At 50.7% G+C, this 139,400-nt stretch overlaps 5 protein-coding genes and 3 long non-coding RNA genes across 18 annotated transcripts in view; 3 read left to right on the forward strand and 5 right to left on the reverse strand.

Annotated features, from left to right (window-relative positions):
- The first annotated feature begins 5,976 nt into the window (after positions 1-5,976).
- Positions 5,977-10,070, forward strand: BRF2 (BRF2 RNA polymerase III transcription initiation factor subunit). Its single transcript, XM_046648536.1, has 4 exons — positions 5,977-6,652; positions 7,341-7,400; positions 7,860-8,181; positions 8,980-10,070. Exons 1-4 carry the CDS (start codon positions 6,499-6,501, stop codon positions 9,707-9,709), a joined length of 1,266 nt encoding a protein of 421 aa, XP_046504492.1. The 5' UTR covers positions 5,977-6,498; the 3' UTR covers positions 9,710-10,070.
- A 144-nt stretch (positions 10,071-10,214) lies between these two features.
- Positions 10,215-44,418, reverse strand: ADGRA2 (adhesion G protein-coupled receptor A2). The gene is made up of 19 exons (XM_046648534.1): positions 44,148-44,418; positions 32,249-32,320; positions 22,421-22,492; positions 22,054-22,125; positions 21,817-21,888; positions 21,366-21,529; positions 20,717-20,930; positions 19,991-20,155; positions 19,176-19,374; positions 18,503-18,652; positions 18,216-18,377; positions 17,185-17,409; positions 16,784-17,000; positions 15,876-16,084; positions 15,052-15,179; positions 14,615-14,738; positions 13,986-14,131; positions 13,397-13,486; positions 10,215-13,159 (listed from the first exon to the last, which is right to left on the reverse strand). Exons 1-19 carry the CDS (start codon positions 44,408-44,410, stop codon positions 11,887-11,889), a joined length of 4,017 nt encoding a protein of 1,338 aa, XP_046504490.1. The 5' UTR covers positions 44,411-44,418; the 3' UTR covers positions 10,215-11,886.
- Positions 44,419-58,741: 14,323 nt separating this feature from the next.
- On the reverse strand, positions 58,742-74,753 carry PLPBP (pyridoxal phosphate binding protein). The gene is made up of 8 exons (XM_046648749.1): positions 74,598-74,753; positions 72,534-72,641; positions 72,420-72,455; positions 71,850-71,925; positions 63,405-63,539; positions 61,594-61,736; positions 61,063-61,161; positions 58,742-60,103 (listed from the first exon to the last, which is right to left on the reverse strand). The coding sequence occupies exons 1-8, from the start codon at positions 74,694-74,696 to the stop codon at positions 59,972-59,974; spliced, it is 828 nt and encodes a 275-aa protein (XP_046504705.1). The 5' UTR covers positions 74,697-74,753; the 3' UTR covers positions 58,742-59,971.
- Positions 74,754-78,106: 3,353 nt separating this feature from the next.
- ERLIN2 (ER lipid raft associated 2) lies at positions 78,107-96,610 on the reverse strand. 8 transcript variants are annotated; one of them, XR_006886655.1, is made up of 14 exons: positions 95,884-96,501; positions 95,467-95,551; positions 95,140-95,261; positions 93,758-93,839; positions 92,438-92,484; positions 90,441-90,502; positions 90,163-90,288; positions 86,720-86,793; positions 86,504-86,562; positions 85,873-85,964; positions 84,917-85,006; positions 82,853-82,932; positions 82,047-82,445; positions 78,107-79,050 (listed from the first exon to the last, which is right to left on the reverse strand). XR_006886655.1 is itself a non-coding variant. In XM_046648563.1 (13 exons), the coding sequence occupies exons 1-13, from the start codon at positions 95,916-95,918 to the stop codon at positions 82,245-82,247; spliced, it is 1,155 nt and encodes a 384-aa protein (XP_046504519.1). In that variant the 5' UTR covers positions 95,919-96,501; the 3' UTR covers positions 81,992-82,244. The 8 variants fall into 8 exon arrangements, 6 of the variants coding, with proteins under 6 accessions (XP_046504519.1, XP_046504523.1, XP_046504522.1 ...); XR_006886654.1 differs by having other exon boundaries at positions 78,107-79,559; XM_046648563.1 differs by lacking the exon at positions 78,107-79,050 and having other exon boundaries at positions 81,992-82,445.
- Positions 96,611-98,282: 1,672 nt separating this feature from the next.
- LOC124231750 (uncharacterized) lies at positions 98,283-100,149 on the forward strand. Its single transcript, XR_006886666.1, has 2 exons — positions 98,283-98,440; positions 98,835-100,149. It is a non-coding gene; the product is annotated as an uncharacterized LOC124231750 (long non-coding RNA).
- A 24,693-nt stretch (positions 100,150-124,842) lies between these two features.
- On the reverse strand, positions 124,843-129,461 carry ZNF703 (zinc finger protein 703). Its single transcript, XM_046648718.1, has 2 exons — positions 128,703-129,461; positions 124,843-127,732 (listed from the first exon to the last, which is right to left on the reverse strand). Exons 1-2 carry the CDS (start codon positions 128,943-128,945, stop codon positions 126,200-126,202), a joined length of 1,776 nt encoding a protein of 591 aa, XP_046504674.1. The 5' UTR covers positions 128,946-129,461; the 3' UTR covers positions 124,843-126,199.
- A 144-nt stretch (positions 129,462-129,605) lies between these two features.
- Positions 129,606-130,678, forward strand: LOC124231775 (uncharacterized). The gene is made up of 3 exons (XR_006886679.1): positions 129,606-129,820; positions 129,933-130,063; positions 130,191-130,678. It is a non-coding gene; the product is annotated as an uncharacterized LOC124231775 (long non-coding RNA).
- An 8,693-nt stretch (positions 130,679-139,371) lies between these two features.
- Positions 139,372-139,400, reverse strand: part of LOC124231770 (uncharacterized) — a 5,154-nt gene continuing 5,125 nt past the window's right edge. For all 4 annotated transcript variants that reach the window (XR_006886673.1, XR_006886671.1, XR_006886674.1 and 1 more), the window contains one exon: positions 139,372-139,400. This exon is cut by the window's right edge. This is a non-coding gene — a long non-coding RNA (uncharacterized LOC124231770).

A 139,400-nucleotide genomic window follows, 5' to 3' on the forward strand; every position in this document is an offset into this window, starting at 1 on the left:
GACAGAGGCAGGTAGTGCCTGTGAAGCTCTTGGGTGGGGCGGGGGGAGCTTTGTCAAGGCCTGCCTGGTGTCAGGGAGGGCCTGGTTACACCAACTGGACGTTGATGGTGGGGCCACCATGTAAAGTGATAGGAAAACAGCTTCTCTTAAAACTTAAGAGCTCTCTGGGCTGGCCCTGTGGCTGAGTGGTTGAGTTCACACATTCTGCTTCGGCGGCCCAGGGTTTCTTGGTTAGGATCCTGGGCGCGGACATGGCACCACTCATCAGGCCATGCTGAGGTGGCATCCCACGTGCCACAACTAGAAGGACCCACAACTAAAAAATACACAACTATGTACTTGGGGGCTTTGGGGAGAAGAAGGGAAACTAAAATCTTCAAAAAAACAAAAAACAACTTAGAGCTCTCTAGGTTTGATTAAAAAAGAAAAGAAAAAAGGGCCTTCTGGGAGGAGGGTCTCTAAGGAGGGAAAGTTGAACTACGCCAATGACCCCAGCTTTCCCTCTGGGGTTCATCTCCCTGGCTGGTGGAATCCTCTCAGGTCAGTTCCTGCTGCTGCCACCAAACCCAGCCCTCAGGGGCAGGTTACTGTCTTTCAAACTCCAGCCCAAGGAGAGACACAGCCCCACCCCCCTTGTTTTTGAGTCCCCTTAGCCCAGCTGCTAGGAACAGACAGCTTTTTAAAAATACCAGGAACATAAAGGGAATGATTATATAAGAAGAGCATAAAAAGTGAACTTCCCCAAATCCAGTACTCTGAGCCCAGGGAAGTCAGGCCCCAGAGGTCTGGGGCGCGGGAGGCACCTGCCTGTCTCTGCCTAGCGGCCTCAGGTTCTTGTCTTGGCTTCTTAGCTGGTGCAAAGGCCTCTCATGTTCCGTCTCCGGAGGAGCGGTGTCTATTCCTCCCCCTCACTCCTCTGTCCACTCACTTGGTCTGTAGCTTGTTCTAAGACATGGCATACATGCTTATTCCTGGAAAAAAGACAAATCTTAAGTTTCCCATGACCAAGAGGTAACCACGGTTATTCTGATGCTTGTTCCAGCACTTTCCCCCTCATACAAATAGATACACTTTAAAATAAGATGAGAACAGGCAGTACAGACTGTTTTGAACTTTTCTCCAGACCTTTAGATTGTCTTCTGCAAGACGGACTGATAGTGATTCCGAGGGAGACCCTGCCCCAGCTAACAGCTCCCTCCACAGAAGAGCTGCGCCAATGGCAAAGAGGATCCAGCTCTCTGCAGGCTCGGGCTATCATCACAGCCGCCTCTGCACCAGAATGAAGACCTGCTGGGGAGCACCCTGCCTCTACCTCCCCGTGGAAAACGCTTAGAGGGTGTAGTGACCACTTTTTCACCATGGCCAAAGCGTCGGCAGCGTGGGTTCCCTTAGCCCTTGACCCAGTCTCTAAGAAATGGGTCCCATTCCCTAGGCTCCTCTTCAGGCGTCATCTTTTGGGTTCGGCATCTTCCTCTCCCAGGGAGGCAGGAGCTCTTGCTTCACATTCAGACGGGCTAACTTGAGCTGTGCGGGGCCAGCGCATCCCAGTCACAGAATCTCCTTGGGGAGAATGTCCTTACTCAGCCTTTCGATGTTCCACTATTTCACACAGAAACCTGTGTCCCGAGCCCTGGAAACAGTCAGTCTGGCGACAGTGATAGGCCTTTTCAGAGGGGAGAGAAAGCTGCTCTGTCCCTCCTGTCAACTGCTCGTTTCAGAATGAACCCTGATTGAAACAAGGAAGGCCCACTTATTGATTCCTGCTCTTTGCTAAGCACTAATGTGTAGTAGTTCTAATTCTCATCAAGGTAGGTAATATCTCCGAGATACAGATGTGGAAACTAGACTCAGAGAGGCGTCGGAACTTCAGTTGGCCTGGGGTCCTGCAGTGGGCAGTTAAGAAAGGATTTGAACCCCTCACCTGCCTGACCTTGCGTTCTAGAACAGGGGTCTGCAAACTATGGCCTTCAAGCCAAGAATGATTTTTACTTTTTTTTTTTAAATGTAGGATGAATAAGCCTAGAGATCTAATTTATAGAATGATGACCACAGTCAACAACACCACACTGAATACTGAAGATTTTTACATTTTTTAACAAATCGAAATAATATTTCGCAGCACATGAAAATTACATGCAATACAAATTTCAGTGTCCACAAAGTTTTACTGGAATACGGCCACACTCGTTTGTTTACTTAATTGTCTATGGCTGTTTCCACGTTTCAACAGCGGACTTCGGTAGTTGCAACAGAGATGTTGTCATCTGCCAAACCCAAATATTTGCGATCTGGCCCTTTACAGAAAAAGTTTGCCAACTCCTAGTCTAGGATCATTTTGGGGGCCAAGGAGATGATGTTCTGAGTCACTAGGAATCCTAGAGGATTGGAGCAGGCAGGGAAAATGATATAACTCAACGCCCCCTCAAGACAGGCCAGATAAGCCACAGCCTTGCTGAGGAAGGCGGTTCCAGGTGAGGCGAGTGGTATTCACTGGTATGCAGAGAATGGGGCCTGGGACCACCTTCTTAGAGTTATCATATGCCTTTGTCCTTAGGAGTTCAAGAAATCAAACACGATAATCCTGAGCCCAGGGAAGGGAAAGTGTGCTGGGGGAACAGAAGAAACAGCGCAAAAGGGGAAAGTGAGCGTGAGTGAGGGAAGTTACTTGGCACCAGGATTCAGGAAGTCCTAGAGGAGCTCTGCACCGTGGCTTGTTCACTGCGGGCGGTGGAGAATGAGTGGCCACTGAAGAGCCGACGTGGGGAAAGGAAATCCAGTCAGAAAGGCTCCAAGGCCGGAGTCAACTGCCGGGCTTAGTGTGACAAGGAGAGAGTGTCCTCAGGGCTCAGAGGGAAACTGGTTTAGAGTGACAACTTTTCAGTCATCTGAGCTGGGAGCAGCTCAGGGTGAGGCTGGATTGAGGACCTGAGTGCAGCCCAGCTCGCCCTGGTTACTTGCTCCAGATTAAAATGATCCCGCCCCTGAGAAACTCGATCTATTTGCTGCTTCTGACAAGCCCACCTAGGACAGGTATTCATGGGAGGTGAACAGCTCTTTGCTGAGGGCCAGCCCTCACTGCGGGAGGTGCTCCCGGGACATGGGGATGAGAAAGCCAGATCATTCCTGCAGAGACTTACACTCGAAGTCAAAAGGCAAACAACTAACCAGAATACACACATCTAACCAAGGGAGGACTGGCCGAGGGCTTCCTTCAGGTCCCATGCCATCAGTGCCTTCCTCTTTGGTCTCCTCTCTAGAAAGAACTCGGCCTTGAGGTCAGTATTTCACATCTGGACCATGGCTGAAGGAGCCTTTCCAACAGCCTCTTCTCTCCAGCAGCTGTCTGCTTGAATCCAGCCCATTCTGGGCACTCAGCATTCCAAAAGCCTCTGTGCCAGGTACCATATGGGCACTGGCAATACAGAGCCAGGAAACATGGTTCCAGTATCACAGGCTGGGGAGGGGGGGAGTAGGGGAGAGGGGTTTGAGGAGCGTCTGTTAAACAGATAATCACTATCATTGAATGTCGGTAACTCTTAGAAGAGTTCGTACCAGTAGGAAGGGCACCAAGGATGATGTATCTGTCCTGAGGTCCCGGAGGAAGGCAAATAAATTTCCTAAATAAATAGATTTCTTCTTGAGAAAGTGGAAAACCTCAGACTTACATGTCTTGGTAGAGTGCGCCATCTCCTGGTCTGGGTCCTGCTCACGCCCCAGGCTGCATGTCAAGACAAGGCTCTCTTACCCCTGTACCCCATTACGGCTGCTGGTTGGAGGATCAGAAAACTGCTCTTCAGCTTTACTATGAGACAATCGGGGAAAGCAGAATTTCAAGATTTCTGTCATGGGTAGATAACTCTGTAATAACATCTACTTAAAAAATGCATTTAAGTTCAAGATCTGCACAAAATTGGGGATGAGAAGTCTGATGCTGTTCTGCATGATAATGTAAAGAATTACTTCCAATGCCAATTATGCTGCTTTTAGGGACGTTTCCCTTCCCCAGTAAGGATGTCGACTGTACTGTCTAGAACTAATGGATGTCCCTGAGAGGTGTCTGTGTGCACACAACCATGCAAGTGTGTCTCAATATTTATTCGCTGGACAACCAGAAATATATCTTCACTGCATACCTCACGCTAGTTGGAAAGTCTAGTAGAGAGGGGGCTTGGAATGCCAAAGCCCCCCTAAGGCTATGGTGCTGAAGCCCCCTTGTGGTGTGGGGCTAGAGTGAGTAATTCCAAATAAGGGAAATGCACCACTGGGGATTATTTTGTCCCTTGGTTGGGGAGAGGAAGTGGATCCTCCAGTGTGATCGAGTCCTGTGGAGGTGGATGGGATTTCTCTAAAGAGGAGTAGCAGTTCTCAGCCTCTGAGAAAGCAGTCCCTAGGGGAGGGGGTGATATCCTTAGATCTGGATATCAAGGAGAGAGGCTGAGTGTGGAAGAGAAGAGACTGACATCTTTTGAAGGTATTTTTATTTGGTTTGGTTGGCTTTTAATGATTCCCTCTTGAACTGTGAGGAGAGTCTTATGAAAATTCCCATTTTACAATTTTTTTTTCATTTATATTACAATCACCTTAAGTTCCTCAACCCTTAGTAAAGTCCATTAACAGTCTGATGTGATGCTGATGTGGAAGATGAAAAAATGGAAATCTGGCTGCTTGGTGCTCATGGGTCAACTAACGCCTCTTCAGTGCAGGAGCATCCTGCCAGCCCACTGAGGTCCAAGATGCGGGAAATTCTGTTGTGCAGTAGTAAGGGAGGGGAGGAGCTTGTGAGCCAGAGGGGCTGAACGGACAATTTTTGTAAGGTGCAGCACCACTTCCCCAATTTATACAAAAGGTAAGTGCCATCTGAAGCAGAGAAGGCTGATGCTTGGGTTATAGATAAAGTGCAATCTTTGTGTCAGAGATGCCCTTGTTCCCCACTGTGGCCCAGGGAACTCACAGTCTCATTAGGCATAGAGGGAGTCCTCTGTACCTGACCACTGATTATAGCTCTTTCAAAAGAACCTAAGGTCTGTCTGATAAGATCTCCTTCTTTTCAAGGCTCAAATCCTGTTTGAGGACTCCCTGGGTACATGGTCATTGCATTGCCTTGTCTCTTCAGACTAATAAGCACCATTTTTCTCTTGAAATTTTTTCAGTTCTAGAATGCATAATTTATTGATTTTCTAAAGAAGACAGCTGTGCAGAGCTTATTCCTCAAGAGAGTATCTATTTACTAAGAGAATGACAAGACATCCTTATCCCTGCATTCTTTCTGTGAAGGAGCTGTCCACTTATTTCCTGTTCTCAGGGGGAAGTGCTGATCCCACCCTCCACCCCCAATTTCCAATGCAATGTTGAAATTGAGCCCACAACAGCTTCTAAAATCTGCTAATGCTCGAGGCCCACCTGAAATTCTCCACTGTCAGCTTGAGAAACGGAAATACTCCACACACACTGTCAGCACTTGCTATGCTTTCTTGGAGTCATAAAACACAGGCCTCTGGTCGTCCTTGACATTTAACTTAACTTTCTTATTTTTCAGATACAACTGATTCTAAAACTTTCAACTACTAAAACTTTTATTCTTAACGAGTGCAATTAGGATTCACTTATAAGAAAACACACTCTCTTTTTTGGGTGACTTTCAATTTATATTCAAACATGACATACAAAATTTCTAATTTGTAAGCTCGGTTTCTGTAACAGCATCATTGGAGGCACAATTTTGCTCAAGATCCTGTGATCTACACTATACCAACCTAGGAACTCTAGAGTCAGAATCTTGGAGCATCTTAAAGCTCAAGGTTTTAGAAACGTCTGAATCTGCTTGGACCTTCCAGTCTGCCAAAGGCCTCACCACTCCACAATCTTTCACTTTAACCTTCGACTTTCCTTGCCTAGCCTCTGAAAGCATGTGAGTTTGCCACTCTGGGTTTTATTTCAATTCCCTGGTTCTACAGTTGAGAAAAGCAGATGGCAAAGAGAGGAAACGACTTTCCTGGGGAAGCCGTTCTGGAAAACAGATCACAATTTCCTGCTCTCTCACTACACTACTCTCCCTTTTAGACACATACTTTGTACTATGGCCAAAATCAACATTCACCACCAAAGAGAAATGGAGAATCTGTGATTCTCCCAGTGCTTTAGAAAGAAGAGTTGTTTGGGAATGGCAACAATTTCTTCTCTGTTATGCGTGTCCATGTAGGTAGAAAGTTCGCCTAAATTCAATACCAAGTGTGGCCCACCTCCAACTAACTACAGATAGGAGAAAGCTGAAGACGCTGTCCAGATCAGAAACCTCGTCTCCTAGCTCAAGTTTCTACCCGAGCCCGCAGAGAACGGACCGGAAGTGGCGTGCAGCCTCACGGAGGAGGGAACTACGAATACCACCGAGAAAGGTGCAGCCTTTAAAAAGTTCCCCTCCTAGTTGTGCGTCCGCCCGGTTCCGTGGCCGACGAAGGGGTGGGTAGCCGACGTCTTGAGCGGCGCTGGACAGCTGGTGAGATGCCGGGCGGGGGCCGCTGCCCGGACTGCGGCTCTACCGAGCTGGTGGAGGACTCGCACTATTCGCAGAGCCAGCTGGTGTGCTCCGACTGCGGCTGCGTGGTCACCGAGGGCGTCCTTACCACCACCTACAGCGACGAGGGCAACCTCCGAGGTACCCTTGCCGGCCCTTCCGGAGCCCTGGGGGCAGCCTGGGGCGGGGAGACGTGGGCCTCGGAGTCCTCTGCTCTCCGGCCCTCCTCATGTCACGCGCACACTTAAATAGGGGAGAAGACGACCCGAAGTGAGAGAGCGAGCTGCAGGAGCTCAGGGACTGCCGTTCCCCTGTGTTTTCCTAGCGCCCAGCATGGTATCTGGCATATAGAATCGGCATAATAAATATTGAATAAATGAAACAGAGAGAGAGAAAGTTGCACTCAGTTTACCTAGTCTGGCCATGGTGGGTCAATTCTTTATGAATACAGCGTATACTGCTATCCCTAAATAGTTTCTAGCACTGATTGGCAAAAGCATCCTTTTTGCTTTGCTTTGCTTTCCAAGCCCTTCAGCAGGGCAGCCCTCAAAATCTGCCTGGATCGGATGTACAGGAGGGACGACTGAAAATCTGGAACACTTGGAGCTGCCCCGATGCAGCCCTCATCTTCCTCCATCTCTGTGTGTGTGATACTGCTCGTGGACGTGGAAAACCAGATGGATCCCGAACATGCATGGATGGGCACCTCTGTGAGACAGGGAGCAGATGCATAGTGCTTTGAATCCTGCTCCCTGCCTTTGTGTGGTGTGAGGGCAGGGGTCTGGTAAATAAAGGCTAAACAAGCTATCTCTTGTCCATTATCTTACAGAAGTCACATATTCCCGAAGCACAGGGGAAAATGAACAAGTGAGTCGCAGCCAGCAACGAGGTGAGAATCAACTTTTTATAACACAGTGGCTTTAAAGAAAATTCTCCTCATGGTCCATCCCATCTGCTTGCTTTTCCTGTTTGCAGCATTACTGTGTAGGGTAGAGCAGAAGAGAATGGTACTTAGAAATAAAGGGTGGAGATGCTTCTAAGAGAGGTGGCAATTCAGTATAAGGTTTGGCTTTGCTCACGGGTGTGTAGGAGGTACTGAAGGAGCCCACATCCAACTTTGGCTTGGCCGTGAATCAAACCAGCCTCTGAAAAAATGATGGGCTGAAATGTGACTCCTGTCCACAAATTTCTTTGTGCCTTTAGAAGGACATCACCAAGTGTCACTCCTGTCGTGGTAGAAAGGTACATTGTTCGTGCATCTGGTATCAGAGGCAAGTTTAGCAGAAATCGCTAGGAGCTGCACAGTAGCTCCTTTGACCTCTCTAACTCTTGCCGTGGGTTTTTCTAGGTCTCCGCCGAGTGAGAGACCTTTGTCGAGTTCTGAAGTTGCCACCGACATTTGAGGACACTGCAGTTGCCTACTACCAACAGGCATACCGGCACTCTGGCATCCGTGCTGCCAGGCTGCAAAAGAAGGAGGTCTTGGTCGGGTGCTGTGTCTTAATCACCTGCCGGCAGCATAACTGGCCTGTCACCATGGGAACCCTCTGCACCCTGCTGTACGCAGATTTGGATGCATTTTCTGGAACCTACATGCAGATAGTGAAGCTTCTGGGGCTGGACGTGCCGTCCCTGTGCTTGGCAGACCTGGTGAAGACCTACTGTAGCAGGTACCCGTCTAGTGGGAGACACGGGGAGGGGATGGGTCCTTAAACCTGAATCCTTTTACCTTTGGCTGTCTCTTTTTTGACAAAATCTCATCTAAAAGGATGTGGCAGAAAAATCTATTCTCTCTCCCCTGTGCCTAGTCCTAATAAGGTATATCTTGTTTTATATTTCTAGAATGCTATAATTTTCAAGTCCCTTTGCTCACATAGCAACCTAATGATGTAGGAGAGTGGGCATTAGCCTTGGCACAGGGCTGCTGAGTTGCCCCACTCACAGTGTGCGTTGACTGTGTGGCTAGATGCAACAGCCCTACCTCAGCAGGATCATCTGCAAATGGAGCTGAAGATGACAGAGCTGGAGTTAAAAGCTAACTCTTTTTTTCTTTTTTGAAGTAGCTATGTTCTTTTTTTCCCCTGACAAATACAGTAGAGAGCAAAGGGTATCGGTGTCAAGTAGTTTTGGCTTTGGAACTTGGTTACTTCCTAGCTGGATGACTGTGGGCAAGTTTTTCAACTACAAATGCATATAACAGGGTGTAGAGTAGGTTAAAAGAGAACTTTTATAAAGCACTCAAATAATGGCCAACAAATGTTAGCTCCTTTCTGCATTCTCCTGCCTTCACCTCGCAAGAACTCTCATCCTGTTTTCTCTCAGTACCTGTATAAACTTGCTGCCCAGCAAGCTTGCGTGTTGCCAAGAGGATACAATAGCTTGCCTCTTGAGTGGACTGCTCTTTCTCACTTTGGAAGAGCAGCCCCCACATAGGCATTGAGACCAGACCCTCATTTTGGTTATTTCAGCTTCAAACTGTTCCAGCCCTCCCCATCTGTGCCAGCCAAATATGTGGAAGACAAAGAGAAGATGCTGTCGCGAACACAGCAGTTGGTGGAGCTGGCAGATGAGACGTGGCTAGTGACCGGGCGGCATCCCTTGCCTGTCATCACTGCTGCTACCTTCCTGGCTTGGCAGTCGCTGCGACCTTCAGATCGACTGACATGTTCCCTTGCCCGATTTTGTAAATTGGCAAATGTGGACCTGCCCTACCCCGCTTCCTCTCGCCTGCAGGAGCTGCTCGCTGTGCTGCTGCGGATGGCTGAGCAGCTGGCCTGGTTGCAGGTTCTGAAACTTAACAAACGGTCTGTGGTGAAGCACATCGGCGACCTTCTGCAGCACCGCCGCACGTTGGTCCGCAAGGCCTTTCGAGATGGAACAGCAGAGACGGAGCCCCAGGAGAAGGAGCTGCAAGAGCAAGGACAGGGGCAAGGACAGGGAAAAGAGGAGGTGGGGGGTAGTTCCTTAGATTTGCCTGAGGGGAAGCGACCAGCTAGTCCTGCCCTTCTCCTCCCCCCCTGCATGTTGAAGCCCCCGAAGCGGACCTGTCCCATGCCCCCTGTCCCCATGGTCACCGGAGATGAGAATATTTCTGATAGTGAAATAGAGCAGTATTTGCGTACCCCTCAGGAAGTTAGGGACTTTCAAAAAGCCCAAGCTGCTAGCCGGGCCGCCACGAGTATTCCTCACCCTCCCTGATGCACATCTGGGGGGCACTTCATCCCATCTGACAGCAGCTCGACAATAGGCCTGTCATATCCAGAGAAATAAGTGCATACAAGTTCTTAGGTATTGTCTTTCTCGTTCAAAGGCACCGAGAGGGGCTCTGCAGTTCATTGGGTCCAGGTCCTGGAGCAGAAGTCAGGAGGAATGCAGCGAGGCCTGGGTTGGAGGGAGTCCCATCCCTTGGTGCCAGAGAGCGGGTTGCATATATTCATATCCCGTGGGATGGCCTTTCTCTTAGACTGTTGGGAGAGTGGCGGCTCTCTCCTGCTCCTGGTTTGAATTGGATACACTACTGCTGCAGGCCTGGCGGGGCCTCCCTGCTGGTGTGGAGCCGTTGGCATTTCCAATGGCATCAGCCCTCAGAGGACAGGACCTGGGCAGCTCGGCCCTGTGTCGTTCACAGGCCATGGTGGGTTCCTGTGTACGGTGTCATGAGATCCTCTACTTCATAACAAAAGGACTGTGGGTGGACTAAGGCTATAGCTCAAAGGGCTTTGCAAAATTTTAATATATTAAAACAAGAGGCATCTGCTAGAAAACATTCTATTGTATAAACCCGAGCTTTTGAAAACATGTTTTCTTTGGCGCTTTTCATCCCCTCCCTCCCCTCTCCCCAGCGTATTGCAAAAAGCTCTCCAGTGCTAAGGCATTGGCAGGGTATGTAAACAGCAGCCAGCATACGTGGAAGAATAATACAAAGCTTTTTTTTTTTTTCTGTCTAATATTGTCTGTGCAGCAAGCATAAATAACAGGATCCATCCCAAGGCGTGTGGGTTTTCTCCCCTCCCCTGTGTCTTTCGCCTTGGTGATCAGGCTGGGGTGACATGGAGACTGGGAGGGGACCTGAACCAGGCGTAGTCTTCCTGTTGCTCTTCACAAGGCCCAAGCTTCCCTCCACTTCCAGTGGGTCCTGTAGGAAAAGGCTGGTGTTTGCTCTTTAGGTTGGGGAAAATATGAGTGCTGGTGTTTTAAAAGTAGTGAAGGTGCAGGCCCTAGGTGAGCTGCGGGGACCCTACCCACTGCCTCAGGGGGTTGGCTTGGGCTTCCATGAGGCAGGAAGCTGGTTTGATATTTTGGAGTTTCTCCCTAATATGGAGCTAGAGACCGAATTTCGGAAGAGTTCTTCCAGGTGGCCTTATGGAGGCAGGGAAGTACTCCTCCTCAGTCCCTTGGTGTTGAAAGGCACGTGGGGGTGTGGATCTGGTAATTGAACAGTAAGTGCTTCTCCGACACCACCTGCAGCCTCGTGGTGAGCCCCTTTGCAGAGCGTTGTTTCAGGACTGTGTTTAAGGCGTGACTACCTCCAGCCCCATATCTAAGCACTGCTCTCTGCTTCCATCAATCATCCCCGGCATCTGGTAGAGTCAGCTTCTTGGGGGTAGGGCCTCGGCTTTGTCCTGAAGTGCCCCCTGTGCACCCTGCTGCATGCTTTGTGCACCACTCCTGTGGGAATGGTGTCTAGCCCTAATTGTGCACACTTTTCTCCTGCCCCATTCCATAGGACTAGTCGATATCCAAAGCCGCCTTTCACACCGCCCCGCCTTCTCCTGTTGCATAGTTAACCTGAAAAGCAGCACCTTGTTACCTCCCATGGGTGTTGGTCACCTGGCTCATCTCCTAGGCTGGCTTCCTAGTTAGCCAAAAACTGGGTGGGAGAGAGGCCCAAGCATCTAGGCACAGGTGGCTGACTTCAGAGGAGGGTGGTGAGGAGAGAGCGGCGTTCTCGAGTTCTCATTCCCTGTGTTTTCCTGATCAGGCTGCCGATGAGGCAGTGGGGACAGACGCAGGGAGTACCTCAGGAGGAGGCCGCCTGGGCTGGGCCGTGCACCTCCACTCTGTCACTCCACAGACAGGACCTCCCCTCCTACCCTGAACAGCACCGATTTGACTGCCAAAACGAGCCTGGCATGGGAGGGGAGTGTATCAAGCCTGTGGGCCTGGGATTGTCTGTCGCTACTCCGGAGGGATGGCCCTCCTGGCAGTGGCAGGCCTCTGCCTATCCTTTGCCCCGCCTCCAGGACTAAAGCTGGTGAGCCCAGGTGCAGCCCTGGCACCTGCGCCTCCGACCGGTGACGTACGCATAGACGTCTTCGAGGGCCCGGAGGGGCCGCCTGTGGCCAGCCTGCCCTAGAGCGTCGCCCGCCCCCGCCCTAGACGGTGGTCTCGCTCTTCCAGAGGCCCGTCTTCATGCAGCCGGCTCCGGGTGCCTCGGCTCCCGCCAGGGTGATGTCGTCGTACTTGCCGCCCTTGGGGGCGCCGTTCAGACTGGCCGTGTGGAGCGGGTACGAGCGGCGCTTGCTCTCCTTCTCGGGCGCGCCGGCCCCGCCGCCCCGGAGGTTGTCGCGGCTGGCGCTGCGGCGCTGGCCCGGCCGGCCGGCCTCGGCGGGCGGCGCGGCGCTCGTGTCGCTGCCCTCCGACGGCGTGAGCACGGGCTCGCTGTCCAGCGCGGGGCCGCCGCCGGGGCTGTCGCGGCTGCTGCCCGGGTAGCTGTCGCACGGGCTGTTGCGCAGGCTGCCGCTCTCGCTGGACGGCGGCTCGGGCGCCCCCGCCGCGGCGCCCCCGCGCAGCGCCCGTAGCCGGGGCTTGCCGCCCGCCTCCCCCGCGCGGTGGCCCTTGGCCCGGCTTTTGTGCGCCCGGCGCCCGTGGTGCACATTGTTGGGGTGGCGGGGCGCGAGGCCCCCCCGGGCGCCCGGGGCCTCGGGATCCCCTTCCCCTCGGCCCGCGCCGCCCGCCTCGCAGCCCTGGCTCTGGGCCAGCTGCAGGTTGGTGAGCTTGCAGGGGCCTAGCGGTGGCGCGTGGCCGCTGCTGCCGCTCGGCGAGGACTTGAGCGAGGGCGGCCCCTCTCCGAACATGGGCGAACCGTCCTCCGGGGCGGTGGGCACGGCCCGGGGTGAGGCGTGGGGCGCCGCGGCAGGCGGGCAGCAGGCGCGCCAGGAGGCCCTCACGTCCCTGCGCCTGGCACAGTGGTGGGTGAAGACGAAGAGGCCTAGGGCAGAGGCTGCCCCTCCGTACAGACAGCTGCACACCACCCGGGGCAGCCAGCGCTGGGACACGGCCAGAGCGCCGCAGGCCCACATGGCCAGGTACAGGAAATGCGTGGTCACCAGCGCCCCCAGCTGGACTCCCGGGGAATAGAGGCCGTCACCATCCTCCGGGGGTCCTGGCGTCACCACCCCAGCGCTCCCAGTAGCCAGAAGGGAACCCGAGTCACTCAGGAGGGGGCCGCTGTTCCTGAGCCTGGTGGGACCCCTCAGCTCCTCCCCTGGCTCCAGGGAAACCCTGCTGGTGGCCCCCTTTGGGCTCTGTGCCAGGGGACCCCGTAAGCGCAGCCCTGCACACAGGAAATAGATCCAGGTGATCAGCAGAATCAAAGCCACCGGGATGTAGAAGGCTCCTAGGCTTGGACGCCACACCAGCCAGCAGCTGAGGGGAGACACAGGCAGTGGATGAGGAGGGGGAGCATGTTTGAGGTGGGGCCCATAGGTTGGGTGGCTGGGGAGATAGAGGAAATGGTGAGTGGGGAGGCAGAGACTGGCTTAATCAACATGCATGGGCTGGGGTTGGGTCACTGGCTGGGTGGGCCTGACAGCTGCCCTTGCCAGTGGAGTGGAAGGCATCAGTGCTGGGGTGGGTAGGTGGCAGGCAGGCAGCGACGCTCACTAGGGGCTGTGGTCCCGGTAGTTGTGAATGTTGACAGCAGCTGTGATGCCACAGATAATGAGTGGGATCCCTCCAGCGATCAAATAGAACCTGGAGAGGAATGGGGTTTGGGGGTCAGAGAGATGGGCAACAAGCGGGGAGGAACCTTGTGCTCAGAACCCGTGACTCAGGGTCTCTGGCCCATCCTCTTTCCCTCTTAAATTCCGTCAGATTTTTTTCCGGGGATTGCAAAGCTCCAACAGGGCAGGTTCAGCAGGCAGGTCGCTAGGGGCCTTGGCCATGACTGTTCTAAGGGACAGAGGCTAGAACTGCCCTCTCTCGCTGTAAATAGTGCAGAAGTCAGGGGTTCCCAGGATGCCTGCCCAATGCCCTTTGGAGTCACTCCCTTCCCTGGCTTTGTCATGCCTCAAAAGTCCTAAGGATGTACCCACTCCATGGTGTTGGGCAACCTGGCGCCACCCAGGGCCTTGCTGTTTCTGTCTTTGGAGAGTGATCTCCTGCGACCTTGGACCCTGAGAGAACAGTTTGGTGTCCTATAGCCCCCTCTGAGCCCTTCCCCACTGCCACGCTGACAGCTGGAAGCATGTACCGGAGCATGGGACGGGGGGCAGGTGGGGCTGAGTCCCCTTCTTGTGGAGGGGGCGCCCTCCAGGTGAGCTCCTTGTGGAGGACGCGGGCCTTCACACCCATCCAGAGCAGTGTGGACAGTGAAGAGTAGTGCAGAGTGATGCCCACCTGTGGGGTCAAGGCACTGAGGCTGGGGGACCAGGCTGCTACTACTGCAGCTTTCCCAGAGCCTCAGCCCAGCAGGGTTCTCCCACTCCTCCCATATCCCCAGCCCCCAGCCCCACCCAGGTCCCCCCCAAGGTTCTGTCCGTGCTGTTACCCTCTTTACTTCTACCCCAGTGTTCTCTCCCACTCTGGGGACTCTCCATGACCCTGTCCTTTCTATTTGGCTCATTCTGACTTCCCCTCCATTGCAGGTCTCCACTGTCTACTTTGAAGTCCTGTCTCCTAGTTTCTCTGCTTCTTACCACCCCTAACTCTCATGCCCTGCTTCCCCCTCCACCCAAACAAAGCGGGACACAGAACAATGAATGGAGCTGCGGTCCATTACCATGAACTCTCTTTTCTTCCCCTGCACCTCCCTACTCTATGCCTGGGCTGCCAACACTAATCTCGGAGCCCTCCCACCCTCACCCCAGCCCCTCTGCTTACCGCCTGGCAGACCATCTGGTAGTTGGTAAGTGTGATGCCTCCCGCAAAGACGGCGGAGGTCATGGCCATGTGGAAGCACAGGTTCAGCAGCATGTGCCAGCCCTTCCGGGACACATGGATGGAGCTGCCCCAGAAAGAGTCTTTAATTAATGGGCCACCCAACCCAAGGTGAGGCCCATGGGGTCTCAAGGCCATTGGGGGAGCCAAAGCAGGGAAAGCAGATATCTGTGTGCATGCATGTGTGTGAATGTGATAGAGGCCCCAGGGCAGGAAGGCCTTAACCCCCGAAATATGTTTCCCAACCCCAGAACCTTTCAATAAAATGCTAGGCAAGAGCCTGGGAAAGTTCTGTGGACCCACCTGGGAAGGGAACACTTGCCTGTACTTAGAGACCCATGGCTGTCCCACCAACCCTCCCTGCCGGCAGGAGCTCCCACCTGTGGTTGAGGATGTAGGTGATGATGGTGGAGAAGAGGCAGAGCAGCAGCAGGGCCGTGCAGGGGTACACAACAGGATGCAGCCCTGCCCCTGAGCCCCCCACCTCCCTGGGGAAGGCACTCAGCTCCTAGAAAGAGTAGGAAAGAGGAAGTGAGTATTAGGAAGCCAGGAGCAGAGGCCACCCCGTGGAGTTCTGGCCAGTCCCCGGGGCCAGTTTTCCTTTTCCCAAGCCCCATCAGCTTTGATCCTCAGCTTTGGCCCTTAGTCCATCAGGGTAGACAAAGATGTAAGCACCACAACTTCTACTCCTGGAAAGTCAGTCTAGCTGGTGTTAATAATCTGCCTTTCTGGGGACTTTTCAGATCCCCAGCCTGAAAATCAGAGATGAGGAAAGAGGGGGAAGGGTCTGTCTATAATCCAGCTGCGTGCCTGATCAGGATCTGGGAAAGTGGGGTGTGAAATGTGGCAAAGGAGGGGGAACTGGACAGGGGTGAATGAGGAGGGTGACCAGAAAGGAGAAATGTTCCCAGATTTTTTTAATCTACTGTAACAGTCTGGGTCTCAGAGAGTGCAGGATGTGAAGACTAGGCTGGGTAGTTCCACACCCATCTCTCTCGATGTGGGAGTTGAGTCAGGACCTCCCTGTCTCCTGAAAGATGAAAAGGTGTAGGGGAGACCAGAGGGACATGTCCCCATGAGTCCTAACAGTGGTGAGTCCTGATAAGGCTGCTGTTCTTTCTGAATTTCTCTGTGGCCCCCACCTTGACCTCACACACATTCCTCGCTCTCTTGTCCTCCCACCCCCAGCCCCCACTACACTCACCATGAGCACGGCCACATTGCCCAAGTGCTGGCAGTGCAGGGAGCTGACGTTGGGCTGGCTGGAGCGGAGCTGGCAGCCTTCGGAGCTCCAGCCCCCAGGGCCCCCTGGCCCCTCCTGGCTCCACCAAGCTGCCACAGGTTCAGCGCCCTCAGCCCAGTGCCGCAGTGAAACGGCCACTGGCTCCGTCAGGTTGCCCACGCCACAGCCACCTACAGGGGAGAGGGAAGTCCACACAGGTCTGCATGAGGCTGTGGGGAGGCTGGCTCAGGGTAACCAAACAGCAGCAGCAGCAGCAGCAGCAGCAGCCGAGCATACACTGAACGCCTGCCGGGCAGGGCTTGCGCTGGGATTGGGAGATATGGTTAGATGCCAGATGCAGGCCTGCCCTCCAGGTCCCCAGTCTAACTGGAGACACAGGCATGAATCCAAATAAAAGCACTGTGAGGTGGCTCACTCTAAGTGCCAAATGAGTGGTGGTGATGAGTCCCAAAGAGAGGACTCCGGGGTTGGGGTCAGGGACAAGAAGGTAGAAGGTAATGCAGAGGGCATGAAGGCCCGGGGGAGAGGAACCAGGAGGGCACCCCTGAGAGGGGAAGTTGGCACCAGGTTGGGAAGGTGGGATGAAAGGAGACCAAGGTGGGTCAAGGGTTTGTATTTAGAGCCCTTCTGAAATGTGACACATCTTGGATATAAAATCCAGTGTCCTCCGGAGCCTTTTCTTCACCAATCCCTCCCTTTCAGGGACGTCTCAGCCCCCATTCTCCTTGGAAATGGTGAGAGGCCACAATCCTCTGCTGCCTCCACCAGGACGCTAGGGGGCGCTGTGGGAAAGGGAAGGGCGGGATGAAGGGGCGCAGGGCAGACACTCGGGAGGTATCCTGCGAGGTGCCAGGAGTTTGCTCCCTTACTGGTTCCTGCAAAGATGACGGGGGTGGCCACGCCGCGCCTCTTGCCAGGCCCAGCAGCTCCAGGGCGGGAGGTGTTGCCGTGGCTGCGGAAGAGGCGTCCGTTTCGGAAGACGAGCAGTTGCAGGGTGCAGTCTGGGGGGACTGGCGGAGCCAGGGCAGCAGGAAGCGACGAGAACAGACTGGGTGGCAGCTGGATGGAGGCCAGGGCCACGCTGTTCTGGGGGGACATAGGAGTTCCTCAGAGACCCCGGGATCCCTTAGGACTCTGATGTCTTCCAGCTCCTCTCCTGGCTCCCCTCTCCCCTTCTCAGGATCCTGCCTCCTCTTCCACCACCCGCCTCCACCAGGCACTTGCATCTCAGCACCTCGCCTTTTAGCAACCTCCCTCCCCCAGGGCCCACCTTGATGTGGAAGGATGACAGAGAAATGTTGGGTCTCCCGGTGGTACAGCGGAAGCGGAGCTGCTGATCAGCCAGGGGCTCCGGATCTGGCGAGGGATCCTGGCCCGGGCCCGCAGACCGTGCTCCTGGGGCTCCTGCCTCCCTCCTCTGGAAGGCTGTGCAGGTCAGGCCCACGTAGCTGTGCGGCTTGATGAGGTAGGCCTCCAGTGCCACATTCCTCGAGTTCTAGGGACAGGAAACTTGTCACCCCACCACTAGAGATATGGCGGGCCTCTCTTGCCTTCTGCAGATCTGCACAGGCTGTGTCCCACTACTGTTCCTCACTCTCTTCTCGAGGCCTCGCAGTCTCATGTCTGCCATGGAGTCTCCCCAAACCCTGGTCACGGAGCTCTCCTTCCTCCTACGGCCCTTCCTCTCCCTCACTCACGCCCTGCCTTGCATCCTGCTCACCTCTTAACTAGTTCTGCTGCCCCAACTAAGCTGCAGAGCAGGTCCACGTCCACCCTCGTTGTCCCTCCTAATGTGCCTAGCACAAGATCTTGCACGTAGAAGGTGCTCTGCTGTGCTTGTTACCTTGTTCACCACCCACCATTAGAAATGCCACCCTCTCCTCAGGGAACAGAAGTCTCCAGTACTCCTCACTGCATCACAGCGCTGCCACCCTGCTGTGCTGTCCTCCTGTCCCTTCTGCTCCTCCTACCCTTCCTCCTGTTTACGTCCATTGGGCTAGCCCTACTACTCAGTTCCCCACCATAAAGTTTCCGTAACTTCTCCAGTGTCACTGGCCTCCTCTCCTTTGCTCTGCCCCCGACCACTTGGAATTTGATTCCACATGATTGGGAACTTGGTCATGTTTGGTGTTCTTGCTCGCTGGGTGCATGGCAGGTGCACACTTGGAGGACTTTGGAGGACTTGCTGCCTGAGAGAGAAGCGTTTCCCTCCTGCATGACAAGGGCTGGCCCCAGTTGACTCTAAGTTCCCTCCCACTGCTTGGTCCCCAGAGGAGCTGCCTCCCAGCTGACCCACATTACCACAGAGATGTGCTGGGCGTGGGGGCTCAGGGCGGCCCCCCCAATGCGCTCCAGGGCACCCACGATGCCACTGCAGGCCTTGTCCTCGCGCTGGGCCAGCCACAGCAGGTGCTCGTCCACCAGCATCAGATTGCTGGCCATGTCCACCATCACCTCCACCAGCTAGGAGGGGCAAGGAGTCACTGAGGGCAGGAGTAGGGTTTGGAACCCAGGGGCTGGGGCGTGAGAAGCCTGAGTAAATGGGAGATAGGTGTTCCAGGGCCCCCAGAGGCCCAGTTGAATCTCACCTCTTTGATCTGGTCCACATAACCCAAAAACTTCTGGATCATCTGAGCAACATAGACCACATCCATCATGTCAGAAAAGCTAGCGGCCTCAGCTGTGTATACTCGCAACTGGTGGGCCAGGGTCAGTGCATTGGAGGCGTTGATGGGCATCTAGGGGTGTTGGAGAAAGAAAGGGGATCGTCCAGTCTTGCTCCTTCTCCCCCAGAACTACCTCTAGAGGCCCTCTCTTCTGTGCTGATGCTCAGGGTGACAATGCCCGCGGAGAGGGGTCTAGCCCATCAGCTGGGTCTAACAAGACAGGAGGCACATATGTAGCAATGGACTCGTCACGACCAAGACTGCCCACTCCTAGGAATACTGGCCTAAGGACAAGGGGATGATCTCATGCTGTCTGTGTTTCCCCTTTGAGGGCTGCCCTTGATGTATTAAGGGTAAAGATGCTTGGGGTAGCCCACACTTCCCTAGTATGGCCTTGGGGGTTCTGAATTCCCCAGAAGAAGGAAAGCTAGAGGAGAAGAGCCCCATGGCCCCTCACTGTGCCCGCCAAGGAGCAGAGGAGCAGCCGTGAGGGTGGGCTCCCCAGGCCCCATGGGGCCTGCTGGCTTCTTCCCGTCCCATTCCCCAGACCCAGAGCTGATGGGCGGGCCCCGCCCCTCGCCTCTCCCAGCCTCACCAGCACGAAGGTGTAGAGCACCCGGGTGATGTCATTGGTGTACAGACAGTGGGAGTAGTCCCCTGGCTCCCAGCGGCCAGCTCGGTCACACCTGCGGGAAGCCCGGGTGCCTGGGGCCCCCCCGCTCAGGGGCACTGAGGTGAAGGGGTACTGTAGGCAGGACTGGTAGGCTGTGATGCCAGCCAGAGTTCGAGGCCACCTGGGGGCAGAGGCGGGAAGTTGCGGATGACCCTGGCTCCTCAGGGTAACGGTCCCTCCTCTGCCCTTAGAACTGTGATGCCAGACCCCTTGTGACCTGGGAGAAGCATGCAGAAGACGGGGTTTGGACTGGGCTTCAAGGGGTTCCCAAGCTCCACCTTCTAACTCTGTGCTTGTTTGGATAGTGCTGTCACAGGTGCTATGGGGGCTGGACTTGGAGTCCTGAGTTCAAGTTACTTATCCTTTCTGGGCCTCAGTATTCCCAGCTGTACAGTGGGCAGAATAATACCTGTCCTGCCTAAATGAGCCAGCCATTGGGATATTAAAATGTGATACTCGCTGTGAGAGAGCTTTGTAAACTGTTGCTATAAGGAAGCAAATAAAAACCTGTTGTTCTGTGCAGCACATCTCAGATGGTGATTTTATACAAAAAGATAAAGGTCTCTAAATACAGCAGCGGGACTTGGAGCTGAATGATGAAAAGAAGTTTTTCTCCCTCTTAGAGCAGATGGGGAGACCCTGGTTACCTGTGGTCTCAGATGCAGGTGTGGGGACTTGGGGGGGGGGGTGGGTTGGCGGATGGTGGTTGGGTCTCTGCGGCAGTGAGCTGACCGAACCTGAAGTCCCCACGGTTGTTGGCGACGCGCTCGGCGGGGCAGTAGGAGGCGGAGGTCTCCAGCACCACAATCTCCACCTTCTTGCTGGCGTTGCCCTGGACCGTGGACACGGAGCACTCCCACTCGCCTGAGGCCCACACGCCGATGTGAGACAGGGTCAGCTCACTGCAGGCGGGCGGGCGGAGGGCTGGCTCGGCGAGGCACTCTCGGCGGCCGAGCCACCTCCCTAGGAGCCCCTGGCCTGTCCGCCCCCAGGTGCCCTGTCCTAGGGCGTGCAGGGTACGAGCTCCAGCTTCTTTTATCTTTATTGAGTGAGGGACACATGTGTGTGCTCCTTTAATTCTGATTGGCCTTATGATATTGTTTTTCTGAGCTTCAATTTCCCCATCTTTATCATGGAGATAATAATACCTCTCTTTCAAGTCTACCAGAGAGATTAAGTTCGATAATCCAGGTGAGAGCCACTATATACGTAGTAAAAGCACTAAAGAAATGCCAGGTATAAGCATTTTTTTCCTATCAGGCATTTAATTTCTATTCCTTATCCAGACCATTTATGACTTAGTCCTGGATTTCTGTAAACACACATATACACACCGGCACACTCTCACACGTGTGAACACACACCCAGGAACATGTCTGGCACAGCTCCTCTGGGGGGGAGGGGTGTGACGGGTCCTGTGGGGTCCCCCACCCCCTGGGCGAGAGGGGCAGCTGGGCCTGTACCTGGTGATGAAGGTGCAGTCGTGGATGAGGCTCTCGGCCAGCAGGATGCCCGCCTGCTCGTCGCCCTCCATGGGGGCCTGGTTGTGGTACCAGCGGATGCGGGTGTCGTTGCCCAGGTAGCTGGCGGAGCACTGGAAGGGCAGCCGGTCGCCCTGGAACACCACTTGGCGCAGGGATGGGATGAGGTGGTGCGTGTGCAGCTCCAGGGCCCCCTCTGCGGGAGGAGACACCAGCAGTGAGGCCGAGCACACAGGCGTGTGTGCCACACGAGTGTGAGAATCCAGCAGGGGCAGGGCCAGGCCCCCTCTGTCTGGAGCCCGCTCCGGTGGGGAAGGAAGAGTCTCCAGAGATAAGAGCACAGGAGAAGAGCAGGCAGGTTTTGGACAAACAAATAAAAGCGCTCCTTTCCACAACACACTTGTCACCCCAAGAGGTGGGACCAGATGAAAACATAAACAAAGCAGCAGCCCCAAAGGAAGTTCAGAAGAGCTGATGGAGGACTGGCCCCCGTGGGATCTGAGGGAAAGCATGCCCTGGCGAACACGCCCACCACCCAATAACACTTCAGCAGAGGGAGGCTTGGGTCAGTGGGGGCCCTTTGGGAGGGAACGGGGGGCCCGAGGGGCAAGCAGGGTGAAGACTGGCTCACCGCAGCGCAACTGGGCCTCCTGGAGGCCAACCAGGGCCTGGGCGTGCAGGGCGCTGGGGTAGGCACAGAGCGTGCGCTCGGACAGCTGCAGGGAACGGTTCCGGGCCCAGGACAGCAGCCAGCGCAGGCGGCAGTCGCACGTCAGGAACTCGGTGCCGAAGTCCCTGCAGAGTGGGCACAGGGGCCATGGAGTGGAGCCGAGGAAGTGTGGGCTCAGGGGGTGGGGGTGGAGCACCAGGGAAGGACAGGCTGGAGAGGGCACACTTGTGTACGTGTCGCCACCACCACCACCTCAGGAATCATGGGAAGGCAAATATGGCGGAGTTTTAGCCATCATCTGTCCTGCCTACTCATAAGGCTGGCCACGGTGGTCACCATGCTTATGCGTCTCCCTCCTGGGCAGAGGAAGGAAGCAAGGGTCTGAGACGTTGGGCTGAGAAAAGATACTCACACAATCTTCAGGGCTGGCAGCTCATCAAAGACCCCAGGCTGCAGACTGGAGAAGATGTTTCCAGATATGTTTCTGCAGGGGGCAGGGGACAGTGAGTCGGGATCTTAGGGTCTCCCTGGGCCAGAGGAGGGAGGAGGGAGTGAAGAGAAGGCAGGGCCCTCTGAGGGTTTGGTGCTGTCTTCTTCCTCCCAGCCCTCGTCCCCTCTCCACCTGCCCCACTCCCTGCCCCTCACTCACAGTCGGAGAAGCCTGGGGAGGCCTAGGAAGGTCTCAGAGGTGAGACAGCCAATCCGGTTGTTGGAGAGATCTCTAGAGAGACACACACAACCTCAGCAAGTTGGCCACATGATAGCACATGGATCCGCTTGTGAGGGACACACAAGAGTGGCTGGGGATTGTGTGGGGAGGGGGTGAAAGAGGAGATGGGGTTGGTGCTGGAACTGTCAGGCCAGTATGCCCTGTGGGGGAGGAGGGGCAGCTGTGGGCAGGTGAGAAGAAGGGGCAGAGGGAGAGTAGGAGGGGTGGCTGCTCATGGGATCCATGGGGCCTTCTCCAGGGGTAGGGGGGGGGTGGGGGCTCGGGGTGCAGGACATATGACACTCACAAGCGCTTCAGCTCCCCCAGGCCCAGGAAGGCGCCGGGCTGCACCGTGCTGATGACGTTGTTCCTCAGGTCCCTGTGGGAGGCAAGTGGGGAGGCCCTCACACCTGTTCTGCTCCCCTGGGGCAGGGCAGCCTCACTGTCCCCAGAGGTATTGGGAACTCAATTTCCTTCTAAATCCCTGCTCTCCTCAGCACTGGGTGGGAGGCTGGATGAAGGACCCCATCTCTCGGGCAGGTCTCCTCAGCCTCCCTGGCTACCGTGGGGGGAACTGGTCAGAGAGACCTCAGGGAGGATGTAGAAGCCAAGAGCCTGGATGGAAGGGCCTCGGATGAGGAAGCGGAACACGGCGGCAACAAGGAGTCAAGCAAGCACTGAACTAGGAGTCAGGAGGCCTCGGGTCCCACGTCCCCCACCTCCGAGCTGCTCTGACAATCTCCCAGGGCAGCTGTGAGGATCATTTGAAAAGGAGCCTTACAGTCTTTCGCAAATTGCTGTACGAAGGTAAGATCTTGCACCTCGCCCTGGAGAAGTATTTTTACAGCTATTCTATCCCTGTGGATCTCACAGGTCACGCAGCTGGTTGATAACTGCATGGATGCTGGCCAGCCTCAGACTCCAGGGCAGGGCTGTAAATCCCCTGGCCCAGCCCTCCTTCTTCAGATGAGGAAGCTGAGGCTGAGGAGGGTCATCCGCCCACCTCCCCCCAGGGTCACCTAGGAGCCCACGGTGTTGAGAAGGCAGCAGGAGAAGCTCCACTTCTAGGGAGCTCCAGCAGGTCACAGACAGGACAGAAGATGGCGGTGCCCCCCAGGCCTCCACGGGCCAAGGGTCACCCACCTGGAGTGAATTGCAGCTGCGTTATCGGAGTAGCTTCTGTCCCAGAGTCTGGTGGCTCCACTCAATCACACGGCCAGAGTGCAACTCACCATCCCCTTCATCACCTCCTCCAAGCACAGCGGAGACCAGGCTGGAGGATGCCTACCTGGCCCAGCCCAACATGACACCAACAGCCCTCTGGGACCACTGAGGACCAAGCTGAGTGCTGGCCCACTGGCCTTCCTCGGCACCGCCATCCTCTGTGTGGGCACAGCCATGGGGAGAGGTGCCTGGATGACGGACCAGCCACTCACCTGCCTACTCAAGGGCCACCTGGGTCTTTCCTGAGTCAAACCAGAAGAGGCGTGGGCAACTTACCAGGAGGCCTCACTGCTCAGTGAGCCTCCCCTCCTGGGACCCTGGGATGGGGGCTGCAGCCTCCCTGCTTGCTCCTGCATTCCAACATCCTCCCCGCCCGCACCCAAGCACCCAGGAGGTCATGAGGCGGGAGCCAGGGTGGGGTATTCCTGGAATAACCAACATGTCAAAAGGGCCTGCGGCAGAAAGCAGAAGATTGACAGAAGTATCTGGAGTCAACCTGCTTTCCAAGGCCCTGCCACCCCCAAGCCCGGACGGAGGCAAAGGGCTCTTGGCTCTGCCCACCAAAGCCTCAGGGACATCTCTGGATTATGGGCAGGAGGGGGTTAACAGAGCCAGCTCCCTGCTGGGAGGAGAGGAAATGGGTGTCCAGGATGGGGAGGCGCCATCCCACCAGGGGGCCTGTTTTCGCACAGCCAGTCCCAGCTGGGGACATAAACACCCACAGAGAGAGAGAGAGAGAGAAACACCCTGCTCAGCCTGCCCATGGCCAGGGTCCTCATACCTCAGCTCCCTCTCACACCAAGGCCTCCATAACCCTGAGTCCCCTTGAGAAAGAAGGGAAAGCCACCAGAGGGGGCCCGCTTCCTGGAGGAGGGATGGCTTTCGTCCCCAGGCCTGCTGGGAGGCGCCCCAGTGCTTGGCGCCCACAGGGAACGTGCAAGCACAGACCCCAGCAGGCTCCTGCAGAGTGCAGATGGGAGACGGATGGGATAAGCGCCGCGCCTGCCCAGGGCTGCCCCACACCCCTTTTGCTGCCCAGACCCCTGCCCTCATGGCCCCCTCCTCCGATGCTGTTCCAGCATGTGCCCCCTGGCCCCTGTTGGGGTCTGGCCATTCTCAGGGCTCTGCCTCCCACCCCTATGCGGGGGACGGGCAGAGGGAAACACATTCCTCATTGTGTCACTTCCCTTCATGGGCTGCCAAGGGGCTGAGGCCGCAGCCCCCCGCCCCTTCCCTCTCTGCTCACTTGTGTTTATTCTCATTTCCTCCCCGGCCCCCCTCGAGAACCCCAACCCCGCCTGCCCCACTGATGCTCTGCAGATGGGAGCAAGGCGCTCGCTCGGGCCCCAGTCCCTTCCTGCCCTGGATTTCCTGCAGCCCGGAGCCATGCTGGCCTTCCGAGAGGAGAGCTTCCACCAAGTGCTGGCGTTCTTTCCCCCTTGCCTCATGCCTGGGCAGTGGCTTCAGGGGGACCACGGCAGCCCCTCCAGTGTCCTCTGAGTTGGCCCGCTGGCCCAGGCTGGCCAGTCCTGGGTCCTCTACTGGGGGCACAGGCCAGGGGCTGCTCACTGGATGGAGCTCTGACAGCCCCATGGGGTCTGGACCCCGGGCAGCTGATGCCTCCTGGCCCCTAAGGGAGGGGGAGCAGCTTTAGGGCTGCACGCTCCCTAGTGGCAGGCGAAAATGCCACCACATAACTTGGGGATTTTTTCTGGACCTGCGAGGCCCCTATAGGTAGGTGCTTCTGCACCTTCTTGCTTCGCACATCCTTTTGAAACTCAGATGACAGCTAAGTACTCCTGCCTTAGAAAAAAGCACTACAGCCAACTGTGTGCATATGATTTCAACCCAGGGCTCCTGGAACCTGGCTTACGGACCCCTGCCCTGGATTGTCTCATCTGATTCTTTCATTTCTTAGGTGAGGACACACAGACATTTCTACGATGTGGAATCTCCAGCCCCCTCTTTGCTGCCACAGAACCCTGGTCTTGGAACCTGGGGAAGGGGCAGCGTATGGCTGGAGCCTCCTCTCCCCATTACCCCTCACCCAACCCAGACCAGCTTGCTTAACTCTAGGCACAGCCCTCTGCCTGTATCTATGTCAATAGGGAGGAGACAGACCCCCTATGGCAGAAGTCAGTGGGGGACGGGGAGATTCCTGGGAGCAAATCACACCCACTGCCCTGCTTGGGAAAACAGAAACTCAGGAAGCTGAGTGTGAGCATGAGTGTGTGAGCACAAGCAATGAAACAGCACATTGATAAGTTGGACTAAATAAAAATTTAAAATTTTGGCTTTTTAAACTACACCATCAAGTAAAGGAAAGTCAACCCATGGAACGAGAGAAAATATTCACAAATCATCTATCTGATAAGGAACTTCTATCCAGACTATATAAAGAACTTGTACAACTCAATAATAAGAACACAAGTAAGGATTTGGGCAAGGATTGGAATAGACATTTCTTCAAAGAGGATATACAAATGACCAATTAATGCACAAAAAGATGCTCAACACCACTAGTCATGAGGAAAATGCAAATCAAAACGACGATGAGATACCACTTCACATCCACTAAGATGACTGTGATAAAAAAGGCAGACGACAGCAATTGCTGGCGAGACTGTGCAGAGACTGGAACCCTTAGAGGTGGGAGTGTAATATGGGGCAGCCCCTTTGAGAACAGTTTGGCAGTTGGAGTTACCATATAACCCAGCTATTCTACTCCTAGGTATATATCCAAGAGAAGTGTCCACACATCCACACAAAAGCCTGTCCAGGAATGTTCATAGCAGCCTTATTCATAAAAGCCAAAATGTGGAAATACACCAAATGTCCATCAACCGAGAACTTAATAAAGAAAATGTCCTGTATTCTCACAATGGAATACCATTAGGTCATAAAAAGGAATGAAGCGCTGATACATGCTATAATACGGATGAATCTTGGAAACATTATGCTAAGCGAAAGAATCCAGTTTCAAAAGATTACATATTGTATGATTCCATTTATATGAAATGTCCAGAATAGGCAACTCTATAGAGACAGAAAGCAGATTAGTGGTTGCTTAGGGCTGGGGATGGGGTGGAGGGATGGGGAGTGACTGCTAATGATTCAAGGTTTCTATTGGGGATGATGAAAATGTTCTAAAATTAGATGATGATGATGATTGCACAACTGTGTAAATATACTAAAAACCACTGGATCGTACGCTTTAAATGGGTGAGCTTTATGGCATGTAAATTATATCTCACTAAAACTGTTAGAAGAGCGTGTGAGTTCATATGACAGAGTGTGCGTGTGTGTGCGCGCGCCCGTGAGCACCACGTTTGGACAGGGTGGGGCGGCACAAAGTTGGCTCCCTCTGGCCCCCACAGACCTCCCTGCTTGTGGGTTTGAAAACCAAATTATAGGTTCGGAGGCCACAGAGCAGCTCTCCCTGGGCCCTCCAGGACTTCCAGGGTTCATCAGAAAGCGGGGGCTGGCTGAGAAGTGGGCCAGAACACCCCCGCAGGTATAGAGGTCATGGCGGGGTGGGGGTGGGGGGAGAGGTTCTGGTGGCCCCGAGGAAGCCCAAGATGGTCCTAGCCTCCCTTCTACTCCCCGTGCCGGGGTCCTCTTGTCTCTGATATCATCCAACCGCTGTTCATTGAGCACATGCACTGTGCCAGGCATCGGGGCTACAACGGCAAGCAAGAGGGCTGTCCCCAAACCCATGAGCCTCCCTTCCCGGGTCCTCAGCTGCACAGGGCCTAGGGCCGCCTCTCTGCCGCATTCCTCCCCAGTGTGAGCGAGGCTGGGAAGGGGAGGAGGGACCCAGCCCGGCGGCCTTACCCTTGGCCCCGCCCACAGATTAATGGAAACCACCTGGCGGGTGAGCGGCACTCCACCCCCAGGCCCCCACTCGCCATCATTCCCATGAGCATCTGCTTCTAATGAGTGCCCCAGCACCGCTGCATACCAGCCCCCGGGGCTCATTAATCTAATTAGGCAATGACAAATCATCCTGGGGCTGACCAGGCTCCCCTCCCCAGGCCCTCTCCTCCAGGCGTGCTCGAGCCTCTGGGGGCGTGTGTCCACATAGATCCGCTCGCTCGCATGCACGCCCAGCCTCCCTCCCTTGGCCTCTTCTGCGGGCTATTTGCCCTGTGGCGAGCTTGGTCCCCGGCCGGGGGGGGCTTCTCCCTGTGACTGGGGCACCCTCAGAGCCCTGGAAAGTCTTCTGGGGGCCGGCTCCCTGTTGTGAATGCAGGTGGTGGGGGATCTGGGCAGAGATGCGAGGGACCTGAGGAAGGAGCCGACAGCGAGCCCTTTCGGCGTGTACCTTTCAACTATACAGGACAGCCTGCCCAAGGCTGGGGAACTCTGGACAAATCCTAGCACTAAGGGGTGCCCGATGGGACATCTTGCAACTTGGAACTCTGCTGAGAAGGGGACGGCCATTTACTGAAAGACTGCTGTCCCGGGCTCTCTTCCTAGTTGAACCTGTCTACGCCCATGACAACCTGTCAGGGAGTCATGCATTGCCCCGTTTTCCAGACGCGAAGCCCTATGCTTAGACAGACACCCAGAAGGTAAATGACAGGCAGGATTCAATCCCAGGCCACTTTTTGCTCCGGAGTAGACTTCTGTGCCCTTTGATGACCCGCCCTCTCGCCCTAGGAGTCTATCCTCTAGGCAACAAATAGGCCTGTCCATGCTGAGGGTGGAGGCCTCCAGAGAGGGTGCTCAGAGACCCGGCCTCACACACGCCCGGGTGCTTCTGCACACTCCTGGGCTGGCCACGAACTCTGCTGGACCGTTTCAGGTTCTCTTGTCCACCCTGCCTGGCTGCTAGAGCCCCACAAGCTGTGTCCCCGATCCCCACCAGCACCCCCAGCCTCTCTGGAGCAAGCGTCCTCTCACGAGATGGTCTCAGGCCCATTCCCGCGCGGCCCATCTCTGCATCCCTCCGCAGCCTCAAGGCCCTGCACAGCAAGCGGGGACCACGCAGGCCGCCTCCCCACACAAGCTCACACTCGTCCTGTTCCCAGAGGCCAGAGGGTCGCCCAGCACGGGGAGGCAATGACAGTACTTTCTGGAGCAGGTCCGACCTACCATTTCAGTGGCTAGACTAGGCCCCCACCCTCCCACCGGACTTGCAGCACATGGGCTGTGGGATGTTAAGCTGCCATGGACTCAGCTGTCCAAGCCCGGACGTCTGAGGCAGACAGGACAGAGAGATCAGTGTTTCCTGGCACCAACTGCATGCCAGGCCACCGCATCTCATTTGTGATGAATAGGCCCACAGTCTAGGGGTCATCTGGTCCACTGGTTCCCAACCCTGGACAGGCATGAGAATCGCCTGCATACCTTGTAAAAATTTCCCAGGCCCCTTCCGACCTGATAAATTCGCATCTCCAGGAGTGGGGCACGGGACTCTCCCGCCCCTGACATAGTGAGATAGTGGTTGTGACGATGAGTTTTATGTATCCACTTTGCCAGGCTCTAGCACCTAGTAACTTAATCAAACACTAATCTTGATATTGCTGTGAAGGTATTTCGTAGCTGTGGTTAACATCTACGATCAGTTGACTTTAAACAAAGGAGATTATCTTTGGTAATATGGGTGGGCCTCATCCAATCAATTGAAGGACTTAAGAGCAAAAACAGGTTTCCCAGAAGTTCTTCCTCAAGACTGCAGTATTAACTCCTGCCTGACTTTCCAGCCTGCTGGCCTGCCCTGCAGATTTCAGACTTGCCAGCCTCCATAATCATGTGAACCATTTCCTTAAAATAAATTCCTTTATAAAGAAAGAAAATCACTTCTTTATATATTTTTTCTTTTTTTTCTTGAGGAAGATTAGCCCTGAGCTAACATCTGCTGCCAATCCTCCTCTTTTTTGCTGAGGAAGACTGGCCCTGAGCTAACATCTGTGCCCATCTTCCTTTACTTTATATGTGGGACACCTGCCACAGCATGGCTTGACAAGCGGTGTGTAGGTCTGCATCCAGGATCCAGGCCGGTGAACCCGAGGCCGCCGAAGTGGAACATGTGAACTTAACCACTGCACCACCAGGCCAGCCCCAATTTCTTTATATTTTTATGTAAAGATACAGGTGCACACACATACGTATCTCCTACTGGGTCTATTTCTCTGGAGAACCCTGACTGATACAGTGGTGATTGGCCAGGCTGGAGACCCTGGGCTCCTTTAGCCCCGGCACTGCCTTTCTATCCCTGGGAAGCCGTGGGCATGTGCTGACCACAGCACAGGCCTCTGCACAGAGACCTGCCCTCCTCTGCAAAGCCCAGCCACATCTTTGGGCTCTCTGATCTTTTCCTTCTCGTGTAGCACTTGTGGGTATCACACACACACATCAAAGGATCATAGAATTTTAAATTCATAATGCACCTTACAAATCATCCTGTCTCCCCTTTTTACAGATGAGGAAACTGAGGCCCCAAACCTGGCGCCCTTGTTTGCGTTGCTCTGACCTCATCTCCTACCACTTCCCAGTCACGCTGCCCTTCTTCTGTTCCTCAGACTCACCAGGCCCAAGGGCCTTCCCGCTGCTGCTCTCTCTGCCCCTCCAGGCTCCTCCCTCCCTTCAGGTCTCAGGCTCAGTCACCAGGCCTTCCCTGACCTCCCTACCCCCCCTCCCCCATTGCTTTCTATCCCCCTCTCCCTGGTTTGTTTTTCGTTGTGGCACTTCTCGTCTCCTGACCCATGATACATTTATTTGCTATTTGCTGGGTCCCATTAGTAGACGGTAAGTCCCATGAGGGAAGGTACTTGGTCTGTCGTGTTCCCTCCCAGTGTCTAGGACAGAGCTTGGCACACGGTGGGGGCTCCATAAGAATCTGTAGAATGAATGACCAGAATGATTCCTAACAGAGCGGGGGCTCAAACCCAGGGTTCTGAATTCTCACTCTAGCACTCTCTCCCGTGCCAGCGCTCCTTCCATATCACGTGCTTTAGCAGTTAGTTGTTATTCTTTGACTGTTCTATTTTTCTGATTGCTCTCCATGGTTTGAAGGCACCTGCTGTGTGGTGCTGGGGAGAGGAGTTGATTCAGCGTGTTGGCCGGGGTGGAAAGGAAAGGACCATCTTTTCCTCCTGATCTGCAAATTTACCCCCATGAGACTGAAGGATGAGGAGAAGGGGGTAGACCCAGTGGTCTGACTGATAAAGCGAGAGGGTAAAGATGGAAGATGTCAGCGAGGCCACAAAAGGCTCAGAGTGGTGCTCCCACGCTCGTGCTGAGAAGGGAGACCAGCTCGGGGTGGGGCAGGGCAGGGGCTGCAGACAGCTGCTGTTTGTCTTCCTCCAAAAGACCTCTAGAAGGAGCATTTGGTTCCCTGCCGCTCAGCCTCTGAGGCCAAGCCTGGGCTGCGTGTAGGAAGCACAGCTCCCAAGTGCTTAACTGCCCTGGGAGAGAAAATCTTGCCCTATTTGTTGGTTCCAAGGAGACTTTTAAATAGCTACTTGGTGGCAGCCCTTTCTCCTTGTCTGGACCACCCATCCGTGAGCAGCAGAGCAGACGGTCAGAGGGAACTGGTCACGGAGCTGCACACAGCACGGTCAGCATCCTGAGACCCCCTCCCACCCCAGCACGCGCCAGATCAGACAGAACACGCTCTGCCTTTCTGCCCCAAACTTGAGTTTGCCCTTTCCCACCCCCGCTAACCCAGCCGGCCATCAAGCTTTCCTCACAGGCTTTCCCTTCCCTTGTGAAGACTCAAACTTGAGATTGGTGTGGTGGTTAAAGATCTAAACACCAAGTCAGGTGGATATTGCAGCTCTACTACCCTTGAACTCTCCAGCCTTTGCTAACCCCTCCTTTGGACTCTACAGAAACACCAGCTTACTTAATTCGAATATATATGGCTTTGTCTGTGGTCTCCACTAGGCTGTAATTTCTTTGGCTCTTTGAGAGCAGGCTTCACACCTTGTTCTTTTGTATCCTCCCTCACACTGATCCAACCCTTTTAGGCAAAATGGTCCTAGAGGGGCAGGGGCCCTGTGGGAGGGCTTGGGAATGCCCAGTGGGGTGCGAGCAGAGACAGGAGGGAGGGGATTGCAGGTGGGGGAGATAGCAAGGATCAGGCTCCAGGAGGCACGGGAGGCCCGGGCCTTCTGTGGAGGAGACAGGCCCCAAGGCTGTTGCAGAGGCTGTGGTTCCGGAGATGCCAACTGAACAGAGACTCGAGAGAGGGTTTGATTCAGTCCCCTGATCTGGCAGGTTCAGTGACCTGCCTGTGACCTGGCCAGCTCTCCAGCTCTGGGAAGGAGGTTCTTTCAGGCTAGCAGGGCCCTTGTGGACCTACGTCCAGCGCCAGCCCCCTGCCCCCGCCCCCGGGCCTGCAGGGCAGCCTGCGGGTGCTGCTGTGATGCAGCTCAAAGCAGGGTGGTAGGGGTGGAGGGCGGGGGAGAGATTTGGACATGATCCGCTTTCCCCACCCTCAGCCCAGGGCTCTGGCCCCTTGAGGCTTTGTTTGTGGATGGTTTTTAGGGAACGAGGGAAGAGGCCTCAGCACCCCACGGGCTGTCTCAGCACTCGATGCTGGGCCCCTGGCTAGGAGGAGGAGGCGGCTTCTGAGCTAAGCGGCTCAGCCCTCACGGCTAATTGCTCATTAAACAGCGTTAATGAGCTTCCCTTGGCCCCATCTCTGCCCAGACCAGGGAGGTTTCCCTACTTTCCTCTGCTGTAGCTGGTGGAGGAGCTTGTCCCTCTGTCCCAGACCAGTCCCTCTCTGCCCTCCGCCTGGTGGTCCAGTCCTGGGCAGGGTCCCAGTGGTTCTGACACTGGGCCCTGCTTAGCCAGCAGGTTCTGGGTTGTGGGGTCCCTCAGCAACTGGTGTTCCTCATCCTCTCTGAACTGACCTCTTGCCCACGACCACCATCCCCCACGTCGCCCCGGCGCTTACAACTTCTCCAGCAGAGACAGTCCCAGGAAGGATCCATTCCGGAGCGCAGTGATCTTGTTGTTGCCCAAGAGCCTGGAGGAACAGGAGAACAGAGACAGGAGAACGGGCCGTTACAAGCTGGGAGGTGTGGATGCAGTGAGGATCCAGTTTCACCATTACAGCCATGTTGCATTCTGTATAAATGGTGCCCCTTGAAGTTAGGCAAGGCAGCAGCCCCACCCTCTGCTCCAGGAGATTATAGGGGGAGCCAGTGAATGGTTCAGGCAGAATGGTCAGCCCACTGAGCGCCAAGGCAGACATTTCACCTGGTCTGGGTTCCCCCATGGCCTGGACCCTTGGGCTCTGTATGCAGGTGGGCTGAGCTGGTGCAAAGTTGCAATGCCCCCTTTACCCCTTGGAACCACAGGGCCAAGCCCACAGCACCCCCTTCCTGCCTCCACAGCTCTGTCTTGCTCCAGCCCTCTCAGCCCAATATCCTGAGGACGGTGGTGAGTTAAAGGCCTGAACTGGGTTAGGGCTCCGGCTGGTGGAACAAGAAGCCCAGTAGGTACAGGTGGGAGGAGCTGCCTTTTGTTAGGGTCTCCAACACTCTCTCTGAGAGCTGAGGACCTCACCAGAAGGGGGCCACTCCCAGCCCTCAAAGGCCCCCAGCTGAGGGGCCCTGAATGCCCTTGCCTCCCCAAGCCTGTCTGCCGCCTGGACAGAGAACTGATAGAGCCGCAGGCCTGGGGGAAGCCCAGGCCTCAGCCTCCACCTCTGCCCCCTCAGATTTCTGTTTGTTTGTTTGTGTTTAGGGGAGGAAAGAAGAGGCCCCAAGCTTCTGACTGAACCCACTCTGCCCACCCACTCAGCCTTTCTCTGCCAGGCTCCCTGCAGGGAGGAGGGAGTTCCACACCAGCCTAAGGCCGCATCCCTTGAGTTAATTGCTTATTAAAAAGCTTTAATGAGCCTCTCAGCCCAAACTCTTGCCTGCCCTGGGCTGAGGAAAAGGATTTCCCTTCTGCTCTTAGCAGTGGGCCTGGGGCCTTCTCTCCAGTGGGCTGGACAGTACGGGAGAGGGTAGGGGCTAGGGACCAGGCACGAGAGGAGCTGGCAAAGGGACCCACCCCAAAGCTTCCTGGAAGGGGGTGGGTGGCTCTGCCAAGCCAGGCTGAAGAGAGGACCCCAGACATCTGACGTTCCAGCCACTCCATCTTTAAGAGGCTCGTGGAGGACAGACAGCGGCCAGAATGGAGGCAAGAGTGGAAGGGGGGCTTTCTGGGTCAATGAGAAGGGCTAGAGACATCATCTTCTTCCTCCTTTCCCCCCTCCCAGATAGACCCCTCCTACCCCTCTGGTCTTGGCCTAACGGTCCCTCCAGTGGTGGCATTTCCCAGCAGGGTCTGAAGGGTGACCGTGTGCATGGGTTCGGGGAGCAATGCTGGGTTTCCGAAGTGCTTCACACACACATGTAACATTATCTTGATATTTCAAAAAATATATCACCTTGGTCATTATGACCAATTAGAACTTTCGGGAACCCCTTTATTCTCATACTTTTATTTCACATGACACATGGTGGTGGTAAGTCACAATCTTGTCAGTTCTCGGGGCCTCTAATTGTCTCATTCAGGCCCTGGTGGGGCTGGGGTGGCCTCCTCAGAGGTGACGGGCTCTTGACGGTGTGGCTTAAATCAAAGCCTGCCTCACCTCATCTCCAGTTCATTCTCTTCATATGCCCCCAGAATCTGAGGTTCAGAGGTTGCATTAAATGTCGTAAAAGGCAAGAGGACCCCTCAGTATCCTTAGGGATGTCAGGGAGGGGTCCTGCAATGTCAGGAAGAAGGGCGGAGAAAGGGCATCGTTTCAGCCTCCCTCCCAACCCCAAGGGTCTCTCCTAGACATTGCCCCCTCCCTGAGTTCATGGGATGAAAAAGGACGGGGATGCTGATGAGTGTGAGGGGCACAGGGGAGAGGTGGGGAGTATGGAAGGACAGAGGAACAGGGCTGCCGATCATCACAGTGCTGCCCACGGAGGGGGAGGCCTGAGATAACATTTCTCTACCTTGAGTAGAGTGCAGACCTGTTGAAGGGAGGGAAAAAATACTTCATTTTCTGTGAATATGTCTGAGGATTCCAGTTTGAGAAACACTGACTTTAGAAATGAAAATCTTACACTATGAAAAAGGCTTCTAATAAAAAATTATCCCAAAATTATCTACAAAAGATTTTGTTTAAAGATCATTGAATTGCAAACAGAAAATTAAAAAATTCTCCAACTCCCAAATCCTCAAGATTAAAACCAGGGATTCTAACGTGAGAACCCTGTCCAGACAGGTCTAGAGGTGGCATTGCGGGGGTGCCCCACATTCTCCAGACTCTTTGGCCTTTAACCTTTGAACACCTTTCACATACCCCAAATTCTTTAACCCAGAGCTGGCCAATAGAAGTACAAAGTGGGCTGCATATGTAATTTGAAATGTTCTAGAAGACACATTTAAAAATTTTTTTAATTGTTATTTTTAACAATGTATTTTATTTAACCCAGTATATCCAAAATACTATCACTTGAACACATAATCAATATACGAAATATTAATGAGATATTTTCCCTGTTTTTGTACTAAGCCTTCAGAATCCGGTATGTATTCTCCTCTCCAGCACAACTCAGTTCAGGCCGGCCAGGTTACAGGTGCTCAGTCACCACGTGTGGCTAGTGGCTTTAATCCTGATCTAGTCTCCTTGTAGCCAGCACATCCCCAGAAGGAAGTCTGGGCTGCTTGAGAGACACCGAGGCAACCGGAGTGGTGTGTGCATGTCTGTGTGTGGGGTGGGAACAGAGCACAGATGCGGGACCAGCCCTGAGGCGGGTGGGGATAAGCCTCTGGCCCAGGACAACTCATCTCATGGTGTCCCACCCAGCTCCGCCCTGAGCCCAGACCCCCTGCAGGCCGGGCCCCTCTCTCTCTGAGGCAGCCTCTGTTTTGCTGGGGAGGAGAGGGCAGAAGGGGGGTCAGCTGCAACCCACGCTTCCGGCTTGGCTGGCCCCACGCAAACTCCAGCCCTGCAAGTCCTGAAATGAGATTTGTCTTGTGGCAGAGAACACGTCCCCGATCGCCCGCCCTCTAAGCCACGCACACAAGCAGGAACACCAGGCAAACAGCGTGTCCTCCTCCTCGCGTTCTCGCCACATTTCCAGCTCTTGGACAGACCTCAGGCAGCTATCTGTATGACTCAAGTCCCCAAAAACCCAGAATTGGATCTTTTGACCTTAATAACCTCAACAAGGCTGAGGAAACTTTACTTTAGACCCAGATTATCCAGAGAATGGCCTTGATTGTGCTTGTTGGCTCAGTTCTCCAGAGGGGCCTCTGGTGGCTCTGGTCAGGAAGGGGGCAGTGATTTGGGACAGAAAGTGCTTGGGACTGGCGTTGCTACGGACAGGTAGGAAGCTGGCCGTTACAGGGCTGCGAATGGGGTAGATGAAAATACACACACGCAGCCTCATCCAATGAGAAGAAAAATGTTCCCACCACTCTAGGCTGTCTCATGGGAGGAAAACGGTCAGGGAGGCCCCAGCGATTGGGCGGGGAAGGAGGGAGCCTCCGCCCCATGGTTCTGTCTAGCGTCGCAGACACAGTGTCAGTCTTGACCCCATCTTAATGGCCACCCCCACCCCCACAGACTCTCTCAACCTACAGGAGCTCTTCCCTCTGCAACAGCACAGGGAGCTAGCCAGGTGGGTTTCCTTCCCAGCCCCGCCAGCCCCGCCAGCCCTGCCTCACAGGCCTCTGGCTCGCCCAGCCCAGCATCTTCAGCTTCTTTTTCCCTCCTTGTCTACAGCTCCAACATCAAATTTTCACAGGAAGGGGGGCCAGTCCCTGGAGTCCTCTGTTCTCCATCCCAGAGTCTGAAGTCTGGCCAAACACAGGGGGCACACCAAGTCCATTCCAGAACTCTCTCCTAGCTAGGGTCCTATTTTAGGGAAGAGAAGCAAGAGGAGTTACCACTAATGAGGCTGGAGGCCAAGGGAGCGAGTGGCTGGCGTCTACGGGGAGGCTCTGCGGCCTCTGGGCAGCCACAAGAACTCACCAGATCCCAGCCTGACATCAAAGATGACCCTGTAGGGGTCGTGTGGGCACTCTCCGTGGCGTGTGGGGCCAGCACAAATCTGATGCAAATGGTTCTCACACGTACAGGAAGAGCCATAGATGTCAGCCCCCTGCCCCACCCCAACAAGCACAGAGGTGAGGGCCCCATGTCTGGACACTGGGGAATCGATGCTCTCCAGGGAGTCAGGGCCTGGAGTTTAGGTCATCGCCAAGCTGTCTGGGCTGGGAAGGCCTGGTCTCCAACACCTGCTGCTGGCACCTTGGCGGTGTCTTCGGGAGACCATCAGTGAGGGGGAGGAGGGTGGCCTCCTTGCAGGTACCAAAAAGGCCTCAGGCCCATAACCGCCCTGAACCATCGAGGTGACACTGGCCTCCCAGCCCCTCCTGCAGGCACAGTGCCCAGGGCCTTCGAGCATTTCCAGGGCTCGCAAAGATGTCTGAAACCTAAAAATCATTGCCTCTGAAATATAAAGGCTACACAACGGAAATTAATAAATGCTTAACTAAATAACTACCAAATGCCATACTCTGTCAATTAGCAATAACTACGTTTCACGAAGGACCTGGGTGCATTTTAGAATGGATGATATGACAGTAAGGCCTCCATTCGTGAGACAGCCCCTGGGCCACAGGCCCTGCTCTGACCCATACACTGAGGCCAAGGGCTGCCCTCCTGTTGCTTCCCTTTCCTTCCATCCCTGTGCTTGCCTGCAATCCCTTCCCTGGGCTGGCAGCCTGTCCAGTCAGCCCTGAACACCTGCTGGTTGGAAAGGGACCCATAGGGCCTTCCTTCCCCAGGCTTTAGGGTTGTCCTGAGAGAACCTCTGATCTCAGCCTTGAAGCTCCACTGTCCAGGCAGGGCTGAGGTCAAGGTCTTGCCATGGCTCCTACACATGGGGCCTTCTTGTGCCTTTTCTCTGACCTGCCCTCTACAGGGGCATCCCATCCTGGTGGTGAGCAGGCAGAAGCACGAAATTGGGGTGGGAAGGGGAGGACTAACCCTGAGGGAGTCTGCAGCCTGAAAATGGTGCTCCAGGTGTTTGGGGCGGGTGGAAGGTGTGCCTTGATGGGGACGTGGGGCCCCCAGCACCCTAGTTTGAACATAAGGAATTGAGTCTGCTGTGATCCTTCACATGTACGCATCCATTCGTTGGTTCTCCAAACCTACACTAACAGCTATTGGAAGGCGGAGGGAGGTGTGTCAGGACGGAATGTGTGTGTCCACCTGATGTGAGGAAGCTGGGGAGTTACTCCCAACCCACCTTAAACACTTCCTCCACACATGGCCTATAATCTCACCACTGGGTAGCCAAGCTTTTGGGTGAAGAAAGTGGGTTTCTTTTTCAGTACAAATACAACTGAAAGGATCAATTTGTTATCAGTCTTTTATACCTAAGTATAAATTAGTCCTGTACTCTTTCCACTCCGGATGCTTTCCTTGGGAGCCCTGAGGCCCTGATCCTGCCCTGCTTTGTGAGCCTGTATCTAGTCTCCAGATGAGACTGTCAGGCCCTTTAGGGCATAGCCCAGGTTACTCACCTCCTGGCGCTGGGCCGGACACAGCTGGCTGAAAGAAGGGATGGGTATGTGGAGGGGCAGAGCTCCAGGGAAGGTGGGGTGGTCAGTGGACAGAGATGCTGAACCCCAGTTTTCCCACATCAGGGGACAGCTTCCTCCTACCCCCACTTCCCCCTCACCGTGCCCCGACCTGGCCAGTCCTGGCAGAGCTCACTCGTGACACCTTGGAGAATGTCCCATCCCTCTGGGAGCTGACCTGGCTCCAGGGTACAGTCCTCTGGGACACCTTCCCCATAGGGGTCGCATAGTTCCGAAGCTGTGCTGTGTGTGGTGCAGGAGACGGAGAGGAAACATTGGAAAGAAGGCTTTAGGGACCATAGGTCTCACTTTTCCTGAGTCAGTCTGATTTCAAATACTGCACAGTGAACTCATACAGTGGTCCCCTAGGTACACTTGCACTTGTTGGGCTATCATTGGGGGTGGCCCCCTTTTCCCTGGCTCGTGTATCCATGGAGGAAGTGGGTTAGTGTATCTCCCCTGCTCTGTCCCAGGGATGATGTCTCTGAGTGGTCCGTGTGGGGAGAGGCTGATGGGAGCAGGAGGCCTGGGGTCTGGCCAGGAGCTGTGTGGCCTTGCGCAGGGCAGCCCCTCTCTGGGGGGTTTCTTCTCAGAAAAAGAAAGGTCTGGACTGACTTATATTTGATGGCTTTTCCCAACCTGGATACCCAGTCTCCCGGAGTCTGAGGGCTAGAGTTTCTGCACGGTTCCAGCAGGCAAGGAGCTCTGGGGTGAGGGTGGGGGTGGGGGTAAGGGGTGGGCGCTCTCAGACCTTCCCTTCCCTTTCCAGCTGGGAGACGTCTGGGCCCTCAAGTTCAGGCTGGAACTCCCTCCTGAGGCCGCTCTCTCTCTCTCCCCGGCTGTTCCCTGCTCCTCTGTGACAGACTGGTTCCCCTGCCCCTCACCTGGCCCCATCCATCTTGTACACCCCTTTGCTCCCCCATCCCACCTCTCCCCACTCCCAGCGCTGGGAAAGCTGGGTCCTGGGAGGCTGCCCGGGTTAGCTACACTCCACAGTTTCTCTGCTCCCCCACCCCCATCACCAAGTCCTAAAAGCAAAGGAATGTTCTGGAGTTTGGGAAGGATGGGGGCCCCCGGAGGAGGGAGGAAGGGGAGGAGGCAGCTTTGTCCTGTCAATGTCTGAGCTCTAAATAGCACAGAGCAGCTGGGCTGGGGGAATGAAAATAAACAGCCCCTCGGAGCAGCCCCTTCCTAGCAGTCACCGGATTTTCCTTCTGGTTCCTCAGCCCAGGGCCATTTCCCTCCTCTCTCCACCCCTGCTCTCTGTCTGGTCCCAGGGAGGCATGGGGCAGTCTCCACCTCAGGGTGACAGGGAGTGAGGGGTCCTGATTCAGGCTGTGTGGCATTGGGGAACTCGCCTCCCCTCTCTGGGCTTTGGTGAGGAAAGCCCACTGAATGGAAGGACAAGGATCAACCCAGAAGTAGCTGGAACTTTTTCTCTCTCAGGAAAGAGTTCTTATCCCAATGACTCCCATGTGGCATAAACTTAGAAACACTCTCTCCCTTTAAAAACATGACCCCAAATTTAAGGGTCAATTTATGGTTAGGTTCAGATTACACTGGTTTGTCTGTGCCTTTGGGGGAAATTCTCAGACTCACCCCCAGGACTAGGGGATTGCCCCCCCATTCCCAACATAGAGGGGTGATCCATGCTAGCCAGCAGGAAGGGACTTCCTTGGGGATCAGGAGTAGCTGGGTTCATGCACGCTTCTGAATAATTCAGGCCAAATGACCAGTTGTGGGTCCTGGTCCCATTGTGGGGCTCAATTATAGGTATGTGTTGTCTTTGGAGCACAGCACGATGGCGTCTCCAGTCTCTTCGGTGCAATGAGGACTCAACCAGTGACCCCAGAGGGCTCTGTTCTCTGCCCAGTGCTGGCCCTGAGCCGGGACCATGGACCCTGACATCCTGCACCAGAGGGAGCCCAAGGGGCAGGAGTTTCCAGGACAGCGAGGAAGGGGCCGGCTGCCTCCAGCTCCCCCAGCAGGTAGGTGGGAAGAGTCAGGGAGAGACCTGGATTTCTTCTGGGCCCCTCACTTCAGATAGGTGGGAGTCCAGGAGCCCACATGGGGGAGGGGGGCTGCAGGGAGACCCTGCCTCATCGGGAGGGACGGGGAGGGTCAGGGAGTGTGTTGCAGCCTCCAGGCTTCCTCCCACCTTCTGTCTCCTGCCTCTTCCTTCTTTCTCGTCGCTCTCTCCCCCTCCCCCTCTCCCTCACAAAAGCTCTCTGTACACAGCCACTTCCTCTGGCTGCTGTCTCTGAGCCCAGACCTTATGAGAACCATATGGGGGAAAGAGGGTGGAAGAGAAGGGGGTGGAGAAGCCGGCGTGGGCCCGCCCCTCCAGCCAGCATCTTTCCACTCCCCTCAGGCTGTGTGCATGGCAGTTGGCACACTTTGCCCCAAACTCCCCTGGCTGAATCCTGGGGGCTGGGGTGAGGGGCACCGAGGGAAGGGCCCAGTCCAGAGCTGGAGGTCCAGAGGGAGATCTGTGCTCAAGAACCTCCTCCCTGAGGCTGGAGCAAGCAGAGGGGCTGTAAAGGGGCTGCCCCTCCCCCCCTCCGATGGTGCTCCTGAAGACCACCAAACACAGCGAGAGGACTCAGCCACTGCTAGGAAGTGTGGCTTTGTGTGGCAAAGGCCCCTTCTCCCCTATGTGGGCAGCCTACGTGGTGGGCAATGTCCCCTGAAATGGGAAGCTGAGTGGATGAGGGTTTGTCCACTCTGGAAGAATCCTGAGTGACCCATCCCATGCCCTCCCCCCTCCCCACCCAGCCTTGGAATGTTCCCAGGTCACAAGGGCCTGGGACCTGCTGGGAAGGAACTGGTTTTTTTAAAGCACCTTTTGTGCCCACTGGGTCCAAAGTCTGGCCAGGTGAACAGGGAGTCCCTCACCTGAGAGGAATGCTAAGAAAACCTAACTGGCTAATCCTGATGCTGGCCTCAGCTGGTGTGTGACTGTCAGCAAGACACCAGCCTTCTCCCCTCCCAGCCTCAGTCGGCTCAGCTGTCAGATGGAGGGGCTGGACTTGCTAGTCTCTAAGGCCCTTTCCAGCACAGACATTCTAGGAATTTATGACTCTGCCTGGTCGCCTCTGAGGGGCTGCTCAGATGTCCTGAGAGGTCCTCATAGGAGATTTCCTTCTGGAGTGGTCTAATATCAGTCCTTGCCTTGAAGTCTCTATCGTCCCCCTCCCACGCACTCTAACTCCCAGAGCTGAGAACTGGAGGGCAGGCCAGTCAACTGCGCCCAGGAGTGGGTGGGGGCCCAGAGGGTCCAAGCCACCCCCTACAAGGCCTTTCCTCTCAGAGGAGGCCCACACAGTCTCCCGCTCTGGATAGGAGCATTCGTGCCACAGCTGCCCTCTGCACTGCACCGTGAAATTAGGGTGTGGGGTGGGACCGATGGATCAGGAAGGAAGCCAAGAGTTCTGCTTTCCTGGAAAACTGCAAATGAAAATCCAATAGAGGAAAAAAAGCAAAGGGCGGGGTGAGGGGCAGTCGCCTACAAAGCAGAAGGCAGAAGTGGAGATAAGGGCGGAGGTGGAGGTGCGGCAGCCAGGTGAACAGGCCTGCTCACAGGACTGAACTGCTTGGAGGCCTCCAAGGGCCAAGGGCCGACAGGAGGTTCCCTGCAGACAGGCCCCTCCTCCAGCACTTTCTTTGCCTGAACAGTCTTAGCACTGGCATCTGCTGGGCTTACCAAGGTGGGGTCCCGAGGTGAGTCCACAGGTGAACAGGTGGTGTGAAGGGGCCTGGGACCTGGTGCAGGAGGGAGGGTAAAGCCACAATGCAAAAACTAGTGGCTCAAGTCCTGTCGTTTGCACCAGGTGAGAGGCTGAAAGGTGAGAGGGGAAATTTGTGTGGGAAAAAAAATAGAGCAAGGAGGAGGAGTTGGGGAAGACTGCTGTGCTCTCAGCCTCTTCCTTAGCTGCCACCCTTCTGTTCCTTCTTTCCTCAAGACACTTGCTGGGTTAGGGACACATGTGCTGGAGACGGAGCCCCGAGAAGAGAATGCTTGCCCAGCTTCTGCTGAGGAACTTGGGCTCTTTTTCCTTCAGAAGCCAGCTGGGGTGGGGTGGGGAGCAGCAAGCAGGATTATGTGGAACCTGGGGGCAGAGCCTAAGAAATACATCCGTGGCTGGGATTCAGTCACCCCCCCAGGCTGACAAGCCAGCAGGCTCTCAGGGGCTTCTCTGGCCTGCCCTGTCTGTTGTCCCTGTGAGGATGTCCAGCCAGGTGCAGAGGGCTGTTCCTTTGGAAAGTACCTGAAGCCAGCTAGGTCAGTGGCCTGGGATGAAAGGGGGGGCCCTTCCTCTGGGGACAGTTTGGGATGGGAAGGTGAGGCTGCAGTCATGGTTGCTGCCACCCTGTCACAATATATTCTCACCAAGAGCTGGCCCCCTCTCTCCCAGGAGTGGCGTCGATGGGAATTAGCCATGGCTGGAAAGCATTAGTTGCCAAATCATTCTAAGATGTACTGCAAAACCACCTTTTACTGTCCCCCCCCCCCCCCCCCCGCTTTCTGCCTTCAGTTTGTTAGGATTCTCTAATCCCAACAAACAGACATGCAGAGAGACAGCATCCCTCATACGTGTGTGAGCACAGCCACAAGATTGAGCATACACACAGACCTCTCTCGGAACTGAATTATCATTGCCCAGCGGAGACTTGCACACACACTCGGCCAACTATCCACACATTTTTCTCTTCCAGAACTGAGTGGGCTGGGGAATGCCCAGGCCTGTCTGGACCCTTCAACACCAGTGGACACTCAGAGGGAGCTGGAATGAGCAGCCACAGTTGCCTTCCCAGGCCATGGCCATATCCCTGAGCTGCTGGAACGTGGGAGAGAGCAGACACACCACCTCCACCCACCTAATGCACACACACACACACACACACACGCACACACACACATACACGCACACCCCCCAGCTGGAGAAAATGCAGGCCAGGCGGCCAACGTCAGAGGCTGACCAGTCGTGTCCTGTCAGGAAGCAGGCAGTCTCTGAACTCACCCAACCAGAGGCGTTACTGTATTGTTCTGGACACAATCGGATAGACTGTGAGCCAGCCCCAACCCCGGGCAAGGGGCGGTGGGGAAACGGTCGCCACTGGGGTCAGGAGGACAGGGAAGGGGAAGCGGCTTGTAGGCTGGATCCAGGGCAGGAAAAGAAGGGGCCACCCCTAGGGCCGGACCCTCCACTCCACGGCGTGCGTGGAGCTCCGAGCACATGGTCAGCACAGGAAATCGCTGCGGTGGGGAGGGGTCGCTAATTCTGCTGCGGTTGCGGGGACTTCAGACCCTCATCCAGGAGGCTTGGGGTCGGGCTGCGGCGCAAAGAGCCGCGCTCGTTGCCAGCAAAGTGAGGACTTAATAAGGCGCTGGCTGAGAAGGGAAACGGGATGACGGAAGGAGGCTGGGAGGCAGCCGCCTTCCCCTCAGCCAGGTTTCTTTCTTCGCAATCTTTGCGCGCGGAAGTCAATCGAGAAACAGCCAAAGCTCGTGTTGTATTCAGAGGAGAGAAGGAAGAGGGAGGGTTGCAGGACCTAGCGCAGGGCTCACATCACAGATGCTCGCGGCGGCAGAGGGGCCCAAGAGAAATCGGGACGCCCGGCTCTCATTCAGACCGAAGAGCCCGCATCCCAGGGACAGACTTTTCCGAGCCCGCCCTCCCGCCTGCCCCATGGAGACGGGCTGGAAGCGGGACTGGCAGGCTCAGGGGACGGATGGGGCGCCCCCCACTGGAGGAGCCAGGCCCGCCGGGTGAACCGGGAGACTCCTCCAGTCCGGCCCCGGACGCGTCCGCCGTGGTAACGGTCACCTACTGGACCGCGGGCGTCGGTCTTTTCCTGAGCCTTCTCCCATCCCACTCACCGTAGGTCCCCAAGTCCGCAACACCAGCCAGGCTGGAAACTCGAGGGGCGTGGGGGTCCTGCCAGCACGCATTCCACTTCACCTGCGCAGGTGAGTGGGCGCCTGCAGTGCCTCTCTCTGGGGGCGCACCCGCTCCCCGAAGCCCCTTCCTCCCTCCACACTCCTGGAGCCCTAAACTTTCCTCTGCCTCTCCAAGCGCCAGGACTCAGGCCTGTCCTAGAGTGTCTGAAGTGGCGGCATCGTCCCGTCCCCCTCTTCCCACTCCTCCCGTCTTGTCTCCCTTCGGCACCCCGTCGGGGCTCGGGCCGGACCGGCCGAGTAGGGTACTCACAGGGTAACCGTGCCGTTAGGCAGAAGGCCGGGCTCAGGAGGCTCCGGGAGGTCCCCGCCGCCGCACACCACCCTCCTGCGCGCCGGGTTGGGGGCGCCGCCGCTTAGTCCCTTGGGCCGCTCCCCCGAGCACTTGCAGCTGCGGATGGGGACGGGGCAGCCGGGCGCGCCCCGGGTCTCGGGCGTCAGGAGCAGCAGCCACGGCAGCAGCGGCAGCAGCAGGCGCGCGGGCGCCTCCCGCATCCTGCGTCCCCCGGCGCCCATCAGCCCATCGCCCCGCGGGGACCGACAGCGCTGGGGGCCGTCTGCGCGCCGGCCGGAGGGACCCGGGCGTGCGGGAGGCGTGCTCAGCGGGGGCCCGGGGCGCCCGAGGGCGGGGCGGGGGGCCCTGGGCGGAGGCAAGCCCTGGGGTCCCCGCCGCCGCGCCCCGGGGGCATGTCCGGCGCGCGCCCCGGCGGGGAGGACGCGGGCGCGGCTGTCAGCGCAGCGCAGGCGGCCCCCGGCGGCGCGGCCCGAGTCTCGGCGCCGGGCTCCCGGGCCGGTCGAGGCCGGGCCCCTCCGCGCCGCCTGCTCGCCGAGCGCTGGGCTGGGACCTAGCGGATCGCGCCGGGCTCCTGCTGCCGCCGCCGCCGCCGCCGCTCCGTGCCATGGATGGAGGCAGCTCGGCGCGGCGCCGCTCCCGCCGCCGCCACCCCCGCCCGCCTCCCCGGAGGGCGCCCTCCCCTCGCCAGCCCGTCCATCCGCGAGGCCCTAGCGCCTCCCGATCCGCAGCCAGGCCGCTGCCCTCCTCGGAGGAGAGCGGGCCCGCCGGCTTGAGGCCCCGCGTGGCCCGTGCACCGCCCTGAACCTCGACTCCTTCTCCCTCCCGCCGCTCTCCCCGAGCCGGGACTCTTCCTCTCCACCAGCCGTCTCAGACCTCAAAGCCAACCGTCACCACTTTCCACAAACCCTCCCTCGCCCCTGCTCATCTCGCCTGCACCCGAGGCTTCCGGGCTTTCAGTGACCTGCGGGTTTGGCCAGAGACGTCTGGTGCTCCACATTTGGGGCTGAACTTTGTTCTCTGCTCTGGGGTTACTGAGCTTGGGCTTCCCTCGGCCCCTGACCTGATGGGCCGGTCTGGACGCCGGCTCTCCCTCTCACAGTCCTGCTCCAACCACTGCAGGATACAAGCCGGAGACCAAGGAGGCTCAGGCCGTCCTCGGCTGCGGCTGCGTTGACCTCGCCCAGCGGGGCGCGCATGTCATTCGGTCAAGGAGGGGTCAAAGGCCAAGGCAGACCGGCTAGCTCTGGCCTCCTATCTTTTCCACCTCCCTGTGCCTGTGTGTATTTGGGGGGCAGTGGGAATGAGGGAAGCGGAGAAGAGGAAAAGCAGGGATCTATGCCAGCCAGGGCGTGGAAAGAGCACTGTGCTGGGAGTCAGGAGACCCTCATTCTAGACAGCTCTGTCTGACTTTGGACACAACCCCTAACATCCTGGGGTATCTAATCTCTGGGGTCTGAATGGGGCCCTGCCTGCCCTCTAATTTATGGGCGTGAGTTGTGGCATGAGAATGAGTGAGTGAGGGGCCACTCTGTTTCCATGAGCAGAGGGCTGGTGGCTGTGGGCAGGGTCTGAACTTGCCACCTGAGGATGGGGATAAAAATGGCCTGTGGGTTTTAGAAGGACTATAATGCAAGCTGGGAATGGGGCTGGGGACAGAGGGAAAAGAGAAGTGTGGCCCAGTGTGTCTGCTTCCTCAGTTTCCCCTCAAAGGCTGACTCTTCTGCCACTTAATAGAGCCTTTGCTGCTGAGGGGCAGGCTGTCTGGGTTGGGGGATCCCTGGGCAAGACTCCTGTTCCCCATCCTTCACTGTACCACCCAAGTGGTTGCTACGGTGACTGCCACCTTCTTTCTGTGCTCTTGGCCCTGCTGGTGTGGGTGGCACCTCTTCTGGTCCGGTGGCCCTTCAGCTGAGTCTCCCACCCCCAGTGCAGGGAAGCGACTTCTCTTTCTTTGCCTGTTGGCTGCAGACACTGGGCCCCGACGCCGGCTTCTTCACTTTCTCTCTCTGGCTCCACCAGTCTCTCCCGGTTGCAGGCTCTGGTTCCTTCAACTTCCAAAGATAAATAAATAGTGATTGCAAATGGAGGAAGGGAGAGGGGAGTGGACTCCCCGGCAGGAGCCCGTGGCAGGCAGGCCAGGCGCTGAGACTGCATTCCTCAGGAAGGCTGAGAGGGGAGCCGCCGCCCACAGGCAGGGTCTGCCATCCAAGCCTCCTGTTCACAGGAAAACTGCTCAGAGAGAAGTGGCGAGGAAGCCTCCGGCCTGGGTCACACAGCCTTTCTGTCGTTTCTTTTTGCTAAATGAAGATACTCAAAGTCTGGAAAGGAATTCCATGGTAACACCTACTCTCTGAGCCTGAATAGAGGCCAAATGACACTGAATGAGGTGATGCCTCCCCACGGGTGAGAAGGAAGTGCATCGTGGAGACGTTTACACAGCGCTGTCCTGTCCTGTTGGTCGTCACCTTTGGCTTCTATAGCCACCCGGGGAGGGGATGGGCTGGGGCTACTCTCCCATTTTACAGTCTGGCTGAGGAAACCAAATCTTGTAGCGGTGACCAGCCAGGAGTGGGAATGTACCCTTGGACTCCTTTTGTGAGGAAGATTGTCACTGGGCTATCATCCGTGCCCATCTTCCTCTATTTTTGTGTGGGACACTGCCACAGTGTGGCTTGATGAGCGGCGTGTATTTCCAAGCCCAGATCGGAACCTGCGAACCCTGGGCCGCCAAACTGGAGCCCTCGAACTTAACCACCAGGCTACGGGGCCGGCCCCTCTGATTCCTCTTTAAATGCTCTTTTCTCTGAGCCACTCAAAGCCTTTCCTGTAGGAAGCTTCCTGGTTGTCTGTCCTCAGAGGCGCCGGGTGCAACGAATGAACTGCCTACATGAAAATCTTTTTGTTTTGGAGTTTGTTTGAGATAGAAGAATGACTCAAACTTAATTCCCAACCTCAGGAAATCTGGCTAGGGGCTCTACCAATTGCTTACACCTTGAGACTGAATGGTAAGCTCTTCAGTGGAGCAGGGATAAGGTACCATGATCATAGAGACGAGGCTGAATTAATCCTGACTGAAGCAAGGGAGGGGGGCTTACCATTGTTTTAGTCCAATCTAGGGCTGGCGTGTAATCCACCTGACTCTGCCAGACCCTAATTGTTCCCTTAGGGTCTGGGGGCTCGTATCCACTATGCCCCTCTCAAAAGAAGTTTGCCTTTGCCAGGTACTAGCTGCTGGCCAAACTCTCTCTTGCTCCCAACTTCAGTGCTGATCCATTCCCCCTTGTCAAGGAATGGCTGAGCCTCTTACCCCACGATAGACCAGACCTTCCATCAGGAGCAGCTGAGAATCGAAGAGGGAGTAATGGTCAGTGTCCCCTCCCTCTGACCAGAGCCACCAAAGGGGGACCTGCATAGCAGGGGAGCTAACTTGTCCTGAGGGCTATTGTGTGTAAGGGACTTGTTGACTACATCGTACAAGAATTAGCTCCTTTAGTCCTCACGGCGGGGTGAGGATGACTGTCTTAGCAGAAAGGGAATTGAGAAGTGAAGAGATACCTTAATAGTCACTTGCCCAAGGCTACACAGCTAGTGAGTAATAGATCTGAGCCAGGCACTCTGGATGTGGAGCCCACATTCTTAACCTCCATGTTCTAGAATTTCTATTCGGGGGAGAAGGGCTCTCAAGAATTCCCCTGAGAGTTTCACTTCCCCTTGAGGTTTTCTTATTTTATTCCCTGCCCTCTCTGAGCTGAACCTTTAAAGATGTCTGCTCCTAAATCCCAGCTGGTAGGAAACAGACCCACCTCCCCTTATTCTTCTAACAGTCTCGAGGAAGGCAGACACTTTCCAAAGGAGCTTCGACTCGGCTAGAAGAAAGTAAGGGTGAATAGAGATATTGGAAGACGATAAGCATGCATGGAACCTGGACGGTGGTAGCTAGCACTTGCCAGCTCCAGGCCCTGCTCTCTTCTCCCAGCTGTCCGAAGGTGCCACCCAGGATGTTCACCTTTTAATTCTTAGGTTTTCTAGCTCCCTCTGTGCCTTGTTGCCTTTAAAAGGCAGGATCCTAACACAGACTCAGGACAACAGTGGATGAGATAATGGCCCATAATTGGATCGATAATGCAAATGTGACATTTCTCCATGGCTCCATTAGCTTGGAAAGACAGTGGAGGCACAGAGCCTGTGACCCCCCCCCCCCACGCCCCTTCTCCCACCTGCCTCCCAGGATGGCTCTACTGGGCAGTTCTCTGAGCTCTCTGTCCTTCTCTTCCCTGTCCTGTACCTCCCTGTAGGGACTGGACTAAGCTGCCTGTCCTGTTGGGACATTCACACTAAGAGTTCCTGGCAGAGAAATGCTCCTGCCTCAACCAGAAGGAATGAATAAGAACTGTGGGAAGCTACCCAGGTAACCATTTGGGCCTGCAAGGGCTTCCCTTTGGTGATCACATTCCAACACATAAAGGCACCTATGTATAATTTAGACGCTCCCATAGGAAAGGGTCCTAAGCTCTGTCTCTATTAAAATCTGACTTACCCTTTTAGTGAAATCTACTCACATTCTCCCAGGTGATGAAATACCTCCTGCACTCTGAGTGCAGTGGCTAAGAGCAGGGACTCTGAAGCCGGATTCGAATACTGCCTCTCCATTTTACTGATCCGTGTCTTTGGGCAAGTCATTTAATTTACCTGGACCTCAGTTTTCTCATCTGTGAAATGGGGGATAAAAAATAATTTTTACTTTAGAGGATTGTGATGATGATGTCAGTTATATGTAAATAATGCCTTCGTGGTATGCAGTCATGTGTCGCTTATCAACAGGGATACGTTCTGAGAAATGCGTCAGTTGAATTTCATCGTACTACTACTACGGTACTAATCTTATGGGACCACCATCGTATATGCGGTCCATTGTTGACCAACGTGTTATGCAAAGCATGACTGCATATACAAAAATACATTTGGTCTTTGTCCTTGGTTCCTGACCCAGAGCTCCTAAAACTCTTGGAATTCCCTGAGTGACAGGAGTATCTTCTGTTATTCATAAGGAGCCTCTTTGAGCACATCTGAGTTTATGCTAAGGAGGTTTCTGAGGGTGGTACTCTTAGATAACCTCAGGATGGGGCTGGTCACCAGAAAGACCAAGAGATCAGAGGGTTGACACTTTCAGCCCCACCCACTGACCTCTGGGAAAAGGAGTGGGGCTGGAGATTGAGCTTTGTAAAAATTCTTAAACAGTGAGATTCAGAGCTTCTGGGTTGGTGAATACATCAAGGCGCTGGGAGGGTGGCGCATCCAGAATGGACATGGAAGCTCCATGCCCTGTCTCCCCCTCCCCCACCTATGCGTCTCCTTCATCTGATTGTTGCTGAGTTATAGCTTTCATAATGAACCAGCAAATGTAAGTTAGGTGTTTTTCTGAGTTCCGTGAGCCGTGTTAGCAAATTGTTGAACCTGAGGAAGGGGTCGTGGAGATCTCTGGTTTATGTCCAGTCAGTAGGAAGTACAGCTGGCCCGGGGCTTGCAACTGGCATGTGAAGTGGAGCCCTTAACCTGTGGGGTCTGCACTGCCTCTGAGCAGTCAGTGTCGGGATTGAATTAAACAGTAGGACACCCAGTAGGTGGTGGAGGATTGAAAAACTGATTGGTGTTGGAGATCACTCCACCCTGGCACATACAAGGGCTCAGTAAATGTCAGTGGGACTTGCTGCTGTTTTTCTTACTGGGACCTACTTAGTTTTGTCCTGTTATAGTTCACTGTTTACAAATTTGACTCTTCCACTCGAATGTAAGTTCCCAGAAGAGGGAATTCTTTTCTTTATTTCTATGATTCCCAGTCTGTTTTAGTGCCCAACAAATAGAAGAGATGTTTATTTAGCTTGTTGTACAAAGGGTTACTGAGGTCTTGGTCATTTATTTAAACAATGTTTATTAAGCATCTACTTTGCACCAGGTACTGTCTTGGACACTGAAGACATAACAATAAACCAAAAGGAAGTCTGTGGTTTCATGGAGCTAACATTATAGCAGGGGGAGCCAGATACTATGTAAATAAACAAATAAACATGTGTAATCCAGTAGGTGGGGATGAGATCAATGAAACAAAATTACGCAGAGTAAGGGAATAAAGAATGAGGGCAAGACCTCACCAACAAGGTGAACTTTGAGCAGAGTTCGGAAGGAATGAGGGAGCAGAGGGGGTTAGAGCATTCCATGCAGAAGGAACAGCAAGTGGGAGAGCGTTGCTGTGTTCAATCAAGAAAGACTCAGGGAACAGTGTGGTTGGAGCACAGTGAGCCAAAGGGAGAGGAATCAGACCTGTGGTCACAGCACCTTTTGACCTCATGTCCAGATCATGGAGGGTATTAAAGACTACAGGAGGACTGTGAATTTTATTCTAAATGAGAAGAGAAGCCTAGAGGATTTGGAAAGAGAAATAATCTGATCTGAATTAGACTTTTCAATCTCCTTGCTGCCTCCTATGTGGAGGATGCCTATAGTGGGTCAAGGACAGGGAGCAGGAGGCCACCGAGGTCAGCGCGGGAGTCCAGTGGAGAGGTCGCTGTGGCATCTTGGACAAAGGAGGTGGTGAAGGAGGCCGAGAGCAGCTGGACCCTGGATGTGGGTGGAAAGTAGTCAGCCAGGATCCCCGATACACTGAAAGTGGGGTGTGAGAAAAATCTGTCAAGAACAAACCATAGGTTTTTGGCTTAAGCTGTGAGAAGGATGGAATTGCCATTTTCTAAGCTGGAGAAGACTCAGGAAGGATAAGATTTGGGGAGGAAATCAAGAATTTGGCTCATCACTGTGCCCGATGCTGGGGATACAGTGGTAAACAAAAGCCATGGTTGCTGCCCTTGTGGAGTGAGAGAGGCAGTTACTGAACAAATAAGGACAGAAATGATTCTATAATTACCAACTGTGCTCAGTGATGTGGAGGGAAGGGGGTCATTAGAGACAATAATGGGAGCAGGGGGCCTTTAGTTTCCACTGGGACCAGGAAGGCCTCTCTGAGGAAGTGATGGCCAAGTGGACCTGAAGGATAAACAGGTGTCAGCCAGGCTAAGGGGAGGCCAGAAGCTTCTCCTATCCCCGGGCAGGAAAGAGCTGGGTGCCTTAAACCTAGGAGAAACCATGTTGTTGGAGTAAAGGGGGGAGGGGGAAAGTGGGGGGAGGGCTCTCCCCTCCCTCCTTCCTCTCCCTGGCAGCCCCTGGGGCACCTCTGCGAGCTCCTGGGCTCCTCAGAGCTCAGGGGGCAGTGCGTCTCTCTTGCCCGGCGTCTTAGATGGATCAGGACTCAGGAGGCCTCAGGATCCAGAGCCTCATCAGGTCACAGAGGGAGGGCCTTTCTGGTGGGCTAAGGTGGCCATGCCCATCAGGGCCTAGCTTCCCAGCTGGTTTCGGGACTCCTTGGGGGTCTCTGACCTGTTCTAGACCCCCCTGAGGGGCTGCTCCATCCATAGCCTTTTCTCCCCAGAGGCAGCTGAGGAGGAGGCCGGTGCCCCTCTCTCTGAGCCTCACTGGGGTCAGGCTATTCCGGTCCCAGGAGGAGGAGACGCAACTCTGGCTCAAAGAAGAGTGTGTGTGAGTGTGCAAGGGTGTGGTGTGTGTGAGTGTGCGAGGGTGGGGGTGGGATGGGTGGAGGGGAGAGAAGGTGGCATGAGGCCAGCATTTTATGCAGGTGCGTGGACGTGCAGCTTCAAGGTTGCAGAAAAGAAAACATAGAGGAGGAGGACAAGAGTAACACTTACGAGGCACTCAGGCACGCAGTGTGTGCTGTGTTTCACTTAATCCTCACCAAGGCCCCACACGTGGCTGTTATTCGTTCTTACAGATGAGGACCTTGGAACGCATGTTAAGTAACGGGTGTGTGTGTGTGTGTGCATGCGTGCGTGTGTTGGGCTTGGGGAGGGTTCATTTGGCCCGGCTCCTTTCTGTGCTGTAACATGGTGACTTGGTGGAGCAGCTGGGTGGGAGCCCAGCTCTCCACCTGCGACCTTGCCCTGCGGTGGGTGAGTGTGGGCAGGTGTGAATCTCTGGTCTGCCCAGCCCAGGGCCAAGGCTCACACATCTGCGCCCCTCACACCCCAGGGACGCCTGAAGCAGCACCGAAGAAAACAGGAGAGGAAACGAAGCCGTTTGGTGGAGAAGGGGCAGGTGTGATGGCGGGCGGGAGGAGAGACAGAAGATGCCCCAGACATGCCTGGAGTGTTTGGGGTGACCCCGGGCACGGGGCCATGTGGGGGCTGGCGTGAGTGAGGAGTTGGTTGACCCTTCGCAAGGCACACCCCGGAGCGCCAGGCCAGGGGTAGAGGGGGGAGACACCTCAGACGCTCGTCTGGAGGTACCGCCTCCAGGCCTCACCGCAATTTACAAATGGATTTTATCAAAGTAATACACCCATATGGTTAAAACGAGAGCGCATGGAAGGGCGAATAATGAAAAGCCCTGGTCCCCTCCGATCCTGCTCCGCAGAGGCGGCCTTCACCCGGTCTTGCCCTTAGTTCTCCGTGCTTCGTGGGTGCGGTTCCTGGGAGAGCTGCCCTGTGACGGTGGGCTGCAAACCCTGCAGGGGCGCCCCACCACCCCCGGGGCAGGGGGCCTTTCAGAGCTGGGCTCCCCGCGATTGCCAGGCCCGATTCTCTGGGTCACTGTCCCCTTGCCCTGGCTTGGCGTGTAGGAAGCCCCTCCACTCATGTTGGAGCCTCGGAAACGCCCTCATTAGCACACAGCTGAGGCTGATCAGCCGTCTGGCAGTTTGGACGGTTAATTTGCTGGGAAAGCCCGTCTTTGCAGAGAACCCCAATTCCCTGCAGCCGCTGTCCTCTTGATGCCTCGCTGGCCCATGGTGGCTTCTGGTGCTGGCCCACGGTGTTTGTCTCTCTTGTCATTTGTCTCTGCTTCTTTCCCTCTCTCTGTGCTTTTTTTCCTCCTTTCTTCTCCTACCCTCTTTGTGCATCCTCCTCTCTCTCTGGAAGGTCAAGGTCAGACTTCTGTGCAGGAGGTTGGGCTCTATTACCTAAGCCCTGTCAGGCTGCCTTGGGGCCCTGGGAGCCCCGTGATGGTGGAGGGGGAGGTCGGGAGAAATGTGGTAAGAGGAGCCCACTTTCTGGGCCTCCCATCCTGGGGACTGCGCTCAGGGAGCTTGGGTGTGTCGCCAGAGTCTCGACGCCCAGGGTGTTTGAGCCAGAGTATCTAGTTTTGGTTTCACTCTGGGCTGATTTTGCTGTTTTTATGCCCCAGTCTCTAGCTAGGTCTTTAGTTTAAAGCTGTGGGGACAGGAAGGGAAGGCTTGGGTGTCCACCTTCGGGCAGCTTGTAAGGGGACGCTGGGCCTTTCCCCTCCCAGGAGCCAGCCTCATGATGTCAGCTCCACCCAGTGAAAGACCCTCGTGGGAGCTCATCATGGGTGCTCGGAGCTTTTGTGGCCTCTCAGAGGGCCCCCTTCCTCCTCAGCCTTCGAGGATCATGGTTCATTTAGGAAGGAAGGCGGCAGTTCCTAACAGCCCTTATCTGCTATGTCCATCGGAGCACCGCCCCCCACCCCATTTTCCACGGAGACCCAGGCGGGGAAGCCCAGCTCGCAGCTTCAGTGCCTAGTCGCTCACGTTTGCTAAGCTCTTACGTTGTGCCAGCTTCTGTGGACAGCGCTTTACGAGCTTTATCATGTTTAAACGTCACACGAAGCAGTTACTCTTAATATCACCCCCCTATTTACAGATGAGGAAACTGAGGCACCAAGGGGGTGAAATCTTGGGCCCAAGGCAATTTGGCTGGTAAGGAACAGATTCGGGATTCACACCCAGACAGACTGGTGCCAGGGTCTTGGAGAAGCCTGTGTGTGTGTGTGTGTGTGTACACGCAGCTCCCCACCCCCAGTGTGGGCCGTCTCCTCACACTCCTGCAGCTCCTCTCCCTGTGAGTCTGTTCCCAAACTTACTGCATAAAGTCCTTTTGATGACTGGGTTCCTTGAAGTGGACACAGTGAGAGCCCTGTTCCCCCACTACCCACCCCCTGCCCGGGCTCTGGGCCTCAGCTCAGGGCGCCAGACGGCCTGGTGGCTGCCAAAGTGGGCCTGGGCCTCGCAGGTGAGCAGGGCCATGCCAGGGACCGCCAGCGCCTCAGCCGAGGCTCACGCTCAGTCTGGGAGAGGGGCCCCGGAGCAGTCACAGAGGCACCCCCGGAGCCGCCTGTGAAGACCCGCTGCAGAGAGGAGGAGGGTGGCCCTCACACAGATCTACAGCCTTCTGGTCACAGAGGGAACAGGACAAGAGCCATCTTCCTGCCAGATGGTCCCAACCAGGGGCTGCTGCAGGGTCCTTCCTGTCACCAGTGGTTTGGGGGGGAAGGGTGATGGGGGATCAGAAGGAAAAGGAGAGAGAAATAGGATACAAAGGGGAAAAAAGGGAGAGAGGGAGATGGCTGGGCTCCCTGTGAGGTCCCCAGAGAGAAGGACAGTCCCCTCTTTCTCCAGTGGAGGAGATGTCCCCCTTTGGCAGCCAGAGGCAGGCAGGAAGCCCACGCTGGACTAGAGTGATCAGGCTGGCTGGGGCTCCAGACCCCAACGCAGCGGCCGTCTATGCCTCAAGCTGTCTGTGGGGAGTACTAGGGGATCAGCAGCAGCTCCCCAAGCCTGCAGCCCAGCTGGTAATCCCCCTCTGCAGGGGCCGGCCGGGCCCCTGCTGAGGAGGGCTGCTGGCAGAGGCGGCCTCTGCAGATCTCTGGCTCTATCTTCCCCACACATTGAAACCATCAGGCCCGGCCCTCCGGCTGCAGCCTGCCTAGCTCTGTCAGCTAGAGACACTATGTTTCCATCCAGACCAGGCCTTCCCTCCTCCAGGTCCCCGCTCGGGGAAGGGGGGCAGTGAGCACAGCCTCACTGGTGCTCCCCTGCAGCCAATTTCAAAACTTTTTAACTTTTGTCCCCAATTTTGCTCTCCTCTCTGAAATGTTGGTGAGGCCATCCTCCACTCTGGGCCCCTTGCTCCACCCTCATCCTCCAAAGGGAGTTTTAGTCAATGCTGTAGAAACAGGGAGCTCTGGGGGCCCCAAAGTACCGAGCTGCTCCATCGAAGCAGCGAGCGCTCTTCAGCGCCTCATGCTCTGGGGCAGCCAAATCAAAGGCAAACCCTGAATTCCTCTTGCTCATGGCCAATAAAAACCTTGCTTCAGTGCCGGCTTCCTCTGCTGAAATCAGATATCCTAGTAATAAACAAGTCCGAAAGGCCGGGAAAAGCTCTTGCTTCTTTCTTCTGATTAGTTTTTCTTCCTTTTTAAAAAAAGTTCTCTCCTATAACAGGATGCCTGCCTCAGAAACTTGAGCACGGAACTGTGTCCTCTCCCGCCCTGCACCCCCACTCCCAAATCCTTACCCCGGGCTCCTGCAGGCCCGGGTGGGGCCTGGCTTTTCCAACACTAGATGGTTTAGCTCAAAGTCAGGTCAAAGGGGGTTGGGGAGAATGCACCTTTGCTGTCTGGGGATCTGGCTGCCAGTTTATGGGGTAGCTGGGGTCTCAGGCTTTGGTTGCTGGTGGCCGTCAGAAACGGGAAAGTGGAGTTAGGACAAATTGGGACCACTTTTTTTCTAAGGCAGTCCTTCTGAATTCCTCTCAATGCGCCTCGGGGCTGTAAAAAGCCTAGCACCGTGGGTTTTTGTATTGAATGCACCGTTGAGAAAGCCAGAGAAGGTGGCTCTTGACGTATCAGAGGGCTGGTAGGGCAGAGGACTAGGGGTTTTGCTGCCTGGGGATGACCTCGCCTTGCACACCAGCCCTCTCCTGGGCTCCCTTTCCTGGCTTTGTCCCGTCCCAGGGTAAGCGTGTCTTCACATGTGGCCTGCTGTGGAGGAGTGGTGACATCCCCCCAGCCCCCAAATAGGTTTTTAAGTGACTCTGCTGTCAGAGATGCTATTCTATTTGTTTTTCCTTCTGACACTATCTCTCCAGAGAGTTTCTGGTCAAGAGAATTATGTCGAGGCTGCAGATTGCAAGAGAATTGCGTCTAATGGGGAACAGACAGACAAGACACCTTTCATGTCCAGCCAAGTTTTTTTCCCCCTCTTTCTCTCTCTCCCAACTTCTCATCTTCCCTTTTTGGCTTCAAAGTTGGCCCTAGTTTGTGCTAGTTTCTTCAGTACAGCTGGTGAATAAGGTCACACATTGATTTTATTTTGGCGATTGGCAGCTGGGTCGAGCTTAGCGCTGAAGCTGGAGAGCGGCACGGCTCGGCCAGAGCCCGGTGTGGGTAGGCACTGTCGCGGGCGCAGCCAGCCAGCCAGTGGGAATAAAGACACGCCGGCACTCGAAGGGTGGCTTCTGCTCCTTTGTGATTTCAAAGCTTGGGAGTTGGGGCTTATAAAATTTATTTGAAATACGAGAAGGATGCCAAAAGTCCTTCCCTCTGTCCCCACTACACGCCATTTTAGCTTATCTGTGCTGGACTTTATAGGAAAAGAAGTGTTATCTCTGAGGTCCCTTGGGACTTTGAGGAGCTTCTAGGAGAGGACCTTAAATTTAAGGGCCCTCTATCTTGGAAAGAGCTACCCAACCACACAGTCGTAGTATGTGCCCCTTGATGCAAAGTGGGTGGAAAAAAAGCCCTTTTCTATACCTATGTGCTTCTTGAGGGGAGAGGGCAGATTAGTAAGACATCTGGGTGGATGGTTTGGATTCTTTGCCCTTAGTCATGAGGCTGATGTAATAGATTTAACAGATTTCATGGTAAAGACAGTCACAGTTCCCAGAGCAAATCATTTCCAATTGCACCGCCGATGACATGCACCCTTATCGCAGCCCTTCAGGAACTGGTGGGCGAGTCCTTCCTCCTTTAGAGCTTCGGTGGAAAGCATGGGGCCACTTCTTTTCAGAAGGACAAAGATGTCTTGGATTTTAGGAATGTCCCATTTGACCTCATTCCTCCTCGTCTGGCCTTGGGGAACAGAATTCACTGCCAGTCTAGCTCTAAGAGAAGGGTGCAGTTCGGCACACTCTGCGCCTTGCAGCCTGTGTGCAGGATAATCTGAATCTGGGGGAGGAATGTGTGTGTTAGGGAAACGGAATGACAGACGGGGAAGGCTAATTCCACTCAGGCTGGGTTTAATTCTCTCTTTCCTTCTCATCCTCACGGCTTGTGGTTTCAAAGTTTGCTCTGCATTAAGATGTATCAGTTCTCAACAATTACAACAGACTAAAAACATACATTACTTTTTCGATAATAAGGTTCTCTTAAATTAAGCCTATAAACCTAAGAATATGCCGCTTACCAATTATTAAAGCTGGAGACAAGAGAAGACACCAGTGTGGTGTGGTGACAAGCTCTGGACCAGGAATCAAGAGATCAAGAGTGTTGAGTTTGTTTCTTGTCCTGCCACCATCCCACTCAGACCTCAGACAAGGAGCGCACGAGCCTTTCCCTGGCTCTCAGTGCCCTGTCCACAGAGATACCGCCAAAGAGCCGAACTTGCTGTACCAACTGCTGCCGGGGTAAAATGAGGAATACGGGGGATAGTGCTTTATGTGCCATGAATGTCCAACAAAGGGAGCAGGGGAGTACAATTTGAGTATTATGAGGTCGCTTTGCTAAGAGATGCAGTAGTCAGAAGCTGTGAGGAACTTCCCAAGGACAAAGCCGTGCTGGATCATTGGGAGCCTCTGAGCATGCAAACCTTCCGGCACCAGGCAGACAAGGGCCCAGGCCATTGACAGCAGAGACTGCTAGGCCGCATGGGTGGGTCTGACCCAGGACAGCATGCTGCTGTCACTCAGGAAGTGTGCTGTCACTACTTTGAGGAAAATCTGGGAGTGTTCAGACCTGCTGCCTGTCATGTATAACAAAAGACAACGTCACAGCTTTGCTCAATTTTCTCTCTGCAAGAGGTCCCGGCCTGCTGTGGGTACAGTGGACATACTTTGGTTTCCTTTCCTTTGCTGGGTTTGATCTGACCTCCCCTGGCTTGCCTCCTCCTTTGTTGTCCTCCATCTCTAGGAATAAGCCACAGAGCTCGTTATTGCTCAGACCATTTCACTTCTCCCAAAGGGGTCCACAGCCACCCTGGGGACCCTCAGTCGAGTTAGCAAAGAAACGAAGTATCTGAAAGAATCTAGTGGCTCTGCAAGCGTCAGCCATTATTGCTTGGGAACATTATGTCCCCTCTGGCTGGTTTCTGCCCTATAAAGAAGGAACGTGACCAAGGGTGAGTCCCTTCTGGGTAATCTGCTGACTGGTGCCCTAGTGCTTGCCCCTCAGGTTGGCCAACGTCGCCATCTAGAGGTAATTTCAAAGTTTCTTGCAGCAAGAGGTAAACTTTGTAATTCCTGAAATGCAGAAGCACAATTTTCCTGCCCTTAGAAGTTCAGAATCCCTCTTTCATCCACCGTGTGGCTTTAGCTGCATCTGTAACCCAAGGGAAGCCCCTCTCCAAAGCCGACTGGTACAAGGCCAGTGCCAGGCACAGCTGCTTCCTGTTGCTTCCAGTGCCCCCTCCTGTTGTACTCACTCACTACACCAGATCAGAAAAATAAATCTTTTAATTGCTTTGTAATTGGCACAGATGGTATACTTCAAACTCACATTTTTATTGAATAGACTCTGAAATATCACACTATAGTTTTGATCGAAAGAGGACAGGAATCATAAACGTTTAAGTTTTACAAAATTACATTCGGCAGCAGCATCACGTTCTGAAAGTTATTTCATAAAATAAAGACTGGGGCTTGAATAAATAAGAGAAAAACCCTCTAGAAAATAAACCACCAAGACTGAAGTCATCTGTCATGACTATCTGAGAATTGTGCTTTCTGGTTTTTGAACATCTTGCTACTTTATTAACAATCAAGAAGAGCTGCAGAATTCTCGCTTATAAATACAGTGGGGAGCAGAGGCTATAAATGTGCCTAGAGCAGGAACTCTAAGCCAGGCCTTGCTGCACCTGCGAGCCTGAGCCAGCTGTGGAGGAATCTCTCATTTCTGGGGAGCCACTAGATTCAGTGGTCTTTGATAAGACATCACCATTGAGAGGATTATAATGGAGGAGAAATCATATTAGTAAATTCTCATCACTGCAGGGCCCAGAGGACAAAGCTCAAAGCCCTGTCTCTTGTGCAAGATGTGAGAAAGGCCCAAGCACTATTTCTGTGACCCCTGTAATTTTCAGGGTCAATACCATGGGGTGACCAATGACACAAACTCTCATGAGCAACAATTTGGTTTTGGAGCATTAATTGAGCCACTCCCTGAAGTTACCTGTACTGCCACTCCAGGGCAGACACAAATATCTACTGGGTGGGCTGGAAACTGGGGGCAGAAATGCCCTTACTCCAAAGCAGCAAAGATGATTACTCAGTGGGGTTTGTAGGAAGCTGGTAACCAGAGGGAATTTTCTATTAAAGGGGATGACACTGCGAATCCCTCTGATTTTGGTGATTATAGGCATCAGTGACCAAATTGTAACCTGGGAAAGTCACTCACGGGTTGGTTGGTGCTCCTGGGCAGGATTCAACACTGAGCGCAATTCCTGGCTATTGATTTGGCATCTGTTCTGCAGAAATGTCTGGATTTCTCAAATCCAATCCAAAGCCACCGCTTGAAGGGAGCTTCCTATGTCAGACACTAAACACAGATGGTTTTCATCAACACGTATAATCATTAGTGTTCTCTCTGCAGGTCACAAGGACAGCATGGCTGTGCTGTGACACAGGGAATCTCAAATGAAAATCCAGGTGAGTGCATAGTTAGCCTTCTGGACAGGGCCCCTGGCTGTCAGCCACTGCTGGTTGGTCCCTGGCTCAGTGTGCCTGGGCCACCTCCACCGGGGCCTTCAGGTCTGCTGAGGACTTGTCCAGGGCAGGTTTCTTTGAGTAATCTCGCTCTCCAAAAATGGTGCTTCCTATTCGGACATTCGTAGATCCTACTTCAATCTGCGGGAAAGAAGAGAAAGTACCGAGGACTGAGTTTAAAATAATGAAACACAGCAAATGCTGAAGCTGTTCCTCTCATTCTGGCCCTTAAGGGTTTTCTATGAAGAACAACGATAATGCAGCTGAAGAGGCCAATGGGGCAGTGGTTCTCCTCGGGGACAATATGACCTCCAAGGGGGTGTTTAAGAAATAAGTGAGGATTTCTTTGGCTTTCACAGTGATTGGGAAATATGATGGGCATTTAGTTGGGTGGGGCCAGGGATGTTGGAAGTCCCGCAGTGTGTGGGACACAGGGGCACAAGGAAGAGGTGTCTTCAGCCCACACACTTTTCTAAAGTTCCATGGGCAGGTACATGAAAAAAACGCCTTATAATTGTCTGAGTACAGGATCTAATTCCATTTTACTTATAAGCACAAAGTATTTTTGTGCTGTTTTAATATATACAATTTTCCAGAAATGTAACTACTGTCTATACAGAGGAAAGTTTATACTTTGATTATGGAGCTTTATCAAGTTATTTACTGTTCCAGAAAATCATGTATTTGAGTTGCCAACACAGCACAGCTATGTCAGTATCTATTTATAGCTGTTGCAGTCATAGTGACCCTACACATAAGATTCAACTTCAGACTACTTCATTACGACCTACTGTCATATACCCATGCCCAAGCATCTACATAGTGAAGTGCCTTTAAATAATATTGTTTAATTTCTTGTTTTACTGTATATTCCATTTAGAGAATTATATTGAGTTTTACAATATTATGTGTCAGGCTCTAATTTCTATACATTTTATTTCAAAAAAGAAGGGGGCTGGGGGACATTAGAACCGTTGAGAGCCACTGCTATGGCTGCCCTGTTGCTACGATGAGGCATTTCCAAGGTTTCTCCAAAACACTCTTGCTGTGGCCTTTTGGACCCTCCCCTCGAGGCAGGTGAGGGCACCCAGGACACTCACTGCATGCTGGAAGTCCAGGGACATGCCCATGCTCAGCTCAACCTGCTCAGTGGGGATGCTCAGCTTCTTACACAGCTCCTCCCGGAGGGACAGTAACACCTGACAGGAAGACAAGAGGACACCTGTTTTACTCCTGCCTGCTTTAAGGATGCCTGAAAGTGGCTGAATCTGAACATCTCTGACAAAGATTATTTACTCCTTATGCTTTCAAGGCCCGTCAAATTGCCAGAACTTACTGAAGGGGTTTTTAGCAAACTGTTCCTACTCTCAAAAAAACTAGCAGTCACTGGAGAGGAAGAAAGAGCTCATTTTCTCTAAAGACTGTTTTGGCCTGGTTTAAATTGAGGTGAGAAAGGTTTGGGAACCTGTTCTCTCCTTTCCTTATGAGAAGAGCTCAGAGGAGGGTTATAACACCTGACAGGCACGGTCTGGGATGTCTCTGACATTCACTACAAGGCCAGCCCTGCAACAGCATTTCACTGAGATGCTTCTTCAGTGCACGAACAATCCCCCATCCCAGGCCCCCAGTACCTGGAAGTCCGGATTTGGTCCTTGACTAAGATCATGCCCGAAGCTTCCTATGGTCATCAGCCCCACGAACTCCAGGCTGGGGCACTTGGCCTTTATGTGTTCCACCGTGGCTACTGTCTCCGAAGGCAGAAGGCCATGTTTACCTTCAAAAACAGAAAGAGAGGACACTGGTACCAAAATGTGTTCAGCAGCCAGAGGAAGGCTCCACTGTCACTGCCTCCTTATAATGGTGGAGATGACTCAGACAAGATGACTTCTTGCAAGAACTTATCCTCAAGCCCCAACGAGACTTTCTATGCTGCTCCCCTTCCGGGCAGGTTCTGAATTTCTCAAGGAAAGGGCTATAAACTGGATTCTCTTTACTGTCTTAATATCTCAGCTGAGAACAGCTAGAGTAGAGAAAAAAGAAAAAACATTGCTTTTCTTGGGACATTAAGAAGATTCACATTGCCAAAATGCCAGATTAACCTGAGAATTATTTTTCCAAATCTGGTATTTCTATGGTTTTATTAATTAGAATTGTAAAAAACTTAAAAATCAAGCATATATTACACAGTTTTGACTATATATTTGCAAAATTTAATGCTAATTAACAACTAGAGGGAGAATCTGCAGCACGTGATTGTTTGTTGTGCAGTTATAAAGATTACTGATATGGTCTTTCCCTCATTTATCAAATGGAGATGCCAAGAACATTCACTTCAATCCTTAATTAGGGCAAGGATAGCTAATTATCAAGAAATGGTAATAATGAAGACTCGATCTGGAGTCGATTTCAGATTTACCTATATTGATAATGTAATATAGTTATAATCTAGGCGTAAGTGTATATAATGATAATTGTTAAAATTTACAGAACATCTATGCGCCAGACACATGTGCCAGGTCCTAAGAGCTATTTATTTAACCCAGTAACTCTATGAAGTAAGTACTCTTATTATCTCCGTTCTAAAGATGCGGAAACGGAGGCACAGGGAGGCTAAGTGCCTTTCCCAAGGTCACACAACTAGGAACTGTGGAACTGGGATCTGAACCAGGTGCCTGACTCCAGGGCCTAGACCGAGCTCCTTTATGCTAAGATTTGGTGAATACTGGTGCTCTGACGGTCATAAGCACATGACTGATCTGTAAACACTTAAACGGCTAACAGGGAAGATGTGCAGGGTTCTATGCCAATAGCTCTACCTGCGTTCCCACATTCAATCCTCACAACACCCTCTGAAGTAGGTACTATGATGATATCATTGCCAGACAAGGAAACTGAGGTCCAGAGAGGTTAAGTAACTTACCCAAGGTTACACAGCTGGAAAATGGTGGAGCCTCAAACCCCAGAGCTGTCTGATTTCAAAGCCCATGCTCTGTTCACTGTGTTACACTGTTAACCTAAGCCCCATAAAGATATTCACTGATAGGCGCTCACGGTGATTTTTCTTCTATTCTCTCCCAATAATTTTTCAAATCTCCAAATAATTTTTTTAAGACCCGAGAAGTATTATACAGGTAACTCTGCAATCTCTTTCAGGAGTGATGGTGACTTCTGGGAATTTCCAGGAGATCTGAGTCACAATCCCCTTCTTGATCCCTTGTCTGCCTCCTCAAAAATTAAGAAGAAACAAATGATGACGCATTAAAGAATAACATGTGGACCAGCTTGGATGTCACGCCATCTAGATCCTACATGCAACAGCATGCTTAAAGGCCTGGGATGGCCTTCTATAACCTTTGCTGTCAGACACCCATGCCTGCCCTTCTTCCTAAGCCTCAGCCATCCAAAGGGAAGAAAAACCTCCAGTCCAGGTCTCGTCACTTACTCTCCTCTCCACTGGTGTTAATCTGAACCATAATCTTTAGCCTTTCAGGAGAGCCTTTTTTCTGCCACGAACTGTTCACTTTGTCTGCCAGCTTCACAGAATCCACTGTTTCCAGCATGGAGAGATTGGGGACAGCTGTAATGAGAGAGAGGCAAGGTAATTCTTCACTCACCACTGAGCACACAACACATAGCAACTCTTTTCTTGGTAGATGGAAAACTAATTTAAAGAAAAAGGCAGTTAAGTTTCAGATCTGCTGAGATTTATGTGGGAGTTTTACTAGATATAAGTTTGACTGTCAGACCATTTTTGAATCAGACATCATCAAATGTCAGATTCCTCTTTGCTGTCTGATCAGCAAAGACAAATAAGGGAAAGGAAACGCAGACATACACAATCGGGCAGCGTATGTATCCACACACGTCAAGACACTGATAACTGCAGAGATTCCTAAAAGCAGGTCTGGTCTGATTAAATCTCAGTTCAACTGAGAGAAGCAGGTCAAGATGACAGTGAAGACAGGATAATTAGTGGAAGCCACAGTGCCCCCTGGCCTGACACCGCCACGTTCTTAAACTCTCTGGGATGGGGGCACCTTACTCAACAAGGACATCAGGATGATCCAAACACGGAAACCTGAGTGGGAGGCTAAGGTCATCAAAACCATCCTCTTTTCCAAAGATGCATGTGAAATGAAGCTTCAGTCTTGCCTCAGATAAATAACAACAACAAAACAGAAGCAACAGCAGCGAATTTACTTTTACTGAACAATGACATCCTCCAGGCAAGGTGCTAACCACTTTACATGAACGATTTCTTTTTAATCTTCACCATGGTTCATGAAGCCCCATTATCATCTCCATTTTATAGATGGGGAAAGTGAGGCTCAGAAAGGATAAAGTTTATTCCAGTTTACAAAATTAACAAATATTAGAGCTGTGATTTGAACTAAGGCAAATGGACTCCATTCTTAATACTGAATCTGAGCTCAGGCTACTTCGTTTAAAAAATAACTATTTTAAAAAATGACAAAAAGTATACATCCTTGATGCAAAAAAAAAGAAAGCAATATAGAAGTATATGCGGTTAAAAGTCAAAGGCTCTGACCCAAGAGGCTACCGCTATTACCTCTGGGATGGGGATTCTCCCAGACTTACTTTAGTGTATCTCCACCTAGTCAAACACACACCCTAAATGTATAATTTCTTGTTAACCTTCTGTTTTTTAAATGACACATACATTGGATCACACTAAATGTTCTGTGAGTTCCTTGCTTCCAGTTAGCAATAAATATAGATTTTTCCACATCAGCACCAAAGATCTGCTGGTACTTTTTAACAGCTGCAGCTTCCACAGAACAGACGATCACAATTTACTTAACTCTTCCTCTCGTTAATGGACATTAGATCCTTTCTTACTTTTTACTACAAATCAAAGCTTAGACGTAGATCTGTGTGCATATATACAACTATTGCTATATGATACGTGAGTTCTAGAATTGAAATTACTAGTCAAGGAGGAAGTACAATTTAGACTGTGTGAACTATTACCAACCCCAAAAAACTTATTTTAGAATCTTCCTGGCAAAATATAGGAGAGTTCCTTTCCTCACGCTCTCAAAACACTGGATATTAGAGGTCGTTATCATTTTCACCAATCACCTATCATTCAATCATTTTTTTCATTTCAATCATTTTCACCAATCACCAATTACCAAAGTTGATTGGTGAAAAGTAGAATTTATTATGCATTCCTCTTATTGAGGTTGAGTATTTCTCATTTGACTATTGGCCTTTTGTATTTTTTGTCCTTGTAAATTGTCTGTTCTTGCTTTTTCCTATTTTTTCCTTATAGATTAAAAAAATTATAGCTCTTTATGTATTCAGGACACTAACCGCTTCCCCTTTTAAAAAATATTATTTTCCTGCCTGTCTGTGCTTCCCTTTTGCTTTGACATAAGAAGGCTTTAATTTTTGTGTAATCAAATATGCTAGTTGTTTCTTTTATGGTTTCCAGACTTTATGTTTTACTTAGCCCTTTTCCTAGCCAGAGAAAATAACAATATTTTCCTATATTTTCTTCTAATACTTTTACGGTTTTGGTTTTCAAGTTAAGATTCTTTAATCTAGCTGGAATCTGCACTGTGAGGAAGGAAATCTAACTTACTTATTTCTCAAATAAAAAGCTGATTGTCCTGCTGCCGTTTATTAAGTATAAAGAGGCTCCCTACTACTCCCACACCCAATATGAAACGTCTTTTAAAAATAACATACTAGACTTCTACTTCCAGACAAGATGGAGAACAGGGACCAGATTTATCCTCCACGTGAACAACCAAATGGACAAAATATATGAAAGACACATGAAATGATGGTTTACCAGAACTGGATATCATGCAGTGAAACACAGTGATCCCAGAGGGATGAGAAACAAACGAAGGGAGCCCTACAGATGCCCCAGGTGACTGCCTGAGAGTTTCTAGGATGTGGCACATGGAAGGGGAACACAGAGAGAATGTGGTGGATCTTGAATCAAGGAGATGAGCTGAATCTGGAAAGACTACGGCAGCCAGAGTTCAGAGGATGGAACAGGAGATAAGACAGCGCTGCACACAAAGGGAATGTGGGTGGTTTGCAAAGCGCTCCCCTCCAGTATTCAGCTGGGTCCTGATCAGCGCAAGCATGGGAAGAATTACCCAAGGCCGGTGAAAGGATGATTTGAAAGGATGAGAAGAAACAGTGCCTGATGTTCACGCAGGGCATGGAATAGTGCCCATCCCTAGCAGTTAGGCCGGAACACTCAAGATTCATGGGGTACTGGGGACAGTCCACATAAGGGTCTTGCCTCCGTAGTGGGGAATTAACCCGAGACTAAGCTCTGTTCTGGCCACACCAACTAATCTTAAAAGTAAGACTTGCAAGGATCAAACTGTCGCCAAGTAATTTAACCGTAATTAAATTTAACTGTACCCTGGGAAAGTAATTTAACAAAGCTCAAGAATATTTATAGGAATACAAAAATGGCCAGCACCCAGCAAGACAAAATTCACAATGTCTGGTTGTCCAAACAAAAATGACCAGGCATTTAAAAAGGCAGGAAAATATGATACATAATGAGTTAATCAATTGAAACTGCTCCAGATCGACAAAGATGACAGAATCAGTAGACAGAACATTAGAACAGTTATCATTCACTATGTTCCATATGTTAAAAAAAATAGTGGGGCTGGCTCAGTGGTGTAGTGGTTAAGTTTGCGTGCTGCAATTTGGCGGCCTGGGGTTTGTGGGTTTGGATTCCGGGTGCGGACCTCGCACTGCTTGTCAAGCCATGCTGCAGTGGCATCCCACATAAGGTGGAGGAAGATGGGCTCAGATGTTAGCTCAGTGACAGTCTTCCTCAAGCAAAAAGAAAGAAGATTGGCAACAGATGTTAGTTCAGGGCCAATCTTCCTAACACGCACGCACACACACACATACACACAGATGTAGAAGAGATAAAAAAGACCCAAACTGAACTTCTAGTATGAAAACTATAATGTGTGAGATGAAAAATTCACTGATGGGATTAATCACAAATTAGACAATGCCAAAGAAAAGATTAGTTACCTGGAACAAATTATCCAAAATGAGACACAGAGAAGAGCATCGCCTCAAGCAGCCCAACAGGTAATTGGGGTCCCCAGAGGAGAAGAGAAGGGCGAGGCAGAAAATACATGTGAAGAAACAATGCCTAAAAAATTTCTAGACTTGATGAAAACTATAAACCCACAGATCCAAGAAGCTCAATGAACCCCAAACACAAGAAACATAAAGAAAATTACAACAAGGCACATCATAATCAAATTGCTCAAAACCAGAGATAATGAGGAAATCTTAAAAGTAGCCAGAAGGAACAAAACATGTTACATACTGAAGAACAAAGATAAGGATGACATCTTATTTCTTGTTGGAAACAATGTGAGATGGTCTTTAAAAGACAAAGATTTTAAAATTTTACCTTTAAAATAAAAAATAAATAAAAGAAAAGACTGTCAACGTAGAATTCTACAGTTAGCAAACATCTCTCTCAAAAATAGAGGTGAAGGGGGCTGGCCCCGTGGCCGAGTGGTTAAGTTCCTGCGCTCTGCTGCAGGCGGCCCAGTGTTTCGTTGGTTCGAATCCTGGGTGCCGACATGGCACTGCTCATCAAACCACGCTGAGGCAGCGTCCCACATGCCACAACTAGAAGGACCCACAACGAAGAATATACAACTATGTACTGGGGGGCTTTGGGGAGAAAAAGGAAAAAAATAAAATCTTTAAAAAAAAAAATAGAGGTGAAGGAGCAAAAAAATTCAACAGGAAAGAATGAAGGTGGATCTCTTCCTTAGATTATACACAAAAATTAACTCAAATAGACCCAAATGTGAGAGCTAACACTATAAACCTCTTAGAAGAAAATCTTCATGATCTTGGATTTCTTAGATATGACACTAATAGCACAAGCCACAAAAGAAAAAATAGAAAAATCGAAGTACATTAAAATGAAAACTTTTGTACTATAAATGATACCATCAAGAATGTGAAAAGACAACCCATGAAATGAAAGGAAATATTTGCAAATCATATATATGATAAGGGACTGGTACCCAGAATATATAAAGAACTTTTACAACTCAATAATAAAAACACAAATAACCCAATTAAAAAATGCACAAAGGACCTAAATAAACATTTCTCCAAAGAAGATATACAAATGATCAATAAGCACATGAAAAGATGATCAACTTCACTAATTTAGTCATTAGGGAAAAGAAATCAAAACTACAATGAGATACCATTTCACATATTTTTACTTTTTATTTTTTGGTGAGGAAGATTGGCCCTGAGCTAACAACTGTGCCAAATGTCCTCTATTTTGTATGTGGGACACTGCCACAGTGGCTTGATGACTGGTGTGTAGGTCCATGCCCACGATCCAAACTGGCAAACCCCAGGCTGCTGAAGCAGACTGCACAAACTTAACCACTATGCCACTGGGCCGGCCCCCTCATTTCACATATTTTTTATGACTCCATTTAATCTCCTTTGCTGACATTAGCTATAAATCTCTATTGTGTTATTTTTTTGGTGCTTTACAGTTTTTATCACAATCTACCTTTAAGTGGTGTTATACCACTTCACATATAGTTTAAGAATCTTCTAATAGTGTACTTCTGTTTCTCCCTTTCCCTTCTTTATGCTATTGTTGTCATGCATTTTACTTTTATGTGTTATAAATCCCACAATACATTATTTTTGTTTATATATTATAATAATAAAACAATAGAAAAAATGAATGAAACTAAAAGCTGTTCTGAGAAGATCGATAAAATTGATAAATCTCTAGCCAGATGAACTAGGAAAAAAAACAGAAGACACAAATTACCAATATCAGGAATGAACTGACATCACTACAGATTCTACAGATATTAAAAGGATAATACAGAGATGTTATACACAATCCTATACTCATAAATTAACTTAGATGAAATGGACCAACTCTTTGAAAGACAAAAAGTAACAAAGCTCACCCAAGAAGAAACAGATTATGTGAATAGCCCTATGACAATTAATAGAATTGAAACTATAGTTAAAAACCTTCCCACAAAGAAAACTCCAGGCTTCACTGGTGAATTTCACTAAACAGTTAAGGCAGAGATAATACTAATTCCACATAAATTCTTCCAAAAGATTGAAAAGAAGGGACTACTTCCCAATTCATTCCATAAGGCTAGCATTACCATGATACCAACCTTCAAAAAAGATATTACAAAAAAAGAAAACTACAAACCAACATCTTTTGTGAATATAGATGCAAAAATCTAAGCAAAATTTAACAAATCAAATGAAACACTATATTAAAAGGATGATACTTCATGACCAAGTGGGTTTTACCCCCATGAACGCAGAGTTGGTTTAACATTTGAAAATCAATAAATGTAATTCAACATGGTAACAAATTAAAAAAGAAAAACCACATCATCATTTCAACAGACTCAGTAAAAGCATTTGACAAAATCCAACATCTATTCCTGATAAAACCTCTCAGTAAACTAGGATTAGAAAGGAAAGTCCTTCTTCTGATAAAGGACGCCTATGAAAAACCTACATGTTCACTCTTAGCCCTTTTATTCAACATTGGACTGGAGGTCCTTGCTAGTATAATAGGCAAGAAAAAGAAATAAAAGACATTCAGATTAGAAAAGAGGAACTAAATTGTCTTTATTCATAGATGACATGATTGTCCATGTAGAAAATTTTATGGAATCTACAAAAAAAAGCTTCTAGAATAAGTGAGTTTAGCAAGGTTGCAGGATACAAGATGAATACACAGAAATAAACTGTATTTCTACAGATTAGCAACAATCACATATTGAAGCCATAGCATTAATAGCATCAATAAATAGCATCAAAAATATGAAAATCTTAGAGACACATCTGACAAAAGATGAGGAAAACCTGTACAAGGAATACTACAAAATATTACTGAGAGAAATGAAAGAAGACCTAAATAAATTCTGAGCTATACCTTGTTAATGTGTTGGGAGATTCAATATTTTTAGTATCTCAAAATGTTCCCCAAATTGATCTATAGATTCAATACAAACCCAATAAAAAACCTGGCAGGACTTTTGATTTTTTTGGGTAGAAACTGACAAGTTGGTTTATATGGAAATGCAGGATACATAAAGAACTCTCCTGTCTCCAAAGTAAGAAAATCCAATTAGAAAGCAGGCAAAAGACTTTAATAGACACTTCACCAAAAATAAACAGATGCAAACCTGTGAGAGATGTTCAACGTCACTAGCTATTAGGGAAGTGCAAGGGCACCACCACATACCTATTAGAAAGGCTAAAATCGAAAGACTGACCCGATGAAGTGTTGGTGAGGATGTGGAGGAACATGAACACTGCTGGTGGGGATGTAAAACAGCACGACCACTTTGGGGGATAGTCTGGCAGTTTCTTAAAAAGTTAAACATATCTAATTGGTACAGGGTTTCAGCTCTGCAAGATAAAAAGAGTTCTAGAGATGGATAGTAGTAATGGTTGCAAACAACGTGAACGCACTTAATGACACTGAACTGTATATTTAAAAATGGCTAAGATGGTAAATTTTTTTTTTTTTTTTAAAGATTTTATTTTTTCCTTTTTCTCCCCAAAGCCCTCCGGTACATAGTTGTGTATTCTTCGTTGTGGGTCCTTCTAGTTGTGGCATGTGGGACGCTGCCTCAGCGTGGTTTGATGAGCAGTGCCATGTCCGCGCCTAGGATTCGAACTAACGAAACACTGGGCCGCCTGCAGCGGAGCGTGCGAACTTAACCACTCGGCCACGGGGCCAGCCCCTAAGATGGTAAATTTTATGTTACGTGTATTTTACCAGAATTTTTAAAAAAGTTAAACATACATTTATTATGTGATTCAGCCATTCTACTCCTAGGGATTTATTCCAAGAGAAAAGGGAAAGTCCATACAAAGACTTATAAAAATTTTTTTGTAACAGCCAAAAATTAGAAGCAACCCAAATGTCCATCAGGTGAATGCATAAACAAATGAAAAGGAGTGAACCACTGATACACATTTCAACATCATGGGCCTCAAAATAAAGATGCTGAGTGAGAGAAGTCAGACACACAAAAATACATACTTTGTGACTGCATGTAAATAAAACTCTTAAAAATGTAAACTCTCCTCTAGTGATAGAAAGCAGGTAGGTAGGACTGGAGGAGGAGGGGTGGTGGGGGGAGTGGGAGGGAGTGGTTACAAAGGGCAGGAGGAAACTTTTAGGGGTATATGTTCATTATTTTCATTATTGTGACAGGCACAACCATATGTCAAAACTTATCAGATTGTACACTTTAAATATGTGCAATTTACTGTAAGTCAATTACACTTCAGCAAAGCTGTTTAACAAAATAAATACAGGTTATTTTGATTTTGACACCTTGAGAGAATTAAGTATTCAGTTACTCATAAAGATCTCCACATGTCATTGTCATGCAGTGAAGTCTTTACTGTAGTTAATTCTTAATTTTATTGTACTTTATTTACTTATTTCACTGTACATTGTATTTTATCATTATATATTGTATTTATATTATTGTATTTTATTTATTATAGTCTTTCATTTAAAGAGAAAAGGATAAAAATGTCTCCTTTGCCAGATGAAACATTTTATGGGCCACAATTTATCTGAAAGACCACCAGATAATACCTGACACAAGGTAGGGGAAGTTTCCAAGTATATATAACCCAGTCAATTGTGAATTCATTCTGTTCTTGGTATGGTGTTTTCTCCTTATATTACGAACTAAGATTTCTTTCCCAAGAGAAACCCCAAAAGCTGTTCTCTTTTCCACAGAAGGTAGTATAAATGATACAATGATGGAGACAGTTTGTCTTCACACTTAGACTTTTGTCTTACCCATCAATTTGTTGACATTTTGTTTCTGTAGGTGGCCGATGAAGTGCCATTTGATCTCAGGACACGAAGACAGGATCTGAAGAGAAAAAGGTAACTATGCTTGACTTAGATTTTACGGAGGCCTTGCCAGCTCAAATACCTTGCACACTCCCTTCTGACTTTTCATATCTGCGCAATAAACCACTCTCACCATCTTCAGCCAGGCTCCTGAGGATACTCAGGGAAAAACCTAAGGCTTCTGTTCTGTTTCTCTTCCTCGTTCCCATCAACTCCCTCCATCTTTCAGATATCGCCCCTTAAAGATGAACTGATTAAAGCTTTCAAATCTCAAAAGGATCCAAGATCACAGCAAGCTCCTAAAATCACCATATCCAAAAAGCCGCCAAAGAGAAAACTCTAGTCTTAACAAAGAAAATTGAGCTGAGAAGTATTTGGGGCTCAAGGTGAACGTGGCCATTTCTACCGCCAGCCCAGCCTCCTGCTCTGAAACCCAACCACAAACATGGGTCTAATTTTCTACTGAAGACCCAAGATTTAGATACAAACTCAAGAATTTAGATATCCACTTACTTTAGGATTTGATGCTTTTTCTAGCAGTTCCTGAACCTAAAAGGTAAAAACAGAAGAAGTAAGAAGCCTGGCAATCACGACTCTCCCAAAGGCAGTTTGGCAAAAGGCTCTTACATAGTTCTCCCCGAAAGTGCGCTGGCCATGACTGTAGGCCTCGATCACCATGTCTGCAGGTTTGGTTTTGCTGACTGCTACTAGCCGGGGCTGGATGGCTGGGAGATCCTGCCAAGAGGGAAAGAGCCAGATGAGTGAACGTTGGGAATATTACCCCAATAAGCCCTGTGCGATAGATCCCAGAGAACAGATTGGCATGGATCTCAACTTAGCATCTAGTAAGCTCTACTTTTCTAATACTGTAGGGAGATCAGTATCAAATAACGTTGATCAAATGTCTTTGTTCTACATGGCATCTAAATCTAATACATTAGCCACTTTACTATCTATCAAAAGACATTTCTCTCTCAGGAGAGCAAGGTAGGTAGTAAAAGCAGTATTTCCATAAAACGCAGTCTTTGACCAACTGCATCAGCACCTGGGTCCCACTCCACACCTACTGGATCTGAACCTCTGGGGCTGGAGTCCGAGAATTTCCTTTCTAACAAACTCTCCAGATGGTTCTCTTGCATACCAAGGTTGGAGGGTTAGGAATCACTTCATTAATGGAAGGCATCACTCTGACTGGAAGGAAGGCCTTCTGGGTTCTAAAACGCCAAGGTTAACTGTTTTGGAAATTCATTTTGGTCCTGGTGTAATTATTAATATTGCCCCCGTTCACTCTCAAAAGGGGCCCACTTAGGATAACTATGTATGTAATTTACTGTTCAATTGAATCAAGAACAATGGCAGAACTGAGGGAGGGACACAAAAAACTCTGGACTCAGGACTGGGCCTATCAGGTCCCCTCTCACGGCCATTCCATAAAGAGCAGGGGTTTCCTCCATTCTGCCGCAACCAAATCCTCAGTGGCGGGAAGAGAAGACAGTCACCCAGTCCTTACACAGCTCAGTTCTCATGTGCCCCAACACCCTCTGGATTTTCACAGAGTCACAGCATTCTCAAAGGGCCTGAAGGGTCAGATCAATTAGCAAAGAGTTTCCTCTACCTTCTGAGGGTGGCACAGTCAGCCTTTCATGAGACCGTGTCATAATTCCTAGGATTATGTTGAGGAACTGACGGTTTCCAGAGGGAAAAGTGGAACAGGCAGCCCATCTGCATCAGTCATGCTAGGAGAACCTCCCAGAGTGACGTTTATTAGGGGAATCCCTGGATTTTTCTCGGGGAATCATAGAACATTAACCCCAGAAGGGAACTGAGAGCTTTCAGAGCTCATTCCATTGTCTGTACAGACGAGGAAACTGAGCGTCAGAGTAGTTAAGTGACTTGCTCAGGGTAACATCCAGTTAGTAGCCAAGGAAAGCCTATGATCCAGGTCTTCTGTCTCCAGGCCAGCATTCTGAGTTCTGACATTACAAATGCTTGATCAGAGAAACCACTGACCTCCCTGTTCTGGTCTGTCTCATTCCACACCATTCAGCTTAAGCCTGCACTGAGCGGGGCAGACATTGACCTTTGGTCTAATGAAACCCCAAGAGCAGACAAAATAAACATAAGGAAAAAAAATCGCCCCTTAAACTGCTTGGGATTGGATGTCAGCTCCCTCCGGCCCCAAACGCGCAAGTGTGGCTCCTGTGCCTCCAAGTCCTCCGCTCACGGGTGGAAGTGACATTTACTGAGCATCTACTAGCTGCCAGACGCCGCCACACACGTGATCTTGGGCAGATCTGGCCTCCTCTGGGCGCTCTTATGGTAGCCGTCTTCTCTTGCAGCATCTGGGCACGGGCCTGGCCCTTCTCCCGTCCACTGAGGCTGTCGACCCCTACACCGGGCGAGATGGCCAATGGCCGCGGCGCCTGGAGACCGGTCCTTCTCCCGGGGTAGCGGATACCTTCTGCTCCCACTAAGCCAACCTGCAGAGAGCCTGACAGACTCACCGGGAGGCCGCTGACCAAACTCTTCGCTAGCCTTTCAGGTGCTCTGCCACCCGCACCAACACAAGGCGGCGGACGGGTCCCGCCCCTCCGGGAGACCCCCGTGCGTCAGCGTGACGACCCACTCCTACGCAGGTGTCCCCCTCCTCAAAGCAGCCGCCCACCGTCCCCACGGGGTCCCCTTCCTCACCCGCGGCCGCCGCGCCACCGCCTGCTGCACGCGCTCATTCACTGCCCGCAGTGCGAACCCGACTCCCAGCTCTGCCGACATGCTGCCAGCTCTCCACATCCCTGGGGACCAACGCCGAGCCCCAGGCCCAGCACCCCCGGGCCGCGACCACCTTCCGGTCCCGCCCAACTCACGCTCTGTGCGGGCCAATCACCGCTCACCACCGCGTCGTCTCACCCAATCGTCCCGGGCGGTGCGGGGGCGTGGCCGCGGTCGGCCCCGCCCCTCCGCAGCGGCCATCTTGGGGAGGTCGCCCGGGCCTGGCCGCGGGCGCGGTGGTGGCGTTGGCGGTGCCAGGCGCTCCTGGGTGGTACTTGGGCCGCCCGCGAGCTTCTCTGTCGCGCCGCCTGAGCCGCCCCCGCCAGGGACCCGTCCTGTTCCCCCCAAACGCGGGCCTGTTCCCGGGGTCCTAGTCCCTTTCTACAGGCCTCACAAATTTGCCCGTCCTGGCGTTCACAGCTGTGAACCAAGACGTCTGTGCGCGGGGACCAAGATTAAAAGCTGCTAGGGCGGAGATGTGGCTTTTAGTATCTCGGGTGATTCTTGCGAGGAACCGTTAAGAGATGTAAAAGAAAGCTCTTTCTAAAGAACTTGGCGTGATTCAAATGCTTGGTAATTCTCTTGTCATCTTTAGACCGGTGCTGTCCATAGAAATATGAGATCCACGTATGTAATTTAACAATTTTTAATAGACGCATAAAAAAAAATATTTAACAAATACATTTTATTTAACCCAGTATATCCTAAGTAAGGTTTCAACATGTAACCAATAGGAAAACTTTAAATGAGATATTTTAATTCTTTCTTATCGTACTTAGGTTCCAGTCTGGAGTATAGTTTTGATTGACAACTTGCCTCGGTTGATACTTTCTATATTTGAAGCGGTCAGCGGCCACTTGTGGCCAGTGCTACCTTCTCGAGGAGAGGCCAGGCAGCTGTGGACAGTCCAGCGTGAGCTCAGCACAAGTTCAGTCCAATTCTTGAGTCTCCTATGTGCCCAGCTCTGGGCAATGTGAAGGCCACCAACATTATTTAGAGCCTTCTAGAAAGAAACGGCAACATTCTTACTTTCTTCTGTCACGTCTTCCTAGGCCCCAGGAACTATGACGGAATTTCACATGGTCTGCTCTGGGAAAATCACTTTGGGCAGAACCTAGGGTCCTTGCCATCAAGGACTTCTTTTTGGGACATCTGCATTTACCAGGTATACTTATCTGTAAACTAGGGTTGCCGAAGACATCAGGAGTAATTGTGTTCAAATAAAGTGTCTCTTGACTTGATAATTTCTGCTTCTGCCAAAGTGATGAATATAAACAAATGACTAGAATAGCCCTTTATGGTGGGAACATAATAGATGTTTGCTGTAGAGATACAAAGCTGGAAGGCACAAGCCAGCAGTCAGTGATGGGGGTCAAGGTGACGGGGTGTGTAGAGGAAGGAGTGGGTGAGCATGACATATGTAAAGTGATATGCTATTCGGAAAACATTTTTAAAACTACAAATACCTCATAGAGCTAAGGGATGTATAATCCAGGCGATAGGTCCCTATGACAAGTAGGTGCACCTTCATTTCATAGGTCCTGTCTCTCTTTGCATTACTCCCCCCATCCCTCGATGGTGTGTTTGTGTGTGTGGCTCCCCAAATGGCTTCAAAAGAGTGATTTAAACTTTCAAGTCAACAAGCATAGTGGTGGTCAGATTGGGTAGTGGTGACATAGGATTGACACAAGTTGAATTTTGGTTTCATCCCTAAACTGTGCTCCTGGACAAGTTACTGAACTTCTCGTTTTTTTCATTGCTAAAATGCAGTTAATATCTCCTTCAGAGTGGCAGTCAAGATCAAGCAAGATAATGCGTGTAACATGCTTAGCAGAGTGCTGCCCCAAAGCAAGTGCCGGTGGTCAGTGAATGTTAGTCCCCCGACCCTGCTATCCATTCAGTCAACTTTCATTGAGGTGTTTCTCTGGAAAGGGACCTTGGAGGGGACCAAGATGAGTAAGGCAGGCTTTACAGTGGATTCATTTCTAAGCTGCTTTTCATCTCTTAACATTTTAGACCTAGTGAAAATGGGAGTAAAGACAAAGAGATCATGGTGACCCCAGTCTCATTATTTCACATTTTCCAATCTCTTCTTGGCTATTTTTGAATTAATTTTATTCCACTTTTTTCTCTTTATTTCCTTTTTTAGTTTCTTCTTTTCCTCTTCCTGGGACATCAACCATCTAATTTAACCTTTTATCCTTCCCTACTACCTAATCCTTGAAAAATGCGAGTCCAAAATCACTTCATCACCAGTAATTTGTCTTTAAATTGCAGGGACGAAGCGGAAAAGAGAAAGATTAAAAAGCCAAATACCTTGAGAAATAGATTTTATAAACAAAAGTGTTCTTATTGCCATAAATGCCATCAAACTTTAAGCTGCCTCTGTAGTCTAAGGCCCTGAATTATGAGAAAAACATTTATGAATTTTAAAATTGTTTCCTTCTGAGCTTACTGTGATTCTTTTGGGAGGATAAAAAAAAGATAAAATAATAGAAAATTCCTGTTGCCTGGTTACTTGGCTCTGAAGAGAAATGGAGAAATAATGCCGTGTCCATTTAAATGAGTTCAGGTGGAGGAGCCGTGACAGCAATCCCTCGGCAAACATACTGTCACATTTGGCTTTTGAAATGTCAATACAGATCCTAGAACCCGAGACCCAGGGAGGACCTTTAGAGATCACCTGATCTTTCATATCGGAAGAATGACATTTAAACCGTCCCAAATCGCATAGAATCTCCCCAATTTCTGAAGACCCTCAGAGAAGAAAATGTTATCCATGCTAATCCCTGGATTTATTTTCCATTTGCAGAGAGCTACTTCTCCCTTCTTCAAATTTTAGCCAGTCTTATGTAAAATCTCTTAAAATACTCTATTCCGCAAGCTAATTTCCTCTTCTTTGGTCTCTGAGGAGCTAGAGAATAGCTAGCTGACCATTAGGCAGCTTTTATAAACGTGAAGCTGTTTAATTCCCCTTCTGCCTTTCCTGGGGTCAACCCATGAGCTCTATTTTTTAACTACTTTCTTTCTTTTAACATTTTGCTTACTTTCTAGCCTCTTCAAGTCTTTTTTTTAATTGGCGCTCAGAACTGGGCAATTCATAACATGGCCAAACCAGCTGATTTTCTACCTACTACATTTCTTAGAGGTCTGCGTTCTCCATACTGTGTTTGCTGCATTGCCATGTTGTTCTCTTCTTCCTCTGTGCACTCTCCTATTTGTAATCTTATTCTATGTTACCACATCTGTTTGATTTCCCACTTAGTGGTACCCACTTCATAGCTGTGTGCTTTCTAGCCTGTTTTTACAGATGATTAAAAATAAGCTATTTTGAACATTTATACATGCTAGGCACACGCTAACACTTTCATGTGCATTATTCCATTTAGTGCACTAAACCCATTTTATAGATGAAGAAACTGAGGCTCAGAGAGGTTAAAGAATTTATTCAAGACCATACAACTCGGAAGTGGTAGAGCATAGATTTGAACTCTGGCAGTCTTAACTCCAGTAACTACATTACTTAATTAATGAATTGTAAGTTCATGTTGTTTGTGTAGTAGGCTCTCAAATAGAGGAAGTTTCTGAGCACCATTAAAAAAACCTGAGAAAGCCTGCACTAGGGTGGCCAGATTTAGCAAATAAAAATACAGGATAACCAGTGAAATGTGAATTTCATATAAACAACGAGTAATTTTTTAGTATGTCTCATGCAATATTTGGGACATATTTTTACTAAAAATTACTTGTTTATATGAAATTCACATTTCACTGGGTACCCTGTGTTGAATTTGGCAACCTTAGGCTGGACAGCTTTCCAGAGTGGAGACAGGGACTTTTTCACTAAATTGATACACAGTGAGTTTTGGGTTAATTCAAAGTATCTCTGCCCTTTGGAGCAGAATTGCAGTGGTGTGTGGATTCTTTACAATGATAGACGACCTCTATATACCTACCAAGAATTACGCCATGTTCATAAATTAACTAGTTATTGTTTCTATGTTGATAATAGGGATGATACTCATCTGAATATATTTTTGGGGCAATCTTGTACTTAACTCACTAGGCAGGACGTTTTATTTCTTACTTATCCTAATATTAACTATTGCTAAATTTCACTTTAATAAAAAAGTAAATACAAAGACATTTTATTTAGCAAGACTGAAAATAAAACTAAGACATAAATTCACGCCTTTAGTGTTGTCCAAAACAATTCTTCCTGTTCTCAAGCCAAGGAAATTAATCCAGCATATCATTTTTAGAGTTAATTAATATAACAAGAATCACTTCTTAGTTACAAAGGGGGTCATTAAGCCCTTGGGGCTCTTTGAAAGTAGAACTAGTTTGACTGTTCCATCACCAGCCTTCACAAGAGCTGAAATACAAACACAAAATGATTGGCTACCACCTCTTTTATAAGGAAACAAGAGAAACAGTGTCTGGAACCCTAGTGAGGAGAACTAAAGAAGTGGTGGTTAGGATCACAGGCACAGAGCAGACATCAGCCAAGATACATTTTATCCTCAATCAAACTTAGATACGTCAGTAAATACGAGCATCTTACTTTCACTATTTACTCTCTATAAGTGGTAAAGTTATCAGTGTTAAAAGATACATGGACCCATAGAAATTGCGACAGATCATTTATAAAACATCTGCTTTTTTGGATCAGTATATTGCTAAAATTCTTTCAGTGATTTTTTTTTTCCTCCCTGCAAATTTATTTTATTTTAGTCATATAAAAATTAACAAACTTTGGCTTCCTTGCAAACATTCTTTCCTTATATTAAAAAAGTGATTAAAAGCAGTACTGAATATGAATCACTTCTGCAGAGTTTAATGAGTGAGAAACATTCAACCAAGGTGACTTTTCCTTGGAAAATCCTACAAAAAAAATGAATTTTATAAACAGTTACTTATTTTGATAGAAGTTCCATTTATAAATAGCAGCCATGACTTTACTGCCTACAAAACTGCAGGCTGTCACATTTTACATGTTTAGAATCAAATGTTTTAAGATCAGATTTTCTAGTAGGTGTTAAAGAAACAGTCACACAGACAGATTGGCTGGTTGTCCCATGGTAAGGAAAGAGCTGAATTCCATGATTTTACTACTCAGGCAGGTACAGACAACCACTGGATTTACATGAACGGGTACTGAGACATTTATATTTTTGTTCAAAGAGGAAGCGGCATCAGCATCGAGGGGTGGGTGTGGCGGGACTTTACTGAGGCTCTCCTGTGGTCAGAGTGTCCCTAGTGCAAGGGACAAGCAGTGGCAGGAGGTTAGCATTGAGAGACTTTCAAGTTAAGAACCTGAGCCAACGTGCAAATTAGAGAGGCTGAGACATTCTTGCGCCTTATTCTGTTGAGGTGAAGTAGTGTTTTCTTTTTTTAAAGATTTTTATTTTTTTTTTTTATTTTTTCCTTTTTCTCCCCAAAGCCCCCCGGTACATAGTTGTGTATTCTTCGTTGTGGGTTCCTCTAGTTGTGGCATGTGGGACGCTGCCTCAGCGTGGTCTGACGAGCAGTGCCATGTCCGCGCCCAGGATTCGAACCGACGAAACACTGGGCCGCCTGCAGCGGAGCGCGCGAACTTAACCACTCGGCCACGGGGCCAGCCCCTGAAGTAGTGTTTTCTGAGGCCTAGGTAGCAAATCTCAGTGTAGAGGGAGCAAATACATAAATGGGGGATGCTGGATGTCACATGTGGCTCTTAACAAGTGACTGATGGCATTGAGATGGGGAGGAGGGTGAATATGTCTTAATAATGGATACCCTGTGTTGGTCTTGGGAGACTGCCGCGTTCTGCAAGGACGAGCACGTGAAAATCCATCACCCCCCGGGAACATTTGGCTGCTTGCACAAAGTGTGACCAGGACCAAGTTTGAGAATTCTAAGTCCCAGGAATTAGAACAGAGAAGGGCAACATTTCAATTAAGAGGAGTTAACGCTTTGTTTCTTCCTAGGCAGGCTGAATGCTCCACAAGCTCCCAACAAGCTTGGTGCTACTTTGGAGCAAGCTGGCCTGAGTTCTGGGGCCATCTGATAAACTGGAAGTCAGGGCATGGGACCAAAAATGAGGTGGGGGTCTGTGCCACAAAGTATCATTCATAGTTTCGCCGAGGGAAGAGGGGTACAGTGGGAGTTTGGGGGGGAGCGGGTAGCTAATAACAAGGCCAAATCCCAAGCCAGAGCTTGTCATGGAGAATGCCAGTATGCTTCCCACTTAACCCCAGAGAGCCGCCCTCCACTTAACAATCTGCAACACAACTCATGGGCTAGAGAGGCCGGGCCCCCGCCCCCAACTCCAATTCCAGGGTATTAAGAGAAGCTTTCTTTCACATTTGCTCTCCCCCATCCCGAATCTCCCAGAGTGACTCAAAATTTTCCTAATTAGTAATGAAAAAGAAAACATTTGAATGAATTTTGATGCAGCCATTCCAACCCAGGGTCTTGGGCACGAACTCGGACTCGCACCCACACTGCTGACTCTGGAGGTTTAACATTCACTCTGACACCTGTGTGGCCGCCTGCAGCCCTGGACTTAAAAACACTAGCTACTTAGAGAACGGGCTCCCTTTCCTCGCTGTGTCAGACAAAGTCCCGGCACAAGCCATGAGCCCTGAGACTGAGAAATCTTTTGGATAACTTTCTTCCTCCAGAGGAGCCCCTCAGTGTAGAATCTCCACAACGATAAACAGACAGGTGATCTCAAGGAAAATAGGCAGCTTGCCGAGCAGGTACCGCAGTGGCTAACAGACACAATGGCCCCGCTTCAGCAGCTGTTAACACCCTGGAGTTGTTTGTTCCTCTCTTCTTGATGCTGAGTGGAACCCAGGAACAGATTGAGAGGAAAAAACCAGATCACAGAACAGGTGAAAAGCTTTAAAAAGAAGTGTGTGGTGGTGACCAAACCCTGACTGGAAATGCAGTCACAAACCACCACTTTTTAAGCCCCAGGGCAGGGAGGGCAGTGGGTAGAAAAACTCGCAAACCCCAGCACCAGTTCTTGCTCTTGAAGGCTCAAGAAAGTGTGCCTCTAAAATCACCCATTATGCACGGACAGAAACGCCAGGGCAGCCCACACTCCCCGCAGCTCTCCTGGCAAACGCACAAGGACATACTTGCTCAGTTGCTGAGCCTCATCCACAGGCATCTCCCACCTTGGAGGCAGGGACAAGAAAATTGGACCGCATTTTCCCAAATAAGGGAAGCCAAATCACCTGAAGGCAACACCCTGTACTTCTCCCACTCCTTATGGACAGCATCCCTTATTAAGCCAGCTTCAGAGGGCTAAAATTAGTGCCTGGAGGTCAAAGGTCAATCCTATATTTAAAAATCTTAACAGAAGTCATATAACCTACTTACCTGAATAAAACCCAAAATCATCAATCCCAGCCCTCCCTTCCCATGAAGGGGAATAGATTTAAGTCCATTTCTTCTTTTTTCACCACAGTATGTGGGAGAGAGTCAAAGAAGGTAGTATGAGCGGGAGGGGCATCCTGGTTCATCGTTAAAAAATAAAGATCTCTGTAAGTGTCAGCTGAGGTTGTATAAAAAGAATTTTCAATTCTCCTCAGGGTCTGCCTCCAAGGGCTCGTCTTCTAAGCCAAAACCCAGCTTGTCAGCCAGCCCCTCAAACTGCTTGCCCAGACCGCCTGCAGAGTCCACGAACATGTTAGGGATGTCTTTGCCAAAGTAAATCTTGCTGTTGGAAGCAATGGCCTTGTACTTCATCAGCTGCAGATACTCAGGGGTCAGCTTCAGCTGTAAGAAAAAAAAGTAAAGATGACTTAGGTGCAGCCAGATGAGAGAAAACTTCGGGTGGCATCCTTTCCCTCTCCACACGGAGAGGGTCTCTGTCAAAGAGATATGCCCTCTCTACTTCTGCTCTCATGGTTACAGCAACAACAGGGTAACCACTTCTCTAGGAGGAAGTAACCTCAGATCTTCAAGGCCAGAGCTGCAAGAGTTTTAGGATTTCCATGTTTAGCACAAAAATTAAACTTCTGTCAAGGCACTTAAGGAAAAGAGGAGTCCCTGTCCCACACAGCACTGGAGGCATCACTTCCAGCCACCCGGGGACCTGCAGGCTGGTGGTCCAACAGCGAGAGCTCTCAAACGACAGAAGCAGACTCTGACACGCCCCTCTTCACCAGACGCCCTGCCCTCACCTTGTTTGCTTCGGCTATCTTCATAGCAGTGTAGCACTCAGCATCAGCCTTCGCCTTCTCCCGGGCCAGAAATGCAGCATCTGAGGGGAAGACGCAGGGAGCTGAAGGGCAGAGGCCATCAGAGTGCCTGGTCCCTGTCACCTTCCCCAACTGCCTCTGTGACCTTGGGGAGAGTGCTCTTTTTTCTCTGTGCTTTGCTTTCCTCATCTGTGAAATGGGGAAGAAGGCATTTTTTCCTATTTCACAAGCTGTTGTGAAAATAAACCAAGATGAACAAGTGCTGTCAAAGGATCTCCCTGTGGCGGGGACTAGTTATGAGCAAGTCCATTGCTGTGCCTGACAACAGCTTTGACAGCATTATTGAGAAAAGCGCTGCCGCCCAGAGACACTTCCTGGTTCCAGATGCTTCCTCCTTTTGTGGGTCCAGGCCTGAGAAGAGGCCTGGGACCCTGCCTCAACCTCCAGGTTCACAGCTTTCCACCTCATCCCTATGCTGCACAGCAAAAGTGAGAGAAGCCTAAAGAAGGCTCTGAATCAGAGGTGGATCCACCCTGAAAACGAATACCATAAACGTAAAGTAGTTCAGTCCCTCTCCAGCTTCATTTCCCTCTTATTTCCATCAATCATTTCAAACAGGTTCTAATTAACAGTGGTTAAGTTGGCCTAGCTCTAATAGAATTACATGCCATGATCCAGACTAACACCTGTCTGGATTAAACCTTTTAAACTTCCACTATGCAAGCACTACATTTCCTTAATCTGCTGCAACTAGCTTTCTGTCAAGCTGATGCAAAATTTTTGATATGTACTCCCTTGCCTTGGGAATGAGGCCGGCCTCATGTGAGTAATATTTGTAGCAAAACACCTGGGAAGAAAGGTCATTCTGTGGTGGGTCCTTACTGCACATCCTCAGCATGACCCTGGGTGGAAGGAGCCTGCAGTCAGGCTGGGCTGCTGGCTGCATGTGGCTCTCTCAACTGGTCTTAGCACCTGATGACATGTATTTATAAGAAATAAAAATGTGGGGGCCTGCCTTGTGGCCGAGTGGTTAAGTTCGCATGCTCCGCTTTTGGCGGCCTAGGGTTTCATCGGGTTCAGATCCTGGGCGCAGACATGGCACCGCTCATCAGGCCACGCTGAGGCGGCATCCCACATACCACACCTAGAAGGACCCACAACTAAAAAATATACAACTATGTACTGGGGGGACTTGGGGAGAAAAAGCAGGGAAAAAAAAAAGAAGATTGGCAACAGTTGTTAGCTCAGGTGCCAGTCTTTTTAAAAAAATACCATAAAAATGTGGTGTTTTGCTAAGAGCTCCCTAATGAGGAGCCGCTGATCTGTAAAGTCCTAATTGGCTCCTCAACGGGCCCCTGCAAAGCCTGACAGGTCCCATAAAGCGTATAACTGGACAGAACACTTTGCAGCCTGACGCTGGGCCTTGAGGCCCCATTTCTGTCCTAGAATTTGCTTGATATAAGGCACCGCATGAAGGAAAAGGCAGGGGGTGGGAATGAGGTGAGGGCCGAGGGGCAGGGAACTGAAGGGGAATGATATTCAGAGAAGCTGGCAAAGAAAACACTTCTCTCCAGCTCCAGGGTTGTTGGTGCGGAAGAGGAGTCTTCACAGCTGGCTTTGTATCTGCTGGGACCCTGGGAGCAGACTTAGAGGCCACAGGTCCGTGCTCGCTGACTTCCGAGGAGAGGCAGGCAAGGCACGAGGAAGGAGCTGCTGATCTGGCCTAGCTGCTCAGTTACTTCCAACGCCAGATTGTGAGCCCAAGATGCCAGAGACTGCGTGACTGCCCTCGTCTTATGCCCAAGGGCACCCAACGAACATTTGTTGAGTGAATGAATGAAGGTCCTCTGAGGGGGAAAATTGATGGCAGCCTGGCCCAGATCTCCCCAAAACTTGAGTTAAAGCACAGAGAAAAAGTGATGTTCCAAAGAAATCATGACATCTTAGAACAGAGATGAAAGAGCAAAAGAAATGACTCTCCCACACCCTTGCTACAAAGTGAGGTCTGAGGAAACAAACACAGGCATTAACTTCACTTCTGCTCACCTTCAATTTCTGAAATCTTCTTCTCAGTCTCCTTCTCCATCACCTTCTGCCCATAGGTGATTTCTGCAACCTGAGCCACTTTTTCTGCCTCTATATTAGTGAAGTTGAGAAAAGGCTTAGAGCTCTGATGTGTCACAAGTTTGACTAAATTTGACCTTTCACCTGATCTGAATCCCTGATGCATGATAGTGGGTAAGCTCAGATGGAGAGCCACTGGCCCCAGCGGGCAGCCATGGTGGCACCCACGGGCAAAGACAGAATCTACAGTGAGTACAAACCACAACATCAGTGAACAGTGATTGGGAAGAGCTGGGTCCAGGGGCTGAGATCATTCCTCTGACGAAAGTGAGGGACCAGCCCTAACCTCTCTCCTAAGTCACAAGTGTGTTTCTCCCAAAGGAATATTTTAAGGACTAAGGCAGTCTCTAAAAAGTTTCGTCCTGCCCCTTCACTTTAGGAGGCAGTCCGGTTTGTTGGTGATAGTCTAGGGAGTGGTTAAGAACCCAGAGTCCTGGACTGGAACCCTGGTTCTACCACTTACTTGCCACATGACCTTGGCACATTATTTAACCTCTGTGTGCTTCAGCTCAGGAGAATGAGGCTGATGATAGCGCCTACCTCACCTAGTGGTTGTGAGGTTTGAAGGAATTCACATATAAGTGATTAGAAAAGCACATGACTCATAGTAAGTGCTCAGTAAGTGTTAGCCATTATTATTAAGAATTCACAGGAAGGGCTCCTTTCACTTAGGAGGTATGTGGAAACTCAAAGCTCATTGCCCCTGGCCATGATCTGACAATTTCAGCTTGGCTTCTGGGAGTATGAATGCCCCCCTACCCCGGCATGTGGCCAGGGTTTGGAGGACCACATGGTCTAACTGTGCCTGAGGCTTCCTCACACCTTCCCACCGTTCCCACCCAACTGCCCTGAAAGGTATCACAGAACCACGTGCAGACCAATGAGGGCCTTCTTCCGCTCTGTCTCAGCTTCCTTCTCCACCACCTTCTGTTTCTGGGCTGCAATGAGCAGCTTTGTCTTCTCGCTTTCCCTGAAGGGGAAGAAAGTATGCAGCCATGAGGCTGCTATGGAAAAGCTTCTGAGGAACTGCACTGTCCCCCGGAGAAGCCAAACTCTTCAGTGAGGAGAGGCAACTATGATTTCTTACTCTCTGCTGGAAGGTGTTCAATGTCCCAGGTAAAAGCAGACAGTAACATGGCTTTCCTTCTCCTCCAAAATAACTCATTTGTGGGAAATAAGGCATAATTTTCTTCAGTAAAATGCACCTGCCTGCCCACTTAATCGTCTTTCCCTCCCATCTTCTTTGGCATGAGCCATGAAGCACAAACAAGGCTCCGTGGCCCTTTAAAAAGCATCCTGCCTCAAAAGGGCTTCTCCGTGGCTCTCAATCCAGTTAAGGAGCCCAGGTGACTCTCCTGACACGCCTGCTCCATCTCACAGTGCAATGGGCTGTGGCAGATACTCAAGAAGGGGAAGGAGAGCCTGGCACAGCTTCGCTCAGCTCTGGGGCGGGAGGAGGTGGGGGGTGGGAGAGAGCAGTGGGTAAGGCTAGGGCAGAGGTCCACTCACATCAACTCGTAGTTTCTGCGGATTGCCTCGGGTATATTGGGCTTGGTCACCCGCACGGCCTGGGGAAGGACAAAAATAGCACCTGAAGGGAAGGTGAGGGTGGTGAGGGACATAAGCAGCTCCCACTGGTCCTTGATCTTCCCACACAAAATGGACATCCCTTGGAAGAGGAGCTGCGCCTGCGCCAGGGGGCGCTCTCTCTGTGGCAATGCTTACTTGGATGACCAGCCCAGGGGCCATGGAGGTCAGGTCCTGTTGCAAAGCCAGTTTGAGATTTTCATCAATCTGATCTAGAATCAAGAGAGACAGAGAAAGGAGCTGTTACACTGGGGGGGGGGGGGGGGGGGTGTGGAGGGAAGTATTCGGTTGGAGTTCAAACTGAAACGTTGGCTCAAGAATGCACCTGACAGGCCAAAGGTCTTCCCAAGGTAGTGTGATTCTCAGAGCCCAGAAGTCTACAGAGCCCGAGAGACTTCTGGAGCAGCATGCCTACACAGGCCCTCTGCAGAGGTCGGCCATCAGAGCATCCTCTTCCTGTGGCCTCAAGATAAAATCGCCTACGTTGATGAAAATATCAACCTTGCCCAACAGGGAACTGAGCTTTAAAAAGAAAAGGAACAAACAATTCTAGCACATTTCTTGAATCAGCCAGCAGCCTTTCCCTAGACAAGAGCAGCAAAAGCGAAGGTAAGCACCCAGTTTTCATGAAGAAGGAAGGTGGAATGGCTATGTTAGGTATTTTGAAAAGAGCCAAGCTCATTCGATCTAGTAATTTTAGAAGTTTCTAAAAGAAAAACAGACTCTGACGTCAAGGAAAGCCCCAAGGAAGACTATTTCCATTAGGAACTCCATCAAATAACACAAGGGGAAAACGAAAATTTATAGTTCTGGAAATAAGCCCAAGTCTTTGATGTGTTGTTTGCTTTGGTTCTGATTCCTCGGTCTGGAATTCACATGTGAGTTGTTACAAGGACAAGTGTGGGAAGAGCTGTAACTGACTCTCCCTTCTAGCTAGGCCCCCAGAACAGCAGCACCCAGGCTGCCTTCTCTTCCCTGCTCCTGCCCGAGATCCTCACTGAGATCCTGGAAGAGCGCCGAGGAAAAGACTCCACAAAACCAGGTGGATGTCTAAACTAAATCATCTCCCTTATTGTCAGCTGCCACCGGCTTCAGTGGCCATTCTTGGTCATCTGTGCCCAGGACGTGAGGCATAGCGAGTGCAACTCCTGCCTTTCAGAGACGACCAAACTGAGGCCCCCGGAGGTTCAGTGATGTGCTCAAGCTAGTTAGCAGCCAAAATAATGAACTTGTTTAATCACTGTGCTTTGATTGTTAGGGTTTTTTTCTTCAACTGTCATAGCAGTAAGCAAGGGATTTCAATGTTTCCACATATTGGATATGCTCTCACAAGCCTCTTAGTGGCGAGGGAGAAATGCCCATACAGGCAGCACCACATGCCTGATGTGGGTCTAACAATGTGACAGCTGGAGATAAACACTACATTTCATATTTTCTATTTTATTTTTTTAAAGATTTTATCTTTCCTTTTTCTCCCCAAAGCCCCCTGGTACATAGTTGTGTATTTTTAGTTTAGGTCCTTCTAGTTGTGGCATGTGGGACGCCACCTCAGCATGGCTTGATGAGTGGTGCCATGTCCGCGCCCAGGATTCGAACTTGCAAAACCCTGGGCCGCCGAAGCGGAGCACACGAGCTTAACCACTCGGCCACGGGGCTGGCCCCCATATTTTCTATTTTAAATAGGATACCAACCAAACTTTAAGTGAGACGGGCTGTACCCTTTTGTAAGTTAATAATAACACAGTCACATTTATCAGACCAAATTAGATCCGAGTCAAAGTGAAAACTGGTGGCCCTGGGCTAGTAACTTTCCAGAAAAATCTGGAAGAAATATTTTGCAAGCTGGTTTATTACCAAACTAATACTGCTAATAAGTTGTTTATATGTACAGTTATGCTGAGAAATGCTGATGAAGTTATACTACTAAGTAAATGCAAAGAGGTCCTTCAGGTAAACTTCTGAACAAGCGTTACGTAATATTTTTCTAAGATGGGCAAAGAGGATGCATCAGGGTGAAGTGATGAGAATCATGCAGTCATGTTGAAAGTCAGGGCTCTGAGTCCTGAGAGGAGGGAACCAGAGAAAAACCTTCCTTGTTCGAGGGACAGGGTTAGAGACACGAGTTTCTATTTTATGGATGAAAATAGATTCTAAACAAAACAGTGCTTGCTGGCAAGATTGAATTTTAAAAGGAAAAAGATTTCAAAGCAAATACATTTTCCCAGCTCCTCTGTACAAGAAACCAGACTTAACGAAGCCACCAAGTTTGTCTCTGAGACAGTTAAGACGTTTTCCAACGCAAAACAATTTCACATTTTAACTTTCTCTTCATGGAAATTACATGTCCTTTGTCTTTTGTTGTCTCAAATGCTTTGAAATGTTCATTTAATGGCACAAGTCCTAAAACAATGCCTAGAGAGAAAACTAATGATATTTTATAAAATTCTGTCAGTTTGAGGTAAAAAAAAATCAATAGCAAATTTACTGAATTTTTCTTAAAAGCACACTGAATCCAAACTCAATAAAAGAATCCAAACCCTATAGAGCAAGTTTAGATTCATTTTCTACAGCAGAAAAATTAAAAGTGATTCTGATGGTTTCCCAAATCTGAAACACAGGGCACAAGGCTACTCGCTTGATTAAGATCATTGGCCAATGATTTCTCCCTCTGTCTAACTCCAAAAAATGCTCTCAATTGGGGTCCTTTTTATGAAGATTCCTGGGAAAAATCATCTTCTACTCCTAGTATCAACAACAGGTGTACTACTGGTTGAAAAATCCATTTACTTTTAGCAACGGCTACTAGAAAACTTCTAGCAGAAGTTTAAACAGGACACTTTACCACAAAGGAGCTGCAAGAGTTACTGAAATGTTTCCTTCCCTCGCTGAAGTCAGCCTGTGTTCACTTTGACCACGTAAAACGGACAAGAAGTGTCTAAGTCAGAAGGGGATGCTTTTTGTTTTAAGCGTTTTCCTATTCATCTCTACAGGTTAGGGTAAAAACAAAAAACCAAAACGCACAAAGGCCCTTGAACGGTAAGCAGCGATGGTCCTTGTCCCACTTCCAGAATTCAGCATGAGCCCTCACAGCCTCGTCACCGTTCCCTGGGTGCCCGTCACTCAGCATGGCGTGGTGGACAGCATACTCAGCGGAGAGCGAGGAGAGGGAAGTTCTAGCTTCAGCTGCCATCCTCCAGCCCTGCGACTTTCGCTCTTTGTGCCTCAATACCCTGTCCTAAAATGAGGATGTCGGGCAGGACGGTCCCTAAGTGCTTCTAGGACTGACCCTGTCTGCGTTACAGGATGATCTTTTAGGGACAGTGAGACACCTTTCCACTGCAGTCCTCTGAGTCAGGCCAGGAGTCCTGCCCTCTACTGCTATTCCTATGCCCAAAGCTCAACCACATTCCCCACCTTCTTTCAGTGTCATCAGCACCTTCCAGGAGTGCTCTGTGACCAGCTCCTGAGCGCTGGCTTCATTAACACGGGCTGCCCATCGGCCCCCACCCAGCCTGTGAGTAACTCAGAAGTAGGCAGTGGGAGGCAGCCAGGTGTGCTCTGACGAGAAGAGGCTTTCTCACCAAAGAGCTCGATGTAGACCTCTTGAAGCGTGTGTACACTGCAGAACTGGTTCAGCTCGTGGTGGATCTTGTTGAAGATGAGGGCCTTGTCGTAGTCGGCGGTATAGTTCTTCACTATGTCATACACTGGAGGGAAGGAGGGATTGCAGGATGAGAAAAGGCAGGACTCAAAGCTTTCTCAGACACAGCAGGTCTCCCTTCCTGAGGTGCTGCGGCAGACAGCGGGTGGCGTGCTGGGGAAACTACGCTGGTGGGGAGAGTCCACTGGGAAAACGTACCTGCGTTGGGGACCAGGAAGTTCACCACTTCAATTCTGTCAAAGTAGATCATCACACCACCACTATTGGAGGAAGGACGGACAGAGAGGTCACTGACGGGCTCTGGAGTACAGTGCAGCGTCTTAGGTGACGGCGTAAGTGTGACTCAGCAGAAAAGGAGCAGAGTTAATGGGAGGTCACAAGGCACGCTGGATCTCCAAGTAGGAGATCTTCAGAGCTTATAGCAAGAATACAATCTCCCCAGAAATCACACCTCCTCAAAATACCTCTGCAAAGAACAAAGTGAAACTTTTAGAGTGCCAGTAAGAAATAAGCTCCTATCTTTTGAATCCATAACACCTTGTAATTAAAGCAATCAATTGAAGGGAAAAGACTAAAGAAGGTCAAGGAGTTCTCAGAACTTAAAAGGTCACTGTGGGATCTTGTGGTCACTGCTTCTCACTTTGTCTTCACTGTCTCTTTAGTTTGGTACTTCCCTTTCTCCTCAAATATTCATTATAAAAAAATTTCAAACATACAGAAAAGTTGAAAGAATAGTACAGCTAACACCCATATACCAACACCTACATTTAACAACCGTTAACATTTTACCTTGATTGAGCTACTTATTTTTTTTAAGATTTATTTTTACTTTTTCTTCTTCTCCCCAAAGCCCCCCCAGTACATAGTTGTATATTTTAGTTGTGGGTCCTTCTAGTTGTGGCATGTGGGATGCCGTCCCAGCATGGCTTGATGAGTGGTGCTATGTCTGTGTCCAGGATCCGAACAGGCGAAACCCTGGGCTGCTGAAGTGAAGCGTGCAAACTTAACCACTCGGCCACGGGGCCGGCCCCTGAGCTACTTATTTTTTGCTGAACATTTCAACGTTAAGTTGCAGTCATGATATTTTACTCCTTAACCCACTTTGGCAGGCAACACCAAAGGATAATGACATTCTCCTAGATAGTCACAAAACCATTCCCAAACCTAAGAAAATCAGCAATAATTCCTTAACATGACCTAATACACAGTCCTTACTTAAATGTCCCCAATAGTTCCTGTTATAGACCGAATTGTGTGCCCTCCTAAGTCCATATGTTGAAACTCTAACCCCCCGTATGACTGTATTTGGAGACAGGGCCTTTAAGGAGGTAATTAAGGTTCAATGAGGTCATAAGGGTGGGGCCCTAATCTGACTGAGCACATGCGCAGGGGAAAGGCTGTGTGAGGACACAGCCAATCGGCCATCTGCGAGCCAGGAAGAGAGGCTTCCCCAGAGACCAACCCTGCTGGCACCCTGATCTTGGACTTTGAGCTAGAACTGTGAGAAAATCAATTCTGTCGTTTAAGTCACTCTGCCTGTGGTAGGCTGTGATGGCAGCCCAAGCTGCCTAACAGAGTTCCCAAAATGTCCTTATAGCTGTTACTTTTGAACCAGGTTCTAACCAAGGTTCACCACTGCATCTGTTTATGTCTTTTAAGCCTTCTCGTCAACCCAATGCCCCACCAAATATGACTTTGTGATGAGACCCAGCCTGTTCTCCTGGGGGCTGTCACAATTCTGGATTTGTCGGAATGTTTCCTCGTGATGGTGTTTACTTTGTTACTCTGTGCCAGTCGAGACCTTGTTCATAGTTCAACCAGACCACTGCAGTGGTGTTCTCTTTGGATGTCCTGCCCCTAAGGGTCTCCCCTCACCTTTATGACATTCTCCCAGTTAGTGATGATAAAGTCATCTTCCTTTATCAAGCCACTTCTCTGCTAAAAGCCTTTAGTGGATCCTCACTTGTAACAGAAAAAGTCCCAGCTTCTTAGCATGGCAGTCAAGGCTCTCCCAAACCTGTCCACCTACTGTGACTTCCTCTGCTGCAGTCAAATCAGAGCGGAGGGAGCTAGGGCACAGGGAACTTGGTAAAACCACCAAGAAGGGAGGCCTCCCTTTCACTGGCCCTCACTGCAGCCAGCCAGCTAGTCCTTCCCCTCATTTGGGCTCACCTGCTTTATTCTGGGCACCTTACCTAGTTCCACAAGGTACGTTCTTCACCTCGTCTGTCTGCAGGGTGGTCTGGAAACAGAGACACGAAATGCTGTAAGATGGGCAGTAACAAACAAGTAGCTTATTTTTGGAATCCCAAGTGGCCTCGTCCTCGAATACTTATTTGGGTTGAGCTTTGCCTTGGTGAAACGATTGCCCAACCTAACCCTCCTTCCTCACAGGGGGCGAGACTAAACCAAGCAGAGGGACCTACCGCAGCCTCCCTGTAAGTGAATCAGCACAGGAACAAGCTGGGTAATAAGAGTTTTGTGGAAAAGACTCTGGATTAGGAGTCTAAGATCTGTATTTTTTATTCTACTTCTTCCATTTACTAGTCTTGAAACAGCGAATTCTTTATTTAACCTGTCTCAGCCTATAATCCCTGCTGAGCCCATTCTCAGGATTATCGTGAGACTCAGATAATGTGCATGAATGCACTGTGAAAACCATAAAAATGCTGATGAGGTATCCAGGACATTTCCCTGTGTCACTTTAAAAGTCTTCTCTAAATCTTCCTCTTAGCTGGACATACTTCAAAGATGGCTGGCCTAACTTAGCCAGGCTTTAGATCTGTCATAGCTCATTCTATTCCTGTTTTAGATGTCATTTCCCTTCACCTACTTCAACTTTCCTCTTCCCCAAAATTATGTTCACATCTCTAAAGTTCAAATAAGAACCAGCAAAATGACCATGTTTTATTTCCATCTATCTTGGTAGCCTGATTTAAAACACACAGACACACATACCCTTTCTCTTGTGTACATTTACAACAGATTCTTCTCTGGTTTTGTCTTGAAGTAAAGAAATGATTCCCAGCTGGGGCTGATGGGCCAAGGCAATGAGCCCATTCAGCTAGTTCAACAATCGGGTAAAGCTCCAGAGTGAATGGCTCATGGAGCCTCATTCTTTTTTTTTGAGGAAGATGAGCCCTGAGCTAACATTTGCCGCCAACCCTCCTCCTTTTGCTGAGGAAGACTGGCCCTGAGCTAACATCCATGCCCAGCTTCCTCTACTTTATAAGTGGGACGCCTGCCACAGCATGGCTTGCCAAGCAGTGCCACGTTACACCAGGGATCCGAACTGGTGAATCCCGGGCTGCCGAAGTGGAAGGTGCGAACTTAACTGCTGCGCCACCGGGCTGGCCCCTGGAGCCGCATTCTTATATATATGTACATAAAACTTAGTCTTAAATGATTCCTGGAAAAGGCATTATAGTCATCTGATAGCTAAGTAATTCCAAATCATGCATTAGTCAACACCCAAATCTGCAGTAGTCCGGCCGTACAACACAAGCCAAGTATACCTGCACAGACTTATATGATGTGATGAAAGGGAGCATGAGATGGAAACCAGGGCCGCTGGTGGAAGTCAGCAGGGCACCGCCTCTGCAGAGGAGGAAGAGAGGGCAGGTTCAGTTTAGCAAGAGGTATCTATTACATCAATATGGTTTGGGCCAACTTTCTCTTCAGCCCCATAAACATTTAATATAGAGTGACATGTGCCAGAGCCATGTCCACAGATCCCTTTCTTCCTCTCAGCTCGACCCTGATATTCTAGGAAGCCTGATGGTAAAACATAAAACCATTATTCTTGCTTTTGCAGCGAGAAAAACAGGCACACAGGCTCAGTGGAATAAAGACAGCAGAAGCCCTGGCTGTACTTCAGATGAGAGAGGAAGTCTGTTTTACTTTGTCACATCCCTTGAGTTTGTGGAAACCCATTAGGGCAGTTAAATCCAGTAATACTGTTATCAATTAACTGCACTAATGTTGGAGTCCAGTAACATGAACAACCAAGAGACTAATTTTAGGTATGCTTTACAAATCATTTTAATATATATTTTTTGACAGTAGAGTTACCTTTTAATCAAGTTATACGTAAATGATAAAATTAAAAGCTTTTGGGGGGGACATATAAGCAGATGGTAGGGAGAAATAATTACAGGAGAGAGGGGGAACCCAATCAAGACTTTTAGAACTTGCTATTGGCAATCCAGAAATAAGCATCTTAGGACACATATAAGAAGGGGTTCATAAAGACTAAAGCAAAAACTTGGTTATGGAAGTTACTAAAAGCAAAGTACCCCAAGATTTGAAAGTGCTTCTTTGCTTTACATCGTCAAGTCAAAGATATAATTTTTTTTTAAAAGAGCAATAAAATAAACAGTGACATAATGGGTTCCTTTATTGTAAGGACCGCTATTCTTGAGCTTGCCTTAATTGATACAAATCAACATGTAGGCTCTTTCATATTTCCTGTAATGTTAATTTAAAGAGTAGGTTCAAATTAGCACAGCAGGCTAGCACCTCACGTTGCCATCAAGAACTGGTACTCATCAGAGCTAACTTTGTGGCACCAGGATGCCCAGAGGGATGTAGGAGAAAACAACGTTTCAGCGATGATCTGCAAGGAGCACTGGTTTCCTTTAGGTTTTGTCTCTAAATCTCTCTACACATTTATCAATCACCATCCATAGCACCAACTCAAACTACAAAGTTTTATATTTACAACTACTTATGTGTATTTATGTATGTGTATTTCCCTCCCCATGGTCACTGACAAGAAACCTCAATCTAAATCACTCCCCTATTCAAAAAAACACAGATATTCAGCAAAATCTGCTACAGTGATTAGGAAGGAGAGTCATTTAACAGGAAGTTGCAGGTTTCTCCGTCTCTGCCTTACCTGTAATACACCCCAATGTGTCCCTCTTCTATCTTGTGCACAGCTGAGAAGAGAGATGCACAAAAGAAACTGGTAGCCACAGCCACAATTGCTCCCAACTGAGCCATCAGTGCACCTTTATCCTAGGGAAAAAGATATGGGAAAATGTGTGTGGTCTGATATGCAGGAGACAAACTGACAGCAAGAGCGCCTCACCAGGCTGAGCGCCTTGAAAGCGGCTCATATCCAGCCTGTTGTAGTATGAACACATGGCTAGATCTACAACTCTCTTCAACCTTGCTCTCAGCCAACACTCCCATTCCTTAACTGCAGAACTCTATTCCTCACCTCTTTGAAGAGGCAGTGGCTCAAGCCGTGGCCCAAGGGAGAACCAGTGCCAGTTGGGCAGCGTTCAGAACACAGCCTTCCCTTCCTGTGAACACGAATGTGCTGTCACTGGAGCCACTCATACTAGGAAAGGGGAAGAGAGGCAGCTGCAGTATGTTGGCCCAAATTACAGAGGATGTCAGATGACAGGCAGTTGTGGCTATGTAATTCTGGTCAGAGCCTCCCAGTCCTAATTGCCTGCCATTTCAAAGGAAACCATTATTTACTCCTTTCAGAGGCGGAAGCGTCAGAGACAGCATTCGAGCAACAGTTCTAAAGGGGAATCTCCGGCTTTTCGTCCACCTTCCCAGTCATGCCTTTGGCCTTACATGGGGCAGGGCTCTGAATCAGCCTGGAGACACACTCCCTCCCATCTACCTGACACTTTGCACCTGGCAGCTCCCCAAGCCCATGGTTAGAGAAGAAAGGGGCTTCCCCAGGCTGGAAGACTCTGGGGTCCTGGGTGCAACTGCGTTCAGGTATCAGGATGCGAAAGAGGTGGCATCTAGACTAATTTTTGAACACTGAATGATCTGGAAACACTACGGCAACCAACAGCAGAAGGCAGAGTCAGGCGTGCCTGGCGCACCCGCGCAGGGCGGGCTTCTGCCCCCGGGTCCAACACAGCTCGGGCGCAGACACCTGAGAGATGCTTCTTTTACCGTGGCGGCCTCCTGCTTCTGATCTGCACCGCATTCTTTCAGCAAAAGCCCTGCCCTCCTGGGGGTCACCCCGCCCCACCTCGCGCCCTTCCCTGCCCTTTTCCGAGAGGGTCGCGCGTCCCCAACGCCCTGGGGAGGGGCTGGGGCTCCCAGAGCCTCCGCTGGGTCCCGCCTGGGCGCTCGCGGGAAGGGACGGGACAGAAAGCGGTCGCGTTCTCGCTGCCGGAGTGGCCCGGCTGACGGACGGAGGCTCCCTGGTTGGGGGGGGGTGCGCCGCAGAACCGCTGATGAGCTCCGGCCCAGAGCCGCAACTAGGCCCAGCGCGCGCACGAATGGGCGGGGGCCGCGTACCAGGCTGTCCCTCCAGGCGCTCCGTACCCGTCCGACCTCCCGAGCAACCGCAGAAACCGCCACACCCCTCAGCACGCTACTTCCTTCCGGACCCGTCGCTTTGATGACGCCATTAGTTCACGCGAGAGGACCCCACCCCCCTCCCTCCTTAGTTCATTCGCCCCGCCCCCGCGCTCCGAGTGGTCAGTGTTCGCGGCTGGCCGCCGAGGGGCGCCCGCGGCTCAGTCTGGGGTTTCTGGGCTGGGGTGCTGCGGAGCGCCTGGAGGGTGGCCGTGGATGCTGAGACCGAGGGCGTTTCTTTCCGAGGGTTGATTTTGAAGTTTGCTGCGGAGACTCCTCCCCATTAGGCCCAGCCTGTTTCTTTCTTTTTCGGAGCGGGTACCGGCGAGTTGCAACCATTCTAGCCTTGTGCTCGCCGAGTGAAACAGATCTTTTAAATATGCAGATTAGCTCCACGGCGACGCTAATCAACAATCCCTGCTTTGAATTGCCCTTTATGCTTTTCCAGCAGTTTTGGCCTAGAGCTATGCCCCACAGCACCATAAAGAAGATTAAGAAGGCATTATCCCAATTTTAGTGAACAAAGTCTAAGTTCAGTGGGGTGCGAGAGTGACAGTGGATGAAAGCCTCCTTTGCGCTCCCTTAACATTTAGGATCTTAGCTGCTCTCGTAGCTCCTGCCACAGGACACACGGGCTTGTGCACCTGGCCCGCTGTCTCTGGCTAGATTATAGGTTCCTTGAGGGCAGGGATTGCGTCTTCCCTTCAGGTGCTCGGTCAAAACAGACTGAAGTGCGGTGCGACCAGGACCAGGGTCCAGACTTTGCGTCTCCCGGTCTCCGCGCCTCACGTTGTCGGCAGCCTTCCCTGTTCTGCACCTTGGGGCATTACTAATTTAGCCGCTGAAGTCATGTTATTTGCAGAAGAGAAAGTTGGAGTCCGCTTAATTACAACCTTCAGTAAGTGAAAAGCTATTGCTATTACACAGGGAAGATGGCAAGCTGGTGGTGGTAGATTTAGGGCACAGGAAAAGGAAAGTGTAGATTTTCCAGGCACGGCTGCTTGGGGCTGGCTCGTTCTGCCTGCCTGGGTTTGTTCTGGGAGTTTGTGTTGGGGTATTTCAGCATTTTCTGGTTAAGGCCACAAGTGGGCTGCCTGACGCTGCCTGGGAGCTCTGTGCCCACTCCCATAAATGAGGGCCTCTCCCCACCACCCTCCACTGCAAACCCCACCCTCAGAACACGTGGGTGCACACACGCCAATCTCCTGATTGATCCTATGCGAACTTGAGAGCTTTTTGCTCTCCGTGTTCAGTGATGTAAGTCAGCTGGGCATGCTTAATAAATGTTTATTTAATATTTGTATGAATGAGTAAGAGAAATGGAAATGTTGGGGTTTATCAGCCCAAGGAATGGGGCTTAGCCTGCAGCATAAAGGATTTAAATTAGTTGTAATTTAAGAATTTCCTGACTATGAAACTTTGGAATGAACACTGAGGGGAAGTTCTGGGATTTTGTTCTCTGGAGCCTTCTCGCTGGGCCTGGGTTGTTTCACTGTGGCCCTGCCCAGACTCAGGGGGTGGACCCCAGTAGATGATGATCTAACATTTCTGAAAACCCCTTTCTTAGGAGACCTGTGATTTTTTTTTTTAAGATTTTATTTTTTTCCTTTATTCTCCCCAAAGCTCCCCTACCCCCTCCGGTACATAGTTGCATATTCTTCATCGTGGGTCCTTCTAGTTGCAGCATGTGGGACGCCACCTCAGCATGGTTTGATGAGCAGTGCCATGTCAGCGCCCAGGATTCGAACCAAGGAAACACTGGGCCGCCTGCAGCGGAGCACGAGAAGTTAACCACTTGGCCACGGGGCCAGCCCCAGGAGACCTGTGATTTTTATGACTCAATATCCAAAGTTACCATGGAGGTAAGTCTATGGAAATTTGTTTAACAAAAGTGTTTAAAAATCCATTTTTTAAAAAGTTAAGGTATAGTGGCTAAACACGGATACCCCAGTCAGACTGCCTGGGTTTAAATCTTGGGCTACCTCCCCTCACCCTGCCTCCTATTAGCTGTGTGACCTTGGGAAAATGACTTAATCTATCTGTGACTCATTTTCTTCGTCTGTAAAATGGGGGTCATAATAGTCTGAACCTTATTGGACTGCTGTGAGGATTAAATGACAAATCAAAAAAACATCTGGCACATTTTAAGTGTTCAATAAGTGTTAGCTGTTGCTGTTTCTTTTAAAGATTGGCACCTGAGCTAACAACTGTTGCCAATCTTCTTTTTTTTTTCTTTTTCTCCTCAAATCCCCCCAGTACATAGCTGTATACTTTAGCCGTGGACCCTTCCAGTTGGGACATGTGGGACGCCGCCCCAGTGTGGCCCGATGAGAGGTGCCATGTCTGTGCCCAGGATCTGAACCGGTGAAACCCTGGGCCGCTGAAGCGGAGCATGTGAACTCAACCACCCGGCCACAGGGCCAGCCTCCTGAGCTGTTGCTGTTTTAAATAGCAGATTCCATGAATGTGTTCTTGCCTGCTTGTGGACTTGGATTATCAACATGACAGAAGGTGAGGGGAGGGTAAGCTTAAAGTTATGTGGCATTGAGTAATAACCAAATGAATGTTTATCAGAAGAAGAGATAAGGGACTCCGAAATGAGACCTCAATAGATATTTACAATGCAGATTTCATAAACCATTACTGAGTGCTTCCCATGTCCCAGGCCCTGGCCTTTCTCATTGCATACAATCTTCAGGTCAGCCCTTGAGTTCAGCTCCATTTTAGAGGAGGAAGTTGAAGTTTAGAGAAGTTGAGAGATTGCCCAAGATCACAAAGCTTGTAAATTGCAAAGACAGAATTCAAATAATCCCAAGTCTATTTCTTCATTATAGTAAACGAATTAGAAGCCAGTGATTCAACTTACACACACACCACATTTATTTCACGGAGAACCTTTCAGGAATGTAGACCAATGGTCAGAAATTGTGAAACTTTAAATTGGGCCAGTTCATTTTGCAGTTGTAGATTGACGCGAGATAAAAAAAAAAATACTCCTCCCACAGCCATCCACATCTCCCTCTGCCTGGGTTGCTGTTTGTTGGTGAGAGCACTACTCCAAAGATAGAAGAGACCCTTTCTTTCACAATTAGAGCCCTTTTTATACCAGGTTAGCTCCAGAGGAGCCAGGCAACTCTTAAAATCTTTGACTTCAGTTCATTTATAACACAAGAGTGGAAGTTGCTGGAAAAATTTTTTGTTTTTGATTTTTCTTCTTCCTTTGTGTCTTAAACAGAGACTAGAGGTCATCCTTCAGGACAGTTGATCCCAGTATGATTTTGGTGAGCTTGGGGGGAAAAGGAAAGGAGACTATGTCCTTAATTCATAAGAGGGTTACTTAAAACTTTCCCCTCATTTTCAGTAGGGAAAACCAGGATCGGTGCCTTCAGAGAACAAAAGGATATTTGCTTGGGGTTCTTCAAGGGAGTTCAGTAAAGGGATCAAAGAGGAGTCATGAAAAAATAATTGAGTTGAAAGGCAGTTGGAAGTGACCTAAAGATCATTTTGTGATTATATGTTTTTACAGCTTTATTGAAGTATAATTGACATACAATAAAATGCCTATAAAGTATACAGTTTGATAAGTTTTGACATAAGTATACACCTGTGAAGCCTTGACCACAATCAAGACGTGTCTCATGCCCCCAGATTTCCTCATGTCCCTTTGTAATCCGTCCCTCCCACCCTCCCCATGAATCCCTAATTCCTGAACACAAACTGTTGTGCTTGTCACTGTAGATTAGTTTGCATTTTGTAGAATTTTATATAAATGAAACCCTACAGTATGTGTTCTTTTTGAGGGGGATTCTCTGGCTTTTTTTAACCAAGAATAATGATTTGGAGATTGATCGATGTTGTTGAGTATGTCAATACGTCATTCCTTTTTATTGCTGTGTAATATTCCATTGTACAGCTATACAGCAATTTGTTTACACATTCATCTGTTGATAGACATATACCTTGTTGCCTGTGATTCTAATCTGACCCATTTATCTCACTCATGGGGAAACAGAGGGCACAGGGGAGGAAGTCTCCAGAGAGGGGCCTTGGTCAAGGTCCACAGTCATTTGGGGAGCGATGGGAAAGCAGCCTGCTACCCTGGGCAACTATGCCAAGCGGCCCGGCAGTTAGAGGTGTGGCATGGCTTGTTTTGCCTGGGATGCCCATTCATTTGATATCTCTGAATTCATAATAACATTAGGAATTTACAGAAAAGATTGGCATTTTGTCTGCATACATCTCTATCATTGATAGATGCCTTTTTGCTGTAGACAAAGAGATACCTTATGTTCCTGGTAGGTGAATCTCAGAGAATAAGGCAACCCACGTTCCATTCCAGGCCAGTCTTTTCCACCTGGATTCTTAATCTATCCCTCCTTTCTCCTCAGGGCCCCAGAGCCTTTATGATCTCCTCACTCTACCAGATCTTTAGCTGCAGCCTGCAGCCTTGTGCAAGTCTCTCTCTCCCTTTCTTTCTTTTCTCTTAAAGCCCCTCTGTTGATCCTGAAGGAGCCTCTAGTTCTCACCTGATTTGTCTCCTTCCTTTTGAGCAGTGTCTTGAACATGTACCTACCGCTGCTGTCTTGACTTCCTCACTCTCCATCCCTTGTTTTCAGTCCTTCAGTCCTTTTCTCTGATGCACTTGGTACTGTTGACTGACCCCTTAATGCTTAAACCTCCCACCCCTGGCTTCCATGAGTGGCCCCATCCCTCCTGGTTTTCCTCCTACTTGTCTGAATGTTCCTTTTGTAGTCTCTATATTAGCTCATCCTCAACTACTTCTGTGAACTCTAGCCTTGATCCACTGCTCTTCTTTCTCTACCTTCTCTTTCTGGAAGGTCTCTTGTGTTCTCAAGATTCTAATTGTGTGGTTGTTGCTGACTCTCCCAAACATATATCATAGCTATGAGTTACAGACTAGAATACCATCTCTTTGGATGTTGGATGGGGACAAACCAATCATGTCTCAAACTGAACTTGTAATTCCCCTCAAACGTACTCCTCCCATTGAAGGCGTCACCACGCACTCAACCATCCAGCCAGACGCTCAACCTCTATCCTCATCTGCCCCAACCATTTAGTTATGAAGTTCTAATTATTCCTTGCCCCTGTACCCTCCTCTCTATACAGTGTCCTAGTTCAGGGCTTCATCATTTCTCCCTTGGATTATTGTAAGAATCTAATGTTAGTGATCTCCTTACTGCACCCTGTAGCCTACCCTTAAATGAGCGCATCTTCCACACTGCTCCTTGTGATCTTTGACTCGTACTTTTTCTGCTTAAAAACACAATCACAGGTTACCTGCAGAAAAAGCTTCACATCTCTTAGCTTGTCTTATAAGATCTTTAATGATTTTAATGTGGGTTCTCTGCCCACACCTCAGCTTTTATGATAGTCTGTTGTTTTTTGTGTTTTACTAGACCAACTCTTACTCATCCTTCAAGACCCTTCTAAATGCTGCATCTCTGTTTCCACAGCCTCCTGTGCATCCTTCTCCTGCGGCACTCACTGAAATATTCTGGTTCTATGTCAGTACTTCTCACAAGACTGTAAGCTCCTGGAGGGTAGGGGCTTCATTTGAGTTATCTTTGTGTCTCCCACCCCTACCCCGGAGAGTCTAACATAATTCCCAGCACATAACTGGCACTCAATAAGTGCTTTTTGATTAAAATAATAAATATCACATGACCCTTTAGGATGTAGAAAGTGCTTTCAGTTAGACTAGCTCATTTGATTTTCATAATATTCCATGAGGATGGTTTCACTATAACCCCATTTAACAGACGAGGACATGCTAGTTAGAGGGTTAAGTCACTTCCTCAAGGTCGCAGGCAGATCATCTGATTGTTAATTCAATATTTTTCTCCCCCTATATTTGTGAATTTGGAAAATGTCAGTGTATCGGGAGAGAAATTTAGTTCAATTCAATAAACATTTGTTGAACACCTACTAGCTATAAGCCACAATCCAAGTGAAGAAAGCATAGAAGAGTGGAGAGACCATTTGGGCCTGGTAAGGTTCTGTATCAGGGGTTCTCAACCTTGCTACGATCAACATTTTAGGCTGGATAATTCTTTTTTGGGGGGTGGGATGGGGAGGGCTGTCCTGTGCATTGTAGGATGTTTAACAGCATCTCTGGCCTCTCTGCCTAGATGCCGGTAGTGACAACCAAATATGTACCCAGACATTGCCAAATGTCCCCTGGGGGGTGTGTGTGACAAAATTGCCTCCAGCTGAGAACCACTGTTGTATAGCAAGACTTAAAAAGGGGACTGAGAATGAGACAGCCAGCTTTCCAGGCATCCCAAAGAACGACAGGTGTGTTGATGCAGTGCTGTATGGCTAAGAGTCGGGGGAGTAGAAAATGGAAGGGGATGCTGTGAGCGTGGACACGTGGAAGCAGAGCCCAGGAGGAGTTCTGGAGGAAGATGGGAGATGGAGGGGCATTGCTGGTGGGGTCCTAGAGAACCAGTGAGGATAAAAACCACCAGCTATGGGATGGGAGAGGTGGAAACATTTGATATATGTTCGGAATGTAGATCTTAGCCCATCCTACTGAACCGAATTCCAAAGAGGGAAGTCACTTGTTCTTCAGTAGATCAGACTTGGGGAGAGGCCAGGCTGTAAATCCTAGAGGGGAGGACTTTAATGCCACTTAGAAATCAGGCCCGAAAACACCCATAATGTCTGTCAGTGCACATTTTACTGTTCTTAAGTAAGTGCGCAGGGTGTGGGGGATGAAATATGGCAGGTATTTGATTTAAAAAGCCTGCACAGATTTAATGTCCTGATAAAATGTATTAAATCTTTTAAGGTTTTAATGAATCTAGTATGTGTTTCATAAATCAAGAACTCTGCTAAGCCGTCTCCTGGTTTAATAAGAGTAAACTAGGAAATTGCTCTGAGCAGAAGCAAAATACATTTATATCACGTTGAAAAGTAATAGATTTTTAAGCTGAGGGGGTCTTTCTGGGCCTTTTAAGCTGTTTGCTTATTACATTGCTCCAACTCCTTCAAATATTAAACCCCAGGCAAACACGTGCTTAACCGTATCAAGATGTGAACTAGCACAAAGGTAAAGATTATTTGTAAGAGAGCAGAAAACAAAGCCAGCATTTCCTTACCCTGAAACCTCAGACCAAGTTGATTTCTGCACTGAAACCTGGCTTTGTGTATCTAGGCTCAAGGTGGTTGGTTAAAAAATCAGTATTAACTGTGATTAAACCTCCTTTCCTAAATTCCCTCATTCCTCTGTCCTCACTCCCCCCACCCAACACATTTGCTGGATTGAAGTGGTAATGTATAAAATACTTTTTGAGTTTTACAGCTGACTGGGGAATGGCTTCTTAAGTTTGCTGGTCAGACTGTCCAGAACAAGCATACAGACGCGTCTTCCCCTTGTCTTAAACCTAAGGGCTGCGATGTTTGCTTTTGTTCCTTTCCCTTCCTTTTTATTCAGAGCTGCCCCCATCCCACTGCTCAAGCTCCAGCAGGGCTGGGGAGGGGCGCTCAGGGGTGTGGGCGTAACAGATGGGTCTCTCTGAGCAGGCTGGGCATCAGAAACCCCTGCTCCCCAGCTTCCTTTGTGGACGGGGTAGGTTCTGGGTGACATGGTGGTTCAGGGGGTTGGGGGAGGTAGTGTTGGAGGAGCGAAGCGGGGTGTGGGGCTGGAACATTCCAGTGCACAAAAGCTGGCAGGGCTTGTGAGCTCTGCAGGGGAGGGAGCCGGCCCCATAAAGCTCAGTGTGGAGAAGCCTGTCCAACCTCATTAGCTGTCATGGGCAACAATACTGATCTGGCAATAAAGGCGATTCCAAACCTGTTGGTCATTAATCACCCGCCTGACAGTTGCGAATGGAAGTGGAAAAACCTCATCCCCCTCTACCCTTCCCCTCCTCCCCTGGCCCAGCTCTGGGGTTTCGAGTTACCTCCCGGTATATATGGGGTTCGCTGCTGGGGGCTGGTCTCTTCCCCTCCACTTTTCAAGGGGCCATTTTCAGCATGGAGAGGCTACACATTGGCCAGAACCTGGCGGACCACAATTGCTGCACAGAGACCAGGGAGCGAGGAGGTGAAAGGTCGTGGCCTCGGAGGTCGGCTCTCGGCTGTGACTCCTCTGGATCCAGGGCTGGGGCTTGGCCAGCCTGTGGAGTTGGGGAAGCTTGTCGTCAGCGCCCTAGCCTCGTCTTTCCACACCCTCCCCCTTGTTCCCTGGCACTCCCTTCTCTCCCTGTTCCAGCCACTAGGTGCCAACATATCTCCCTTTGGGTTCCTTTTTCCTTCAGTTCTCACCTCCCAACGCCTCCATTCCCAAACAAACAGGTCTCGAGCTCAGGAAAACTTTCCCTCTCAATCCTTTACGTCCTACTCTGAATGTCAGCCCCGTGTCTTTTCCCAGAGGCACTTGTCTTGTCAGCCTCGTCCCTAACAGCGGCATCTGGTGGATAGGGACTTTTGGCGATAGTAATGGTTTGTCTGCCGATGCGCAGTCAGTGGGCGGGCCGGGAGGAGAGGCCGCTCTGCACAGGCGCCCCTGGAGGCAGCTCCCGGGAAGTGCAGCTTGGGTGCTTGTTCTGTCTCTGGGTTTTCTACGTAGAGAAAGGAGGGACCAGAGGAGAAAAGGTCGTGGGCAGGTCGCAACTACAGACCGGACCAGGTGAGGACTCTCTAGCTCTTCAAGTTCCTGGCATGCTCTTCAATGCACTTGAGCCAGATTACCTATTACAGCGAGGAGGTGTGACTTCTCGATTCCAGAGGAGGTGGAGGGAGGAGTGCAAAGAATTAGGCAGGAATTTCTACAAGCGTAGCCTGAGTATAATTTACATACTTCTTGGCTCTTCTGATGGGCAGGTATAAGCGAGAGTAAACTGAATGCTAACAACCTGGAAGGGGGAGAAACTGCAACGTAAATTTTCAAGTGGTCTAAACTAGTCCTCTAACTTCCCCAAACTTTTCCGAATCCTGTGGGTACAGATTGACCCTGGGGGCTGTGCCCGCATTCGTCAGTGCTGTCTGTTCTCTCCATGGCAGATGACAGAAGCATCTGTTCATAGCGGATCCATCCAGACCACTCTGACAAGGACAAATTCCCATGACAAACTGATGGGAACAAAATGGACAAGAAGGATGGGCACCCTCACAGTTTTTTGTGCCTGTTTTCCAGTTTCCTTTTCACCTCTTTTTCTTTCACTCCTTCTGTTTTTGCTAATACCATGGTTCTTAACTCTAGCTACACATTAGCATCACTTGGGGAGCTTTTGAAAAATAGTGATGCCTCGGCCACATTCCCTGATATTCTGAGAAAATTGGTCTGGGGCGGGGCTTCTGCATGGAGGTATTTCTAAAAGCTCTTCAGGTGATTCAAACCTCAGCTGGGCTGAGAACTACTGGTGTAATATCTTTAAACTCATCACGTCAATTTATGCCATGATTTTCTTGCTTTTGATGTTTCCTATGCTTGGAATCCCTCCTCTTTTCTCTCTGCCTGTTGACTGACCAACTGGTGCCACTACTGCACAGTACTTGGCATCATTCTAAAGAGAGAAGCAAAAGATGTGGTCCTTAGTTGGGGAAATGATACACATACACACATAGTGTTTCCATCTGAAGACTAAATGGTCTGACACAAAATGTAGGTGCTGTAGGAGCTCAGAGGAGAGACAAGTCAGTGAGGGCTAGAGTAATCAAGGAAAGTTGTAAGGAGGAAGGGGCCTGGGGCTAAGCGTTGACGGGTGGGTAGGGTTGGGCTAAGCAGGCCAGAAGGGTAGAGGACTTCAGGCAGGGAGACAACATGAGCAAACGAATAGAGGCTGAGATGACGGGAGCCTGTGCTGGGGACAAGGAGGAGATTTGATTCACTAGATGGAAGGCTCAGCCGGAGCCCTTTCTCCTCCTTCATCCTGCACTTGTCCCTCCAAGGGTTCCTACAGCATTACTGTGGATACCACTTAGTCTTGTATTGTTGTGTACTCTTCACTCACTTTCATGTGTGTGTCTCCAGTTCTCACCATCAGATTGGTAAGCAACTGGAAGGTAGGGACTATACGTTATATAAGTTGGGATCTGTCATTCAATTTAACTCAGTTCAACATATACTTATTGAGTGCCAGTTCCAAGCTTTTTTCAACTAAACAGACAAAGCCTCTGGCCCTCCTGAGGCTAGATTTTAGCAGGGGGATGCAGATAACAATAAACATTATAAATAATATATAGATAAATTATATAGTATAGTGAAAGGTGATAAGTGCCATGGGAAAAAAAGAAAAGAACAGGGTAAAGGAGATCAGGAGTGAATGTGTGTAGGCGAGAGTGAGTGTGTAGAGTTATTAAGTGGAAGGTATTAACAGAAGGCATTATTAATAGAGGCATTAAATAGAAGGTCAGACTAGGTCTCATTGAGAAGGTGAAAACTGACCAAAGAATTGAAGGAAACGAGGGAGTTGCCCACGTGGATATCTGAGAGAAATTTTCCAGACAGAAGAGGGAGCTAGGGCAAAGCCCCTAAGTTGGAGCATGCCTGGCATTTTGAGGAATGGCAAGGAGGCCATGTGGCTGGAGCCAAGCAGCTGGAGGAGAGAATGGTGGGAGAGGAGGTGGGAGAGAGAACTGGGAGCTGGATCCTGTGGGGTCTCAGAAGCCACCCTATGGACTTTGGCCTCAACTCCCAGTAAGACGGGAGCCCTTGTGGGGTTTCAAGCAGATGAGGGACATGATCTGACTTATGTTTTTAGAAGATGTTGGGGTTCTTGGGCTGCTGTGTTGAGAATAGATGATGGTGGTTGGGGTGGGGTGTAGGACAAGAACAGAAGCAAGGAGATCTATCATGAGCTTGATTTTTATAGACAGCCAAACTCAGGCAAGTCAATGAAAGAAGGCCTGCAGAGTATTCACACGGGAAGGCTGCACTATTCCTGTGTGCTCACTAAGAGCGTCATTATAAGATGCACATTATTTAGATTTTTGACCTGACTGAATAAGGCTGGCCATCCAGCTTGGCTTCAAGAGACGTTACTCTCACCTAATCAAACATAAAGGTTTGTCACTGTCAGTAAAGAATGTGACAGGCTTTCACATTCTTGATTTTCAAAGAGTTCCAAAGAGTTTTGAGCGAAATAAGGTATTAGAATAAGTGTATACCATTCCAAAGTAACCATTTTGAACGGGACAATATTTATTTTGATATCTAAGTCCTACTATGTTTGTTAAAAAACGTCTATTACCTTATAGTGTTTCTTCTGTATTCCCTCTACCACTGAGCAGAGGGTTGGCACTCAGCACACAGTATATCAGCAAGTACTTGGGGGAATGGAACTGAGCCTTGAGTGTGCTGCTATGTGCTAATTTGCAAGTCAGTATTAAAAATTCCATTTGAATTCCCAAATCCAACTAATTTTAAGGATTTTCTTTCCTCAGTAGATGTGGGATGTACATATCTAAAAGAGGTGCTTTCCCTTCTCCTTCTAAGAAGCAAAGGGGACCACTTTTCTCTTCAGTTTCTTATAAGTCCGTTTAAGTGAGTGAGCAGCCAGGAGGGCACTCAATCTGTCACCCAGTGTACAACAATGTTGAGTGGCTTCTGTGAGTATTAGCCACTGGGAGAGGATACAAAAGAAATGGAAGCCGCCATCTCTGCCCTGGTGCTGCCCCCAATCTGTGGAGGAAACCATGAGCCATGAAAACAATAGGATATTTACAAAGACATGTGCTGGTGGGCGATTCCAAGACAGGAGACTCCTTCCTACCTCGTGTTTGCGAATCATTTTAAACTTTTCCGTGTGTTATAACATCCATTATCTCCTTGCATTTGGTCCTCACAGCAATTCTCTGAAATAAAATTATGGACTGTTATAGATGAAAAGGATCTTAGCGATCATCCATTTTATCCAACCCTCTCACTCTAAGGAGGAAACTGAGGCACAGAGATGTGAAGTGCTCTGCCTTTGGCCACCCAGGGAGCAGAGGAGCTAGAACCGGAACCCAGGTAGGTCTCTTGTCTCCTGGTCCACGTTGTCTCCTACATTTTTAGAGTGGGGTAGGGTTACAGGATAGAGGTCATAGGAGCATTTAATGAAGCTGGGGGAAAAGCTTAACTTGGTTGGGGCAGAAAGAACTGGCAGCTAGTGGGAAGAGCCTCTAATGGTTTGTCTTTGCAAAGATGAGAGGCCGAGGCAGGCAAGATGCAGTGGTTCATCCAAAGGGTTTGGAAGATTTGGTCACAGCAGGGGCACCCCTCGGCCCAGAGTCACAAGAGGAAACATTAGCTTTTAATTATTTTCGGAGGCTGACCCTCCCACGGCTAGGGTGGCGGAGCAGGGCAATCAGGGAGGTTAGGAATGCCTAAGAGAATGAAGGCCAGCCGGCTGGGTGGTAATTACATGAGGCCTCAGTAATGAACTGAATTCCTCGGCATGGGGCGTTGAGGTTCCAACCACTGGACTGGAACAAAGACCCCAGACTTGGGACACCCATAGGAGAAAGTCACCTGCTCCTGCCTGTGACCTGAGCCCTTCAGCCCTCAGGGGGGCTTGCAGGGGGTGAGCCTCACAAAGCCACCCACGGCCTTCCCGAGGGTGTCTGGCTGTCCTGCTGTGACTCTGCTCCGAGTGGAAAAAGCAACAGGACCCACCTTGATGACTGAGGTGTTCCAGTTGTGGTTCACAGGGCCACGGGCAGTGAGACAGGGAGGACAGGGAAGATGGAGGGAGCCCTGTCTCCTTCAGAGGTGAGGGGTGAGGGGATTGGGGTGATGCTTGATGTAGTAGCAACAGTGGGCAAATGTCAGGGAACTTCCAGACATCAGGTCCTTGGGTCAAGCCTGCTTCTACATGTGGCTTCCTGACCAGGCATTTAGAGCCGTGCTTCTCAAACTTTAATGTGCATGCAGTGACCTGTTGAAGCGCAGCTTTACAGCCATAGGTCTGCGGTGGGGCCTGAGCATTTGCATTTCTAACAGGCTCCCAGCCCCTGGTGATGCTGCTGGTTTTAGGGCCACACTTTGAGGAACAAGGCTTTTCTGTGTGTGTGTGTGTGAGGAAGATTGGCCCTGAGCTAACATCTGTTGCTGATCTTCCTCTGTTTTATGTGGGATGTTGCCACAGCATGGCTTGATGAGCAGTGCTAGGTCCGTGCCCGGGATCTGAGCCAACGAACCCCAGGCCACTGAAGCTGAGCGTGCGAACCCAACCACTATGCCACCAGGCCAGCCCCCCAAGGAACAAGGCTTTAAAAGGGAATTAATGGGAATTCAACTTCCCAAGCCCTTACCTGGTTAATGGCCTTCCCAGCTCTTTCCACCTGAGGGCTGCTGTCTTTTGGACCACTTTGCATACTCCTTGCCTTTTCTAGGCATTTCCGGCCGGCCTCTCCTCTGAACTGACCTCTCCTCTGATGGCTGGTGGCACTGACCACCTGTGCTGCTCATTTGGCCTTTAGCATCCACTGTCCAGGCTTCTTTTCTATGTCCACTTGTTATTTCTCCAACTAGATTGCCAGCTACCTGGGTTTCACCTACCCCCTACTGTCCCAGTAAGGCCAAGCCACAACCTCGTGAGTATAGCCAGGACTCCGTGAACACGGATTCCTTGAATTGGTCAGCTCCGTTGGAGCCAACATCTCCTTTCCTGTGCCCTTTGTCACCTGTTCAGTTGGCTCAGAGAATCCTTGCTGGGCCAGTCTCTCTGTCCCTATTGCCTGGGACTCTGTTTCTAGAACAATAAGATGGATTCCGTTCCTCTCCTAAGAGAGTGTTGAGTTCCGGAATGGGGGTAACAGTTCTCTCTTGGCAGAGGAGGATCCGCCCAGTCAGGCGGGCCAAGGGACCATTGATCTGAGTCCAGTGAGAAAGTGGCTTCTCAGGAGCCCTGGATCCAGGCCCACTTCCAGACAACTTCTTCTTTCAACTCTCTTTCATGTGTTTTAACTTCACAAATATGCCAGTTCCCAGCTGCTCCTGAGAGACAGCGGTGATGGTGGTGGTGGGGAGACCACAGCAGGGGTGAGGTGGAGTGGCGGGTGGGGAGGGTGTTGTGGGGGCTCTCGCCATATCAGAGACTTTTCTCTTGGGGACTGAGGTGATGTTGTAGGTCTGCAGATATAGTCACATGGGCTCGTTCCACCCGACTCAAGTGATAACACAGTTACATGTGTTAAAATAGAGATGTCCACAGAGGGCAAATTCACACACAGACCTTTCACCCCTTTCTCCTGTCCTTTCTACCTCTCTTCTCTCTCTCTCTCACACACACATGCACACACACACAAATACTTAACCAATTAAGTCCGTCGAGCACTATTTGCAGATGATGGTGTGGAATTGTGCTGGAGTTGTGTCCGGCCTCATTAAATGTCAGCATTAACAATACGGCACTTGGCAATCAAGGCTGCTCTGTGGCTGTTAGTCATTAATCACCATCTGACAGTCCTGAATTGGAAACGAGGAGCCGCTTCACATGTGCTCTCTGTACCTAGTTACCCTCTTGGTAATCAGTCTCGGAAAAGTTTTCTTTGACTCCCTGCCTGCGAGGGCCTCTGTCCTGGCAAGGGGGCAGAGGGTCATTAGGCTTCGCTCCCCTCGCCTCCTCCTCCTCACTGGGAAAAGAAGTTGAGGTCCTAAAACAACAGAGGAGAGAGGAGCATATTGTTTTTGGCCTACCCTTTCCCTCTTAGGCCTGTTTTATGTAGCCTTGTTTTTATATTCTGGCCCAGTGGCCAGGAAAATTCTTTTTCTCCCTGAAGAAATTCTGAGAGACAGCAGGGAGCTCAGTTCTGTTCCAAAAGCTGGTGGGGTAAGTTTGTGAAGTGCGTCCTTCCCAAGCTGCTCAGGTGTGGACCTCTGCCTGCTAGATGAGGGGACTTGACTAATTTCGGGGGTGGCTTCCAGCAACTTGGGCTTGAATTTCTTCAGGTCTTCTGGGTCCCTTTGGAGAAGGGAGAGGAAGGACTGGTTTCTCTTTGGGGTCCATTCTCAGCACCTTTCTGCAGCCTTATTAATTCATTCGTTTACTCAAGAAATATCTATTGAGTGTCTGTTGCATGCCGGGCACACACTGGACACTGTGGATACTGCAATGAACACAGGTCAGGGTCCCTGCATCGTGCTGGGCTTCCATGAGGAGCTCAGGATCCAATGCAGAGTTGTATGGTGGCAGGGGTGCTCTTAGAAGGTAAGTCCTCTTGCCCTGCATTCTTGGTGTGTGTGCTGCCCAGTTGCCAGGTCCTCCTGGGAGCTAACCCTGGAGCTGCCTTTCCTGGGAAAATGTTCATGTTCCAGAGCTTTCCTGACCTGGCTCCCTCCCTCCCCTCAATGGTCTCATGTCTCATTCCCTGCAGACCCTGCTTCCTGTCTACGTAGCTGCTGGCTCTTCCCACACAGGGCTGGTGAGCAGTGATGCATTGAGGGTTGTCTTCTCCTTTTGCCCTTTCACAAGCACATTTTATGATGTTTTTCTCAGGACTTTGTTCCTTAACTCCAAGGAATGAGTTGAGTGAGGGAATCTCAGCCACCATGGCGAGTTGGTAGAGGAAGGAGGCCACTGACTGCCCAGTCCCCGATGGGTTTCCTCTGCCTGCCTTGAGGATTTGCCACCATAGCCAGAGTCCTCAGAGTGACCGCCTCAGGACCACCCCTCCTGTTGTGGGCATGGGTAGACTGATGAGGCAAGGAAAGGCTTCCGGAGCAACTGGTTGCTAGGCCATTGGTGGAGAGCATGCATGCTTTCTCTTCCTTGATTGCTCTGTTTTTTGTTACTTCTTAGAGATTTGCCCTCAGATCTCTTCTCTCATCCCACTAATGACTTCAGTTCAAGATGCTGACACATGTTTAAGCCCTTCAGCTGTTTTCCAATTCAGCAAGCACTTACTGGTTGTCCACCCTTTCCCTGGCACTGTCCTAGGAACACAAGAGACTCAAAGATGAAGAAAAGACACTTCTTGCCTTTACGGAATTTATGGTCCAGTGGGGGGCGGTGATGGGTCCTCACATAGAGAAGGACTATAAAGACGATAAAAGAAGGGGCTCAAGCAATTCAGAGCTAGGGGAAACCACAACTGGTTGGGCTAAAAACGAGACCAGTGAACTTGTGAGGAGCAAGGAGGAATAGCTTGATGTGAGAGCTTGGTGTCTAGGGGACAGTGAGTTGTCCATTTGGCTCCTGGGAAGGGTTCTGGTAGGGGCAGGGTGGAGAAGTAGGTGGGGGCCACTTGTGGAGGACTTGAATGCTGGATTAAAGGTTTGGCTTGATTGGACAATGGGAGCCAATGAAGGTCTCTGGATTTCCAAGAGTAAGAAACACACTCTTCCATATTTCATTACAAAATTATTTTTCTTGAAGAGAGCTGAGTTTCCCCTCAAGCTTCACACACTCAGCAAGAACCTTGTAATTATATATTTATTTGAGTGATCATTGTTTAATTTCTGTCTCCAGTAGTGGCTGTCCATGCCACAGCTCCCCAAACTAGTACACCCAAAGTCTGCCCAAGGGCGTCCCTGCCACTAGCCTAGGAGGTCCCGTTGGCACCAGACCAGTCTCCCTGCTCCCTCTGGCTTGCCTTCGTACATGGTCTTGCCTTGCAAAGGCAGTGTTGGTGCCCTGGACTGCGGGGTGACTGGGTGGTCAGGGTCTCCCTCCACACCTCTTTGTTGCCTTTCTTCTCCCAGCTCTTCCCCCTTCTGCTTCTTCCAGGGCTTGGGCTGAGTTTTTGTACTTCCATGGAGGCACAGCTAGAAGGGAAAGCGCCATCGTGCCAGGAGAATTTGGCTGATGTTCAGGTGTGCATCTCCCCAGCTCAGGGTGCTCCTCCCTCTTTACCTAGTTAACCCAGCTCAGCCTTCAGGTCTCAGCTTCAAGGTCATGTCCCCAAAGAGGCTCTCCCTGACCTTAGTTTTAAATAAGGGTTCCTTGTTACAGCCTCTCTGATGCACTCCAAAACACTCTGCTTTTCCTTTATTGCTCCTACCACAATCTATGAGCACACATACATTTGTTGAGTTGTTTTCTCCTTGCTAGTCTGTAAGCTCCATGAAGGCAGGAGCTGTGTCTTTTGGCTCACTCACTTCTGTATGCCCAGAGTCGTCCCAGTACCTGGTGTGCGGTAGATGCTCAGTAGGTGGCACAGAATGCATGCACCAATGGTGCTGGGTCCATCTGGGGGCCGGACGATCTCAGAGCTGGTTGGGCATTATCCAGTGGCTGTGGGGGTGGGTGAACATGGGATTTCTCTCTCTCTCTTTTTCAGAAGGAAAGGGGGAGAGAAAATGGTGAGTGAGGAGAGTAGGTATGGCTTAGCGTTCTTGGGAACTCTCCCTCATGGCCTGGCCCTGTGGAACGTGCTTAGCCTGCTCCACAAGAGATCCTGGGTGACGGCCCTGGTTACAGGGGCCCAGCTTCTCCTCTGATAGAGTCCCCAGACCTTGGAGCCTGGCTTGAAAAAGAAATCTATGTTCCAGAAAGAAACAGCATGTCCCTGACCCTAACTGCCCTCCACTGCCCTCTTCCTGAAGGATTCTGAGCTTGGAAGCCCCAAAAAAGTTTTGGCCACCATTCTTCTCCCCTGAGCATTGATAAGCTACGGTCTGCTGGGGACAGCAGGAGCAGAGGATGAGGGACAGAATATAGAGTTTAGAGGGGGCTGGTTTGAGGTAGGCAGCAGAGGGGAACAGTTAGTTTCGGGGAGGTGGGAGAACACCCTACCTCCTCCTTTCCTCTCTTTCGAGGTGCTCTCCCCACTGAGTGGGCTTGAGGGGTGTAAGTGAGAGCTGAAGGAGCCAGAGAAGTGGGCAAGACCCTCGAGGCACGAGGGAGGGACAGAGGGAGCCTCTTTACCCTAACAGTTCTCAACTAGCGCTGGTACCACCCCCAGGGGCATTTGGAATTGTAGGGGATGTTTTGAGTTGTCTCAATGATTGGGGGGTGCCACAAACAATGAGTGTCTTGAGACCAGGGTTGTTGGCTCAATCTTCTACCCTGCACAGGAGGGTCCTGCCCAATAAAGAATTGTCTTGCCCCAAATGTCAATAGTGCCCCCTCTGAGAAACACTGTGAGAAAAGAGAAAAACCAGGACCTTGATTCTTTATCTCTTTGGGACCTTAGACACCTCATGGTTTCTCTCCCCAAGCTCCTGAGAGCCATGGAGAAAAAGTGGAGAGGCCCACCCGTGAACACTGGGGCGTGTGATGTGGCACACAAGGAGAGCTTGGGTCACTGTCCTCCTCAGTCCCCTCTCAGCCTGGCCCCTCAAACCTGCACAGCTGTCCAGCAGGCCCTGCTCACTCCAGCCAGGCCTCACTCAGCTGTGATGGTTAACTTTTTCCATATGTCGAGGCTGCTCCTGCGTCAGAAAATGAGAGAGGACCGACAGAGATGCGCGGAGGTGAGGGGTGACGGGGGGAATGTCCGGGGTTGGTGGGAAAGGTTTTTTAGGGGGTGCTGCTGAGAGGGCGAAGTGCTGGGGGAAGTCAACGGCAACACGTTCTAGCCTGTTGGGAGGACGGCTGTTGGCACCAGGAGAAATCCATCCAGCGGAGCCAACCCTCATTAATCATCCGGGCGGCTGAACTGCCAGCTCCTTTCAAGATCTTTCAAGAAGGGTTTTCACCCAAAATAGAGTTGAAAATGTGCTGGGCCCTACTCAGAATCTCATCAGTCTGGGCATTATGGGAAGTGTCAGGCAGGCTGTGACAGACAAGGCCCACTCTGTTCAAGGGGTCCTGACTCCCACAGCCTGTCATATCAAGCGGCTGATCAAATTTGACAGCTTCATTTGTACCTACAGAATAGATAAAAGGGGCTGTTCATTGAAACAAATGGAGGGGAAGGGGTGGGGGAGGGAGGGAGGTGAGGGTGAGAGAGCGTGTGTGTTAGGGGGAGAAATGGCATGGGGGAGGGACAGAGGGGAGGGTGATGGTTAGGAGCATGGGGTGCAAGGAAGGATGCCCTCTAAGAACGTTTCTCCTCCAGCACTCCCAAAGAAGGGAGTAGGGTCGGGGAGACAGGTGAGCATCGAGAAAGGGATGGACGTGACAGTCCACCTGCCAGTGTCACCATCAAGAGCCCTCTCTGTGCTCTGGGCCCTGCAGCTCTGACTGGAGCCAGGAAGGTGGACCCTGGGAACAGGAGAGCCCAGGCTGGGTGACTGTGACGAGGACTGCTGGGCTGGCATGTGGGATGCAAGTTTCAGTACTAAGCCCAGAGCTGAATTTTGGGAAGAGTCTTCCTTCCCTCCCACTGCAGCCCCTTAACTGTGCTATATCTGTACTGAGACTGTCATCCTTCCTTTGACGAGGCTGCTGGGTGGCTGCACCTATGCTGCTGGCCCCGAAGCACTGACTCCCCTAAGTTATTCTTGCAGGTGCCTTTGGGCTCCGTGCAGACGGAAGCTGGTTGGCATGAGCTGGAGGGACATCCCTCAACACACCTTGCACGGTCCAGCTTTGGGCATTGCTCAGGCTGCCCACTGGCCTCTCAGACCTCTCCTTCCTCCTCTGGGGGCTGAGTGAATGAATGAATGAATCCTTCCAGCTTCCCGGGTGCTCTGAATGCCTGGCACTTCGTATGGGTCCCCTTCATTTGTTAATGTCATACTTTATTTCACATGATTAGCACGTGTTTGTATTGTTTTTTCCTACTAGATTGCAGGCAGCTGGATGCAAGTGTTCATGTCTTATGCATCTTCTATCCTTGGATAGCATTTAGCACATGTAGTAGGTTCTCAAGAAATATTTCCATGAGGATAAGCACACTGCAGAGGCTTCATTGTGACCACCAGGAGGTGAGCCTGGGATCAGCAGATTTAAGGTTCTTTTCTGACCTAGGGTCTCTAGAGGAGAGGGTCAGAGAACAGCAAGGCTCCACCCATCCCAGCCACCTGGAGCCTTTGGGAGATTTAAAAAAAAACTCCCTGCCAGGCTCATGCAGCCCAGGCCAGGTGTCTTGAGGGGCCGTGGAGCCCTCACTTACTCCCTTGGCTGGATGTGCTTGTGCAGGGCACCACCTGAACAACAGCACGTGGTGGCTCTGGTGGCAGGAGAAAGGTTTCTGGAATCAGATAGACTTGGTAGGGGCCCTCCCTCTACGGCTCACTGGCTTTGTGACCTTGGGCAAAATATGTTCAATAATGGATTCACCACAGAGAACTGCTGCCGGAATCAACTAAAACCTTGTATGGAGAGTGCTTAGTACAGTGCCTGGCACACAGCAAGCGCTCAATAAATGTTAGAGAAGGAAGAAAGCCATGTCTGCTCCCCATTGGCCAGACCTTTTTCATTTCAGCTTGGAGCACATACCGTTGATGGCATTTGCTCATCACTGACCATTGATCATGATTGCTTTGAATCAATCCTTCACTTTTAGTGACTTTCACAAATGCAAGCATTGCCAGACTCTAACACATGGGAGGTGCCCACCCTTCTTATAAGGAGGAGTGGTCAGTACGCTGCCTCAGTGCTCAACTGGTGGTTCTTCGCAAGCCACCAGATGGAGATCTCAGGACTACAAGGTATGAGGAAGGTCACACATCTCTTTGAACTTCAAGGTCTCACAGACCTCAGACATAACCATGGGGAGGCCAGCCTTATCTGGCTAGAACGTTCCATTCCTGCACCTGTCTCCCACAACTTCAAGTGTAAACTTCCTCCAGGTAAACAGGGCTCAGTGGGTTTGGAAGGAGCTTCCGTTAGGTAAGGCCTGAGGACGCAGGGCAGAGGGGAGCTGGAGAGAGCGAGAGGTGAGTTCTCATCCTGCTTCTCCCTTCCTCACGGTGTGGCCCTTGGCAGTCACTTGTGCCTTCCTCTCGCCACAAACTCAGTTTCCCCCTGTGTAAATGAGCATGGTTGGGCAGGATGGAAGCTGTTCATAGCACCCAGGCAACACCTGTGGTGGACCCTCTTTTAGCTCTTTTTTCCTTCTGGGCATGAGGGAGGGTCCATGTCCCACCTTCGCAGTGGGGATGGGGCTGTGTGACCAGTTCTGGTCAGAAGATTATGAGCAGAGGTGGCATAGTTCATTTTTAGCCTGAAACACATAATTGTTTGTGCAAGACCCTTGCACTCCAGCCCTTTGCCTGCTGTGACCTCTGAGGATGTTCCTCTGTCAGTCAGTGGGCCTGATTAATTACACACACCACTGGGATGCTTTCTGATGTGTCACCTTGTTAGACCGAATGAGAGTCCCCATCATTGAATCAAACACTGATGGAGATACTTCTGTGAAGGAATTTTGCAGATATGATTGAGGTCCATAATCAGTTGACTTTAAGTGGATCAAAAGGGAGATCAGCTGGGGTGGGCCTGACCTAATTAGGCAAGCCCTTTAAAAGAGAGCTTAGGCCTTCCCCGAGCTCAGAGACTCCAAATGGCTTGTGCCAGTAGAGTTTCAGCCTGCCTGTGATTGTCCCTGACTGCCTGCCTGCCTGCCTGCCTGCCCTACAGACTTCCAGCTTGCTCAGCCAGTCCCACAGCTTTTGTAAGCCAATGCCTTGCTATAGTACTGGTTCTGCTTCTCTGGTCAAACCCTGACTGAGACAGAGAGCCCTATCAATCCATGATGGAGATGTAGTATAAGTGAAAATAAGCCCTTTTTGTGTTAAACCCCTGAGAGTTTGGGGTTAGTTTGTTACTGCAGCATAATCTAGCCTAGACTGACTACCACAATGGCATTAGTGGGGCCCTTAGTCCCTCAGATCTGAACTAGCTTACACATCCATCTCCTTCTAGACTGGCAGCTCCTTGAGGCAAAGCCAGTGTCTCAACTTTTAATCCCCAGAGAAGCCCATGGCACCTAGTTCATGGTGGGCGCTCTGTAATATTTACTGAATGAGTCAGCCCAGCGCACTGAGCAGCCTCTCAGCTCTTGGAAGGAGGGGCGGGACTGACGTAGGTTGAATTGTGTGGTGTCTAGCACGGTCCCAACACATGCAGGGGCACTGGCCAAAACTTTCCCATGTGACAGTTCCCCTTATTCTATCCATCTGTAGTATCTCGACCCATTTAGATACAAAGTCTGAAGCTACTTGGCTTAGTGCAAAGAGTTTTATAGTCAGAACTGTGTTAGAATCCTGATTCTACAGCCCTTTCCCTGTGAGATCTTGGGCAATTTACTTAACTTCTCCAAATTTCAGTTTTCTCATTAAAGGGATCTGCAGGTTGGTTGTAAGTATTAAATGCCCAGCGTATTTTATTATGTTTAGCTGTGCCATCACACACACAAAATGATGCTTCTTGAGATGCCCTAGGGTGGGCATGGCCTAGAATTTCTGTCTATTTGTTTTATGGTGCCCATATCTGAAGTCAAAACTAAGAAGGAAGAGCATGACCACACTGTTTCCTTTGTGGACCACATACAAACCCGTACATAACTCACGCCGCATACGCACGTTCACATGTGCACACACCCAGGAGAGCAAACAGGACACGGGGCACGTGCAATGTCATTTTCCAAATTACGGTTTCCATTCTCAAATCTGGCTCTGATTTAAACTCCAGGAGGACCACTTTATTTTGTGTTCCAAAGGGCTGGGGAGATACCCACTGCCCAGTCAGAGCAAAGGTCCCCTCACTGTGGTTTGATTTTGATCTGCTTTTCATTTCTGCCCTCGCCAGTTCCATTTTCCCAAAGCAGTTGGCCGTAGGCTATGAAAAATGTGATTCTTTTCATAGAACTTCGTTTAACCTCACAGGATCCTCAACATTATTTTAATAATTTCCGACCCACTTACGCACCTAAGCAGTCTCTGAAATACCTGTGTCACCTTATCCTCAGCATTTCATCAAATTAAAAAAAATCTTAATAATTCATTTCGTGGGAGCCAGTGCTCTGGGTAAAAAGTCCACATTACAATATTCTTCTTGGGCCCTCTCCGCCTGTCCCCCATTATAGAGGTAAAGTCATGAGGTTTCTTTTTCTGGATCTTCCACATTGACTGTCCCAATAGAAACTTTCGGATTGTATTTGACTGGGAGCCAGTGACAGAGCATCCTTACCAACTCTGACAACCACAATGCTTCACTCTTTAAACATTTTATAAACTCATAGAATATTCCAGTTAGAAAGCGCTGGCAGATGATAGGACCCAACAACTTCATTTCAGAAATTTGGAAAATAGATTCAGAGAGATTAAGGGACTTGCCCAAGGTCACCCAGCGGTTAAGTTTCAGAACTAGAACAAAATCCAGGTTTTCTTACTCCCATCTCAGTGCTCTTTCTACTATATGTACAACGACTAGACTTTATGGATTTTCCAGGACAGTCCTAAAGGTCACCAAAGTACACTTATGCCATTTGTCTCCAACTTGAAGTTTATAAAATATGGTCACTTCCTTTTCTCTCAGCCAGAAGGCTCAACTTCTTTTCTCTTAAGAGAAAGTTTTCCTGGCTCATCTGTTGATCAAAATCCACTGACAGCCTTTCCTGTTTTAGAAAGCGTTAATAATGCTGGGGATAGGCCACCACCCTGGGAAAACTTGGAAAAGCACTTCATTTAGGAAGAAGGACAAACCGTTTCCATGCCTGGAGTGCTCTGTGGAAGGTGCAGGCTGATTAGGGAGAGAGCGGGTGGGAGAAAGTTCGGCTACGTTGGATACGGCATTGGGGAAGTCTGCTCCTTGCTCTGTTTTAGAAATGGCAATTACAGGCTCAGGGGCTCCAGTTCCAGCCCTCTGACAGCTGTGGAATAAAGACCTCAGCCTTCTTTCAGTCTTCAAAGAGGACGGGCCCAGGAGGAATTGGGGAGCCTCCCACCAGATTGGAGCTCCCATGGGAAGGTCCCCAACATCACCCGCAGTGGGCTCCCGTCTGGCTCCTGCAGCTCCACCATCTGATGGGCACGATTAGCACCTTACTGAATCCTGCCCTCTTCTCACTGTCTGCCCAGGACGATTTAGCCCTTTACTAGATCAGCATAAATGCACTTATGTACAATGCTATCTTTCTCCTTGTCTCATGGGGATGTCTTGTCTCCCTAAATTGGGCAGGAATTTTGTCCGAGTTTTCTTCTGTGTGTCATGGCATCCGGCATTGTGCTGGGCACGTAAGCGGAATTCTGTAAATTGTTTGCTGCGATGATTGACCGCCTGGAAATATCATCCCTAAATACTGGGACTCTCTTTTCGAGCTGCCATTTCTCTATTTTGGTCATTAGATACATCATTTGTCAAAACATAAACTGTACAAGTGGAAAGAAGTAGATATCACATTTGTGGTTCCACCACCTCTTTTTAAAAGTTGAAATCAACCCTGGGACTCCGTCGATTTCCCACAAAGCTCCTGGCCCTGCTCCCACCCTTGGACTACGGGGCGGCTTTGGTTCTGTTTTTTGCCTGGCCTTGCCCCATCACCCACTCCCAGGCATCCCCCTCTGCTGGGTGCTTTTCCTGTACTTGGACCCAGTGGCTGACAGCTGGTTTGGGGGGACTGGAGGAGAAAATGTGGGCATGCTGAGTGTGACAATGGGGCCAGCTTTGTCCAGGGGCCATGGTGCGTCTCCACTGACCTTGGAACTGAGCGACTGGGGACACTCGAGGGGAGGCAGCTTCCTTCCCTCTCCGGGCTGCAGCTTTTTAATGTCTTCTTTGTTGGTCTGGGCCCCTGGAGACTGAACTGAAGGGAGAGACTTTCGGCTGCTCCCTCCCTCCTGGACAAAATGGTGCATGCTTTTCCTGTTTAAACAGGGCACAGTTGTGAAGTAACCTGACTTCGCACACACCAAGGCCCGGCAACGGCTGCAATAAATCAATAGGAAAATAGAAGCTGCCAGTTAGACTAAACAAGTACATTTGCAAAGACGGCTAGCCCTCATTAATCACTCTGACAGTCCTAAAAACACATTTCCCCTTTAATGACTGTATTTGGATAATCAGTGCTTTTTCCTCCTCAGTCAGAGTTTGAGTAACAGACAGCTGGTGTTATTACAGCCATTGAGGAGGGAGTGCTGGATTAGGGTCGAAGGAGAGCCATCCACTGGAGGTCTCCTCCAACGGGGTTGGCTGCAAAGCCGTTGTTATGCAATAATGAGGGGAAGCTTTGTCCTGCCCGTTGATGGCTCCAGGGCAGCCATGTGCAAGTTCCCCTTAAACCTTGACACCCACCTGCATTCTGTGCACACAAAAGCCTCGTGTTGGGTTTTATGAGTGTTGGCAGATCTAACCCCGGTAGGGGAGGCAGGAGTTTCTCTGGCAGTGAAGTAGGAAGATGGGTCGATGCGATTTGGCTGTGTTTCCTTTAGGTGACTTTGGCTTTCAGGAGAAAGTTTGAAACCCAGCACATTTCTCTTTATAAATGATGTAACACATTAATGCACAGCACATTATGAAAATGGTAATTCAAACCCATAGTGCTCCAAATTAAACCATACATTATCGGATGCACTCAACCATCTATTTTGCAGAAAGACAGGATGAATGAGATCAAATCAAACAGAAAACTGGAGTGCAGCTTCCCCTACAGAATGATTAATAAAGTGCCGAGCCATGGGATTATTGTAAGACGGATTCCTCAGTAACCCGGACATCCATCAGGAAGGAGTTAGTTCATTTGAGGAGTGCGCTGGGTGTGTTGGGTAGGACGAGACAGGTACCTTTAGGCTGCCTAAAGACGGTGAAAGGCTCCACACCTCCCACCTGGCCTACAGATTTCTCAGGGTTTGTCGGGGGACGACTGGGAAATTAAAAACGTAACCCCCCACAATTCTGTTTGTGTCAAACATACATGTGAGGGTGAGTCTCTCCCCTCCCTCTGCTCCTCCTTTCCTCCCACTGCTGCCCACGAGGCCACAAAAATAACCAGGCAAGAGGTGTGAAAATATGACCTGCAGCCAGGAACGTCCAGTGTCTCAAGTTCCAGCTCTGTGGCTTCCACCCTTCCTGGTGCCTTGGGAACACAGGCCCCATTTCTGGCGCCTGGGAGAGATTAGGAGAGGGCGGGGGCGGGGAGGGTTAGGAAGAGAAGGAGGCGGATAAAGAGAAGGTGGAGGTGATTCTCAAAGAAAAAGAGTTGCTGGATGAATTAATTACACAAATAGGCAGTTAGTGGGGGAGGATTATGTCTATTAAAACAGCAACTTTAATGAGAATTTAGCTACTCAAAGTAACAAACTCGCCACCAGCTAATTAAAACAGCCACATTTCTTAGGACTGTCACCCATTCACAGTGGGGAGAGCTGAGCTTTCAGGGTGAGACCTGGGACACTCCAGACTACAATGCCTGCTCTTTGGTGTCACAATGGTAGTTGGGGGCAGCCATTCCCACCCAGGTCCACGGCATCCTTCCTGGTCTACAAAGGCCGCTAATACTCTTTCTGGGGGAAACTCAGTCCTCTCAGGAATTTCTAACCTGTGTTCTCACACCTCATCTGTAAGCCAAGCAGCTAGAGAAGTTTCTTTTGCTAGACAGAGTTTGCTGTTGGAAATATTCAGTCTCTTCCTTTCTCTGGTCCCAACTAGAAGACCATAAAGTTTGTCTCCCTGCAGAGGGAGCAATTGCCAGCAGACTTAGCAGGCATTGAAAAAAAAAGGTATCCGAAGGAAAGAGGAGGACTTGAGAGGAAGGGAAGATGGGAAAGAACCAACAGCAAACAAAACAACAGAGAAAAAGCAAAAATAACGCAAGTTGCCACATAGGTCTTTTAAAGATTCGGGCCAACATGAACTCTGAGAAATCGGATAATGATTGCCTAGGAAGACCCAGGGCGACTTCTCCAGCTCATTCAGCCTCTCTCTGACTCGGTCCAACGACGCCAGCAGCGCAGGTCCCTTCCCTAGGACACACATAGGGCCGTATGGTGCCCAGCACTGACATTTTCTGCAGAAGAAGCTTGAGGTTCTCTGGACTGAGGAAGGAATTTTGCCCGGAAACAAAGATAGAGGGCCCCAATCCCCCCACCAAAATCGTCTAAATCTGAGGTTCTGTCAGTTTCCGAGGGCAGGGAGCCGGGTGGGGCCGAGGCCCGCCCTGCGATTCGCTAGTGGGGTTTGGCGTCTACTGAAACAGCGGGCAGAGAGCACCCCTCCCACCCCCTTCCGCACTTGACCTCTGGCCAACGGGCGTTTCGGAAGCACGCAGTTTGCGGGGCACGAACTGCCTAATAAGTCGCTTTCCTCACAGCAAAAGCAAAATAACACAACAGTAACACCACCACCCAAAGCTGCGCGGGGCCGACGCAGAGCAGCGCGGCCAGGAGGGGGCGAGGGAGGCCATTGGAAGCGCGCCAACAGGTGGCCCCGCGCGGCCTCGGCGCAGGTGGCTCGGAGCCCGCGCCCCGGCCGTGGGCGCCGGAGGGGGCGGCGGGCGCTTGGGCGGGCCTGGGTTCCCCGGGAGCCCCGCTCTCGCCGCCGAGGAGGAGCGAGTTGGCACCACGGAGGCCCAGCTCTGCCCGGGGCTCCCCTGGAGGAGTGCGGCCTCCGCAGCCGTCCGTCCTCTCCTCGGGCCTCGGCCTCGGGGACTCCCGCGCAGTGGGGAGGTGGCCCGGCCCTCGTCCCACCATCCCAATAAACTGCACCCCCACCCTCGCCCGCCCCAGGATGCAGAAGCCAATGTCAGTGGTAGAAGCTCAAGAAAACAGGGACGGAGAGTGGCTTCAAGGTTCTGCTTAACAGTCGTGCCTTCTCAGCAAAACACAAACGCCATTCAGACAAGTCTCTAGGGGCGCAGGTGGCTGGGGTCGACAACCCAGCGCTGTCCTTGGAGAGCCCACTAGCCTTGCGAAGCACCCTTCTCAGCAGGTGCATTTGCCCTTTGGTTTCCTGGCGTATAAAAGTCACCGTCAGGAAACAGTCCGCATTTAGAGTGGAAAGCGCCAAAGGAGCCGTCGGGGCCGGGGCCAGTCGCTCGTCTTTCTGCCACCAGGTGGCGCCAGAGGCACGTTGTCTTTGCCCGCCCGAGGTCTCCCCGACCGTGCAGCCACGAGTGTGTTTGAGCCCTGGGTCCTGGATCCCTTATTGGCCCCTTGCACCTCAAATCTGGGCCCAGAGGAAAATTCATGGACACACTCCCTCCACCCTGTCCCCAGGAAATGTCAAGGCTTGTGAAGTGAGGCTGGGAGCTAAATAGCCAAGTGGAAAAAAAAAAAATAAAGGCGGTTTTATGTTATTTGTAATGCGTTGGCAGAAGTTTTGTTTTTTTCTCCCCCCTTTCTTAAGGAAAGGCATTCAACTCGTCCTTGAACGGAAATCTCAGAAGGAAACCATAAGGTATTTTAAACAAGAATAGAAGAGGGGCATCTGCTCAGTCGTCTGGAAGCGGGACAGTGGGTGAGGCAAGAGAGAAACACACCACGGTGTGAATATAGCCAAGTATTCCATTTATTAACAAAATAAGTCTTACCAAGGGAGAACTCTATTCATCCCAACAGGTCCCGCAGCCCCCGCGCTGCTGCGTAAGACCAGGAGGGAGGGACGGTGTGGGGAGAAGACCCAGGGGCCCGAGGCTTCAATCCCAGCCACTGAGGGAGCCCACGGAAGCCCCCGGCCAACTTTGGGGACTCTGTCGGGTCAGGCCTGGGAGGGGGCGAAGTGGCTGCTGCGATCCGATCCCTGTGCTCCCTGACTCCCCAACCTTCCCCCAACGGAGCTAACAAGGTTCTATGGCCCGCTGACACTGCCACTGGTCTGCCTTGGCAGGATCCAGCCAGACACGCCGACCCTGCCCTGCCGCCAGGAGAGGGCCCTCTGCCCCAACAACGGAAAGAAAAACAAGGACTATAAAAGCACTTCGCAAAATATAAAGAGCAAAGTTTCAGGCCAGCAGGGCCTTCTAGGACTTTGAATAAGATGAGCCCTACAGGCCCCGCGTCCCCCGGGGGGCAATGTGGCCACCAGGTGTTTGGGGCCGGGAAGGGTCTGGAAGGTAGAAAGGCTCTGCGGGAGGCCACGCGGGCCCCTCTCTCAGGGGGCGCCTGCTGTGGGGTCAGGGCTCTCCAGGGCTCAGAGCAAGGTAGGGGTGCAAGGCTCTAATTTTGGGAGCCAGGGCACAGACCAAGGACCCGAGGAGGAGAGGGTCGCAGGGGAGGAGTCACAGAGCAGAGTCCCGGGTCACCAGAGCGCACGACCTCCTGCCACCAAGGCCGCTCTCTGCACCCCCCAAATGCATTACAAAAAAATCTCCTCTCTGTTACTCGAACAAAGAAAAAACGGAACCTCAAATGGAAGGAACAAGAGGGAATGAAGGAGAAAGAGGGGAAAAGAGAAGGGGAAATGTAGTTGTAACGGTTAAGAAGCATGCAAGAAACTCCCCAGGAAGGGAAAACAAAACAAGTAGAAGAACCCCGGAACCCCAACTCCCTCCTCCCCCTAAAACCAAACCAAAAAAAAAAAAAAAAGCAAAAGGGAAAAATATTTAAAACTTACATCTAAGAAAAAGAAAAAATAAAAGAAAGGAAGAGGGGCGGGGAACATGTAGTTATTTGAGATTAATATTATTATTGGGGGAACACAGACTTTTTGCATACCATTGACTCGTGTGGGCCGATAATGCACTTATATTCCCAGCTTGTAAGCTAACATTATAGTAAATAAATACACAGTCCGGCGGGGAGGGGCTGGGCGGGACGCCGGCAGGGACAAGCAGGAGCGGAGGCTGCGGCGGCGAGCGGCGGGGCAGGGCGGCGGGGCGGAGGGCTGGGGAGGGCAGAGCTGTGGTTACTGGTATCCGAGCGCGGAGGCTGAGGCTAGTCTCTGTCCGTACAGCGCATATGGTGAGTAGTAGGGTCCGGCTGTGGGGAGGGACGGCACGGCCAGACCCCCAGCTGTGGATAAGTGGCTCTTGCCATAGGGGTGGTACCGGCTTAGCCCCAAAGTGTGTGGACTCCGCAAGGACAGCGACCCGGGGCTGCCTGGCGCGGTGGGCGGGGGGAGGTGCAGATGGCAGGAGGCGGCGGCCGCGGCGGCTGCGGCGGCGCTGCCCAGGCCCGAGGCCCCGGGGTAGGCGGCCAGAAGTTTCTCTGCGCCCGGGAGGGCCGTGTGAGTCCGTAGGTGGCTAAGCAGCTCCTCCGAGGTGGCGAAGCGCTTGTCGCACGGCCCGCTGGCCGCAACCCAGTTGCAGCTGTGCGGCAGCGGTTCGTTCTGCAGCATGAAGCCGTAGGTGTAGAGGGGGTGGCCCGGGAGCGCGGCCTGAGCGGCGCTGGACGAGAGCGCGGCGGGCTGCAGCGGGTGCCCGGGGTACACCAGCGGGTAGCCCCCCGCCTTCAGGCTGGGCCCAGCCGGGTCGTGCGCGCTGCAAGTGGAGCAGCTGGAGCCGCCGAGGTGCGAGGCGCTGTGGTAACCTCCCAGGCAGTAGGGGTCACGGCATAATCCCTGCAGGAAGGAGGGCGGGGAGGCCCCGGTGAGCGGGCTGGAGCTGGGGGGCTTGCCCGGAGGCAGGCCCAGGCCCCCCGACAGCTGGCCTCCCACGAGGCCAGACTTGCTGGGATCCAGGCCAGGCACGAACTGGGACGGGTAGCCGGCGTAGGCGCCCACGATGGAACCATGGTAGCCGATGCTGGAGGGTGGCAGCGGGAACACCGAGTGGCCTGGTTTGTAGGGCGACACCGGCGCCACATGGCCGGCCCCCACCAGCGCCGAGGGCGGCTCCGACTTGCGCCCGGAGGCCCCGGCCTCGGCGCCGCCGCCGTGCGTGCCGGGCTCCCCACCGCTGCCGCGGCTCACAGCCGCAGGCTCCGGGCTGGGCTTCGCTTCCTGGTCTTTCTTGTCCAGCTCCCCGCCGCCACCCCCGCCTCCGTTCTTGCAGTCAGAGTGGTGCGGGGAGCCACCCCGGGAGCCACCGGGCGAGGACGAGGACGACGACGCGGAGACCGGCGCTCCATGCGGGGGAAAGGGCGTGCAGGAGGCGCTGGGGACCCTGAAGCCCGCCTTGTCTCCCGGGGACAAGGAGGACGCGGAGGAGGTGGAAGACACCGAGGAGGAGCCGCTGTCTTTGCGGGAGTCGCCGCCTCCGGAGCCCTTGGAGTAGGGCTTGAAGCTGGACTTGTCCTCGGCTGGGGAGTCCCCCAGCTGCTTGAGCGCCGCGGACGCGGAGGCGGCGCCCGAGGCGGAGCGGCCAGGGTCCTTCTCCGCTCCCAGCCCGTTGGCGGCCGCCGCTACCGAGTTGAGCTTGGACGAGGGCGGCGGGTCCGGCTTGCCGATCTGCGAGCAAGTCTGGGCCAGCAGCGCCAGCGGACTCTTCTTGGCGTCCAGCTGTGGGAGACAGCGGCAAGGGGAGGGAGAAGGGGGTGAGACTGCGGGACCCACGGAGCAAGCGGGGGTGGCTGGGGAGCTGGGGGGCAGGGCGCGGGGACCCCCGGAGACGGCGCGACGGGCGGGAAGGTCTTGGGGAGAGGACCCGAGAGCGAGGGCCGGCCGGGCGCGGCGCCTGGGCAGAACTGTGCTCACACTGCCCGTCGGCGGGATCCCTCGCTCCACGGGGCCCCGGAGTGCGCCACAGGCCCTGGGGAGTGGGGCAGTGGAAGCAGTCCACCCAAGGCCACCGCGGGAGATGGTGACTTCTCTGCAGTCGGGGCTTGAGGACAGGCTGTGACTCTCCTTCCCTATGTCCAGGGAAAAACTTACTCCTTCAGTTTGGGGAACTTCGCTTGGGACGGGTTTCTGGCTGTGGCGCCGCGGGTAGGAGCGGGGAGAAGCGCTTTCTGAAGCGAGCGCCGCCGCTGGCGCTCTCTTATGAGCCCCTCCCTCCCGGGGAGGGCACCCAGGGAAGTGGGAGGAAGAAAGACCTGGGATCGGGAGTGCCAGGGCGTAGTGAGCTCTAACCGGATGGGACAGAGGCGGAGTGGGACGGGGGCGATCGAGCTTCAGAGAGATCAAACCGGGATGGGGGAGGGGGAAGGCCCGGGAGAGAGCATCTCTGGCCTGGAAACTGGGTGCTGGAAGAAAAGTAAAGGACCCAGTGGAGACTCCAAGAGCAAACCCAATCGGAGAGAAAATACGTAGCTCCGAAAGGCGAGGGTGGAAGGGGAACCTTCCACGGAGAAGCCCGGGGAGAACCGGGTGGGCTCTGATCCCTGTTCTCCGTCCCTCCTTACTCCCTCCGCCAGCGTGGCCAGACTGGAGCGTCGCACCCAGCCCCAGGGCGCAGGGAGCAGGGCCGTGGGCCCGGCAGTGGTGGGCGGAATGGGGCCGGCGCTGGGCGGGCAGCGACCAGGAGACTGACCTCAATGGGGCTGACGGGAGTGGAGGACAGCGGCTGCAGGTACTCCGGGTGCAGGAGGTGGCCGGTGTGAGCGCTCAGCATCTTCAGGACCCTGATAGGGAGCCGGTTCGCCTGGCGCAGGGGGTCCGCCGGGGGCAAGAGGGACACCGCCGCCGGCACCGCCGGCCTCTTCCCGCCGCCGCCGCTGCCGCTGCCGCTGCTTTCGGGTGTCCTTGGGTTAGATCCAGCGGGCGAATCGCTCATTTGGAGGAGGCAGCGCCACTGGGGGGGCGGGGAGGGAGGGGGCGCACCGGGGAGGCGAGCTCCCGGGGCGGGTGGGCTCGCGCCGCAGCGTCGGGCGCGGTGCAGCAGTCGCTGCGCCTCCACCCCTCCTCCACCGACGCCGCCGCAGCCCCGCCGCCGCCGCCGCCGCCGCTAGCCCCGGCGAGCAACACAAAAACCTTCGCCTTCCGCGAGCCGCACGTCAAATAGCCGCGATCGGCAGCCACACTTCAAAGGGATCGCCGCGCGCGCCCAATCGCAGCTCTCGCCGGGACCCCGGGGCGGGGAGAGTGGCGGGCGGAGGCCGGCGCCGCCGGTGGGAGGGGAGAGCCTTAAAGGGGCCTCGCCTGCGCGCCGCTGCCGCCTCGGCCTTTACCACTAGCTGTACCCCTTCCATCCCCCACTGGGCCGCCCGTGCCCTGGGGTCCCACAGAGGACGAGACTTCCCCGGGACCCTGGGCTCTGCGCCCTATCCTCTGCCGGCTTTCCTTTCGCTCTCTCCTCTCCCTTCGCACCGCCGTGGGGTGGTGCTGGCGGGGGCAGTCACCCGCCGGCCGTGTGCGTCTGGGGTGGGGTGGATTGGGGTGGGGTAGCGGGGTAGGAGCGCACGGCTCCGGCTCTGGTACTGCGGAGTCCAAGCCGCTCCCAGAGGCCGCCTGGGGGCGGGCCGCACCTCCAGAGCCCCAGGCTTGCTCCGGCTCTGCTCCGGTCCAGCTCTCTTCCCCTAATTGGCTTCTCCTGGGTGTGCTCACTTGGGAGCGTCCGAGCCTCGGAGGCATCCACCGTTCTCCGAACCGCTCCAACAACTTAGAGCCAGTCCTGTCCGAAGCCTGCAAGTTTGAGGACTGCCTTTCGGGGTGAGATGGTCGCGGTGAAGCGCGGTACCCTAGGCTGTGCGCGCCCCTCGATGCGCCCGGCGCGCTGTGTCTGCGCGCTGATTTATAGGTTTGGTGTTTGGGTGTGTTTCAGGTTTGTTACCGTATCCTGTTTAGAGGCGTAAAATTCCTTCACTGCACCGCGCTTAGTTGCTGTTTTGGGGCGACACAGGATCACTGGAGAGGCCAGTATCCCAGAGGAGGAGAAGATCTCTAAGTGCTGAGGTCTATACGAACTCAGAGATGCGCGGCCCCCTCCTCGCGGGATTGGGGGGAGGGTTCCCTACCTTTTCCCAGGGAAATTTCGGAATAAAAACTTTTAATTAAAAATAACAATGTCCTCCTCCCCTAGCTCCCTCTCGCGCCTTTGGGATAAAGTGTGCGTTGCCAGATTCGCACTTGGCAGAGGTTTTACATAGTCATAGTCCTGACATTGAAGTTCCCAGTCCGCGATCGTCAGAAGGTGAAGCTGGTCCTTTGTGCGTCGGCCTCTGGGGAGACCACTTCTCCGTGCTCTCGGCGGCCAGTGGAGGCGCGCTGGTGTCACTGCCTCGCTTCGAGTACCACTTTCCCAGCCCCAATCCATCACTCGGATTGTCAGGCCTGTCACTCGGGGCAGGTTGCTCCAGGACTACTCGTCCCTGACTCTGCGGCGCCTTGAGACAACATGAGAACCCAAGATGGGGATAGATGATTTCGAAGGGGTTCTTCAAACAGAAAGGAATAGCTACCACAGAAATAACAAATAGCGGTCACGCACCTTTATCATGCTCAGTAAAGACAGCATGCACCACTCCCGGGCCATATGAATCATACATTAAACTCAATTTACTCCCTGGATCTGTGCTGTTTTTTTTTTTTTTTGTGGTATGTATAGATCTCTTAGAAATTACACAGGTTAAGAGGAATGCCAAGGGATGCCTTGAGTGGGAGATGTCTTCCATATTGTGGCAAGAGGGATACGAGACCGGGGAGCGATCCCAGTTATTTGATTGTGGTGGTCTCTATCCTTCCCCACCCCGTAGCTTTTCTCATGCCAGCCTCTATGCAGTCTGACATCACTCTCACTGCCAACACCACGTTAAGAGTCCACTGCAGGGCCGCTTCAACCTAGAGGGCCCTTTGGCCTTTGGGAGACTGCTATGCAGACGGTGAGCAGGAGAGAGCCTTCCAGAGTGGAAAGGGTGGGCCTTTGGGCACCTTGGAGGAGGAAGAGCTGGGAAGAGGGGAGACCTAGGAGACAGTAAAAGATGAAAGACTCCTTCTTGATTATTATAACCAGCCCAGCTGTGAAAGCCCGCCGAGAAAGCCTTCTAGGACCCCAGCAGATGTGTGTTAGGAATGATTAATGGGAAATCAGTTGGGAGGAAAGAGGAGGGGGAGAGAGAAAAGGCGTTTAGGAATTTGGAAGGAAAAGAGGAGCAGGAGGCAGTAGAAAAGAGAGAGGGAGAAGAACAGAAGATGATAGGATACGTACTCTCTGTTTGGAGAGGAAAAGAGAAGAAAAAGGTAGTGAGCGGATGAAAGGAAGGAGGAGGCCAGGACAGGACAGCCAGGCTCGGGGTGGAGGGTGTGGAATTTGATCTTTAAAAAAACCCCACTCCCTAGCTCACAGCAGTAATCACTGATAGGAGCGGTGGGCGCCAGACAGCATGGAGGTGGAGACCGGCCTGCCCACCACCCCACCCCCACACAATGGAAAATGCTAGCAAAGGAGTGGGGTCACCCTTCCCTTCTGGGTGGTGGTGAGGGCAGCAGGGCTCCTTTGGCCGGATCCATCCGTTTACCTTGGGAGAGAGAATGGAACACCATACTTAGGCGAGAGGCCTAATTAAAGGACCACTAGATGATTATTACAATCAGAGTTTGACATTCACTTAGCTGAACTGCTAACCCATACAGAGTCCTAAAAGGGGCCCTAGTGGCCTAAAGCAAGGACAACTTTCAAAGGAATGGCTTGTCACCTGGGAGAGAATAAGGCTCAGTATTCAGTTGGGCCACTATTATTGAGGGCCAGCTGTGGGCAAAGCATTGTGCTAGGGGTGCGGTTGAAAAGTCTGTGCAAGACGTTGTCACACAGGGCACATGGCACACACCCTCCCCTTGCAGAAAAGTGGCAGATGTATGGTTACGGGATCTCCCTCTATCCAGGCCCTCTCAGATTGCCCTGGGAGTGAACAGCACTGTTAGTATAGGACAGGGCTGAGCGCTGCTGGTGACTGCCCTGTGCCACTGTGGTGAAGAATAACAATTCTGTGTGGGGGCACGTGATAAGCATCAGGTACTATTATCAGCTGAAGAGAGTGAGGCGTGGAGAACTTAGTCCCTTGCCAAAGTCACATGACCGGTGAGGAGCAGCGTGGTCACTTGGGGTGTGGTCTCCTGGAGGGAGGCCTCTGAACCACACTGCTGGTGTGGTCCCCAGCAAGCTAACCTCCATAAGCTGCGGGGTCCTCATGTGCAAAACGTAAGAGTGGCCACCTCAGAGTCAGGAGGCCCGAAGCAGACAATGCATGTCACATGTTTAGTGCTTGGCACTAAGAAAGTCCCAGGTAAAGAGGGTTGTGAGGCACGAGTCATCTGTGGGGCAGCAGCTCTGAAGAGCATGGCAGCAACGGATCTGGAGGGTCTCAGCATTGCCAACTGACCGGAAGACCCAAGATATTCAAGAATTCTCTGGAAATGAGAGTCACCCCCTCTGCTAGCCTCCAGTCAAATCTGTCTTTTAAAAAAATGCTCCCTGGAAACCATCAAGAAAATCCTTTAGGAAATTCTGAATATTTATAGATTTTTTTTCGCAATTTCAATTTACATAAAACTCACCACCCGGGAGAAAATGCCTGAGTCAGGTTGAGAGCTGGAGCTGGTAGATTTGTTGTGTGGGGTTAATGTGGAGTTTTCAGTCCTCGCTGAGGCGGAATTGCCTGAATGATCGTCTCTCTCTGCATAACACTCAAACTCTAATGGCAACAACATGAAATAATATCTCACTGGGTAAGTATTTACATTTTTTTTTTTTTACAAGCTGTAAGAACTCTGAAAAGTCCGCCTCATAGAGAACTTGGTTTTCCTCCCTGGCGCTTAATATCTTTCAGCGGCTGGCAATTACTGTCTTGGCCAGGAGCCCTGATCTGGCGCACTGTGCTCAGGCCCTCCGAGGCGCTTCCTGCGTCTGCCCCATCCCCAGGCTGCAGACCCAGCTTCGGGCATGAGAGGGTCAGACGGGCAGAGGAACAGTGGGGGCAAATGAGAACAGCCAGCCCACTAGAGTAGCTCCGTCTTCCATGTTCTCACAGTTTGTCTTATGTTCTATTATTACACTTATCACATGGCATCTGTCGTTGTTTACTTGTCCACTCTCCCACTGGACTGTGAATGCTTCTGTATTGTCCTCATCCTCTTTGTATTCTTATTGCCTAGTGGGGAGTTTAACTATCATTCTCACGGTAGCCAAGCAGTGTCGTAAGCACTCTGCATGCATTCTCTCATTTAATCCTTACAGAAGCCCTCTGAGGTAGGTCCTATCATTACCCCCTTTCACAGAGGAGGAAATGGAGGCACAGAGAGGTTAAGTAACTTGCCCAAAACCCCAGCTGCTAAGAGGTGGGGCTGGGGTGTGAATCCAGGCAGTCTGAATGCAGTGAGTGCCCAATGGATGTCTGTTGATGAATGAAAGAGAGTTTTACATAGAGAGGGCTATTGATTGGTATCGCATCTCACTCTGTATTCCCAAAAAGATTCTAGGAGAATGACTTTGTATATTTCAAAATGTTAACTATATAAGCATGTTAAAGTATCTTTTCCCCAGTACATGTTTGTGTTCATTGTCCTGCAACAATTTTCAGAGTTATTTTGGGCAGGTGTTTTTATGTCTTTTGATGGATGAAGACCCTGGCTCTGAGAGCTTCTGGGGGAATCTAAAGTCACACAGCCACCGCTGGCAGAGTGCCTGGAAGAGGTCTTCCTCGCTCCCTCCCTGGTTCTCTATCGCCGCTGATTGCCCCGTGGATGGGGAGGCGCCTCCTTTTGATAAAAGCGGGAGGAATTAACTACTTTTCCTCCCTCTAGAATCTCCTTTGGAGACGTGGTGGGAAGGAACGGACAAAAGGAGAGGTAGACTGAAGCTTATCTTCCAGCCCCGTGTTTGATCCGGGTCCTTGAGGAGGGTGCTTTGAAGAGGTGGTTTCATTTATCAGCTCTCAGCCCTCGGGGAGATAGGCAGGGCTGGCGGGGAGAGGGGGCCGCGAGTAGGTGAGTAGGTGAGCTTTTGAAGTTCTCCTGCTTCACCTGCCCCGCCCCATACATCAACCTTAGCCCTGGGCATTCACCCTGGACCGCTTTGTTCCTTTGGGCCTTCAAGGTTCTTGAAGATTCCTCTTTTAAGTTGCAAATACTGCTGGGAGGAATCATTCCTCAGTAATCTGCCAACACCTCAATTGTGATTAGCAGCCAGAGACTGTTTCGCCCAGGGTAATAATAACATTTATTGAGTGCTTACTGTGTGCCAGACATGGTTCTGAGCTCCTTACATATAATAACTGAGTTACTTCTCACGACAAACCGGTGACGTGGGTACTATTACTAGGCCTGGTTTGTAGCTGAGGCACGGAGGCCCAGAGAGGTTAAGTAACTTGCCCAAGTTACACTGCGAGAAAGTGGCAGAACCAATGGCCAATCCCAGTGCTTGTTTCCTGAGCCAGTCTTCTGCGTGCAGCACTGAGGGCCAGAGGGGCCTAGAGCAGGGAGAGCAGCCGGAGAGTCTGAAACAAATGACTTCTGTCGTTTTCCAGAGGGCTGGTTTTCACCATCAGGAATTTCCTTTCATCTTCAGGAATGAGAATATGGTAGAGAGAAAACTGAGGCACAAAAGGAAGTAAGAGGAACATTCATTTAATTAATTGAACTGAATTGACTTAATTCATTCAATTACTATTTATCAGTCCCTTGGCAGGTGCAGGCCTCAGGTTGTCCCATAGCAGGTACTGGCCTCCGGCGACTCCCACCTCTCTGGTATACATGTTCCCTACTCCGGAGAGGCAGGACGGCCCTTTCCTTTGGGTAGCTGCGTGCTTCTTTTGCAGATTAAAAAAAAAAAAAAAAAAAAAGCAGGAGGCCTTAACTTCAATTCTGCTTAGTACCCTGTAGTTTAGTTACTCACTGTTCTTGGTGCATTTACTCAGGGTTAAATCCAGATTCCACTAACGCTTACTGAGCAACTTCTGGGTGCCAGTATGAACCCTGCCGGGTGTGCTCATGCACCGTCTCTCGTTTGGGCATGAGGGAAGTCGAAGAGCAGAGCAAAGGGCCCCTGAAAGAGAAGCAGGACCAGGCTTACCCAAGCATCCCGCCCCCAGGCGCTGAGCTTCCAGCAGCTGGAACCAGTGGGCACCCCACGTCCTCCCCTCTGGAAGATCTTGGTGGTGGCAGACTATGAGTGTCTCAGCTGCCAGGGCTGGTGTCACACGTGCTTTTCACTCTTCCGTGGGTTTCAGCCATGAAGGTGGTGATGTTTCTATGACCCCCGCTTCTGGTGGATAAGACTCTCAACTTGCCAAACTGCCCCCTTTGAGGCTGGGTTCCCAACTAGCTGGGATGTGCAGCTCCAGACTCCTTTCAACAAACACAACAAGAGACAAGGGGAGAGCTGCTTGGGCAGGGGCTCAGTTATCACTGCTGTGTTTGATAAAACCAAATTCCAAGCTGTCGGAACAATTTCGAGGAATGTTTATTTTGGTGGCCTCATGCCAGCCTCTGCTTAGAGCAGGAAACCTGAGAGGCAGGGTCCTAACCGAACCAAAGGCCAGAGGGATAGAAGTGTAGTGGTCCATCCAGAGCGGGGATTTACAAAACAAAAATCACCTTTAAGAGTGATTTCAATTATTTTTTATTTTATTGAAAAATGAGTTTCTTTATTTATGATGAAGTGCATTCTCATGACAGCAGTTCCAAAGCTAGGAAACTGTACAGTGAGAAAACCTCCCTGTAGCTGTCTGGTTTCTCTCCCCAGGGCATCGATGCCATGAGTTTGCTGTCCATCCTTCCCAAGGTATTTTGTACATATATCAGCAAATACATATCTCTTCCTTCCTTCTTTTATATACAAACAGTGACATACTCTACAAACTGTTCTGCACTTGCTTTTTAAAAAAAATTAATATATTTTGGAGATTGCATCACAGGCTGCTGTGTTTTATGAATTTATTTTTTCCGTTTCATGGCATTGTTACATGGATGTGCCACAGTTTATTTGACTGGTCTCCTACTTGTGGATGTTTAGATGGTTTCTCATCTTTTGCTCCTGCAGGGAATAACTTATGTATATATGTATGTGTATAAGTATGTATATATATAATAATATATATAATTCTCCATCTGTGCTGGTATAACTACATAGGATGAATTCCTAGGAGTAGAATTGCTGGGTCCAATGCCATATGCATTCCAAACAAGCCTCTTTTAAGAAAGCTGGTGGGATAGCCTTGGAGTGAGTTAGAAGTTCAGTGGGGGACTCAAGCAGCGAATCCTGGGAAGTACCTCTGGGACCTTCTGATCATATTCCTTTAAAGAACTTTGAAGGCTCATAAAGGGTTCCATTTCCATCTTTGCCTTTAAGAAAACGTGCATACTTCTCATACTTCCTCCTTCTCCCTCGTTTAGTAGAAGAAGAGGAAAGAGGAGGAGAGAAATAATCAAGTCTGGCCTAAGAGAATCCATGATATTGACAAATACATATTTTAATATAGCATACTTTCCGACAAGTGAACCCTAACGAGTCCTCTGGATTATCTAGACCTTTTATGTTCATTCTCGTGAAAAGGCAAAGGTTCGTGTCAAAGATGATACATCCCATGGTTTTGGTGGTGTCAGGAGAGGTTCATCAGCTCCAGTCCTAACTATGAAGTTCCAGGAGGAGGTCTGTGAAGCGTTGGAAGACATCAAATCATGAAATCAAGAATTACTGTTGGTGGTGTCAGCAAAGCAGATAAGTCTTCATTTTGCTCTTGTTTTTATTTTTGAATAGGTATTACCTACGAGTTCAAAGGTATGAAAGGCCTTGCATATATGATTTCTCGACAAGGGTTGATGACGAGTTTTCTGCTTTATCAACCAATTGCCAAGAAAAAAAAATGCAGCAGCACATGCCGGTTCCCCAGGCATTCTAGTGCAGGCAGCTTCTTGTCGAAAAGGCTCACAACAGGAGTCCTCCTTTGTCTGCTCACTTTCAGCCCTAGGCCTGGGCCTCCTGGGGCCACTGAGTCAAAGCTCACTTTTTGTGAGTGACCTTGACCCTGTAACACTGGGAAGAACCATTGGGATTGGGCGGAGTGTTGACGGGCTCCATGAATCAGGATAGACATACATTCCAGGCTGTCTAAAGTAAAATTCTAACATCTTGAGGAACTTTCCTCAGGTATCCTGGGTGCCCCTCCACGTCTCCCAAGGCCTGTCATTGCTAAGTTCAGCACAACTGTTTCTGCCAGGCTGTTTTTGTTTTTCTCATCAATCTTTTTAAAGTAAATAAATTAATGAACAAATGACTCAAAAAACAAACCCAAACAACCAAAACCAGAAAAGCTACAGTAGTTAAAAACCATGAGGCCACATCAGGCCTGAAGGAGCTCTCACAGGTCCCTTGCTCTCTCTAAGCTGGGTGCATTTGTCACCACTGCAGTCAAAATGTATAATGACAATCTTATTTATGACAGGAGACATGTTTTAAAACAGTTGTTTTAAAACAACTGACAGAGCTGCAAGATGGGAAACGACAAGAAAGTGCGATTTTTTTGGGGGGTGGAGAGGGGGATAGGATGCTGGCAAAGGAGAACAGTATTTTCCTTATTAAAAGTTGGAATTCATCCTTTATTCCTGGAGCAAATAAAGAAACAGATCCAGGAGGAAAGCTGGGGTAGGGACATTGCATAATGACAGGACTCAGAGGCCTGGGCAGTTGGGCTTGGGGGTGCCCATGAACTGCCTCTTAGGGGGGTTTCTTAAAGGAGACAATGCCATATGAAGGCAACGTGGAGGCCAGGAGACAGGGGAACTCAGCTTCCACCCCCATCTCTCTCTGTGCGATGTCTTTAGTCAACTCAGCTCAACTAGAGCTCTGCCCTTGACATCATGCTTTCCAGTCTAGTTGGAAATGCAAGCTGGATGCCCTCAGAATGGCAGGAGCACAGTACAGGCTGTTATACAGATGGGAAAACCCTGTGGGTTTAGGGAAGAGAAGTAAAATGTTCTCACCTGTGTTTGAGGAACAATCTCATTCCTATGGCCAATAACTTGAACTTGTAATCTTTTCCTTATAGCTGTTCCTCCCTAAAAGTCTGGAGGGAAAATTATAGAAGATGAGACCTTCCCAGTGTTAACCCTGACCCTACAGGAGAGGAGGAACAGAGAGCAAAAATCAAGAATCAAGATAGTAGGGAAAAGGAAGAATGAACTTAGACGAGAAAGAGGCTACTGTCTCCATAGTAAGAGAGAATTTAAAAAAGGTCTCTGGAGGTGGTGACGGGACCCAGGGCACGTGGGAAGGAATTAGAGTACTCCTGGCACATCTTTTATATTTATTTATTTTTTGGTGGAAGATTAGCCCTGATCCAACATCTGCCCCCAACCGTCTTTTTGCTGATGAAGATTGGCCTTGAGCTGACATCTGTGCCCATCTTCCTCTACTTTATATGTGGGACGCCTGCCACAGCATAGCTTGATAAGCAGTGCCTTGGTCCATGTTGGGGATTCAAACCTGCGAACCCCAGGCTGCCGAAGCTGAGTGTGCAAACTTAAGTGCTGTGCCACTGGGCTGGCCCCCTGGCACATCTTTTTTTTTCTTTTAATGGAGTGGGGGTCTATGTGATGGGAAGGACTGAGCAGAAGCTGCTAATTTCACTGAAGGATCTTTGACTATTTCTCTCCTTGGTTTCTAGACATGATCGTGTTGATATGGGATCCACTGGATTGATTAATTTAACCACCTTGTCTTTTTCCAGGTTGGTGGTGATACAGCCCTGGGCGGCAAAAGGCAGCCAGCCCAGGTCTGCAGGGCCCTGCATCCAGGAACGTGCTCATGCCCAGTGGTAGAGCTGGGCTGCCCCCTTACCCTTCAGCTCAGACCTTGGCAAGATGGATAGTCAGAGCATTTGGTCAACTTCTTCCTTGGGGACATGAATTCAGAGCTTCTTGGAACACACCCACCCCCCAACTACCCTGCAAGCAAAGCAGGATATGAGTTTTTTAAACCCCAATATATTTTGCCAAATAAGAGAGTGTTAATACCCCTCCCTCCCCCACTCTGCATGAATTGGATTACTTAAAGCGTCTTTTCAGAGACGTCAGCAGTTTAATAGAGGCAATAAGTCAGGGCTGCCCTTGTGTTTTATTTTTCTGCCAGTATTTAGTTAATTAAAGAATGCAAATTAAAACACCTTAATTTATATAATATCAATACCGACGCCTTAAAACATTTGGCATAACTGCTCTGGCACGTCCCTTACATAAACTCTCCAGAGCAGTGCTAATAAAAATGAAAAAGGTTGTAAATCAAATTTAATTTATTCATCTT

The sequence above is a fragment of the Equus quagga genome, chromosome 22 (genome assembly GCF_021613505.1).
Source record: "Equus quagga isolate Etosha38 chromosome 22, UCLA_HA_Equagga_1.0, whole genome shotgun sequence".
Lineage (NCBI taxonomy): Eukaryota > Metazoa > Chordata > Mammalia > Perissodactyla > Equidae > Equus > Equus quagga.

Coding starts and splice junctions, on each gene's coding strand:
- BRF2 (XM_046648536.1), top strand. CDS start 6,499: ATGCCGGGCGGGGGCCGCTGCCCGGACTGCGGCTCTACCGAGCTGGTG. Junction 7,401..7,859: donor GAGTCGCAGCCAGCAACGAG/GTGAGAATCAAC, acceptor GGGTTTTTCTAG/GTCTCCGCCGAGTGAGAGAC. Junction 8,182..8,979: donor GTGAAGACCTACTGTAGCAG/GTACCCGTCTAG, acceptor TGGTTATTTCAG/CTTCAAACTGTTCCAGCCCT.
- ADGRA2 (XM_046648534.1), bottom strand. CDS start 44,410: ATGGGCGCCGGGGGACGCAGGATGCGGGAGGCGCCCGCGCGCCTGCTG. Junction 17,001..17,184: donor TGTCATCCTTCCACATCAAG/GTGGGCCCTGGG, acceptor ATGTCCCCCCAG/AACAGCGTGGCCCTGGCCTC. Junction 15,180..15,875: donor GCAATGTGGCCGTGCTCATG/GTGAGTGTAGTG, acceptor TACTCTTTCTAG/GAGCTGAGTGCCTTCCCCAG.
- ZNF703 (XM_046648718.1), bottom strand. CDS start 128,945: ATGAGCGATTCGCCCGCTGGATCTAACCCAAGGACACCCGAAAGCAGC. Junction 127,733..128,702: donor CTCCCGTCAGCCCCATTGAG/GTCAGTCTCCTG, acceptor TGTCTCCCACAG/CTGGACGCCAAGAAGAGTCC.
- PLPBP (XM_046648749.1), bottom strand. CDS start 74,696: ATGTGGAGAGCTGGCAGCATGTCGGCAGAGCTGGGAGTCGGGTTCGCA. Junction 72,642..74,597: donor CGGTGGCGCGGCGGCCGCGG/GTGAGGAAGGGG, acceptor CCCTCTTGGCAG/GATCTCCCAGCCATCCAGCC. Junction 63,540..71,849: donor AAATGTCAACAAATTGATGG/GTAAGACAAAAG, acceptor CTCTCATTACAG/CTGTCCCCAATCTCTCCATG.
- ERLIN2 (XM_046648563.1), bottom strand. CDS start 95,918: ATGGGCTTGGGGAGCTGCCAGGTGCAAAGTGTCAG. Junction 92,485..93,757: donor CATCATATAAGTCTGTGCAG/GTATACTTGGCT, acceptor CTCTGTTTCCAG/ACCACCCTGCAGACAGACGA. Junction 82,933..84,916: donor GAAGATTTCAGAAATTGAAG/GTGAGCAGAAGT, acceptor TCTTCCCCTCAG/ATGCTGCATTTCTGGCCCGG.